Below are 144179 nucleotides of genomic sequence, written 5' to 3' on the forward strand. Positions count from 1 at the left end.
GTACTCTGGTAAATGAAGTGTTACCAAAAACCTCTTCAGGTGCTTACTGATTTTCTGGTGTTGCTAGCTATGATTTTTTGCTTTCTTTACTATTTGAGTTGGCCACATGATTTAGGCTACTACAGATTACTAGGATTCAAGAGTTAGTATGTTTCTGTGTGATAAGGCCTTTGAATTCTCAGTTAGAACTGAATCACAGTGTGGAGATGCTGTTGACATTTTATGGACCGCCAGTAGATGGCCTTTGTAACGGGAACTTGCATGAAGAGGGCTGGGTCTAGAAGGTAGGCCTACATAATCCAAAATCTCGCGAGAGTCTCATTCGCTGTTACTTAGGTTAAGGTTAGAATTACATTTAGGGGTATTTAGATATTAAGGAGTTTTAGGGGTAGGTGCGGTTTTTTTTTTTTTATTTTGACTCCAAATAAACACAGTAAACAGTATGTGAACGTCACACATGTCTCTCGCGAGACCATTTGCAATCGTAGGGTTACCTTCTAGACATCATACGTCATTATAATGCGACGGATAGTGGTGGAAGGACCGATGTCCACGCTGATGACTCGAATAGCTGCTGATATTTGGTTCGCGGGCACGAAAATTAATTACTTATCTAAATCCAAACATAAATCAAAACAGTACATTTCTGCAGCAGTGAGTTAACATAAAGAACAACGGCGCACAAATCAAACACCTTTGACGATGTCTGTAACCGAAATGTTTAGCTACATCCAAGGCTTTTTAAGTGCTGACCAAGATATTCGAGAGGTAAATTGGCTTTTTAAAATCGGTATGCAATCTTGTCGTTTGAAATGTCACGTACTGCTGCTATTGCAAAACTTAAGCTATGTAAAACACTGCTCATTTCCAACAATAACATCAGAGAACATTGAATTATACATAAAGTGCAACAGATTGCACCGTCTTGATAGAAACTTCTCCTCATCTTTTTTTCTTGCTTGCTTTCTAAATTATATGAGTTCTTGGCTGATTCATCTTTTTGTTCTTTTAGGACATAAGAAAAGTAGTCCAGGTCCTGGAGCAGACGGCGAGAGAGATCCTAACTGTTCTTCAAAGTGTCCACCAACCTACTGGATTCAAAGACAGTAAGACAAGTTGCAATACTTACCCTGTGTTATTGATCTACAAGATCTTTATAAGTCTTTATAACGAGTTCTTATTCCCTATTCCAGTTCCTTGCAAATGCCTGAAGGCCAGAGAACTGTTCTGCACTGTTAGAACTCACACTGGAGAGCTGAAAACAAAGTTCCCTGTGGAACAGTACTATCGGTTAGTGCACATATCACATGAGCGATTTTATTTATTTATTGTACTTTTTCCCAATGATGGTTGTGTTTCTAGCCCCCAAAATTGGCCTTTCACCTTTCCTTAGGTATCACGAGCATTGGAGATTTGTTCTTCAGCGTCTTGCCTTTCTTGCAGCGTTTGTGGTATATTTGGAAAGCGAGTCCTTGGTCACACGCGAGGAAGTGGCAAACATACTTGCCAGTAATGTATTGTGCTTGTCTGAAGTGTAAATTTAAACATTGTGTAAAACTACCATAGATTAATATTACCCCCTTATTTTGCAGTTGAAGTTGACAGAGAAAAAGGCTTTCATTTGGATGTTGAAGACTACCTAGCTGGAGTTCTTATTTTGGCCAGTGAGCTGGTAAGAGTTTTGCACTGTGTTTCAATTTAACTTTGCTCAAAATAATTCAGACAGCCAGACTGTTGCACACTTTTGTGATATTTTCGCAAATATTGCAGATGTGCATTTACACATTCCCTCATTCAGGTCCCTCCAACCTTCTCCTGAAACAAATCGTACAGATTAAATTGTATTTCTGTGAATGATATTTACAGTCCTCCAAAAAAAATGCAGGTTGCAAAATGCCATAATACTTAATACGTAATGCCAATTTTTATGTGGATTTCATTTAGGTCTGTTTCGTTTTAAAGGAATGGTTTCCCCAAAAATGGAAATTGTCATTATTTACTAACCCGTATAACGATCCAAACCCATATGGCTTTCATTTTTATACGGAACACACAGATGTTTTAATGAATGTCCCAGATCCATCTTCTCAATACAATGAAAAGTGGATAGTGTGTAAAAAGTGTTATTTTTTTTCTGTTAAAATATTTTTTTCTATCCCACTGTAATATGTAGGGACAATTATAAGGTAGCCATTCGTAGGTTAATTTTCTCAAACTTTAAACACTGTCTCTGTGGTGCTATAAAATTCCTGTTTGAGCGGCCATCCAGCCCGATTGCAGCAACGTTGACAACCAGTGGTATAAGTTTGGGGTGCCACTATCTGTTTGTTCATATTCAGAAAGCAGTTTGAAAACAAAGATCATTTTGCAGTTCTGTTCTTTGGTGCAATTGGCACAGAAATTAGACACTAGTTTGTAAAGCTTAAAAATGGACCCAAAAGTATCATACAAGTGGTCAGTGTGATTTGTGCATATTCCAAGTCTTCTGAAGGAATGAAAAGTTTCTAATATTGTTCCTATGTTAATCATTTTTTAATACCTGTGCCATTTCTAGACAAAGATTTTTACTAATAATTTTTTTTAAGTCTCTCACTGATACAAGAAATCATGTCAAGAGTGGAAAATAGCTAAACAAAATTGCTAATCTCAGTGGAGTAAACTAAATGGAACTAAAAGGAATAGTTCACCCAAAAATGAAAATTCTCATAATTTACTCACCTTCATGCCATCCAATCTGCTGAACACAAACGGAGATATTTAGAAGAATATCTCAGTTCTGTAGGTCCATACAATACAAGTGAATGAGTACCAAAATTTTGAAGCTCCAAAATTCACATAAGGGCAACATAAAAGTACTCCAGATGACTCCAGTGGTTAAATCCATGTCTTAAGCGATATGATAGGTGTGGGTGAGAAGCAGATCAAAATGCAAGTCCTTTTTTTTTTTTTTTTTTTTTTTTTTTACTATAAATTCTCCTCCCTGCTCAGTCAATCTTCACTTCAGTTTCACTTTCCTATTCTTATGTTTTTGATGATTCACATTCTTCACGCATATCGCCCCCTACTGGGCAAAGAGGAGAATTTATGATAAAAAATGACTTAAATATTGATCTGTTTCACACCCACACCTATCATATTGTGTCTGAACATATGGATTTAACTAATGAAGTCATATGGATTACTTTTGTGTGAATTTTGGAGCTTCAAGATTTTGGCACCCATTCACTTGCATTGTATGGACCTACAGAGCTGAAATATTATTTTAAAAATCTTTATTTGTGTTCTGCAGAAGAAAGTCATAAACATCTGGGATGGCATGGGTGTGAGTAAATCATGAGAGAATTTTCATTTTTGGGTGAAATATTCCTTTAAAAAAAAAAAAAAAATCATACCTTTTTTTTTTTTCTAGTCCAGGTTGGCAGTAAACAGCGTGACAGCAGGGGACTATGGACGGCCGCTTCGTATCTCAAACTTCATCAATGAACTGGACTCTGGCTTTCGGCTGCTCAACTTAAAGAATGACCCTCTCCGCAAGCGCTATGATGGCCTCAAGTATGATGTGAAAAAGATAGAGGAGGTGGTGTATGACCTTTCCATCCGAGGCCTTGCCAAGGAGCAGGAGACTGAAGGTGATAAGTAGAGCCAGTAGGGAAACTCAAAAGGCCGCGGGGCGCTACCCTGGCTGGGATTCTCCATGACTGGGAGAGTAAATAAACCTGCCAGCGGGCAGGTGATCAGAGGAGGAGGGAATGGAGGTTTTGAAGCCCAAGCAGCCTTGAATAGTGGCTTGTCTTTTAAGCCACTTGTTCACCATGATGGAAAGCCGTTCAGGTCTGTTTTAGTGGGGAGATGTTCAATTTCTTACCGCTGTTAAGAGATGCTCGCATACAGATGTATTCTGTTTGCTTGTTCTGTTTACTTGGATGTGCTTTTTTATTATTATTAATATTGTTTCTGTCTCTGTCATCACTCTTGTGAATCATTGTACAGTCAAATAAGATGAAAGTTGTTGTTTTTGTTTGGGGAGCTGTCACTTAAATACAGTAGTTTTGGTGAGAGACAAATTGACGAATGATATGGGAAACAGAGTTCTATGTCAGTGTATTTTTTTTTTAATTTTTTTTATAAATAAAGACATTTTCACAATGTTAAGCTACAGGATTGCCATTCACTTGAGATGACTGATTCATTTGATGGGTGTTCCACAGCACTTTTCTAGAATATAACCATGACTGAAATATGTGTTAATGTTATCTAGCAGGGGCCTATGTGAAAAATGTATAAACTTCCTGAGCCTAAATGTTTACTTTGATACTGCAAATGAAGACATAGATATTTGAATTTGTAATGTAATGATGTTAAAAATCAGGAGACCTTCTCAATGCACTTGGTAACTTGCTCTGCATGATTGATTACTTGTCAGTTTGTATGTTCTCTGCCCTGTTGGTTCTGATTTTACATTGTTGCATGCTGCACACAACCGGCAGAACTAAAACTTTCCAAGTTCCAAGCAAATGTTTTGAAACGAAAACTGTCAGTGCATCTGTTTTACTTTTCAAGGCTTAATGGCAACTTTAATGTTCTTCCATATTTTGTTTGTGGATTCTCAGTTCTTTAGCATCCTGACAGGCTTCTTTTGACTGCTCTGGTTGCGGTTGCGTCTTTGTGGGTGCATGTTTGTTTGGGTATTAATAAAAAAAACTGTTTCAAGTAATTGTTAGCTGTAACTCTTTGTATTCTTTGTTTCCCCAACTAAAATTTCTATTTTAAATGCCTGTATTGATTTGTTACTTCCAGGTTTCGACCCTCATTGGAGAAACGTCAATTAATAATGTCATGTAATAAAGCATTTCACTGGGGAAAAATGTTTTAAGAAAAGCAAGTCAGTGAAGAGAGAAACTGCTGCTTTTTTTATTGTAATTCACAGTATTTTACACAAGAATATTAAATTAGGTTTTATAAGAACGGAAACAGTATTTTACAGCTTGATTGGTCTCAGTTAAAGTATAATTTCAGACAAAGTTCTCTTGCGGGTGAAATTCCTCTTTCTGTTTTGTAATGTGGAAGCTATGATAACAGTATAGATGCCACTGGATAAACAGTAAATGTTCATGTTTAAACCTAAATCCAAATAGTGAAATTTATTAGTGTCTATTTTAAACATACAATGAGGTCACAATTGCAGGGTGAATGTGGTTGATAGCTATTGCTGAAGTCAACTGTGGTTCATATTTCTCTTAAAGCTCAAACAATCTTTAAAACAAAGTACAGTAAAGCTTTTTAAACTGCAGAACAATATCCTCACTCCAGTTTTAGGACCTTAATATTAAAGTGCATCAAATGAAAACAGGCAACATTTAGTGAGTTGTCATAAAGCATGGTTTGTACATCAGTGGGACAGTTGGAACTTAGCACTTACTGAAAAGGAATAGTTTTTCAATATTCTGACTTAAGGCCTGATTTGAGGGCAAAGAAGGGGGAAAACTGAGTAGTATGAGTGACTCAATCAGTATCAAATAAAACAAAGGCACATATTTCCTCCCCCTCATATTACAAAGGAAAGCTACATCTTAATCATAAATTACATAATTTTGGGGGGATAAAAACCTTCACATTAACATTTTGTAAATTGTGGTTTATGGTTTACTAATGTATGGCCACAGATTGTTTCAGCACAACCATTAATGTGGCTTGATGCTTAGACCGATACTGCATCCTCATTGATGGAGAAACGGAACAAAACTGTTTTGTTACATTACTGATCCCACAAGAACCTGTGAATAAAAACATAGCTTTACCGTCGCTACAAGGTACAATGAAGATTATTGCTGCTTTGTAGGCCAGCACAGTGATAAATATACAAAAACTGCCTCTGGATCTTTTGTGGCAATGGGAGTAACTTCTTACAGAAAAAAAGAGGAAGAGGTAAGTGAATTACCAGGTCAGAAAACCAACATTGAGCTCTACCTCAGTCTTCACACCAAACAAGATTCCATTCTGTTGTGCATTGTTACTATAGATTTCACTTGAAAGTCCATTCGATCACAAACATTTCATCTCATGCTTATCATAGAAACCATTTCACAACTGAAAACATTTATGAAATTTTCTTCTCAGTAGCAAACTGGTTGTACAATCAGTGTTATACAAGTGCAGCAGTGAGGCACCTAGCAAGGCCCTCATTTAGGTATGCCAAAGGGCATTACTTTTTGCATGACAATTGTTTTTCCCCCTTTTTTGTCAAATGTCATTTATTTGCTTTCCAGCTATACAAAGTGCCCCCTTGCAGTCTATATTAATATTCCACTCATCTTTTAAATCACAGTAAAACCTTGCGATGTAAAAGTCCATTAGTGGAGAAACATCTAATTAGATCCGATTCCCCAACACAAATACTGTCCGGTCATCAAAATATTAATTTTGTTATTTACATCAGAGTTATGCTGGGATAGGTTTAGGTGTTGCTAAATGGTCGGTCTCAAGACCGACTTTGGGTCGTGTTAATCATAATATTAGGGAGAGCGTTGCGTCTTTTTCTCCAAGATCCCAGATCACAAGCATATCTCTTGATCTGACAAAACCACTGCTGAGTGCGAAGTTTGTCTGAGGCACGGAAAACGAAGGCCTCACGTCGGATATCGAGCACTTCAAAAGCATCATCACAGTCAGGGTCGGCGGATACCACACAGTTAGCTAAACTGATCGGCTCACGTAACACAGTGAATTTCCCACTACTTTTGTCTTTGATGAGCACCAGTACACCATCCTGCACCATCTCCAAGGTCTCCAACTGCTCTCCTCTGAGAGACCCATCAGCTGAAGTCACCACCTCTGCTGTGCGCAGTGTGCGTACCATGAGTAAACTCTGAATATTCTGGAATTTGAGAGATTTACACCCCTTCTTAAGCCACTGGCCGTCAGCAGGCTGGGCCAGCTGGAGAGGCCCCTCCATGATGAAGCGTGTGCTCTCCCGAGTCCAGCCCACAGTCTTCATGGACAGCTCTCGCATCTCAATGTTGATCACCTCGCGGTTCTTGCGGCTGTCACGCCGGAAAGAGCGCAAGGACCACGTGGTGATGCCCTCCTGTTTGGTCTTCATGTTGATGTGCTCGAGATGGGACTCCACACGGCTCTTGGCTTCCTTTAAACGTGAGTAATCAGGGTGACACTCGCTGGTGGCTTTGCTGATACGACTCAACAGCAGCGGGTACTTGGTCACACGTTGAAGTGGTGCCATGAGGAAGGAGCGTAGATTCATCCGCCTAAGCGCCGTGTTGTCATTCTGGGACACGTCAAGGAATATCCTGAGGGACAATAAAGGAGGAAAAGCATACTTTAAACTTCTTAGACTCAAGAGACCTTAGATTTAAGTATATATATTATATAAACAAGTTTGGTATCATTTACTAAAGATCCAAAACTGTGACTGTCACCTTCTTAAAGTAGAGTTGAATGAATTAAGACTTCCTTTCTAATCCAATAGGAGTTTGCAAAGTAATGTTCTACATATCAGGGCCCGGATTCACAAAGATTTTTATCTTACCACTAGGAGTTCTTGAAAGAGTTCCTAGCTAGGAGTTTTTAAAAGCTATTCACAAAACTACAAAGAGCAAGTTTTACAAAGGAAATCTTTTTTTTTTTTTTCTCAGTTGAGCCACAGGAACACTAAGAAAATCTTAAGATAAGAGTAAGTTGGATTTGACCATGTTGCAATGGATGAGGTCACATTCAATAAACAAGCTCTCTTAAATATCCCAACGTGATTGGTAGACAGGGAACTGATATTTGTTGGTAAATTCTTTATAGACAGAGTGGGAAGTGTATATTATTATATTTATTTATTTATAAACCAGCTTTAAAAAAGACTACAAGCATAGAATACCAAAGGATAATACAGAACCTGCACCAAAGAAAAGACAAAGGAAGGTTGTGGTTTCTAGCTCAAATTACAGTGATGGAAACACATAATTAAAGGGAAATTTGGAAGCGGCATCACCGTTAATGTGAAAAAGAAAGCATGGGGGAAAAAAATTCACATCAAAGTGCCATTTCCTTTGATTTTGCGAAATATCAAAGAGTGTGAGAAACTGTGGAACTCTCTTCAGTCTCAGTCAAATGCAGAGATTGTGGACTTTAAGCAACAAACATCTGCCACAAGTAATTGGTTCATTCGTTCTGTGTAACTGTAATCATACACAATTTTTTTTGTGCTATCGTTCAATGTAGCCTTTTTATATAAAATAAAGAAATCTTTATCTCACAATGCTTCACCCCAAACAGTAGACTATTGATTCTAATAATATATCATTCAAAATCTTTATCTCTGATGTAATAGGGTCAAATTGGCTCCTGGGAGAGGTAATTGCATCCCTAACTAAGTTTACTGCAATGAAAACCCTTTCACGATTTTTAAAAGGTCAATGGCATTGTAATATTCTATTATAATTATATATGCATGTAATATATTGTAATACTGACTCGACTGCATCATGGACTGACGACAGCAGCCATGCTTTGGATTGTTTGCGATTCACTCCTAGGGATTTAGGAGTCCTCAAGACGACTTCTAAGTTGTCTTGGGATTTAGGAGCTACTTTTAGCATTAAAATGCTCAATGAGTTACTCTTACATGAAATATATACCTAAAATAAGGAGTGGCAAGCCCATAATATTTAAAAGTTGCTCCTAAATTTCTGAATTAGGAGGTACTATTAGCCTTAAGATTTTATTTGTGAATATGGGCCCTGATTGTCACTGCAATCAATGTCTGAATAAAACATTTGAAATACATACATCCTATACACTGTTATTTTTTCTGTGGATCACAAAGAAAGAACTTTGAAGAATCTTTATGCAGCTTCATATTGTGGATTGCATTTTCATGCATTTTTGTCATTTTAGGTGCTTGACAGCATGTGGTCACTATGAACTGTCATAGTATGGAAAAGCTTTGTGAAGATTCTTCTAAATTCACCTTTTGTGTTTCACTGAGAACACAAATCAAGTGCAGGGTCAGTTCAAGCAGGTCACGTTAGTCAGCTGATCATGACGTCTACCAATACAATTCAGACTCCAATCAAAAGTCCTTTATAAGTCCTCCCTTTATTCATTCTCTCAGCTGCCTTTCCATCGCATGGATGCAAGCTGCACTTAACCCCCTCCTCCATCCCCAGCTTCACCTCTCGTATGACAACTTTGCCTTTTAGTTTTCACTAAATCTGTCTTGTTGTTCTGTGCTCTCAGACTATAATCGATTGCCAGTTTGGAATTCCTATTTTCAGTGTATATTGCATCTTGTTCTTGATTTACCAACTGAGATACTGTATTTGAAGTTCTATTAAGTGTCCATTTAATCTATTATGCAAATAAACAAGTGTACCATGTTGTTCTATCAGAAATATTTTAGATTCTTGTAAAAATTCTCCTGGATCTGTTCTGTTACCACTGGGGGGTTTTATTCGCTGCTCTTCCTGCTCCATCCATGCATGGCTGCATGGGCGGGGAGTTTGCCCAGAACAGAATCATGCCGCCAACACCAACAGATGCTTAAATCGTGTCCAAATCAATAAAGTATTCATCCAAGTATTCAAGTTAGTTTTCATTTGACGGAAGTGGTCCTGACAGAACAGCACACAGACTTGGAATGACACAACACAATAACATAATAACTCAGCATTTCCATTTTTGGGTGAACATTTACTTTAACAGTCTTCACAATCTTTATAAGTGATACTGAATGATATTGGAAATCTTCAAGCAATACCCTAACAGTGATTAATGTGTGTAATAGTGTTTCTTTGTACCTAAGAAGCTCCTTTTCTTTCTCAAGTGTGTTGAGCATATTCACAGATGTGGACTGCTGCAGGCAGTAGGTTTGAAAGGCTGGAAGCATGCTGACAAACTCCAGGAATATTTCTCCAATGCACACAGTCTGCAGATCCTCATCACCCTGTATGGAAGCAGTCAGCATTCATTTTAGTTTGCCTGGCTTGTATATTTGTACTGTTTAAACACTCAATTCAGAGCAAAGCATGCATTTTACAAAAAAACTGATTGCTGAATGTTTTTAAAAACTTCTAACCTTAATGCTAATTTCAATATCTGTTATAATGAATTATAAACATTTTAAGTCATGGAAGTGATTGACCGATGTGAGTTTTTCCAATGGTAATATCTAGTGAGCAAGATGTCCGATTGCAAATTTAATGGCAAAATACTGATAAATGATGATGATGTGCAAAGTCTGCATTATCCATTAAAAAGGTTGTCTGTCAGTTTTGGAACTGACACAAGAGAGAACAAACACTTATTTAATTGCACGGATATACGAGTAAACGGCAATAATTTTCAAAATGGCTAAATGTTGGCTTACTAATTGGCCAGGCCAAATCGGTCTATCAGTGGTGCTCCTTACCTGATCAAAAGCCTGATCAATGCTGTCCTGCAGGTGCTCTGTGAACCTGTCATTCACATCAATGAGTTCTTGAACATTGCTGAAGACCACAGCCAGCTGCTCAGTTGTAAGCAGCCCTGCGCTCTGCATGGGGCAGTAGAACTCTTCCTTGATAATGCGCAGGTCCTCTCCATAACTCGACTCAGTGTTGAGAAACTCCAAAATGGCCTCTTTGCGCTCAGTGCGGAGCTTAGAGCAGCGCTCGCACATGCCTTCCCCATGCGCCCCCTTTTTGTGACCGCAGTCTGGGCAGGGCTGCTGAACCTCCCAGGTCCTGAGAGATGGTGAGGGTCTCCTCCAGCCCCGAGCCAAACCAGGACCGATGCCACTGTCCACGCGTTCTACTTCAGCTCCAGCGCTGTGACGGGCACGCCGGGGCTCTTCCTCTTCTTCACGTTCATCGCTCAACCCCACCACACCACTGTCTGCACTCAAGCTGCTGACTGTACTCCAGCGGTGCTGTGCTGTCCGGGTCACACCCAGACTCCTGCTTCTCTCCTCCCCTCTGGGCTCCGAGCAGCCCCTGCTTGTGCTCGGCACTAATGAGAGAAAACAAACAGTGGAGGTACAAGGTTATTTATATGTATGTTCTTGTTTTTTTTTGTATGTACAGGTATGTTCTTGGTTTTTTGTTGTTAGTTTATATATATATATATATATATATATATATATATATATATATATATATATATATATATATATATATAGATATATTTTTTTTTACATTTTTTTATTTATTATAATATTTTGTGATATTATTAATGATACAGTGTGTTTCTTTTTTTGTTGTATGTACAATGTGACTTAATAAAAAAAAAAAAAAAAAAAAAAAAAACAGTAGATGTACGAGAGGGGATTTAAATAAGTGTGTAGTTTCTGTGCCTCTAGGGACACCAAACAGAATTGCAAAAATCAGTAATAAAAACAGGTCAGCAAATAATTGAACAGGTTTCCCAAACATGTTTCCCTTGTCTTCCATTGGTCAGAATAAAAATAAAACAAAGAATGGACACTGAGTACGGGTGCTATGATGTGGAAAGATAAAAGCAGTGAGTCCTTAAGGTAGAGGTCATGCATGTGATAAAATAAGAGCCACCTAAGGGCAGCTTTAAGTAAAAGCATCATCTCACAGTAATGTATCTAAAGAGATCCCCTTGGGTTGCAGGCAAGTCTGGGGATTGTTTTGTATGGAGTTTTGTGAGTACAAAACTAAGAGGTGAGCTCTAAATTGCAGTTGGGAGTTTTGTAAAGGTTTTACGCTGTGTTTGTCTTACCACTGTCCCTCTCTCTGCGGTGAATGTGCAAACGTGCCGCTGCTGCAATCTTCATCTCCAGCTGCTTGCGCTTGGCAGCATCTGTGGGCATAGGGTCGCTGTAGTGGGGCCTCAGGCGGCACTCACGCTGGGCCCTCACTGACTCGGCCGGCTCATAGGCCACGTCTGAGCTGGAGCGTCTGTAGCCCACTCCAGAAACCTGCCGATAGGATGGAGATCTGTCAATCATCCATGACCATCTTACAAACCATTCCTGTGTTTCAGTAATAAGAGAGTTAAACCATGTACAACCTCAAAGAGGACACATTTGATCATCTCTAAACACATCAGAATTAATGGAACCACTAATTAACTGTTTCTGACATCGATCAGAGTGACTGCTTTAACAGTGCATCCAAAGGGGGCGTTACATTACCATGGCTTTTAATAAATTGTTGTAGTAAATGGATAAATAATATTTATATATCCGCTAGTGGGTTTTCATGCAAAGGTTATTGGCAGACCCCAAGGACATCTCTTTTCTGGTTAGAAATAGGGCTTTGGAAACCCAGCCTCCATTCAAAACTTGCATACTGAGCAGAAACATAAAATCAGAATTTAAGTATTTTATAAATACACATTTCTGGGTTTTATTGTAAATGATTCATAGGTGCAATTTCTTTTACGGCTGATGTCACCAAGCCCTCCCCTCCAACCACCTGTCACATCGAGACCACTTTTCATGATCCAATCAATTGCGGATGGAAAAAAAAATATTTTTCTCAATAAATATCCTGTTTTACAAAGAAATGCGTCACATTACGGAAGTAAACTGGGTTGCATGTTTACTTTAAAGGTGCACTCAGTAATTTTTCGAAGTAACTTAGATTAGCTTACAGTGACAACTAGTGGCCTGGAAGCTGCATCATTCAAACACAGTAGTTTTCAGTTACCAATGCCACTGTGGAAATTCACTATGCACAGTAAACCAGGATTGATTTAATCCATGAATGAAAGTGTCCAATAACAGGGACGTTACTGAGATCAAGCAAGTAGTATTCAACTGGTCATGTGATCCTAACATGGCTGCCCCCATGATGGTGCCCCCGCCCCATGTAGAATAAAACAGCTTTTATAAGGTTAATGATATGACTGAACTCTTCATCTCATATGAGTGGTAATTGATTTTATACATATATTTCAATATTACTATTAATTTCTTTAGAATTTCCATTTTCAGATCAGAAGGAATACCTTTTGGAGTGCTGTTTCCTGGAGGGACCTTGAGGAGTAAAATCTCAGAAGGTGCTCTTTGGTTAAGTTTTAATCATGGAAATTAGAAGAAAAGTCCAGGCACTTCTTCAAGTATAAAAGTCAAATTACATAACTTCATTACATTATTATATGCAGTAACTGGTTTAAAAAAATGTTATATCCTAATGTGACCAGCCAAACAACAATAAAGGCTTTTTAACTTTTGTACTAGAAGAAGTGAATTGGACTTTTCTTCTAATTTACACTAATCAATTTTCACTTGAAAACCGTGCTTTCTGTAATGGAGAGTGTTTTTGAAATGCTCCATTCCAGTGTGGATGAAAGGCATAAATGTATCAAAATCGATGCATTTTCAAACAAAAACATCTTAGCGTGGACGTGGCCTAAAGGTATTGAAACTGACAAGATCTGTGTCAGCCTAACTCTGACCAACACAGTTCTGACAGAACTTATGACCTTTCATATTTTACACCTCTAAAACAGTAGAAGACCATTTTAAAAATCATGTCTCTAAACCATGTATCAGTATACAGCCTTTTTCGGTTGCATCCGATAAAAACTCACATCTTTGTTAAAAAAACATTGGTCAACAGCATTAGGTTCTCAAGTGTTATCAAAGCACAAGAAACAAGACACCTTGGGTTCAATTAACATAAGAATAATTAATACGGCAGCTGTTATCTTAATTAATTACAGGCAACATGATATACCCAACAGTAAGCCGATGAATCATAGACACATAGCACATATATGTCAGCTTTACCAGGCTAATGCAAATCACAACCTCCAACAGCCAGATGATCCAACCAGTATCACCTATAAAGGTAGGTCACCTAAAAATGAAAATGAAACATTCTGCCTAACATCTCCTTTAGTGCATCACAGGAAATAGAATGTCATCTGGCCTTGGAACAATATAAGAGTGAGTAAATACTGACAACATTTCTATTTCTGAGCATACAGCCAATCTTATGGCATGAATGAAAGTGGCGCAATGAAGATCTGGCCAGCATTTCAAGCAGCAAGGGCAGTAAATAGTGAACCAAGCATCCACACAGAACATAAAGAAGGTATGAAAAGCAGTTACTACCATGAAACCTTGCTTTAATCCTCCCTGCGTGCCGCTCTTAGCCGTGGCTCTGCGTGCTTCACTGCATGGCTGCAGTTGTCTCTACTGTACAGATTCTCCTGCAACCTTCCGTGCACCCTGATAATGCTCCCGTGCATGCACACACAAGTCCCTGTTGTCCTCGTTCACAGGTGAAAATCAGAGGCGAAAGGTGTGTGTGCTTGTGTAGTGTGCATGTGAATGTGAGAGACAGGAGCATTCCTTACGCATTCTGTTGGCGCTTGTCCTGTGGGCTCGAAGCAAGCCTCCTCTCCGCAGGCCGACGTTGTCATGGCAACCTGGGCAGATTGATGGTTGGGCTGGGGAGTGGTGATGTCAGTGATGTCGTTCCGCTCACGCGACAGTCGGACGGGAGTCTCGGCTGCAATCTCTGCACTGCAGCTGGGGCAGGGAGAGAGAGAGAAACAAGAAAAAGAATGAAGGAAAAGGGACTGTTAAATTTTAATTGCAATTTTTTTGCTCCTATACGTGGCGTATGGTCAACACTGCAAAAACATATTTTCTCAATCAGTATTTTTTTGTTTTCCAGCAAAAACATCAAAACATTCCTAAAACAAGATAAATTAACTTAAAAATGGCTTAACTTGTTTTCAGTTAATATAGTATATTGAATTAAGTGTTGTTTTTTTCTTGTTGTAGGCATAAATCTAACAAAATTTGGAAAGGTTTATGCTTAAAACAAGATATTTTTTGAAATTGAAAATAAATATTCTCTAAAAACATGTCTTATTATCTAACACAAATTTACTTCTTAGGTAAATGTATGTTGCTTTACATTTTTTTTTAGATATTTGTACTGGAAAACAAGACAAAAATAGTGATTTAGAAAAGTGGTTGTTTGCAGTGAATCCCTATTCCCTAGGGAGGGTTGGTGCCCCCAGACCAGAGGGGCTTAAGAAGGACAGCAATTAGACGCATCAATTCACATTAACACCTGAACTGCTCAGTGCAAGGGTCTGAATCTGAACACGCTTAATCAATCTTTTAGATTCCTTTGTGTGTGCGGGTACTAGAAAAAGAGCTTATGTATCCATGGCTGACTCCACACACTGCAGACTGAGTGAATGCATAACGGTACATCTGTCTCTCATGAGCAGTGGTGATTTCTTAGGGCCAGCAAAGCCTTCTCTGCTGGCGTAACATGCCTAATATAAATAAATATTTTTTCATCCTTTCACTCTCTATCACCTTTTTGCCTATGTATTTCCAATCGCTTTCCACTCCTAATTCATCTACAAATGAATAACAAAAAACAAAAATTTTATCCAATCAGAATTTATTCCTCGATGCTTACAAGCAAAGTGTGACAACTGTTTCACAAATCGCATGCCCGAAGCCGAGCTTGTTAGCCGAAGCAGCGTGTAAGTCTGAGCTCCACCCCGTCAGGCCTTCAGAATCTCCACAGAATCCCTCAACAGTGCAAATGAATGCGCATCTAAAGTCAGTTTGTCAGATTCATCAGCCAATCAGATTGATTTATTTGTTCTTGTGGGTGTGGTCTTTAGGATATGTCCCAGTCCAGGCCTTCTAGTTGGCCTTGAGTGATGCAATCACGCTTTAAGTGATGTATGTAATTTGAAAGCGAAGAGTGTGAGATCTTGCTGACGAGTCGGCTATCATTACTGCTGGTTTTGCCGTTGAGAAAGAGATCCTTATGGATTTAAAAACACGAGATGTTCTGCATGATCGTGCGTGCGACTGATCAATTAAACAGGAAAGGAGAGCTGATTTTCACTTCAAGTAAATTGGTAAGTGCTTTTTGCATTGTTATAGCAACATCAGGAGTTTTCTAAGTGTAAATTAGGCTGCTTGAGCATTCAGTGTCGGATCAAGTTTTGAAAAGTAACTGTGTACCCTGAAGAAACAAAATTTATTGCAAGCAACATTTCAATCACAAATATTATTAGATTCTTGGTATTAGACCTCCTTGGTTCTGGCTTTCATGCATGGACGTGTTTTTAAAATGTCATTTGGTATTATTAGTTGACTGCCACGTAGTATATGATCATTGATCTTATTCATTGCGAAACTGTGTTTTATTAATGGAATGAATCGCACTGAAGGCCTAAACTTTAAATGCATGGGCCACGGCTGCTCATGAGTATGCACCTTTTGTTTTGATTCTCACTTAAAATCTATCTGCTCTTTCTGATCAGGCAGATAAAAGCAGGCAGCCGACATCCAATTAAAGACATGAAATGGCCCCCCTTTACACCTCACATTATTATATGTTTTCTGTGATCGGACCACAAAAGAACACACTGGAATACCCAATGAAACCCTATTTGGATGTTGTCAAGGACAGATTTTGACCACATTTAAATGTATAAATGCTAATGCATTTGGTTATCGCATATAACTATGGAATTAATATGTAATGTGTAAGTGGTGCAAGTGTGATCAGTACATTAGGATGTAAATTAAGTCCAATCTTCCTAAAGATTATCCAAATACTATTTGGATACAAAATGCTTGTTTTAGGAATAGTTCACCCAAAAATAAAAATTCTCTCATTGTTTACTCACCCTCGTGGCATCCCAGATGTGTACGACTTTCTTTCTACTGCAGAATACAAACAAAGATTTTTAGAAAAATATCTCAGCTCTGTTGGTCCATCCAATGCATGTGAATGAAGACCACAATTTTGAAGCTCCAAAAAGCACATAAAGGCAGCATAAAAGTAATCCAAATGACTCCAGTGATTAAATCCATGTCTTCTGAAGCGATCTAATCTGTTTTGGGTGAGAACAGACCAAAATCTAACTCCTTTTTCACTATAAACCTTGACACCAGCAGTGTCCTTTGCGATCATGATTTCAAGCTCGATTACACTTCCTAGTGTCAAATCAAATTAAATCAAATCACTTTATTGTCACACAGCCATAAGTGCAATGGTGTGTGAAATTCTTGGGTGCAGTTCCGATCAACATAGCAGTCGTGACAGTGATGAGACATATACCAATTTACAATAATATCAAATTAACACAGCACAATTTAAACATCTGTTATACACATAATTACACTCAACAATACACAAATAATAACATACACTGTACAGTATACAATACGCACTATATAGATACACATTATTCAATAAAAATAAAAAATAAAATATATAAAAAAGTATATATATATATATATATATATAGAATGTACAGTTTTGTACTGTATTGACATTCAGGCTGTCGGTTGATAGTCAGTTGTTAAGAGAGAATATAATATAATAATAATATAATTTATGACAGTCCAGTGTGAGATATAAGAGTAAGGGTAATAAAGTGCAGTGCTGATGTATTTTGATCGTGGGAGATCAAGAGTTCAAAAGTCTGATTGCTTGGGGGAAGAAGCTATCATGGAGTCGGCTGGTGCGGGTCCTGATGCTGCGATCCCGCCTACCTGATGGTAGCAGTGAGAACAGCCCATGGCTCGGGTGGCTGGAGTCTCTGATGATCCTCTGAGCTTTTTTCACACACCGCCTTGTATATATTTCCTGGAGGGAGGGAAGCTCACCTCCGATGATGTGTCTGGCAGTTCGCACCACCCTTTGCAGTGCTTTGCGGTTGTGGGCGGTGCTATTGCCGTACCAGGCGGAGATACAGCCAGTCAGGATGCTCTCTACAGTGCAGATGTAGAACCGTGTGAGGATGTGGCGGTTCATTCCAAACTTCCTCAGCCGTCTCAGGAAGAGGCGCTGGTGAGCCTTCTTCACAACGGCCTCAGTGTGGACGGACCATGTGAGTTCCTCTGTGATGTGGACGCCGAGGAACTTGAAGCTGCTGACTCTCTCCACTGGTGCTCCATTGATGGTGATGGGACTGTGTTCTCTGTCTTTTCTTCTGAAGTCCACCACAAGCTCCTTTGTCTTACTGACGTTGAGGGAGAGGTTGTGCTCCTGACACCAGTGTGTCAGAGTGTGTACCTCCTCTCTGTAGGCTGTTTCATCATTGTCAGTGATCAGACCTACCACCGTCGTGTCATCAGCAAACTTAATGATGGCATTGGAGCTATGTGTTGCCACACAGTCATGTGTGTACAGGGAATACAGTAGTGGGCTGAGAACACAGCCCTGCAGGGCTCCAGTGTTGAGGGTCAGTGATGAGGAGATGTTGCTGCCTATTCTAACCACCTGGCATCTGCTTGACAGGAAGTCCAGGATCCAGCTGCACAGCGAGCTGTTTAAGCCCAGAGCCCGGAGTTTCTCATCTAGCCCGGAGTTTCTCATCTAGCACTCTGCATATCCGGATCCAAATTTAACCACCGGAGTTGGATGGATTACTTTTATGCTGCCTTTATGTGCTTTTTGGAGCATCAAAGTTCTGATCAACATTCACTTGCATTGTATGGACTTACAGAACTGAGATATTCTTTCTAAAAAAATCTTAATTTGTGTTCTCAAGCAGAAAAATTTCATACACATCTAGGATGCAGGATGGTGAGTCATGAGGGTGAACTACTCCTTTAATGCCAGGTGTAACGGGGACAGGGTCAGAAATTAATGGGGGCTCTGGGCAAAAAGTGCCACTGAAAGTGACAAAAATGCCCCTGTAATTTAAAATGTTGGGTAAAAACGTCCTCTGTTTTTGGATCTAATATAGGTCTTAATATTCCACATCCTATTTACTATATGCATTTTATCTTTGTTAATGAACTAGATAAAATTAACTATTTAATCTAAACTCATGACTCACAGTAAAAAATGCTCCTGAGAATCAAATGCAGGGGGCAAATATAGCCATGTAATGGTAAAGTAAATTTCTGACATTGAAAGGGGCCAATATTCAACAAATAACACATTTGTGAATGAATTCAGATATGCATTCATTGTTAAATAAACATGTTTAAACACATTAGTCAGATGTTTGCTCCTTTACTACAATTCTTTATGTGCACTTGTCTCTAAAGTGTAAAGAACAGGTGTTTTGATTGATTTGTTATGAGTTCTTTCTTAACTGGCTTTCCCACATCTTTTGTATCTACTTTGATGCCTCAGTGCCTCAATAACTGATAATGCTGCTACTCTCATTATTTGCATAGATCTGATCTGAGAATAAGAGAATGGTGCTGACAGCAACCATAAGCACTAATGAATAGAATTCAGTGAAGACACACACACACACACACACACACACACACACACACACACACACACAAAGAACTCTTGACATCTCACAAGGAAAAGAAAAATCACAGAATGTGGATGTTAATGGCCGGTGTGTGTCTAAATGTGTCTAAATACAATAAAATGGAAAGAGTATCTCTTCAAACCTCTACAAACCTGTAGCCACGGACTGACAGCAATTAATATTCTTATCTGAAAAAGGCAATAAAACGAATGTCTTTCACACATTAATGAAATTGTCACTAAAGCTTTTCAGACCTGTCATATGAACACTGGTACTGTATGTGTGAATTTCTATTTCATTTTTAAATGTATTATGACTGTGTGGAGACACATATTCCAGCATACAGTCAGTGGACCTATACAGTATCAGCCAAACACAATCCAGAGCAGTTGATACCTCACTATAGTTGCTACCACATGCTTATAACACAAACCTGTTTGCTGTATTAACAAGTTGACATATTTTGATTTCCATAGCGTTTCATTTAGTCTTAAATAGCAATTTTGCATTTGAAAAGCTGCATTTGATGAAACAATGAAAACACCCATACTGAATGCGGAATAATCTAGAGGTTGATTTCATTTTTTGTTATTTTCTAACTATATTAACTTGATTGTTTAACATTTATTTAATGAAAAGGGTGTCTCTATTAAGGTGATGTCTTGCTATTTATTTAAAAATAAGATGCTGTTCATGAATACTGACTCATTTATAAGAATTTAATGAACAGAATTATAAAAATAAGGCCTAGGATTAGTCATATATCAGCACAATAACCTCCACTGAAATGTATTAATCTTTGCTGGACAAAGAGAAAAAGATGCTAAGCTTAAATAGGTAAATTGCCTTATGACTTGATAATAATATTCATGTTCTTCTTTCTCCTATTTTGGGGACATAAAATGAAAATAACTGCAAAAAGTCTCATAAAATGGATCTGGATACCCAAGGCTGCTCTGTTGTAAATTGATACCCATACTTGGGGCACTATGGTACAGCCGGGATATTAGATGTTATATTAAGACTGTAAGCAGCCTGGACTCCTGCCCTGGAGGTACATAACAAAAGAGAAAGGGTTGTGTTGAAATGGCTCACATTCACCAGCAGTTAAGCTTTGTAATATGTCTGGGGCAAAAGCAGCTGAAGGAAAATCTATACAGATTTATGCATGCATGAAAAAATTGAGAAGACTGCCAGAGGCAGAATTATGTGCTGCGATGTTAACCAAATTCCTGTCAACTTCACATATTTAATGCTTGTGTGAGATTCTGTGTGTAAAGCATCAAAATGACAGATGCTGTTGAGAATGGGGGTGAACCAGACAACCAGCACTACAAAACACAACGTCTGCAGAATCCTCACAATGGAATTACTGCCTTACTGAATCAATGGAGAATATACTGCACATATATTGCTATATACAGAAATAACAAAAGTTTCTTTGTCTTATTTTGCAGTAAGAAATATCTAAACAGATAAGAACAGAAAAAACTGAGAAGCAAATCTTTTTTCACTGTTTTTAAGCTTTGTTTGATCTAAATTTAATAAGGTTTATGCACAAGTACAAAAATCTACTAATGAAATAAAACAAAATATTTAACTTACATTCTCTGAAAAGTTTAAATATCTTATTTTGTTTCATTTTGAAAATCTTACTGTGGTTGTTTAGGTATTTTTTATTTTTTTTACTGAAAAACAATACAAAGATACTGATTATGAATATGATTTTTTTTTTTTTTTTTGCAGTGTTAGCATAACATACTGTTTGTTAGCCATGTTCTCATTTTCCTAATATTGCTGAATCTTCTAATCACCACACAATATCACATCTGATACAGTGTTCCTGTGTGCCAGGCATGAATGAAGGTACGGAAATTAGGTATCACATCAATAATGATGATAAGTTCACACTGTCTCACTGTATACTAGCTGTTAAGATATGCTGGAATAAATCAATACTACCAACACAAATATTGATGCAACCACTACTGGAGCCAGCTATGGGATCCAATTTCACAGTTAGCACACAATACTGATAACCCTAAAATACAGTGCTCCAGGTGGTCTATTTTTACCCACCATAGCATTTTTCCCATCCAAACACTAAATACAGAAATGCATATGCATATTTTACAGAAATGCTGACTTGAAAAGCGGTATGATAACAGTCTTACTATCTTTTTCAATCTGACCAATAGATGACGTAAATAATCTTTCAACATTTGACGAAAGCGAGAATGTAGAATAAACTAGATGAATTCAAGTTAAGAATCTAACTTAAAGGAATATTCTGGGTTCAATACAAGTTAATCTCAATCGACAGTATTTGTGGCAAAATATTGATTACCACAAAAATTCATTTCGACTTGCCCCTCCTTTTCTTAAAAGCAAAAATCAAGTTCCAGTGAGGCACTTACAATGGAAGTGAACGGGGCCAATTTTTGAACATTAAAATGCTCACTTTTTCAAAAGTATAGCAACAAGACATAAACAATATGCATGTAAACATGATTTTAGTGTGACAAAATCACTTACTAACCTTTTCTGTGTGAACTCATAGCCAATTTGACAACTTTGTTGCCATGATGATATAATGTCAACAAACACTAAGATGACTGTAAAAATGACAATTTAAACAACTTTACTGCTCAAATATTACATGAGTTTTAACAGAAGAATTAATGTAAGTGCTTTTATAAAATTATAAGCTTAAAATTTCTGCCTTAAAACTCTCAAAAAATTGGCCACATTCACTTACATTGTAAGTGCCTCACTGTAACCTTGATTTTTGCTTTTTGTTTTTAAAGAAAAGGAGGGATGAGTCAAAATGAATTTTTGTGGTAAACAATATTATGCCACAAATACTGTTGATTGAGCTTAACTTGTATTGAACCCAGAATATTCCTTTAAACAATTTAACAGGTGCATTTTGGTATTATGGTAACACTTTATAAGGCTTTATTTGTTAATATTAGTAAATGATGTTAACATCAATGAACAATACTTTTTTAAAACTTGCTAATCTAGATTAATGTTACTTTCAACATATTCTTGTACATTTATAAAATTAAAAGTCGTATGTTAACGTTGGTTAAAACATTATGCACTACATGAAATAACAACGAACAATTGCATCTTTCTAAATTAACATTCACCATTAATAAATGCTGCAAAAATATATATTTGTTTATTGTTCACTCATGACACCCACATTGACTAGAACTTTATTGTAAAGTGTTACAGATATAACACAAGTGTTATATGCACAAGTAATATTAATGCATGTACTAGTAGGGCTCAACAATAAGAATGACAATAACAGTAGCTCTATAATTTCCAAAAAAAAAAAAAAAAAATATTAAAGAGATAGTTCACACAAAAAGGAAAATTATTTTATCATTTACTCACCCTCATGCCATCCCAAATGTGTATGATTTTCTTTTTCACACAGAAGACAACTGAAGATTTATAGAAGAATATCTCAGCTCCGTTGGTCCTCACAATGCAAGTAAATGGTGACCAGAACTCTGAAGGTCCAAAAAGGACACAAATTCAGCATAATAGTAATCCATATGACTCCAGTAGTTAAATCCATATCTTCTGAAGAGATATGATAGGTGTGGGTGAGAAACAGATCACTATTTAAGTCCTTTTTTACTATAAATCTCCACCTTTGGCCAGACCCAGAATGTGGAAGTGAAAGTGTAGAATTACAGTAAAAAAGGACTTAACTATTGATCTGTTTCTCACCCACACCTATCATATCGCTTCAGAAGATATGCAATGACACAAAAGTTTTATGGATTACTTTTATGCTGGCTTTATTTCTTTTTTTGGACCTTCTGAGTTCTGGTCACCATTCATTTGCATTGAATGTACCAACAGAGCTGAAATATTCTTCTTAAAATCTTTGTTTGTGTTCAACTGAAGAAAGTCATACACATCTGGGATGGATAGAGGGTTAATGTTGAGAGAAATGTAATTGTTGGGTGAACTATTCCCTTAATATACATTTTATGATATATATATATATATATAAAATGTTACTTAAAATAAAATATATATCATCATTTTTGTGGTATGGCCACCAGCAAAAAACCCTATTGTTGAGCCCTGAATAAAACAATAGCTGCATCTTCCACTCACCTTTTTTTAATGATGTCCAGGGCGGAGCCCAGGAAGCCATCCCTCATTTTGTAGATTTTGGCTCCATAGCTGGAAAGGTCTGTGCTGTCCAGAAGGATTGCAGGGCAGCAGCTGGATGATCCGTCTCCACTCTCCCTGCGGAACGGGAAGGGAAGATCAACTGCATCTGTGGCCCCGGGGCCTGCTGGGCCGTTTGTCTCCTCCACTTTTCCTGTTGCAGCTTGAGGGTGTAATGGAGAGAGGGCCACTGGGCCTGTGCAGATAGGTCCACGTGGGACCTCTGCGGTGGAACCGGGCTCAGACATGTCTGCTTTGCTGTGTTTACAAGAAAGTTTTGAATCCTCAGCAGTTCTGTTATTTTGGCTGACTTCAGTATCAGTCCTTTCCTCACTCTGTGTTTCCTCTGTCTGCACTCTCTGCTCTCTATTAACCTCTTTATGCATGTTATTACTCTCAATTTCCACACTAGATTTTAGAGTTTTTAAGGGACTCAAAAGGGATTCTGAGGGATTCTGACTGTTCTCCCTCTGTCTCATTCTCTTAAACTCCTCAAATGTAGGAATGTGCAGGCGGCCCATGGGAGGCCTTTTCCTCTCAGGGGTTGACTGGGTAGAGTTGGTGCAGATAAGCTCTGAGGTGTGAGCTTTACTGATGCTTCTAGACTCTTGTCTACAGTTCAGTGCCAGGTTAGGGGTGCTTCTCTGCCTCCGAAGTTGCAATCGTCGCAGAGCCTCTTGTTTGATCTCCTCTGGACTAGTGATGCGACGAGCACAAAGCTCTTGCTGTCCATGTTTTTGTACCAAAGAGGATGGCGAACTCAGGCGAACTGCTACTTCCTGATCACATGGATAGTTTGGAGATGGTGCATTACCAAGCACAGGTTGAGGTCGCAAGGGTTTGAGAGGCTCTGTCACACGTGTGCTCTGGAGTCGAAGTTTGTCTCTAAGGCCCTTTCGCCCATTTCCATAAATGCCCCAGTCCTCAACTCCAGGCAATAGCCACTGAGGGAAAAGAGGTATATCCTTTCTAACTACTCCTCGCTGGCTGTAGAACGCTATACTTTCAGGGGATGGCATTATGCCGTAGACCTGCGACCCCTGAGGAGATCCACCATACCAATGACTGCTTGAAGCGCAGTTAAGAATAAACTCACTGTCCACACTCTTATAAGGATATGTGCTGGGGTCAGACACTGCGGCCCAGTGCAGGTTTTCCAGGCTACGGTAAAGCCGGGTGCTGCCTGTATTCACACAGCCATGAGGAAAACACATTGCTCCAAATGCAGAGTTAGCATCAGGCTGTTTCAGGGGATGCATACTGCTGGTGGAGCAGTAGAGCCCCAGGTTGCTAAGCAGGGTATTGTTGTTGTTGTTTCCCAGAGGACAGTGGTCCGGCGTGATGTCCTGGGCAGGAAAGGGGGACACACCATGATGGGGGAAAGCAGAAAGCGGGGAGCTGAGGATGGACAGGTTCACAGACAAGTCCATGCTGCAGCCTGCAGGAGAGCCTGCTGGGGAGTACTCACATGGTGGAGCTTTCACATCCGGCATTGCCACAGAAAGAGCTGCAGTCTATCAGAGATGAGCACCGGCACCACAGCCCTGCAGAAATCAGAATGCACTAGCATCATGACAGCATAATCACATGCTGAAAACAGCAATGCATCTAAGCATCTATTATTCATCAATAGCAAATTGTTAAACAAACCAAAAAAAAAAGCTTATGCTGAGTATATAGTATGCCAAAAATAATATGCCAATGGATTAGTATATCCGAATCCTCAGTATTCATCAAACAGTAAGAGAATTACCCTGATGACCTGCTATGTCTTGTGAGATACTGAAAAGAGAATCAACTGGACACTTTAAGACCCCATAATCCCTCGAGAGCTAAGGTGACATCATGCTCAAAACGCTGGATTTAAAAGAATGGCGGTGAACTGTAAATCAGGCAACTCTTTTCAACTGTGAGTGATATACATACAAAGAAAGTTGTTCCTTGTGCTTGCAGTAAATGGTGCTTGGTTAACAAAACCAAAGTAGAATTTCGCAGTTGTTGTTCTTGCGTCAAATATTTGGGTCACGGGTCAATACCCACGAAACCCGAAATCTATTCATATTACTCACGTGCATACCTAAAAGAACATACTGTTTTACCGACCGAGAAGTGCGTCCTTTATCAAATACAGTACATTCTGTCACAGTACAAGGTTTCTGAAGCAGAGTTAGTTTTTAAAATCAACACGATGTGCACCACAATTTACTTTCGTAATTTAATGTGATGTACTTCTGGGTAAAACAAGATATTCATGTTGGGTGGGACTTGATTTTATGCATTAAAATTGGATTGGATTGTGAAAAGTGTTCTTAATTTTAGTGGTTTTCAACCTTTTTTAATTATTGTCTTGGACAATGGGCCTTGGAGTCAAAAAAGTTGAGGACCACAGCTCTATATGACAGGTGGTTGGACAGGAGGGGTTGAAAATAAGGAGTACTTGGTGATGTCAGCCAAAAGGGAAAGTCATTTCAGAAGTAGAGCAAGTTATTATGATTTGATGAAAGATTATGAAGACAAACGTTTTTTTCTTTGGAATAAATGTGTTTTTTCTTGTGTGAATAAATCGTTCAAAATAAGACCAGTGTGTATTAAGAAAGTAAATAGATTTGAATTTGATTTCATATTGACTTTAACTACTAAACAAGAGCAATTAGATTTTCTTGTTTAATTCTGCTATAGACGATATTTATCACATGTTGAAAAAGGCTCTTGTATGCAATACTGACAATGTTCCTCTTGCCCCTAGAAATGGCTATGCAGTCATCTAATCTGAATGAAATGATCCTACCAAAGAGAAACCCATGTAATTATAATGCTCATCATGCAAATTCCTATGACTTGTATAATTGAATTCATATTCAAAAATGGCTCATTCTTTTGTATGAATCAAATGGGGGGTGGGTTAGGGGGGTTATATTTTCTATGGTCTTAAAAAAAGAAAAATGAGAGGAAAGAAAATCAAAAGAGACATTAATGAAGAGAGCCACAGCACTCGCCTGGGGCTCTTATTCTACTAATCAGATGAAAACTGTGGATTAGCAAAGAGAGCGCTTCTCTTTCAGTAATTTGAACAAATTGCCTGGCTTTGGGCCATATTAAAATCAAATTGTAATCTTAAACAGATATCAGGGTTAAGCCAGGAGTTACAAACAAGCATGTTGGAATCATTCCGGCCACTTCTAAAGTAGGAACAAATTCATTTAGATGAATATCTATCATCTTCACATGGCCTGTCAGAGAACAACAATGGCATTGCGATTAGATTGAAAAAGGTGGGAAACCATCATAGCGCTTTTGAACAGCAAATAGTGGGGGAAGCCCAGAATGTTCAGGTGTTCAATTAACATTTGGGCCAATTTAATTAAAACTGAGCAATTGAAACACCACTGGTATTAATCAGGCTAATTTCAACACTCTATTTGGGAGATAAGCAAGGTGAAAAACCTTTTATGTATTTTTGTGAATTGTACAGTGGATCACTAGAAAGAAATTGTCTTCGTGAGCAAGTAGACTCACTCAATGTCTTAATAGCTACCAGTGTTTTCATTCACTTGTGCTTGAAAACTGCTGAGATGTGAATAAACAGTCAATTAGCATAAGGAGCTTGTTTAATGAGCATGTGGCTCTGGATCAGTTCACGTCAGGCCCACCATGTCCTCTCTGTATGTGACAGACAGGCAGATGCTCGATTTCCTCTTTGAGCTGAATTATTATAGACACAAGAGAGAATTAGCAGACAGTGTCTTGCTGAGATACAGTATGGTTTTACAAGAGTTCTATACCAAGTCAAAATACTGGAGAATAAAAATTAAAAAAACCTACTAAGAAGAAATATTATACTCTGGCCCCCAAAAAGTATTTGGACATTTAAGCAACACTATTATACAAATTATATATGTCTTTGCATTTTATAACAAAATATACATATGCCCAACCAAGTGACATTTTATTATTGTTTAAATTATAGAATAATAGATATATTGTTAAGAAAATAATAGACATACCATTAAAAAGATAAGTATTTGGGCACTTTCTGAACACCGAACATGGAACATCAATAGTCAATGTGATGAGCTACACTTGTATTTATTCTGCTAAATCAATTTTGTGAACTTGAGAGGGAACATCCACAAAATGTACTTGGAACCAGTAGGTTGAAGTTAGTTCTAAAAAAAGGCTTGAGCATCGTTTGTTTGAAGATGCCACTTGGTTTGAAATCTTTTTATCTAATGCAATGACATTCATAAATTTAGAAGTGTGACTTAAAGGAATGTTCCAGGTTCAACACAAGTTAAGCTCAATCGACAGCATTTGTGGCATAATACTGATTACCACAAAAATTAATTTAGACTCATTCCTCGTCTTTAAAAAAAGCAAAAATCTGTGTTACAGTGAGGCACTTACAATGGAATTCAATGGGACCAATTTTTGGAGGATTTAAAAGGCAGAAATCTCACACTTATGATTTTATAAAAACACTTAAATTAATTCTACTGTTAAAACTCAATGTAATATTTGAGCTGTAAAGTTGTTTAAACTGTCATTTTTACAGTCATTTTAGGGTTTGTTGACATTTCATCATCATGGTAACGAAGTTGTAAAATTGTCTATAACTTTACACAGAACAGGCTAGAACGCAATTTTATCACACTAAAATTATGTTAACACACATTTTGTTTATGTCTTGTGGATATACTTTTAAAAAAGTGAGAATTTTACCATTCCAAAATTGGCCCCCCATTTACTTCCATTGTAAGTTCCTCACTGTAACCCAGATTTTTGCTTTTTTTAAAGAAAAGGAGGGGCAAGTCAAAATACATTTTTGTGCTAATCAATATTATGCCACAAATGCTGTCAACTGAGATTAACTTGTATTGAACCCGGAACATTCCTTTAAGTGCTTAAACACTTTTTGGCACCTTTGTATATCATGTAAGTATAATAGCTTGGAATGCCACCTGTAGCAACAATAAGAACACAGTTACTGTTAAACAAAACACAAAAGACAAAAGACAAATTATTTCAAATTTTGACTTGAAACTGCTCAGGTAGCATGATTGATTTTATTTTGTTTACTTTATGTAAGTAATGTATTTATATGTGTATTTGCAGGCTACTCGGTTAACTTACTGTGTTAGAGAAGCCCTTGAGGACTGCAGTATGTCTGTCATATAGCTTTTAGTTCTACAAACTTACCCCATTTTTATCAACTGTGTGTGCACCTTCACTCTGCTTGCTTTAGGCTCCCATTCACTGGCTCAGAGCCAACGGATTGTTTCTCTTTAGGTTTGTCCTTAGAGGTATACGCACCATCCATGTTTCCAGACTTCTGAGACCCCATGCAACTACAAAACAAGAGGAAAAACATCAATACAGGCATCCAAAAATAATACTGACCAACTTCTGGCACGAACAAAGTGACTGCAGAATTTATAAGCATCTTGTTTTACTGTACTTTTCAGAGAGAAAACATCTGATTGGATTGAGTTAATTTTGTTAAAAAGCCAAACACTCACAACTGAACATAAAAGAGAAGCCTTACATTATTGGAGTTTCCCAACACTGCCAAATCTCTCTCTCTCTCTCTCTCTGTCCATCCATCCATCCAGTGTAATGCTACTATTTATATTAAAATTAAAAATAACCAGAAAACAGCACTTCCTCATCTTATACCACAGACACTGTGATATGTTTGTCTGTTTGTGAGTAAATGTTTTGTAGCTTTCTCCATATGGTACATCCATTTGTGTGTGACAAAAAGAAGAGTGTGCTACAAGTGATAGCTGAGCAGTGGAAACACACTGACACACTCTGAACCCGTTCCTGAACTGCATATAAAGATGTGATAATATCCTCATAATCATCTTATTTTAGCATCTCTATTAGTTCCTCCTTTAAATACCAGGAGTAAAAATCATAAAGAAAAAAGAGAGGAAAAAAAAAAAAAAATCAATATAACCCTCTCTGCAGGTGTTGCTTACATTCCCCACCTGCAAATGTGGAATCTTTATCCCATTCACTGCTGCTGTGGTGAGGTAACATATTGATCTATGCAAGCTGCTCCATGGGGAATCAAAGACTAAAGGCCACATACTGGATGTATTTGTAGGTCTATGTGATAGCATAGCAGGGGTGCTTTCAAAGTTTAGGGAGGTGAAAAACATGGAATATGATTAAGCTGCAGTGTGAAGAGTGACCCCATAACTGGCCATAATCTCAATATAGAAGAAAAAAAAATACTTCTGCCTCTAAAGTGTAGTTGTTATTTCTTATAATATTGCAATGGAGGCAGTAAAATATATCCAGCATGTTTCTAACCTCTGGATCATGCATTTCCACAAAAAGGAATTAAAGCTGTTACAGGAGCAATATCAGTGGAAGCCATATGAGCATGTTGGAGGGAGAGTATCATTGACAGAAGATAGCTACGAGATAAAGGCCAAAGAGCATTATGGCGGAATTGCTGAAATATGCATATCTGTACGGACTCAACTCTCCCCTCACTAGTGTAATGTTTGTAGTTTGTATGCCACTTGGTTTAAAATAGTTTTATCTAATGCAATGGCATTCATTAATTTAGAAGTGTGACTGAAGTACTTAAACACTTTTTGGCACCACTGTATATCACGTAAGTGTAATGGCTTAAAATGCCACCTGTAGCAACATTAAGAACACAATTCTTAAAATACTAAAATTTTGCCTTGAAACTGCTCAGGTAGCATGATTGATTTTACTGTGTATACTTTATATATTTGTACAGAAAGGCCATATATATATCTGCAGGCTACTCTGCCAATTCAGTGGATTACTTAGTGATGGCTTACCTAGTGAACGTGGGTAATACGTGTTAGGGTTAAGTAGCCATTCTTGGATTAGTACCCGTTGACATTTTTGCCTAATCGCCAAGATTCCATCTGATCCTGGAGAAAGCCGATATATGGGAAGACTCTGGAAGTTCCAACCAATTATTGATCATTGCCTGCTTATCTCCAATATCTTGCCGTAAGTGGACTATGGGCTATCTTTATGGTTACATTATCTGTATTAGAGTTTTGCTGTAAATCCCTACAAAAGTAAATCTTTCATGGCTTTAAACGTCATTAGGACCATTGCACTCCTAATCAAAGGTGTCATGCCAATTCAAGCGTGCCCCCTCAGATTTTTGAGCCAAGTGGATTTTGAATGCAACTTCCTTTGTTGCACAAAAAAAATTCACATGTCTATTTTTGGTCAGTCCAATCGAGTTGCACCTTCCCTAGATCATTTGCTTTAAATGGAAAATTCTGTCATCATCTGCCCACCCAACATTCATATGTCTTTTTCCTCGTGGAACACAAAAGCGGGATAATATTAAGTTTCAGTTTGTTAAAAAAGTTATAAACAAGCTGCTAAATAATACATTGTATATCTTATTGAACTTATTCAGCCCAGCACCTTTTCTGGGCTCCGCTCTTACGTGTTTTGTCCTCTAAATTCCAGTTTGCATTGAAGCTGAGAAAAGTTGCTCAAAATTGAATTGGTGTAAGGTGTAAAAACCCTCTTCAATGTGAAAATGCAAGCAAGGTGGTTTGCTGTCACTGTAACAGCAAACAGAGTGTAATTTTCCAAAACTCACAAAGGTAAATTGGACCTTGCAGATCACATTCAATAAGCTATGACACTTTGCACTTTTTTCATGATACAAGCAAGTTGTAATGTGGAAACTGTTTGATTTTTTTTAGGTTTAAACATTGTGAATACCGGTAATTTGTGTTTTTAAATTTCAAACAGCTCGTATTATCATACAGTACATCCAATTTCATCATGACATTAAAGGAAAAGAACATTTGCCGTTTTTAAAATTAATTTGTCAACAATGAGCCCATTAGTCGAGTTGAATTCAACTAGTCATGACTTCATTCCACTCACCCAAAAATTTCAAGATGCTTGCGCACTAGTTTCTCTGGCATATAAGGTCAATAAATGCCCTAATACAGTATCTTGCTATCATATCCAAATGTAAAAATGCTCCGATTCATCAGTCAACTGACAAAGAATGTCTTCTAAACACATAGTTTGTGAAAGCTTGAACGATCATTCATAGCAATTTGCCAACACCTGTCACAGAGTCGGGTGAAGTAGTTACGGTGAGGTATTTACAGACAGAGAGAGATCTGTATAATCTGATGCAAACCTCCTACTACTGAATTGAAGAGCTTCTCTATTACCTGTCAGCAGAGCGCCATACTCATTCTGATAAGAGCAGCGGAGATGGAGCTGGGTTACAGTTCTTCAAAGTAAGAGGAGGCGGCTTCAAAACATAGTGTGAGACTCAGGAGATGAAGACTCAAGTACAAGCTGTTTTTGTGGAGCAATGATCTCGGTTAATGAGGATTCAAGCCTGCCATGAATTCATAGCCTTCAACAGTGCACTGAACAAAGTGTACTTCTGCTATATCTGCAACATCTCAGTCAAATAAAAAACATAAGCTTATTGTCACACAGGCCTACATAGTAATCTTGGTGTCCAAGGTGAACAGAGGTTGTACCATGCATCAAGCAGATTAAAAAAAACCCATGACAGATAAACTACAGGGTGTGTCTTCTCCTGTTGCTCAAGATGGTTTTGTAAATATTTTATGTTTTTGCAGTGTTAACTGAGCCGATGAATAATGCATTAGGTAGATTAGGTGAGAGAACCATTGTTAGCTCAAAGGTTTTCCATTAACACATTATTCTCCCTAATATTCTTAGGTGAGCATTTATGGCAGGCCTTTGCTAAAGGTGACTACAGGTTTGAAGCCCTAGCAATCTGTACATACAACAAGGCTGTACTGAAGTTTTCTATCACTAATTGGTGCAAACCAGTGTTTCCTGCACTGAATCTCCAGCACGACGGCAAAAGAAAAAATTAAAGTTGTGAGCTTGCAGTCTGGATTGAATGTGATGGTAGCCTATAAAATTAGCGCGTGCCGCAAAAACAACATATCTTTCTATTGCATTGTGTATGGCTGAACAATCCATCTAAATAAAATCGAAATCATGATATGACCTTGTGTGAATATTAAACCGCAAAGGGCTGTGATGTGATTTAATCAAACAATCTGCAGGCTCTGTTCGGAGCACAAGTGAGGCAGTTCCATGCTTGCTCCACAAATTTTATTTCATGCATAGAATAACAGACGTGTTTTGTTGGTTTCAGTTTGGTAACGTGCACTGACCATATTATATGTACAGTGCTCCAAATTCACTTTAATTGTTCACTACAAGTTCCTATATAAATCTTAAACAACCCTATGACACCAAGTTTTTGTGGACAGAAGAGGAGGTGAGATCATTTCGAAGGCTTAACGAGATCCCATAGCAATGCCGCGTACAAGTTTATTAAACTTTTAGAGAACTATTACTTGGGTATAATAATAATATTATTATTGTTATTATTAGTTTGTATAATACAATTGTAGGCCTAATATAATTACTTTAATTCCTTGATATAGTAATATTAACTATTATTATAATTATTATTATCAGATTCAGGGCATGAAATTCGTCGTGGATGCAGGTATAGCACACAAATGTAATCAATCCCGCATGTTCCACGTTCAGAATGCGGGGAAATTCCGCACTATTTTAGTCTTTTTTTTTTGTTCTTTTTTTTTTTTTGGAATGCCCAATTCCCAATGTGCCCTAAGTCCTCGTGATGGCATAGTGACTTGCCTCAATCTGGGTGGCAGAGGATGAATCTCAGTTGCCTCTGTGTCTGAGACCGTCAATCCATGCATCTTATCACGTGGCTTGTTGAGCGCGTTACCGCGGAGACATAACGCGTGTGGAGGCTTCACGCTATTCTCCGCGGCATCCACGCACAACTCACCACGCGCCCCACCGAGAGCGAACCACATTATAGCGACCATGAGAAGGTTACCCATGTAACTCTACCCTCCCTAGCAACCGGGCCAAGTTGGTTGCTTTGGAGACCTGGCTGGAGTCACTCAGCACGCCCTGGATTCGAACTCGTGACTCCAGGGGTGGTAGTCAGCGTCCTTCCTCGCTGAGCTACCCAGGCCCCGCTATATTATTCATTTTAACATGTAGCTGAGAACTGGTAAACCAATCGATACAGATGACCAAATCAAATCAATAATCTTGTTTTTGTATCAAACTGTACTTCCAAATCTGTGCAAATAAGTCATCTCTTCCGCGCCTCTCTCTCCCTTGTACAGCTTTCCACTGCTCATTAAAGGTGCACTCAGTAATTCTAATCCAATACACCTTTTGTCAAATTCTGCAAATATCTCCTCACAGTCTGCTAGCTGTCCGTTCTGTGGGTGGGCTGAAAAAAAATCAAGTTTTTGTACACAGCCCTGGCTCTGTAAATGGGACAAAAACAAAGTGGATCGGACCGATCCACACAACACTACTCCAGCCAATCAGCAACGGGGGTGGTTCTTGCACGTGCACAGGATGGGGGAGTGAGAGTGAAATTCATTAGAAGAGCAACGGCTGTTGTTGTGATGTTAGATTAAGTAGCAGGAGAGTTCTGAGTCTCATCTTCTCTGCATCTTATCTTAGCAGCAGCAACTTACTGTAGCAACAGTTTGCTAACCCACTACATAGCTAACGTTATTTACATTACTTGCTGTGCTGTTGTTCGCTGTAATCGTCTAATGGTATTTGTCCGCACAACGTTTGCAAAAGGTTTTATAGCCACGAAGATTTAAAAACACGTTTGGTAGCACCCTCTTGGTTTTGTACGTGTTACTGTAAAATCAAACTAAACTACTAACTCTCGCTAGTTCTAGTTGCTGTGTTTTGTATGCTGTTTTTGTGCTTGCTTGTCTGTTTGGGGGGCGGAGCTTCCAAAGGAGCACTGAAGGGAGGGGTGTGTTTGTTTTGGCAGTTGAGTTCGAATATAAAAATTGTTTCTCAGGAATCGCTCAATGCACCTTTAAACGCTTGTTGAGTTCAGTCAGTGTGAGCGTGCGCAGTGAGGACGTGCATATTTAATGAATTAAGATGTTACAGATCTATAAACCTGTTAATTCGACATGCGAATAGCATTGTACCGTGTCTCTGTAAGCAAGCGATGCATTAAAACCATTGCTCTAGTTTATAATCAAACAAAGCTGTCAAAATTGCAAGTGTGCGATGTTGGAGTGAACTAATTTTGCCACCTTTCATACTGTGGCGCTCCATCATAAAAATACAGCACCAAGAAAGGCAGAAATAGCCATAAATAAATAAATAATAAAAATGCCTTGTGTGCAACCAGTACTGCTCATCTACAGGGTGAAAAGAAACACTTAAACAGCTATTAGGCTACATCTCATCTCATCTCCCTAGAGCAGTTTTAATAAATATGCAATATACATAAACAACAATGATAGTAATATTAATACTACAATATTAATAATACATCAAATGAAATTATTATTATCAATCTATCTTTAATATATAAGCAAGTTTCTCTCAGGATTTCATTTGTTAAAATTTAAATTTTTAATGTAACTGTTGAGTATTGACCTGACTCTTAAAGTGATAGTTCAATAAAAAATGAAATTTCTATAATCACCTACTCACCTTTGTGTTGTTGCAAACCTGTCTGAATTTCTTTCTTTCATGGAACTTAAAAGGAGATGTAAGGGAGAATGTTAGTTTCAGTCACCATTCACATTTATTGTATGGAAAGTAAGATGCAGGTACAGTGAATGGTGACTGAGACATACTGCCTAACATCTCCTTTTGTGTTCCATGAAAGAGGCAAATTCATACAGGTTGAATAATGACAGAAATTTCATTTTTGGGTGAACTGCCCTTTAACTATCTGTTAAAGTATTTGTTTATGGTATCTGGGTTGGTGGAGCATTTCCCCCCGCAGCAAGAGCTGAATTCTGTAGGAAACACTGGTGCACACCATTTGCAGATGTAACGATCTGGCAGGGAATCATTATATATAGTTGTGCTCAAGTTTGCATACCCTTGGAGAATTGGTAATATATGTACCATTTTTAAAGAAATCATGAGTGAGCAGGCAAAACACATTTCTTTTATTTCTTATGGGATTCATATTCAACTGTATGTTATAACAGAATGGCACAATCATAAAACAAAACATGGCAAAAAAGAAAAAAAATGAAATGACCCCTGTTCAAAAGTCTTCATACCCTTATTTCTTAATACTGTGTATCGCCTCCTTTAGCATCAATGACAGCATGCACTCTTTTGTAATAGTTGTCTATGAGGCCCCAAATTCTTGCAGGTGGTATAGCTGCCCATTCATCTTGGCAAAATGCCTCCAGGTCATGCAAAGTCTTTGGTTGTCTTGCATGAACCGCACATTTGAGATCTCCCCAGAGTGGCTCGATGATATTAAGGTCAGGAGACTGTGATGGCCACTCCAGAACCTTCACCTTTCTCTGCTGTAACCACTGGAGGGTCAACTTGGCCTTGTGCTTAGGGTCACTGTCGTGCTGGAAAGTCCAAGAGCGTCCCATGCGCAGCTTTCGTGCAGAAGAATGCAAATTTTCTGCCAGTATTTCCTGATAACATGCTGCATTCATCTTGCCATCAATTTTCACAAGATTCCCCGTGCCTTTAGAGCTCACACACCCCCAAAACATCAGTGAGTCACCACCATGCTTCACAGTGGGGATGGTATTCTTTCACTATAGGCCTTGTTGACACCTCTCCAAACATAGCGCTTATGGTTGTGACCGTAAAGCTCTATTTTGGTCTGGTCACTCCAAATTACAGTGTGCCAGAAGCTGTGAGGCATGTCAAGGTGTTGTCATTTGTGGCACTGGTACAGTAAAGGCTTCTTTCTGGCAACTCAACCATGCAGCTCATTTTTGTTCAAGTATCGTCGTATTGTGCACCTTGAAACAACCACACGTCTTTTTCCAGAGCAGCCTGTATTTCTCCTGAGGTTACCTGTGGGTTTTTCTTTGTATTCCGAACAATTCTTCTGGCAGTTGTGGCTGAAATCTTTCTTGGTCTACCTGACCTTAGCTTGGTATCAAGAGACCCCCGAATTTTCCACTTCTTAATAAGTGATTGAACAGTACTGACTGGCATTTTTAAGGCTTTGGATATCTTTTTATATCCTTTTCCATCTTTATAAAGTTCCATTACCTTGTTACGCAGGTCTTTTGACAGTTCTTTTCTGCTCCCCATGGCTCAGTATCTAGCCTGCTCAGTGCATCCACGTGAGAGCTAACAAACTCATTGACTATTTATACACAGGCACTAATTACAATTTAAAAAGCCACAGGTGTGGGAAATTAACCTTAAATTGCCATTTAAACCTGTGTGTGTCACCTTGTGTGTCTGTAACAAGGCCAAACATTCAAGGGTATGTAAACTTTTGATCAGGGCCATTTGGGTGATTTCTGTTATCATTATGATTTAAAAAGGAGTCAAACAACTATGTGATGATAAATGGCTTCATATGATCACTATCCTTAAATAAAAGACAGTTTTTTTTGCATGATCAGTCATATTTTCAAAATCAATGCCAAAATTTCACAGCCAGGGTATGCAAACTTTTGAGCACAACTGTATCTGGCCAAGTTTAGAAATTGTCTCAAATAACTAGCACAGATACACTCTGTGTCGTGACATTTTAGCCAGCAACAATAGATTGTGCTAAGGCAATTTACAGAGCTTGCATTTCCAAGAAACACACATCAATATGGCAAATGAACAATGTCCACTGGTCCTCTTGTTTGTGGATGTGTTTAATTAATGACCACACTGCCACATGCAATATCATTTGTGCAGGTTTTTACCCAGAAAATTGGAGTGTGATCCAAATAGCATTAATTCTACCACCATACTAAATTGGTTCATCTGTAAATTTGCACCAATTGCACATAATTGCATCAGAGATTAATCCCAGGAACCATAGACCAAAACTTCCCTCATGAAAACCCTAAGGAGGCTTGCTGATTTTAGCTGGTTTAACCTGGTTTATCTGGTCTTCCAGTCTGGCCAAGTTGATGCTTGGCTGGTTAAGCTGTTTAGTCCAGCTGATCTCCCAGTCTGACCAGTTGTTTCCAAAACCCCTCTAAAACCATCAAACCAGATCAAGTATCTTGGTGCCCAGTTAAGACCAGAAAACCACCTTAGGCAGGTTTAAGTTGCTTTTTTTCACTAGGGTTTTAAGACTCCAAATGCTTAATTTGAGATCAAATAGTATGCCTTTCACACATACAGTTTATCCTCAATTTATTACGACAGACCACAGCTTACATAATGCATAGAGATAAATGGAAAAAGATCAAAATCTTTTCCATGAAAAGAATATGCATTGAAGCCCTGTGTGATGTAACCCTGTCGTTAGCTGATTTAAGCCTTGTGAAGCAGAGGGGAATAAAGCATGATGATAATTGCCTTTTAGACTGATAAATCAATGAACAGCTCCACACAAGGCTATGTTTCCTCTTCCCAAATTAGAGAAGTCACATGAACATGACACCATGGCTTTCAAAGATAAAGCTGGCCATGGAGCTATTTAAGGACATAATGTTAACAGAGAGAGAGAGAGAGCTCTTATTTATTGCTGCTAAATCAAAGTGGATTAGCATTGGAAACGTGTCAATTCACAACTCGATGTGCTGTCAATATCAATTTATTATTCAAAAACTATTTTTTATACATACAGTATGAATAGAATTTCCAGTCCAATTGAATAATGCCTTTTTTGTTTTATTAATAAAAGGTACCATGGTACTTCTACATATTTTTGGACATGGTGGCATGGTAATATCAAGGTATTCTTTGAGGAAACTTCTCAGAAGTACCATGGTTTTTTGAACATGTAAATACCGTGGTGCGTAAATATGTCATTCAGTACCATGATATATACTAGTGCCTGACCGCTATATCTGTCTGCCGATATTATCGGCCGATATTAGCCTTTCACCGATATATCGGTATCGCCGTATACGTTTACCTATATGCGCCGATATGAAAACTTTTTCAGAACATATAATGCAGAAAATAATGCTTTAGAATTGGTGTCATAGCGTAGTTTGTCCAGCAGAGCGTGCTCCGTCTCCATTGTTTACAGAGCTGACTCTGAGCTGCCGGTGGCTCTGCAGACAGGGCAGAGTTAGGCTGTGTGTCTTCATGGTAAGTTGCTAACTAGTTTGTGAAATACATACAGGAAAGTTAATAAACAATGACCCAATCATTTTCCCTTTTCAATATTACTAATATAACGTTAACCCTGTCCCTGATAACCATGTCACGCATGTTTATCTTTGCTATTGTTTGCTATGTTAGGCAGCTATAGTTCATCAGTGCAGTCAGTAATGTAGCAGATTGAAAGGTAAACATCAGAGCATCTTTTTGCAGCTCAGCAGACAATGGTGCGGTGGTGGATTGTGTCTGATGAGTGTTCATTTCATGCTACGTTGTTACCTAGTTGGTGAAACACAATGCTGGAAAGTAAAATAAACAACGTCTGTCTTTTACTCTCCGTGACAAAGAGCTTATAGCTAACTAGCTAACGAGTGGAAGCTAATGTGTAAACATGTATTCACCAAACTGTTTTGTTCAGGATTCACAGTTTGGTACCCCTTCATCCGAACAATTCAAGTCATTGCATTTATAAAATGTAATATTTAAATCTGGTTTTCCACCATTGAAAGTTTCCCCTGAACTTGCATAGCAGAATATGGTGTAACACCGCTGCAGCTGTTTATCTCTTGTCTCGGCAGTATTAATATAGTCAGCATTTGACTGACACTTAACAGTAATACTGATGTTTATTTAGCTATTTATTTTATTTGTATTTATTTTTTATTTTAATGCTCAGCATTTGACTGATACTAAACAGTACTGATGTTTATTTAGCTATTTATTTTATTTTTATTTATTCTTTATTTCAATGGTCAACATTTGACTGATACTAAACAGTACTGATGTTTATTTAGCTATTTATTTTATTTGTATTTATTCTTTATTTTAATGGTCAGCATTTGACTGATACTAAATAGTACTGATTTATTTAGCTATTTATTGTATTTTTATTTATTCTTTATTTTCTCAGTGTTCATTTCTAGAATTTGTTGAAAATGTATAATAATAATGTCAAATATTCTTTGATAAAAATATTTAAGAAAGCAGCCTTCTGAGTACATTTGCATAGTCATATCGGTGCAAAATCGGTGAAAAATCCACATAGAAAAGGTCTGTTTTCATTCCATGGTACCACCTTTTTGAAAGGGTTCCTTGAATAGTAGGCCTAAACTATATAATAAAAACAAAAACAAAACAAGTGCATAATGATGATAAAATGCAGTATTGGACCCTCTATCAATAATTTCCACATTTCTAAAGGCTATGAATGCTGCATAATAAATATTACACAGCTCTCTGGAATACTTGATTCTGATTGGTCAGTTACAGCAAATATTTTTGTGTAATGAATGCAAAACTGTAGGTTATAACTGACTGTTTTCCAAGATATCAACATCCTCCATAGTTGTACTTGTCATGTCTTCCATCTGTTGGCTCTTTCTTGTAATAAAATACAATTATTTCAACTGAATTAATATTTTATGTCCATTTTTATTTTTTATTTTGGTGAGTAGTCATGTAATAAGGATAATCTACAATCTGCCAGTCATTACTGCAAAATAAACCTGTTCTGGACTCACCTTATCTAGTTTTATTTTGCGATAGTGACCAGTTGGCTACTCATTTAAGTAAGGATACTTAATTGTGAAACACTTTAGCATAACCCTCTAACCAAAAAACATACTCTAATATTACTTACAGGAGAACTATAATATTGGCTTTTATACTTAAAGGAGAGCAAATAAATGCAGCAAATAGACAAATAGAGGTTTTATAAGTCATCTATAGGCAGCTCAGGGCTCTCTCTTGATTACTCCTCAGTTTGTCTCTGTTTTTGTTTTCACTGGGTGGATTATGACACCAGCAGCTCTGGCAACAGTAACAACAACAACAACCCACAGACCTGAGGTAGATATGAGAGTTTAATCTCCAGAGAAAAGGAGAGAGAGCTTTGGATCTGGTGTGAAATATGACAAGGATAACACAGAGAAAACTGTGCCAAGGACAGAAAGGGATGGAATAGAACAGGAAAGAGTGACTGACAGGTGAGAGCCGTAAACCGGATAAGAGGGTTAGGTGTGGAGAGCAGGAGATGTGAGCGATGAGAGGTAGATTGAGGAGGGAGGAGAGCAAACATGAGAGAGAAGAGAAAAACCCAAGAGCTCCAGTGATAAACAACAGCAACTGTAATGCAGATGTATAACTGTAAGAAGCAGATGGCCATGTGACTCACTCAGAGATGGGCTAAACTGACAATAGCCCCTTTCACACATGCAACATGGTAAATTTCAGACTCCAGAGTAACTGAATCATCTCCGTTTTACCTCAGTGCATCCTGATCTCGTACGTGCTCAAACTGTTTATCTTACGACTCTGTTCACACAAAGCATCAAATCACACATGACCTCTAAACTGAAAATTGCAGTTCATTTTCTGGAAAAGGCTGTATGTGTGAAAGCGATTTATGAGATTTCACACCATGATGGAATCACAGATATCACTCATTTTTCCTTCATAACGGTCTGTACTGGACCTCACAATCCTGGAGTAATGCTCTGATCAGTCCAGACAATCCTATGAGAAAAATCTACGAGGGTCTGATGATGAACTCATCAGACCCATCAGGAGCTGTCCCTGTGCTTAAAGAAAGACCAGTTCTACTGGTCACTATATGCTTTTGTTGTAAGGTAAAGCAGAGAGAACATTTCCAAACTTTTTTCTTTTGTGCTCCATGAAAGAAAGTCATAAAGTCTTGGAAAAACATGAGGGTGAGTAAATGATGACATAATTTTCATTTTTGGGTGAACTATCTATTCTGTTTAACTAACAAATATGCACAAGGCAAGTGAGAACATCTCAACCACAACACCGCATTACACAGAGCCGATATGCCAATATAGTGCATAATGAGCTAGGGCTTTCCAATGTCCTCAGGAGCTGCCTTTGGCTGTCAGGTTTCAACAACTTCATGTGAGCCCTAATAACTGTCCATTGGGAGAACATCATAAGACCCACACAACCCTATCCTAAGGGGCCCCCCGCACACACACATCAGCTCCTTTGTTGTTCTTCATGAAAGACGGAGGGATCAAAGCAGCAGATCTCTACGTGAATGAGCCCCAGTCTCCGTCGGAAACCAGTTAGCCAGTAATGGGCTTTCATTGGGGGGTGATGAGGTGAGAGCAAAAGAGGACAGATTAGGGAAAAAGGGGGATTAGGAATTAGGAGTGGGAAGGGGACCGCAATTGATCAGCTGTCATCTCTGCTTACTGTAGGCTGGTGCACCTTTCACAGAAAACTGTACAGTCCAAATGGGAAAGATGCAGACTGGGCATGATTATCTCCATTTCAAAGTGTCTCCATTTGAATGCAAAATCCAAGGATACACTTTGCAAAACACCATGATTACAATAGCTTCCTTTCAGAAAACCCAAAATGAATGATTTTTTTTTTAAATGATGATTTGACAAAAAAATGATATTTAATTAAAAAAGATCCTAGATTCTGATTTGTCAATACAGCATTCTAGCCATGCTAAAATCCACAATATGACGCAAAATACCTGTTCATCTTCACACCCATACCGGATCATTATTTTTTCATTATATTTTCAATTATGTCACAGACTTAATCCTCTAGTCTAGTGGAAGTGCACTGGAATATATGTAATCATGGCTGCACTTTATATCTTTCAACACCCTTTAGCCATGACTATGTTCACAATATATCATGGCCTCTTCACCTTGTTGCTTAAAAATTTGACATGATGCCAACACTTTTAAAATATAGAATTAAAATAAAATAAAACCACCATGAAAACTATATATTCAGGAGCAATATAATAGGTGTGGGAATATAAATCCTTTTTTACTCTAAATCTCTACTTTCACTTTTCCTGAAAATCACATGTGGTGCCAGTTTAGTTTCACTTTCACATCTGAAAGTGAATATGAAAGTGGAGATTTAGAGTAAAAAATGACTTAAATATTGATCTGTTTCTTACCCACATCTATTATATTGCTTCGGAGGATATGGATTTAAATACTGGAGTCATATGGATTACTTTTATGTTTCCATTAAGTGATTTTTAAGCTGATCACCATTCGCTTGCACTGTATGGAGCTACAGAGTTAAGTTATTTTAAAAAAAATTCTTCATTTGAGTTCTGCTGAAGAAATAAAGTCATACACTTCTGGGAAGGTATGAGGGTGAGTAAATGATGAGAGAATTGTCATTTTTGGGTGAATTATCCCTTTAAGTAAAATTTTGATTCGATTCAATTTCAAATAGGAGATGAGAAACTGTGTCTTTCCTGCAGTTGTCTGATGATTTTCAGTGTCATTACTCCATGCATTCATCATGCATGAACAATGGCAGTTCAATGCCAATGCCCCAAATACTTTGCAACATAACTGAAACTATGACAGTCCACATACCAGACTCCTTTTGTTTCTCCATAAACATGCTGAGAATTCTGTTGATGTCATTGACCTGACAGAAATTGCAAAAATGCAAGATTTTACAAATGTCTGCACTCTTAAAAATCTTATTTAGATAAATAACTCTACATAAATAATTTACAGTCAGGCTATAAATGGAGAATATTTCACCAAGCAAGGCAAGGCAAGCCAAATGATTGATAAAGGGGTTCATTTTAATTACAAGACATACTCGTGAAAAGCCGTTTATTTAGAAAGGGAAATCTTTGACACTATCAAATCCCCACCCACCCTTGCTGCTCCATCCACTCCCACAGCAAAGGCGTTATCCCCGGACAACTATTATGCAAATCTGCAATATACTGTCACTTCAATTTATTTTCCTATTCCCTTTGTGCAGAGATACTCTGTCCTTCCCACTCATTTTCCATCCCTCTGCTGTCTAACCAGATGAAATATTGAGGGCTCTCTGTTCAAGAACGAAGTGGCCCATTTTCACCCCATGTGCAACAGACACTCCAGCGAACTTCTCTGAGTGAAAGCATCCAGCCTGTTCACATCTAAGACCCAGTTTTGTGCCCACACAAACACACAATAAATCAGTGGAGCATTTCATTAGGGCAGAAGGCTGGGTCTCCAGCAAATACGTGCCCTCTGCATTCCTATGTAAAGGGACAGTTCACACAAACATGTAAAATTCTGAAAACTACTTTCTTTTTTGCATGGAACACAATAGATGTTATGCACTATGTTGGTCTCAGTCACCTTTCACTGCATCTTTTTTCCATACAATGAAAGTGAATGGTGACATATCGTTTTGTGTTCCACAGTAGAAAGAAATTTGTACAGGTTTGTGGGTCACTGACAAATAAGGTTGTCTGAGGTGATAAAAATAAAAGTGTCAAGTTCATAGACTTGTAATCTTTGGGTTCATGTTGTTTTGTTTGAAAAAAAAAATTAATAATAATAATAATTATAGCATTTTGCACATTTGGGATTGGTGGGGGTGGAATAACAGTGTTCAAAACAGTGTTACTATGGATGCAAACTTTAATACAGTGAAAAAGACACTCTATTAGCACAACATAAATATATATAAATAAATAAACATTTCCAACATTCTTTTGAATGTCCATGTACTAAAATAAAATATTTGATGCCATGAGTGTACCTTCATTTACTACTACTATTATTTTGAATGGCCATGGAAAACAATTTTACCTGGTCGCAGAAAGTAGTCCATTAATTTACCTGATGAACTTTCACCTTTTGCTGACCCTTTATGTTTCGCAGAGCTAATGTGTGCTTCTAAATCACTTGCACCTTTATTAGCAACTGACACATAAGTGCCAGCTTTACATGTCATACATGCTGCTTCCCACGGATCTCGACCTGGACGAAAGCATGGAACATTTTTTTGCAAACCTTCTGTAAAGTTGCACTTTCGTTTGGGCATTGTTTCCACTCAGCTGTCATTTGCTGCTACTGTCAAGCAACCGTTTGATGCCAAACACAACAGCGCTTTGTGCGTTCGTGGAGAGATTGACAGGCAGGAATTTGGCCAATAGTTGCTGCAAGCCTCTTATAATCGACCAATTGGTGTGCGAGAAGGCGGGACTTACAAAGAGGGGTTAAAGCAATTCATATGCGCGCGCACACAATGAAGCATTAGACCAGATGCACATCATAATGCAACTAAAGCCGAATCCCGGACATTTCACAAATTTAGAAATCCCGGCCGGACGCTTTTTTAAGGTCCGAAAAAAAGGACATGTCTGGGAAAAAGAGGACGTATGGTCACCCTATACAAACAGGACAGGACAGGAACCAACTGGCAGACACTAACAGGGAACAAATCCACAGGAACATCCACAATGAACTGGCACAAGACAAAAAACAAAATGGGGTTAAATAGGGAAGAAAACAAGATGATGAAAAGGAGGGCATTTGGAAACAATCAACTAATAATCAGACAGGTAAAAAGGCAAACGAGAGGGCGGGGTATAACTGAATACAGACACGAATGCACAAGTGAATGAGAAAACACAAACCCAAGTGCATCCACAAGGCAATAGACAAAACATAAGTGCCTGAGCTCAGCCACAGAGTAAATAAATCAAACCAACCGAAGTGGCTGAATCCAGACGTCCATGTCAGGGCACTGCCTCAAGAGGAAAAAATCAAAAAGTAAGGGCAGAACCCTTGACACCTTGCACCATGAAAACATGAGCGTACACAACTTCATCATTCATTTAAAAAAAGTTTTCAAATATATGTTTCAAGGTGAAATTTTTTTTTTTACAAATATCACAAATTTTTAAGGTAAGGATATCAAGAAGCTTTCTCATGGTTGCACCAAATGTGCATATTTTCACACACCTGGGTCTAAAGAGATCTTCTCTGTTTTATGATTTTTGTCACATGACAACAAAATTTCTACCTACATGTTGGTTGCGCCACATGACTTTGATTTGGTGGACAAAAGTTTTTCAAATATTAATCACATTTTGAAGTAAAATTGTTTCACTGCATTTTTTTAAAGAAATAATAATAATAAAAGATTATTCAGCACAGCTCATGCCAACATTTATTTTTTCAAGAATGTCAGCTTTTAATGAGACTTTAAGTCCCAGAAAAAAATATAAAAATGAATTTGAACTCTGTATTTGAAAATATATTCATCATAGTAGCGGTGTATTCAAGTAATTGTTTTGTGTAAATTGCACTTGTAATGTATTTTTGAATAATTTATAAGATGCGGACAAAAAAAGGAGTCACGTCAATGACCCTTGTAACAACATGAGGGTGAGTAAATGATGGCAGTATTTTGAATTTTGGGTGAATTGTCCCTTTAAGGTGCATGATGGTGGACCGGGTCAGGCTAAAAACTAAAATACTGGTGTTGTTACAGCAAAACAGCCTGACCCCTCACCTTCCATCGTCACAACGACACGTCAGAGGTTCAGTGAGGCATGACAATTCACAACAGAAGGATCGTGTAACAGTGCAGTGAGTATAATTGTATTCCGCTCTTCTATCTCCCTTTCCCTCCAGAGATCATGAGAGGACTGTCCTCTGCTTCAGATCTGTCATGAGCAGAAGTATGCAAATCATATTCACACCGTTCCCTTGAACAGTTCTACTGAAAATCTACTCGGCAAAATGCAAGCTGAAGATTTCCTCAAGTGGCATTTTGCTCAAAAACATATGAAGCCTGGCAAACATGAGTTTATTTAGTTTATTAGTTTTATTGCGTTTTTGCATTTTGTCAGGTACCCTAAAAATATGCTTCATGTTGAAACATCTAAATTGTTTATTCAAGTAATTTTTTTTTTTAATAAGAATAGTCTAAATAAACCTGAATACATTAGGTAACACCAACAATAATCCTTTTTAAAGGGTTAGATCAAGAATAAATAGCACCTTAAATTAACAATGGAATGTAACCACTTTTTACAGTGTGGATAGATTGGATTACATCCAGACAAAATCAACATTCCATACCATATGTCCATTCATTCCAACACAAAGCATCACAGTCAACAAGCACAAAATAAGAGCATTTTCAAAAGCATAAACCCGCACCACAATTATTATTTTGAAATTCTAAATAATTCCACAGTCATAATCCAAAATATCTGTCTAAAGGTTTCATACCTCTCTCGGATGCAGAAAAGACAGGTAGGGCACAAAAAGGCAAACCATGGCAGCAGAAACAGAGGTGTGCACGCAGAGGTCTATTCCACTTTGATGTGATAGCAGCATGTGAGCTCATTTAGCTCTCTTAGCTATTGTTACAGCAGCAAGCTCCTCACTGAGCATGCTCCAAACACAGCTCCACTCACAGTTGTCATAGGAACCACTCAAGCACAGACACTGAAGAGGACTCCCAAATATACACTCTCTCTTTCCCCCCACCTGTCCTCTCAAGAGGGGGGTTTGTTTTTGTGTCTGTAACCCTGTGAACCAAAGTAAAGCCACACAGATGATAATAAATGAATGCACATCTTCCACTCATTAAAGAGATATATCTATATATTTCAGAGATATATGAAAATTCTGTCTCACCCTCATGTCGTTCCAGGAACACTAAGAGTCATATTTTAAGAGCCCTAGCGCTAAGCATAATGTTATGCTTTAAGTCATACGCACAAATTCAATGGGCATGGCCATGAAATTTTGGTATTTTTGAGCAAGCATGCATTAAGTCTAGGTGCATGTGGGCTTGGTGAAAAGGGCTGGGTCAAGTGCAATTTAATCCGGAGGTTCTTCTTCGGTCTGTATCGTATATAGTCCCTTTTCTTCAAACACCAGCGATCTAGGAAAAGACAGCTACCAATCTACCAATCTTCTCTTCTCTACCAATAAGAAGTTGGTAGTGCAAATAGACTTTATGCAATTAATTAGAAGAATAGAAATATGGACTTATGTTCTTTTGTGCATTAACTGCATCCTTGTTGAATGCTGGGCATATTTCAATGACAGTGACATGCTCCTTTTATACACATGGAAAATGTGGTTCAGGATTTGGAATGGATTTAGCCTCCTTTAAATTATAGAGAATGTAAGGATAATTAATCCATGTGCATCAGCAGCCATATCACCCTGTAGCTCAAGACTGGCTGCCCACTGAAGCTAAGCAGGGTTGAGCCTGGTCAGTACATGGATGGGAGACCTCCTGGGGAAAACTAAGGTTGCTGCTGGAAGAGGTATTAGAGAGGTCAGCTGGGGGCGCTCACCCTGTGGTCTGTGTGGGCCCTAATGCCCCAGTATAGTGATGGGAACACTATATTGTAAAAAAAAAAAAAAAAAAAATAAATAAAAAACCCTATCCTTCAGATGAGATGTTAAACTGAGGTCCTGACTCTCTGTGGTCATTAAAAATCCCAGGGCACTTCTTGTAAATTGTAGGGGTGTAACCTTGGTGTCCTGGCAAAATTGGCCCTTCTTAATCATGGCCTACTAATAGTCCCCAGCCATTAATTGCCTCTATAACTCTACTCTCTCCTCTCCACCAGTAGCTGGTGAGTGTATTGGTGCAATATGGCTGCCGTCACATCATCCAGGAGGATGCTGCACAATGGTGGTAGTTGAGGAGAGTCCCCTGTTCACTGTGTAAAGCAAAAAGTGCTATGTAAATGTAACATTCATTCATAATCATACTGATCAAGTGACACAAAGAATGGCTAGTAAATGGCTAAACTGGAAGGCCGTGATTGTTTCGACCTTCCAGTTTAGGCTGTGGATCAAGGGATCTTTTTTTCACTTCTACTTGTTGATTTTGCTTTAAAAATGTAATTAACTTATTGAAACATGAAAAACTTAATCCAAAAATATTAAATTCAAATTACACTTCAAACAAAACAAAAATATAATCAAAATAACCAAAATTCGTATATAACAACCTCCCCAAATCCAGGGCCAGATTAAGACTCCATAGTGCCCCTGGGACTGAACACATATAATGCAAATATTGGAGACATTTAAACACTGGATAGTGATTTTTAATAAAAAACTGATCATTGCAAGGATTCATACCTGAATGGAAATCCACCTCAGCAGTATCTATAAAATCATTTTTAAAATCCTCATCCAGTAATAATAAACGACTGTGACTGGACCATCCTGGCCAGTGCAGAGAAAAGTAACGCTTACCAAGTGACAGCACAGTCTACACGCTGATTTTTCATAATACTGAAAAACTTTAATAACAATTTAAATAAAAACTGACCATTTTTAAAATGCTGTTGCATGGTGCTCCTCTGGACATGATGCCCCTGGGCACGTGCCCAATTGCCCATATGGTTAATCAGGCCCTGCCCATATTCAAACATTTGACTCTCCTATTTCTCACCGGCTCCTTTTGCAGTGACTTAAAAATCACTTTACAACAACAGGTGGAAAATGCTAATACAAACTACATCATAAAACAATTGTAAGTATGAACATAAATGTTAATAATAATAATAATAATAATAATAATCATAATAGAAAAATAAACCATGACCTCTAGAAAGTTTAACACAAATCTCTTAAAGGTGCAATATGTAAACTTTTCATGTAATATTCGCCTTTTCTTTGCCAGTGTGTAAATGGCTTGTAACACAGTTTAAAAAAATGAGCCCTTCCTGGACTTCCTAGGTTGCCTATTAATGCCTGTAGACTGATTTTCATGCGAAGGGAGCGGGTCGCTTTTGCCGGGAAAATCCAAAGGATGTGACGTTTATGCGCGCTCCCGAGAGCCTTGCCTCAGTGCTTCCGCTATTTAACAGTGTCAACAGACGGTCTGCAACACTAGGTAACATTATCTTAGAGATGGAATCCAGCAAACGGCCGGCTCCAAACACAACACCAACTCCTACACAAACTCTGAGTAAGCCCAAAAAAAAAAAAAAAACATTTACTGAATCCCATCTGACTACGCGGGAACGTGATCGTGGTTGAGCGAAAACTAGAGTGAACATCAGCAGGACATTTTATTCCTGGAGGGACCTTCGTTTGGTTTTGGGGATCAGAACCAACCCTGAATTGGCATTCTTCTTATTGGACAGGTAAGCTTACATAACTGCAAAGCATGTGAAATATAGTGCCATACGGATTGATCTGTGTAATTTTAGCTAACTTGATCTTGCCTGCTAACGCTGACGAATTGCAAGCTACCTTGCTTCGTAACTTTCAAATAATTTCAATGATCTTCTCTTTATACTAAAAGTCAGGTACGCTGATTCACAGTAACTGACGTAAACAATGTTAATCTGTAATTATTCAGCAAGGTAAACTACAATAACACATGAAATGAATGCTAGACAATGTTCAAGATAATGCAAAAAGCTCCATTCATTAGTGTAACGTAACCTGGTTATACAGAAAATACATACAATCTATTATTATAAAACAATAGCACATCGATATATAAAAATGACAGTTGTGATGGAATCACATCAATACTGAATTGTCAACATATTTATAATGTACAGTCTATTTTATAAACAGTTGCTGTCATCATCCACCCAGATTTAGCTAACAGCTATTGATAAAGCTAGCTAACGCCGACATAGGCTATCGTATAAATGCAGTCAAGGTATCATGCAAAGAAAAGTGATTACTTCAAACTACAGTCTCGCATAGTCAGACCTATATCCACACTTTGTTTTAGCCCTGTTCCAGCACTGGAGAGTCAAATATCATATACAGTCTCAAAGTTTGTAATAAAACAATCATAACTGTGTAATTTTAATTATGCTACCTCATCTGTCATCATGATGCCAGTGAATCACATTCAGTCTCTTTGTTTTGGCCAATGCTCGCGTCCCTATGGAGTGTGTGCGTGCGATCATGAGCAACAGGCTGCAGTTCACTTAACGGCCACAGGTGTCATTAATAACAAGGGTTTCTGAATCTTACATACTGCACCTTTAATATTTTGTTTCATAAAATGGCTACAACAGTGATTGTCAAATGCATTATTTGATGTTCCACTATATTTTCAGAGTTTGTACATTACCACCTGCTGGTGGAATCTCCAAACTGCAAATGCAGGAACTTTGCACTGAAAACAGATGTGCTACTTAAACGTCTTAGCACAATTAACTATTTCTCAGGAAAATAGCAAATTGCGATATGCGGCACGACATTTACATACAATACACCCACAGTTTGCACGCATACACCCATAGATAGTGCAAACGCACCCAACCACGCCCACTTGCACTTTGCGCTGGCACGAACATTGTCCTTAGAATTAGCTAGCATAACTCACAAAAACTGGATAAGATGCAGCACATGGGCGTAGTGCTGCACTTAGCACAGTCACTAAATTTCTGAAGTTTGACAAAATGTTAGCCTCAGTCGCCATTCAGTTTCATTGCATCAGTTTTTCAATACAATAAAAGTGAATGGTGACTGAGGCTGTCAGTCCCAAACATTATGCCTAATATCTCCTGTAAGGCTGGCACCAGAATGTCTACAACCAAAAGGCGCCATTTCCGGTAAAAGTCAAAGAACTCTGCGAGAATCAACGTCATAGAACTCTCTCACAAAAGCTGAAATCTACACCTGAATATCACCACGTGTGATAAAGTGAAAATCACCTTTTGCTGAATTCTACACCTGAATATCACTACAGTGTGATAAATTGCAAATCACCTTGCTGCCCCCCCTTCTCTCTCCCCTTCTCCCCTTCAACAACTCTGGACCAACACAAAGACATAAGATTTATATGTACAAAATATAACAACATGAAAACAAAGAATGCAACTGTATGTGTTTGATATCATTTAAGAGGTCTCTGTGCGACTGGTATAGTGGTCTCTTTCCCATGTTGATAAAACTAATGGTAACAAAGTTATAAGGTCTTTGCCAAATACTGCATAATTCTGGAGGTGTCTCCCCCTCCTTGACCAACAATTGAAATTATCTCCTGTATGTTAACAAGGTTAAACCCCAGGAAGTCAAGAACCCATTCACCCCCAAATCAAAGGATAATACCGTTTGGTACACAATGTTTATTCTGTCTAGATATTTAAGGAAAGTTGGCATGAAGCTCTGGGAATCTGTATGCAGATCTCCCATGCTGTACCTCTGCATGTAGTTTTGTCAGGTATGTTTCTTTGACTTGTCTTTTATTTTTAGTAATGCTTGTTTATTCTGATCATGTGAAATTGGCTTTGATTTGAATTTCTGCAACAATGTTTTATATCCTACCTGGAGGTTTACGTAATTTAATAACGGCCGGCGTAAGTCTCCAAAGATCAAAAGGACAATGAATAGAAGAGGATTTAGAGTAATCAATAACCTAAAAATGTTAAATTAAAAGAATGATCAGAAATTAATTTGAGCTTAAATATAAATTAGAGGTCAATTTAAAATTGGAGTCAGATTAATATAAAATTGGAGTCAGATAAAATGAATAACGGAATTAAATGTGTGAATTAACAATAATTGATTTACTTCAGCGCTTAGAAAAGACAGAACAACGCAGAGACCTTCAAGGGCAATTTATTGAAGTTCCGCTCCGGAATGGATATGAAAATTATCCACAGATATCCTCTTTCTTTTTTTACACTCCTTTTTGTTGTTTGTGGAAGATAGAAAGTCATACAGACTTGGACAGAATTTTTCTTTTAGGGTGAATTATCCCTTTCACTAGTTTAACTTGACTTCTGTTGAGAAGGAAGTGGGCTGTAACAACTTTTTTCCCATTGTTTTTAATCTTCATTAATTGCAATGTCATTCTCTTTAAACCAAAGTGACAGACAGTGGTGTAACAACTAGCCTACTCTTTTAAAAATGAGTTACACAACACAATCAAAGCTTAGAAAAAACAAAAAAAAGAGCATGTTTAGAATTACCTTAATGAAATGACTGTCATCGCGATTCAAAAGCAAAACAAGAGAGCCGCTGTCATTAATGGAACACAGTGCGGGATTATGCAGCATTCCTCAGACTTCCCATGAGAGAGCTTTTAGAGCATATTGACTGTGCAGTGTAATTACAGTATGTTGCGTGTGGTTGTTGTGGCCGAGCCATATGGAGAGAGCTAATCCTCTCTGCTACCACACATGCTCCTTAGCTCCTCCAGCGATCAGAGCGTTAAACAGACATCAGCTTAGCCTGTCAAGGCCTGTCAGTTTGTTGTAACCTCATCCACTGTATCTCTAGGGCTCAGTGATAGAGCAGGTCGAGGGATTTTCTATTTGTTTCTGCCGTACCTTTGTGATCCCTTGAGAAAAATGCAGTAGGTCAGCAGCCGATGCATTATCAGCATTTGATACCAAGCTCCCGGGAGGGACTAAAATTTACTATAAGCTTTTGTTTCAGGGCTTCTAGCTATACATGAGCCAAGGCTTAGACAAAAGGTCACATTTTAAAAAATGTTTCATTGGGTAACCTAAATATGCTTGATGTAAAATAAATTATCTGTTTTTATTGAGGTCAAAAACATTATTTCAAATTACTGATTTAACCTGACTACTTTAGGTTACACCAACCAAAGGGATTTCAAATTTTGATAGAAATAGCTCCTTGTGTACATTTTGGAAGCTAAATTACTTTCTCTTTTTCCAAATGTAATACACAAAGACATCTATAAGTTAGTCATTGGTAGATTGCTTTCCATGAAAAGTTTAAACACAGTGGCACTATCAAAACATGACCAGGCCCACATCGCAACACTTGCTCAGCCAATGGTGTGGATTTGAGACGGGACAATCTGTTTGTCCAACCCATGGAAAATGAGGAGAGTATACAGGACTTTTAGCCTACACCTCAACTGAACTTCGGATGACATAAAAATATGCGCACTTCCAGTGCACAAATTAATGGTAGTATAGCATGGAAAATGACTGAAAAGTAGGAAATACTAGCAGCTTTGTGTCATTGGTTTCCTGTTCTTTATAGATAATAATGATCAAACTGATGTCTTGCTGTAGCAATCATTAGCTCAGGCTTCAGCAAATTTAAACAAATGACAGGCACGTACACAACATGCTTCATAAACCTCAAAGTCATAACGAATCACTTGTTTTGAAGCAAAGCTTCTGAGCGTGTATCATACTGGCCAAATCATGTGAGTTCAGGTGTCACCAGTGAGTGGCGTTTCATGAATCTCAACATGTCGAATAATTTACCAAGCAGTTATTTCATTAGATTCAAAGCTCCATATCACTTCATGAAGCCCATCGCTACTTTAAACAGTATCACGCCAAACTCAAAGAAACACTAATCTCACCCAGGGTAACTAAAAAATAAACCATGTCATAATATAAAATTACATAATTAACATTAAATGGAACTTAAAACATAACTATAACACCCAATAACTTTTAAATGTTCATTAATAACACCCCCAGTCCCCCAAACCTGCACAGAGGTACATAATTAATTATGCAATGACAACAACCATTAGCAAGTCTTCAAGCATTAACACCAACAGACGTTAAAGTATATTCCTGGTAAGGACTATAATTCAGTGTAGTTTTAGCATCTGATATTCATTTAAATAAGTAAACGTGCCATTTTGCCCTTTGCACCAAGAAAAGTGAAAAAAAAAAAAAAGAAAAAAAAAATGCAGAAGTCTGATCGATCCATCTAACCACTGATCTACAAAAGCCTGAATAAAAAAAGCCAAAAATGAATGACAGTGGATGAGGGCGCGCTGGCTACCTGTCACTGCCATTCTATGGCCCTGTCCCAATACTCACACTTGTGGTCTTGACCACTTGAGTGCACATGCACGCGACAGGAAGTGTATAAAACTGTCCCATGTCTAAAACATGCCAAAACTCAGTGCACTTAACCCACACTATATCCACACTTGTGCGAATACTGCTTTGGAGCGGTCTTTCAGGCTAAGTGTATCCCAGAGTTCATCACGATCAGGAGCCACACCCCACCTACCCGAGCAATCGTTGTCTTTTCGTCACGATGACGTCAAGGGAAGCTTTTTAACATAAGTTATTTATTATAATCAGATAGTGAAAAGTGAAGCAAATATTTATTGTAGTATAAATGACCTCTTTGTTATCCTTCCCGCCCAGTAATCACTTTATTTTGTTTGTTCTTGCCTAATACTGCTGGTCATTTTGGTCATTTATCAGCCAGTGTGGCATACAATATGCGGTCTAGTAAATGTTGCTTTAAAATAAAAAATGTATAAACTACTACCACGGTTTCTCATTTTTATGTATTAAAATATATGTTTTAATGCTTTTTATTTGTTGTATGAAACCATATACTGATAAGTTGTGAAAGTATTCTTTGGTTGTCTTAAATAAATGACAAACCAAAGCATAAAATGTAAATAGTTTGTATTAATAGCTATTAATGGATCAAACATTTTTATTTTATTTTGAATTACGTTTTATGCAGATTATTGTGAAACAAAGTAGAAAGAAATTGCTTATATTTAATATTTTACAGCAGTTATGGATGACGCAATTTTACAGTTAAACATTTTTTAATGTGCAAAGTATCAAAAATCACAAAAAACTAATTAACATTTACCATTATTTTCACGCAATAAAAACATTATAAAAATGTACTTACATATTTTCTACAGCACAATACACTTCCAACAACCAGTATTAATAAATTAAAAGATGGGTAACATTTTCAGATATTTATTATTTTAAGTAGGCTATAACAGTTACCGCTACCAAAAACAATTAGTCTTCAGCTGAGTGAAAAGACAAAACCTGCTGTCGCAAAACCGAGTGTCCCAATGTGCAATCAAAAGTCACACTCACTCGCAGTCTTCACGTCTACTTGCGCACTAGTGGCCAAACACTGGAAATACATAAGACAAGTAGGTATGTAGGCAAGACCAAAACCACAAGTGGGGGTATAGCCAGTCTCTCTCTGTGTCAGTGGTGCGGAAACCGATTTGAATCTCTTTAGTTAGATTATGTCAGCATTCGAACTGTGTATGTTGATAAAAATCTAGTCAGCCACCGTGATTTGACAATGTTTGAAGCTGGTCTGGTATAAATTGGCCATATTAATTTAATTTAATTTTTTTAATTGGCCATACTGACTGCGAAATGTTGTTGTTATGATGTCACAACCAGCCCAGTTTGCTTCCCCCTTCCCCCAAAAAACTCTTTCTGGCACAAGTGATAACATCACTGTGATAATCACTCAGTTTGCTTGTCATAGTGTCATTTATCGTAATTATTTATTTATCCTGATTTGCTGAAGTTCTTTAATAGCTAGCCAAAGTTGTGGTAGGATCAAAATCACAGGTCCCTGTGGTTCATTTGTTTTGTTTTTTTAATACAGTCAGTAAATGCTTTATCCACTAGCTTGAATGCTTCCCCAGAGGACTGGATTTATACATCCCATTTATGAGCAGTGCTCCACAGTGCACATAAAAGAAATATGGTAAGTGACTGTTCACAAATATCATCTGACTCACACTGAAATATGATCATATGATTTTACACAGAAAACAATGGGGTGGATGGCATGGCAAACATATTTGGAGTCCATTAACTCACAATTTTATAGTGAAAACAAGCATCTATTTAATTGATAAATACAGAGAACGGATAAATTTCCTCATTATTACGCAGTGTTTCATGCTGTGGATGGGAAAGGGAAACCATTATAGGGATTGACAAGCCTCAGCGGGCTTAGAGAGTGTGTCAAGCCATTTGCCATGACACTTAAGACACATAGTAGCCACAGATTCACAGCCATCTCCACGCCCAAAGACTTGACTATTTTTTCTAATTTATAAGGCCTCTTGCTGAGCCCCAATTCATACACACAGCTCCACGCAGTGATCACTGAAGCACGGAGTGCCTTTCACACAAAAAAGAAAAGGTTTGCCACTCCATTATGAGATTTTTTTATTTAATTTTTTTGCCACAGCGACTATATTTGGGACTGTATGTGAATCAGCATCTGATGCAGAAATTGCTGAAAGAAGAAAAGGGTGATACATCATTGAGAAAATGGACACGACATTTGGACATAACAAAAATGTGTTATTTGTCACAATGTCAGACTAAAAAGATGGGGTTAATTGTACTCTTCGAATGCATTATATAGCTGAAATAAAGTGAATAGAATGATTGCATATCCATTCTTTACTCAGATTGCTTCCAGAGGTGCCATCTACACAAATGTGTTTATTATACAGTATGTGTCAATAAGTCAAAAATCCCATCAAATTCACAATGAGACATAATGCTTATTAGTGCATTCCCTAAAAAATGCATTATTTGTGAGAGCCTGATAGGAATATCAAAGTGTACGATATTTTAAAAATGTATTCGTTTGATTGAATATAGGTGACGCCAAGTGAGCAGCAGATGTGTTAGCGACAGCTCTGCGCAATTTGCTAATTTTTTTTATTATTTTCATGTTATAATCCGGTGAGATTCGATACACCCAGTTACATATTTGTTCTTTGAGGTAAACATGAAGTCAAAATCCTCGGGCTCCGGAAACATTAAAAGACACTTACATGCTCAAGATGAAACCTCTGTTGGGCCTGCTGACCAGAGACTCGATTTGGATGGCGCAGTGGGAGAAGAAATCCAGCGTCAACTGTCCAACACGTTTGTGATGCTGACAAAGGTTGTTGCTGACTTGGAGGATCTCACTGTAATACGTCGATTGATTACGGCGGTGGAAACAAAATTCTCTGAGTTGGTTACAAGAGTGGCAGATGTTGAGAAGTGGATTGATTATCTGGAGTCATCGGTGAGGGAATTATCTGATAATCCGCTGGCGACCAAAGTTGATATGGAACACGTTCTTGAAAAACTTGAAGATCTTGAGAATAGGAGCCGCAGGAATAACATCCAAATTGTTGGAATTCCTGAGCATGAGGAGGGCAGAGATATGGTGAAATACCTAGACGAGCATTTCCCGAGTCTGCTCGACATAACAGGCCATAAGTTGGAAATCGAGCGAGCTCACAGAGTCCCGGCTCGCAGATCGGCTGAGGAAAACAGGCCCCGATCAATTCTGGCCAAATTTTTTAGATCATCTGATAAAGATCTCCTGTTGCGCGAGGAAAGGAGCAAAGGAAAGCTTTCTTGGAAGAATCACAATATTTTCTTGTTCCCGGATTTTGCAAATTTGACAAGAGAGAAACGCGATCGATTCAAGGAGTGTAAGAAACTCTTATATCAATGGAAGATCGCTTTTGCACTGATGTTTCTGGCCAAACTGAGAATAGATGCGAAGGATGGCCGCAAAGTATTTACGTGTCCCAAACAAGCACTGTCCTTCATAAATTCACTGGAGTGAGTAAGCCATTTGGTGTTTCTTATGTGAGTGGATTGACTCACTGAACATACACTCGATTGTCTGAGGAAACTTGGCGCCATTTTTGTTTCTATTTGTGTTGGTTCCGCTAGCAGCTGGAGTTTGATTTGTGGAATAACACTTCTCCTTCAAGAAACTTTTGAATTGATGGAGGATCGCTTTTGCACTGGGGTTCCCGACCAGATTGAGAGTGGATGCTGGGGATGGCTGCAAAATATCTACATGCTCACACAAAGGATGTCTTTTATAAAGTTGATGGACTGAGTAAGTCATGGTGTATTTTTTCAAGCGGCCTCCGAGTGAATTTGACTTTACCATCCGAGGAACTGGGACACCTGTTTTGTTTCTTTTTGTGCTGGTTCCGCCTAGCGGCTGGAGTTTGTTTTGTGGAATAACACTCCTTCGGGACAGTTGTGGATGAATCTGTTTGTTCCTTGTGCTTATGCCTCCTGTTGGCTGGAGATTGTTTGTGGAGTGCTTTTTGCATCATCTGCTGCACTCATAAACAGCCGGCTCAATGAACACTTGTTTGTCTGTCCGAGGAAACTGAATGGCTTTATATCGATTGGAATTTGTTTTGTGGAGGAACACACCTTCGAGACAGTTATATGAATGAATCTACATGTTCTGCCTATTGGCTGGGGTTTGTTTTACAATGTATTTTCTGTTATGTAATTTTGTCTTGCCTTTTTGCATAAGCTTCTGCTTTACGCAGATGATATTTTATTATTCGTCTCCGACCCCACTAGATCTATGCCTGCCCTCCACAGAATTATTAATTCCTTTTCCAAGTTCTCAGGATACAAAGTCAATTGGTCTAAATCCGAAGCTTTGGCTCTGACAGCATACTGTCCAGTAACGGCCTTCCAGCCGGGCGTGTTCCAGTGGCCCAATCAGGGCATTATGTATTTGGGTATTTTATTCCCAGCAAATTTGTCTGATTTAGAGTTAATTTTGACCCTTTAATAAAAAGGTTTTTGAGCGATGTGGACAGGTGGGCTTCATTACATTTATCAATGATTGGGAAGGTTAATGTAATTAGTTATTATTCCAAAATTCAACTACCCGCTACAGTCTCTACCTATAGATGTCCCCCTCTCTTATTTAAAGCAATTTGATAGCATAGCAAAGTCCTTCATTTGGAATGGTAAATGTCCCAGACTACATTTCAACAAATTACATAGGCCAACTGACAAAGGTGGGCTAGGCCTACCCAAGATTTTGTTTTATTATTATGCGTTTGGTCTCAGGCATTTGGCTCATTGGTCGCTTCCACCTGAAAGAGCCCCTCCCTGGTTTTCTATTGAACAGGAAGTCCTTGCCCCTATATCGCCATTGCAAAGGCTTTCTATCAAGTTAACCAGAGAAGTCACACCCCGTTATTTCACATTTGCACGTGATTTGGACAAGAGTGACCAGAGTATTTAATTAGAAATTTCTTTTAAATGTTGCTTCGAGCATATGGCTGAACCCCAAATTACATATCAACAAGTCCCCTTTTTGCTGGTCAGAGTGGATTGGGAGTGGGGTTACTACATTCGGTGACCTATATGAGTGTGGAGTGTTGAGATCCTTTCAAAGTTTGGTTCAACTTTTTGGGATTCCCAGATCTCAGTTCTATAAGTATTTACAGCTGCACCACCTGCTCTGTTCTGTTTTTGGGAGTAGTTTACACCCCCCTAAAGCAGCTGATACTCTGGGAGTGGTGATTACTGCTTTTGGAAAAGGTCATGAGGCATTAGTGTATTACTCCCTGCTAATTCAGTGTCTGGGGGACGGAACTTCAACTTCTCTTAAGAGAATGTGGGAGATCTAGACTTGGCGTTGGAGGAGGAAGAGTGGGCTAAGATTCTAAAAAAACGTCAAGTCTGCATCTAGAGATGCAAGGGTTCGCCTTATGCAATTTAAGATTTTACATAGAGTCTATTGGACCCCCTCTAGATTGCATAGGCTTGGTCTTAAAGACACACCCACCTGCTGGCGATGTCAATCAGAAGATGGAGACACAACCCATGTCTTTTGGGGATGTGTTAAGATTCAAGAATTTTGGTTGAGGATTCAGAGTTTTATGTGCAAGTTTTTGGCATCTCAAATTTTATTTTGCCCCATACTCTGTATTTCAGGAGATGGGGCAGTCATTAATTTGGAGAATAAGCACATGAAAAACTGGGTCCTGACTAGTATTATGATTGCCAGACAGATTATTTGAAGGAGTTGGAAGTCGGCTGGAGTGTCCCCATTTCAGGAGTGGTGTTCAGAGATGGCCAGAGTGGCAGCTTTTGAGGAGGGGGTATCCAGAAGACTGGGGAGTCTAGACCTGTTTATGGAGAAATGGGGCAAATATCTTTCTTTTTTGGAGGGCTCTCAGGGAGGGACAATGGAGAGAGGTGTAGTGGATGTGTGTGATATATATATATATATATATATATTGATTCTGTATGTATATGTATGTATATGTTTTGCTGTTCTTTATTTAATTGATGAATCAATAAAAATGTTAAATCGAAAAAAAAAAAAAGAAAAAAAAGTATTCGTTTATTATGCTCAAGGGCTCCATATCCTATATTTGGCACCATGGATGGCTGGATGAAGGACAATCGATTGCACCACTGGCAAAATGCTAACAAAACACACTGACACAAATACAGAGAGAGGGCAGCAAAGTCCAACACACTGACACACATACTGAATACATTGGTCCATGTGAAGAGGTCAAACTAACAGCAGCTAAACAAAGAAACTGTTCTGTATGGGATGTGCAATTAATGCCTCAGGTGTGGATCACTGCTAGTCTATGCGGCTCCTCCACTGCATGCATTGCTCATACAGATGCATACATTAAACGTGCTGTACTGCGGTAGAGGCTGGTTCTAGCATCACTTCCTGTGCTGCTCTGAGTCCGGGAAACAGCAAGGGAACTGTCCCACATTTCTCAGATGAGTCACGAGTGGGTATTGCAATCATGTACAGTTGGAATGTGTCATCATTAGTGCATGGAACCAGGAGATAAGGTTATCCTCCTCTGATATCGACTCAATTCAATTAAATTGAAGCTGCGTTCTCTGCTAAACATACCGGTGAACCCAACAACCCAATACAGTTTGATGGATTGATTAGCCCATTAACAAGTTTTGGCAGACTAAAGGCATGTCAGTGTTTATTTAACCATAACCAACCCACATTCTCACAGTAAGAATCTTATTAACTAATAGGGAATGCCATAGGTCTAATTAAATGTTCTGTTCACAGAGAAGGTAAAAACTCAAACTCCTGAACAGTATTGAATCCTGATTTCTCCTAATTATACCATAAAATCATATGTGCTCACATGGTCATTTGATGCAATGTTTCCCTTCAAAGCACACACATGTAAACTAAAGAGTATCCTTTGCAGCTCAAGTGGCACTGCAGAGGTCTGCAGAGAATATTCTTTACAAAAATTGGAATGTGCACCGCCGCACAAAATGAGGGCTTGCAACGCCAATGCACACTTCCGCCAACATCACGATGACATCATTTTTTATGCGCGTGCAAGCTCGCAAACAAGCGGCTGCATTGTGTATAAACCAGGATTTAGTCATGCTTGCTAAGGTCCTGTAAGCACCACTATTACTATTGCTCATCCTTATGGATAAGTGTTTGAACAAACCCATAAGCCTACTGTAAGTATTAAACTTCCACTTGTTTGTGGCCCATTTTCACCTGGTGAAAACAGGTGAATAAAATCCCATAGACTTACTATGGAGGAGGGCTCTTTTAGGCCACTAACTAACCATCTGAAAATCACAGAGATTACCCTAGTAACCACCTAGCCATGCCCTCAAAACCACAAAAAAACACCTTTGCAACCTCATAGCAACTCGCCAAAAAAACACTCTGAACTCTGTAGTGCATAGAGATGCCCTGGCAAACACCCCTAAAGTGGCAGTATAAGTTTCTAAAATAAAATTTAAGAGTTTAAGACCTTTTTTAAGACCTAAACAAATACAATTAATACCCTATCCCCATACCAAAACAAACCCACACAATCTCAAAATAAATAATGTATCACAGACACTTACTTAAACAGGCAGGGGCACACATTCAACATGGCCTTAACATTGCTTATCAGTTAAACAGGGTAGGTTATATGCAAGTTTTAAATACTCAAGACAAATTTTCCACATACTGTATATATCACAATAAAATTGGTTTATGTACCATTATATAAATAATACAAATATGAGGCCAACCAATATTGGATTTCACTGATATGATAATGTGTTATAAGGCAATTAATCTGCCAATAGTTTTTATAACTGGTAGCCTACAATAAATGTTCTTAGTCTTTCCTTCCTGTGATGGGGAGGGCCAGACAGAGGCTACAAGAGTCCAAATTGAATTAAATTCCAGATGCACTTTATGGTGCAACACATACTAATAACCAATAAAAAATAAATAAAAAATAAATAAAAAAAGATTTGATTCATAGCGCGGAACTTTTATCTTTAAAGGCTGAAATACACAGAGGACTCTTATTTTGAAATGTATATGCTTCACTGCTTCTAGCTGCTCATTTAAACAGATAAGGGAAATAAAATGTATACACCTACAGTAATCTACAACGTATTACAATATAAACAATTAAAAGTAAACAATGTCATATTTCATCAACACTACATCATCAACATTTGATCATTAGTAATCGCTTGTCATACATTTCCGATATGGCCTTATGATTGCGAACTGCTCAGCAACAGCTGGAAACACTCACAAGCCCCCGTGTGCAAGGAGAAAACACAACAGTCACGTTTTCACTTTGAAGGATGCAGCACATGCATTAATTTAATTAGATCATATCCTTTTGAAGTTTGATAATCACAGTAGGTCATATCAGGAGTCCTGTCTTTCCAACTCTAAATTTAAGACATCTTTAAGTGATAATTAAGAATTTTGTTGTATAATTTAAGATATTTAAGACTTTTTATGACCTTAAATTTTGGAAAACTGAATTTTTAATGACATTTTAAGGCTTTTTAAGGATCCGCGGGAACCCTGAAAGGGACTAGTATAGGGTGGTAGAGTCAAGCTCTTCAATAGAAACCCCAAAAATATAATGTCATTGACACTGTATACTCATTTGTTAGGGTCTTGCTTAAATTGCTCCCTCCATCATCAGGAAGTAAACGGTACCTGGAAGTGGACCATATTTGGTCAGAGTGGTCCTAATCAATGTCATGTTTGAGAGCAAGCAAAACAAAGAGTGAAATAGGCCACGTGTCAATATACAAAGTCAACAATGTAAAACAGGAGGAAGAGCTAAACTCCTCATTGGCATAAGTATTTACACAACAAAAGGGAGCTAATAAGCCCTTTCCCCAAATATCAAGCACCGGTGATATTATGATGCAGAACATTCAGTGCATTTGGTGAGAGCTATGCAGATGAGGGACAGCAACAGCAGCAACCATTTAATCCCTGGAAATCTTTTCTTTTTTTTTTTTTTTACCAGCCTTGATGTAGTGAGAATTCAAAACTGCACACTGAATGCATTACCAACCCATTGATGGCCTTTAGTTAATCAAAACACCCATGGAAAAAACACAGCCTAGATTCAAGAGAGCCAGGTGATAGTGATAATGTAAAGCGACTAACCAAAAGAACCAATAGTCTTTATCCCACTGCCTGGCTGAATGGAGAGTACTGCATCAGAATGGACAGCAATTCAACATTGGATTGATGCCTCTGCTAAACCAGTGAACTCTTACAATTGCTACAGGATAATTGAGAGTTCCATTGTAGATACTTTTAAAACATTAAGAGAATGGAGACAGACTTCATTGTATTATATTTCATGAATAAATCATGAATATGAAAGCCATAAGAAAGATATACAGTGTATGTACATTCTCTCAATTTCCTAATTCAGCCACTTTCGCTCGAAACCTAAAACATTATTATTCGCAGTCATGCTGAATATAAGGGCTTTTCGCTTTGGGAACTAACTCTTTTTATTAGTGGGAATGACCCCACATCTGCAGATTCAGCTCCATTTAAGTATACTTAACCACATGAAATATGAGTTGGGGTAAATAGATGGACAATTTCTGATAGATGGAAAGAAAAAAAAAAGGTCAGGAACTGGATTCAAAAATCCATGAAAGTGAGCGCAATAAATGGTTGGTGACATTTTCACTATAAAAAATTAATTTCTTTTCAGTGTTGTGAAGAACCTTGAATGCAATAAAGGACACAAGCTAATTATGCTGGAGAACAACTGGGACTTCATGGCCAGTGTCCTCTGTGAAATTATAGAGCTGTAGTCTGGAACAACTCTGCCTGCAGGGCCTGTCCTGTGCCTTGATGGCCACCCCACAGACATGGTGAACTGCTCTTACCTCGCCCCATTTCAGCCATAGCTACTGTATGTACCCACACATACAAACCATACAGATGATTGGAAAGACAGCTTGGATGATGCTCTTAGGGACTGCTTTAATACTGATCACTCCCATTTTCAAGATATTAATGCATTATTATATTCTATACCTTGATGATTTATGGATGTAGCTTGAAACAGGGAAATCTTTGTGTTAACAAGGTGACAGCTAAGAGCATGGTGGGTACATTTGTAAAGGTTTGTTTTTGCAAGCAAAGAGCACACTTCCATTGAATAATCACCAATAGTTGTTCAGGTTTTTCAGAAAGGAAGTCACAGATTGGGAGAAAACATTACACTGTAGCCATGAAAACATGTTGACATAACAATAGATGCCATTGGGCTATAGAGGATGGAAATAACAACACTCATATATACAAAAGGGCATACAACTGAATGTTGTGGGACATGACATAATGGGTAGCATGCTTGTATGTTTTTGAATTTGATTTATTTAAAATAAGCTGGCTTGGTATAGCAGATGTGCAAATACCTAAACAAGAAAATGCACTTTACACATACACAAATTCACACTTAATTCTTAATAGAACAATACAAACACAGCAAAGGGGACATTCTTCATAGAGCATCATTGAGCAACACAATCAGATCTGTTGTGTCATGGCTACATGGGCTGCTTGCTAACAGCATAAAAAGTGTATCAAAAGGTTAGCACATATACATTATGTTCCTTTGCTTCATAGCAAACCTGATCCATCTGTCAGGTCATTTCTGTATATGAGCATCAGATTATAATTGGAAAACTGCTCTGAAGCTGATGATTTCATTTAGGCAATTGCCTTTTTCTTCCCACTGTCTCATCAAAGGAATTATCATCATGCTTTGGTGATGTTTCTTTAATTCATTCTGTATCAAATTTATGGTTTCAAGATGACAATGTATTGTGTGTCTAGTTTTAGTAATGTTGCTGATTATTCTGATGCTTGAGATAAAGTGCCATTCCTTATATAACAGACGAAGGCAGTCTGAACCTTCCAGAGAAGTCACTTCACTTTAGGCAAAACAAGCAGTGGCCATAAAACATGATTTGCATCTTAGCCAAGTTAAATTGTAGAACATTAAATGTTTACTGACATAAAACGCCCAATGTGGCACAGGTAGTATGAAATCTACACAGCATATTCAAATGTGCAAATGTGTTTCTTTACAGCTCACATATCATGTCTTCTGCTATAGTGACAATGCATGTCTTGGCCATTTGATGTTTTTTAGCTAATCTTGTTTGTCAGTGGAAGTTAGCAAGATAGCAAGCAATAGAAAGATAACAGTTAGTTGTCTAATAGTTAACAAAAGTTTAAATATTCAAATAAATAAAAGGTATATTTGCAATATCTTGCTTAGATCATTAGTGCCTCCTTTTGCGGGAATTTTTGTTTGTTACCAAAAGATACAAAGTGACGTGACTGGACATTTAAAACTGCAAAAAGATTTTTTGGTTAAAAATGAACAAATTGCATTATTGATTGAGTACATATACAATCAATGTTCATAACAATGTCCTTACCTTACCCCGATTCACTAAGGTAAGCCTATAAAAAATTATTTGTATTTTGAGCTGTCGGTTCGATTTGCCGTGAAATTGCTGGCTTATGACGTTCATCTTTGCTTCATAACGTCATGTCCGCACACACAGGAAAGAAGTACCGGCAGTCTCATGTTCTGGCAGTAGAAACTAACTACGCTGTTCAGTTCAGTCAGTAACACACACAGTTTAGGACAGCATCGTTGCAGTCTAGATGGATGTTTATCTGTTATCTGTTTGCCAAAGTTGTTTACCTGCTATAATGCTTGGATATGTTTTCTGGTAGGGTTGTTGAAGCTAATATTGCTTGTCATGCTTTTATGAATCTAACATTACTCATGTGTAAACCGATCCCGATGTATCTATGTTGTCCGGTGAAGTTGCTGTGACATGTTTAATATGTATGACTTCTGAAATTGACTTCTTGAAATTGTTATATTGCATATTTAAGCTTATTATTTTTATGTTTAATAACGTATATTTTATCCCCATCATTACTGAATCCTCATTTTATGTTTTTAGTTTATTGTTTATTGTGTGCATTGCATAGACATGCTATTGTAGTAACTGAGGCTGGACAATATAGTATAAAAATAATAAAGTCTTCTATTGAACTCGTATCAGCCATATCATGAGTTTAACCTCTTAAATTGAAAATTGTTGTACAATTCATAGTAGATAAAGCGCCTGAATAATCATACAGTATTAAGATCAGCTGGTGGTGGCTGAGGAGAGTCCCTTGTTCTCTATTTAAAAGTGCTTTGAGTGTAGTGTCAGAAAAGCGATTTACACTACCGGTCAAAAGTTTTGAAACACTTACTCATTCTTTATTATAATTATTATTATTATTTTTTTTTTTACATTTTAGAATAATAGTAAAGTCATTAAAACTATGGAATAACATAAATGGAACTATGGGAATTATGTTGTGACTAAACAAAATCCAAAATAAATCAAAACTGTGTTATATTTTAGAATCTTCAAAGTACTCACCCTTTGCCTAGAATTTTCAGAAATGTACTCTTGACATTTTCTCAACCAACTTCTTGAGGTATCACCCTGGGATAATTTTTAAACAGTACTGAAGGAGTTCCATCTATATGCTAGGCACTTATTGGTTGATTTTCTTTATTATTTGGTCCAAGTCATCAATTTCAAAAACTTTTTTTTTTTTTTTTTATTACATTTTAGATTTATAATGAAATAAATTAATATGGTGGCACAATTATATTTTTGTCTACAAAACTAATTTCAAACATTTAAGATCACGAGAAACATCAGCCAAGTGTTTCAAAACTTTTGACCGGTAGTGTAAGTGTAAAATTCATTCAAATATGTATAAAAAATGAGTGTTGTTTATCTTAATCAAAGCAAGTAATATTTCAGTTTCAAATGTATAAATGTATAACATAATATCAACATGAAAATAGCACGTTATGACTCCGGCTCCAGTCATGATCACACACAGGCGATGTCCAGTTAAGCTCAAGTTGGGAGATTCATCCGCCCAAAGAACAGGACTGATGTAATATTTTCTTCTGGAAATTGCTTGCAATTTTAAATTTCATCCACAGATGTCGCTTGAGAGCACAAAGTTACATAGTGCCGCTTTAAACAACCTTTAAATCCTATTTTTGCTTAAAAGCTAATTTTTCTTACACTGTTTGTCTCAGAACAGCTGTCAGCTCTCATTAAAATTAATGATAATTTGATTTGTCCAGTAAGCAACTGAGGAAAGAACTGCAATCCTTTAATGACTCTGCTGATGACCATTATTTAGATAATGCAGTCTTGAGTGCTGGAATCCTGATCTCAGCTAATCATTTAATGGGGAACAATCATGATCCGTCTTCCATTGCTATCTGATTAAAATAAGACTCCACTGTACCTGTGTGTATCACCTGGCCATCTTATTAAGTGGAGTCAAAAAGTCTGAGATCCCTAGTGAAAATGCTTTGTAACAATTTAGCATTTTTCTAATCCAAAGGTGCACTCAGTAATTTTTTCCCCATTAAAAAACATTTTACTCCTAAAGAAATAAATTGTAATTTTGAAACGTATGTATAAAATCATGACCACTTACATGAGATAAGGACTCTAGTCATATCAATAACCTTATAAAAGCGGTTTTATTCTACATGGGGCAGGGGCGCCCTCATGGGGGCTGCCATTTTAGAATCACATGACCAGCTGAATCCTCCTCGCTTAACCTCAGTAACCATCTTGTTATTGGACACTTTTACTCTTGGATTAAATAATCATGGCTGATTGTGAATAGTTAATTTCTACAATGGCATCTAACTGAAAACGTCTAGGTTACTGTTGTAACCCCCATTCACTGATGGAGGGAACAAGACATTGTGTCAATGTAGTGACACTAGGGGTCGCCCTTGGGAGCCCCAAACACCTCTGATGTTTGAGAAAAGGCCAATGAAAATTGGCGAGTGGAATTTGCATGCCACTCCCCTGGACATACGGGTATAAAAGGAGCTGGTGTGCAACCACTAATTCGGGTTCATGCTGAGGAGCCGAGACAGAGTCCCGGCGATCACAGCAGGTAGTTCAGTGTTGTGGCAGGAGGGACACAACGTTTCGTTCCCTCCATCAGGGAACGGGGGTTACAACAGTAACCTAGACCTTCACTATCGGTCACTCACTCGAAGTTGTGTCGATGTAGTGACACTAGGGGCACCTATATGAAATGCCACAACCAGCTGAACTGTGTTACGTGGATTGGTGGTGCAGATGCAGGCAGGCCACTGCGTGCCAAGTAACAAATGCACCGGCCCCATCATCACCTTCCCAACGCCCCGTGCACGTCGTATGGACCCTCGCCCCCCCGAAAGCATAAAAGGGGGGGTCAGACGTGCCCACAATGAGAACAAATTGATTCCAGCTGGGGCCAAAACGTATTCGCGTCGGGGTAGGTGTCCTTGGAAAAAGACACCGCGGAGACCACACCCTGCCCGAAGGGGAGGTAATTGTGTGGAAATACGTCACATGGGCTTACTGATTCTTTATCGGCAGTATCGCATGTGGAGGAAGTCCCCACGGTAGATCCTACCCAGAGGGGACGGAGCTCTACAAACATGGTGACAAGTGGCAAAGGGGACTCTGCCCAAGGGCAGACACGGGTCTACCATTAGGGAGACCGTACTGTGGAAGATTACACAGATATACGTGCTGCCAAAAAGTGTGGACATCTTCATTGCATGCCTTTTGATGTTTGGGTATGTCTCGTTTGGGAGGGCAGTATAGAATTCAATGAGACTGTTGGGCTTAAATGCGTCTTTCAGAACATCACAGTTCTGTAACTCAGCCAACTCAAACTGATAAAAAGGCAAGGCTTCGTCAATGTCAGAAGCGAAGGGGTTCTGGAAAAGGCGGATTTCTTTAGCGTGGACATGTAGCTCATGGAACCGCACGTCAAACTCTGCCTTCAGCATTTCCAGCGCTTCCACGGATTTTTCAGCTGGGAATGGAGCCACTGGTTTCTCAGCTGAGAGACTTTGGGTAACGGGGAGATGAGTGAAGTCTTGTTTTTGCACTTGTCCCACAAGCAGTGCTAGTTTCACCTCAAATGCTTTTATGTGGGAATACATGGCACATATTAGTTTCCCCTTGCCTTGGAGCTGCAAGTTGAGGCCGTTCAACATTTCTGTCACATCTGTTAAAAAGGCAAGGTCCCATTTCCATTCTGCGTTGATCAGTTCTGGGACAGTTTTGCCCTTTGTCAGAAGAAAGGCATTGATTTCAGGTAGCAGCTCGTAAAAACGCCTCAAAACTCTGCCTCGGCTTAACCATCGGACTTCAGTATGGTAAAGCACATCTCTGTGAGCAGACTCTAGCTCGGCGAGAAAGGCTTGGAACTGCCGATGTTTAAGTCCGTTTGCTCTGATGAAGTTTATACATGACACCACCACCTTAATGACTGATTCCCACATCAAAACTTTGCAGCAGAGTGCTTGCTGGTGAATCAGGCAGTGGACTTGTAACGGTGGGCTGAGACCTCTTTCCTCCATTTCTCTATTCATGCGTCCTATAAGCCCCCTCGACACGCCAACCATACTAGGAGCCCCATCGGTAGTGATGCTGGCCAGCTTAGACCAGTCTAGACCCAGCTCTCCCATCGTTTGGCACACTTTACCAAAAATATCCTCCCCTGTCGTAGTGCCTTTTAGACTTTGTAGGGCTGCCAGCTCCTCGGACACTTCAAAGTTTGAGCTAACGCCACGAAGAAAAATTAGCAGCTGTGCTGTGTCCTGCACGTCATTGCTCTCATCCAGTGCTAATGCAAAAAATTCAAATTCTTTCACTTTCTCCTGCAGCTGGGCATATACATTATCCCCCATTTCTTCAATTCGTCTGGTGATTGTACTTGCGGACAGACTCACCGCATTTAAGACGTCTTTTTTATCGGGGCACACCTCCTCCGCAACAGCATTCATACATTTCTTGATGAACTCACTGTCACTGAATGGCCTACTGCTGGTTGCAATCAGTTTAGCTACCTGAAAGCTAGCTCGAACGGATTACTGGTTCAACTGGGTTTGGCGTACAAATGTATTCTGCTGAGCTGATAGTACACTTTTTAGCTTCAACACTTTGTCTGCTCTCATTTGGCCTTGCAAGCTTGCATACTTTTCTCTGTGGCAGGTTTCATAGTGTCAGCGCAGATTGTATTCTTTGAACACAGACACTGTTTCTTGACAGATGAGACAAACAGCCACTTCTTTGTACTGAACAAAAAAATAATCACTTGTCCACTTTTGGTTAAATACCCTGCATTCTGAATCAACCTTTCTCTTTCCCAACCGTTTCGCCATTTTGTCGTCTCTTTGAATTTTCGCGCTGGCTCCCGCGTCACCTGTTCGATCGCGATGGCACGTTATGTTGAACGTACCATTCTGTTGGTAGGTGAATTTTACAAATAATTAGGCTACGTTAATAACTAAGGGAAATTTTAGTTTGAAAGCCAACCTTTATTATCAAATACAGACATGATATAAGTAAAACACATATTTAAAATCGCATTTTAAAATTACAAAATATGTCTCTGGCATTGTTCAGAGGGCTGATCCAAATGTGGGGGCGGGCCACATTCGGCCCATGGGCCGTAGTTTGGGGACCACTGGTGTAAAGCATCACTCCTTGCAAGATAGCAAGAAAAGTACCCACTGTTTTACATGTGATTTAATTAAAAGGGTTCATCACAAGTAATAGCAGGCTGCAGTGTAACCTGGACAGAAATATGTATAAAAGAAATGGCTGCTATTTGGCATTTTGCACTACTTAAGTTTGTAATCATGTACCTGTTTATATATAATTGCCTTTAATTGATTGCCTTACATTACCTTACAAAAAAAAGTACTGTGCAACTGTGGCAGTGCCATGGTACAGTGATGGAATCAGATGGTACTTTGATATAAACTATTACCATAGTTTATATCAGGTGCTATGTCCAAAAACATGGTAACATATACCTTGTCCAAAAAACCATGGCAATACTTTACAGCAACTATTGAACCTTCCATATGACTGCAATGCAAAACATTCTGTTATATGATATAAATACACAAGACCTCATTATTCATAACAAATGTCAATTTTTTTAATTATAGTACATTGTGGCATGGAGGGGCATGGTCATGTGTCTGTCTGCAGGAAAAGGAGAGCGCTAATGCCTCCTACACACTATATGACTTTCAAAGATGTCGGATTGTGGCACCGTTCATATTACACAACTGTCTGTCTTGTCATAGAAGTCGTAGGGTTTTCAAATTACACGAGGAATTGGCGACAGGGGTGAACACATTACAAAATATTTCACTACTGACGAATCCCCGACGACTCTGCCTGGACTCCAAATTACGTTTCACAAGAGAATACACGCGAGAAGTGATATGAGAATTGCACAAGATCACGCGAGTAGGTGTTCTCGTGCTTGTCTGGGCGGGGTTTTGAAAATGGAGGACAGCAAGAAGCTTGCGATACACTTTGTTTGTGCGATTACCTGGTTGTGGTACAGTTCAGAGGAAACATCAAATAGGCACTGGTGCTCCTGCCAATGTTCCACTAATTTTTCCACCATTTCTTCAGTCCAATGAGACTTTCTTGATACCGCAGCTATAATAGTTGATGTTCTGTTGCAGGTACATCAGGACTCCTCCCACTGAAACTTCCCGTGCCCCGTTTCTTGCTCTCTCATTAGCTGTAGGTCAACGCTGAAGTTGTATTCAGTCAAAACATATTTCACATTGCGTGATTTGGAATCGCAGACAGGTCCAAATATTTAACATGCTAGATATCTCGCCAACATCGGCGACGCATCGGCGCTTCTCTCAGATCGCGTCTTTAATCATTCATACATTGCGTTCGTCTCTCACAGGAGCAAGCTCTGATTTGCCTATGATTTTGGGCTTTTGTCGGCGATCTCCACAAAACTGTCGGCGAGTGAAAATCGGGCCTAAAATCGTGTAGTGTAAACTCAACATAAGGCACATCACCTGGGTTGTGATTTCTCTAAAACCTGTCCACTCTCCCTCTCCTGCAGACAGACACATGAACATACCACATACATATATTTGAAATATTTTGACTGTAATTCCACCAAATTCTGTTGCATTGGAAGAAAATGTAATGTTTGCTACTGAATTAAAGGGGTCAGTGTAAAAATGGGATGGATTTTGGAAGTACATTAACATATATTGACTTTGATGTGACTTTTGGATTTATTACTGGTTGTTTGTTTGACAAAATGAAAATAAAGATATGCCTTCATAACAGGATTGGTTTTAAAACATCACATTGCAAAAAATAATTGTAAACAATAAAAAAGTGTATTAGTTTGAATTCATTTGCCTTTAACCTATACTGTTTATTGTGTAAATGTCAAAATTTGGCCAACATTTTACATGTATTTTGTGTATTTTCAAGATACAAAATACTGTATTTTATTTTTATTTAAAAAAATTCCACACAGTATTTGGTATTTTATTTTGACATTTAAACTGATATATTTTTATTTTAAATACATCTTCTTGTATTAGTGCCCATCTCTGCCTATAGGGTGCACCGAGTCTGCTAACTAGTCAGTTAGATGTCAACCTGAGATGTTTGCAGGACGAGAAAACCTTGCTCAGTATGTTTCAAGTGAAAAAGCGACAGCCCATTCATATATCCTACGTACACTCATTAACAAAACACAGGGAGTCACAAACTAACTCTGAAATCTCCAAATACATCGCCAATGACAGTTCAATGATGTTCATACTTACTTTACATGCAAGTGACGCTCAGTTTTCCTTGAAGACAGTTGTCCTCCAAACGCGATTCTGTCGGAGAGACGAGATGCACGCTGTAGAAAATAAATAAACTAGTGATAACTTACAAATACGATCCCAGACACATACTCACTCACTCACTCTCACACACACACACACACACACACACACACACACACACACACACACACACACTCTCTCTCTCTCTCTCTCTCTCTCTCTCTCTCTCTCTCTCGCTTTCTCGCTCTGTGTGTGCGCGCGCACGTGTCCATAAATATATGGCGTGCGAAATGGTTAAAAAATAAGACTAATGACTTGCCGAGGGAAGCCACTCAGCTATTGAGAGCAGCTATTGAGTCACTCACTGATAGAGAGGTGCTGACTACTGAGAAGCCGGCGGTGCATCTGGATAGACTATTCACTCTCCTCACGCAGCCGGCGACTCACTCTGATGCAATTGGGTTGTTTTATGCAGTGGCGATTTTAGAGGGTGTCCTGTGGTGGCCTGGGCCACCCCTGAAAGCTCATTGGCCACCCTGTGGCCACCCCAGAACTGATTGGTAGTCCATCATGTTCATCAACACAAGAACGAAGAACCAATAGAAACGCCTGTCAATCAAAGATGACATCTCAGGTCATTTGATGATTCAGAGCCACACTGACCCAGGGTCAGTTTTATATTTCTGACCATTATAGTAGTGGTGGAACTGAAGCTGTGTGAGCTGATCTTTGATCAGTGGGGGGAGGGGCAGGCCGCGGGTGGCCAGGCAGGTGCCGCAGGTCGCGGGCAGCGGGCGCCAGTTCTGGAGTATAATGGTCGTTCAGAAGCACGAAGCTGATACGAGCTAGCGTCTACCTCCAACTTCCAATGAGTTGACGACATCGATTTGTGGTCAAAAAGAAAGCTGTTATTTGAGAGATATGTTCATCTAATCTATCGTTAATTTATCCCGAATTTCCATGTGAATGTGAAAACATTTTTTCATTGTTACAGTAGCTAGGTTAAAGAGTAAGCTAGACCCTACACCACATTCAGCATGTTATCTTTATATTGACATGAAATGCCATGTTTTCTGATTTAATGACGTTGGTGTGTAAAGCGTTTTACAGATGTATATGTTCAATAGCTAAAGTTATATATATGGCTAACCTGTGTGTGAAATTGAAGGGTTTGTGCTGTGACTGTACTTTAAATCTTTACATGAGTTATTTATGAGCTCTTTATGTGTATTATTGGTCAGTCAGACCAATAAAATCTTAAAAGTTTTTATTATTTGACATTATAAATATGCAGAGGCAGGGCAAATTGCACTTCAAATCAAAATCAAATCACTTTATTGTCACACAGCCATATACACAAGTGCAATGGTGTGTGAAATTCTTGGGTGCAGTCGTGACAGTGATGAGACATATACCAATTTACAATAACATCAAATTAACACAGCACAATTTAAACATCTGATATACACATAATTACACTCAACAATATACAAACAATAACATACACTGTACAGTAATGTGCACTATATAGATACACATTATTCAATAAAAAAAAAAAAAAAAAATATATAAAAAAGTATATATAGTAGTATATATAGAATGTACAGTATTGTACTGTATTGACATTCAGGCTGTCGGTTGATAGTCACTTGTTAAGAGAGAATATAATATAATAATAATATAATTTATGACAGTCCGGTGTGAGATATAAGAGTAAGGGTAATAAAGTGCAGTGCTGATGTGTTTTGATTGTGGGAGATCAAGAGTTCAGAAGTCTGATTGCTTGGGGGAAGAAGCTGTCATGGAGTCGGCTTGTGCGGGTCCTGATGCTGCGATACCGCCTTCCTGATGGTAGCAGTGAGAACAGCCCATGGCTCGGGTGGCTGGAGTCTCTGATGATCCTCCGAGCTTTTTTCACACCGCCTTGTATATATTTCCTGGAGGGAGGGAAGCTCACCTCCGATGATGTGTCTGGCAGTTCGCACCACCCTTTGCAGTGCTTTGCGGTTGTGGGCGGTGCTATTGCCGTACCAGGCGGAGATACAGCCAGTCAGGATGCTCTCTACAGTGCAGGTGTAGAACCGTGTGAGGATGTGGCGGTTCATTCCAAACTTCCTCAGCCGTCTCAGGAAGAAGAGGCGCTGATGAGGCTTCTTCACAATGACTTCAGTGTGGATGGACCATGTGAGTTCCTCAGTGATGTGGACACCCAGGAACTTGAAGCTGCTGACTCTCTCCACTGGTGCTCCATTGATGGTGATGGGACTGTGTTCTCTGTCTTTTCTTCTGAAGTCCACCACAAGCTCCTTTGTCTTACTGACGTTGATGGAGAGGTTGTGCTCCTGACACCAGTGTGTCAGAGTGTGCACCTCCTCTCTGTAGGCTGTTTCATCATTGTCAGTGATCAGACCTACCACCGTCGTGTCATCAGCAAACTTAATGATGGCATTGGAGCTATGTGTTGCCACACAGTCATGTGTGTACAAGGAATACAGTAGTGGGCTGAGAACACAGCCCTGTGGGGCTCCAGTGTTGAGGGTTAGTGATGAGGAGATGTTGCTGCCTATTCTAACCACCTGGCGTCTGCTTGACAGGAAGTCCAGGATCCAGCTGCACAGCGAGCTGTTTAAGCCCAGAGCCCGGAGTTTCTCATCTAGCTTGGAGGGCACTATGGTGTTGAATGCTGAGCTGTAGTCTACAAACAGCATTCTCACATAAGCGTTCTTTTTTTCCAGGTGGGAGAGAGCAGTGTGTATTGTAGATGCAATGGCATCATCAGTGGAGCGGTTGTTGCGGTAAGCAAACTGCAACGGGTCAAGAGAGAGAGGCAGCACAGAGCAGATGTAATCTCTGATTAGTCTCTCAAAGCATTTGCTGATGATGGGGGTCAGAGCAACAGGACGCCAGTCATTTAAGCAAATTATTTTTGATTGCTTTGGAACAGGCACAATGGTGGATGTTTTAAAGCATGTGGGGACTACAGACAAAGAGAGGGAAAGGTTGAAAATGTCTGTAAAAACACCAGCCAGCTGGTTCGCGCACGCTCTGATGACGCGGCCCAGAATGCCATCTGGGCCTGCGGCTTTGCGGATATTCACCCGTCGGAAGGATTGGGTTACATCCGCTACAGAGATGGAGAGTGAACTAACCTCTGTAGCTTCGGCTGCGAGAGCTCTCTCCGCGAGGGCGGTGTTATTTCCCTCAAAACGAGCATAAAAAGTATTTAGCTCATCTGGGAGAGAGGCATCGGAACGACGTCCTCTACGCACTTTCTGATGAAACACATTACGCTATCAGCGTAAAGCTTGATGTCGTCATCAGAGGCGGACCGGAACATCTCCCAGTCAGTGCGATCAAAACAGTCTTGTAGCGTAGAATCTGATTGGTCCGACCAGCACTGGATCGTTCTGAGGGTGGGTGCTTTCTGTTTCAGTTTCTGCCTGTAAGCGGGTGGTCCGATTTGCCAAATGGTGGGCGGGGGAGGGATTTGTAGCCATCCCGGAACGGAGAGTAGCAATGGTCCAAAACCCAGTCCCCTCGTGTGTTGAAACTAATGTGCTGGTGGTATTTTGGTGCGACTGATTTTAAACTGGCTTTATTAAAGTCCCCGGTCACAATGAACGCAGCCTCAGGGTACGCGGTTTCCTGCTCACTTATACTCCCATACAGTTCCTTGAGTGCCCGGTCTGTGTCGGCTTGTGGGGGAATGTACACAGCTGTGATAATGACCGCTGTGAATTCCCTCGGTAGCCAGAATGGTCGACACAGAAGCATGAGAAATTCCAGATCAGGAGAGCAGAAAGACTTGATAGAATGAACATTCCTCTGATCACACCAGGATTTGTTGATCATAAAACATACTCCACCACCTCTACTTTTACCTGAGAGGTCTTTCGCTCTTTCCGCTTGGTGCACAGAGAACCCTGCGGGTTCAATGGCTGAGTCTGGAATCTCCGCAGACATCCAAGTTTGTGTAAGGCAGATAATGCAGCAGTCCCTCGTCTCTCGTTGGAAAGAGATCCGCGCTTTCAGCTCACAGAGCTTGTTATCCAGAGACTGAACATTTGCCAGTAGAATAGTGGGTAGCGGGGGTCGATTTGCGCGGCGTCTTACTCTGATGAGAATGCCGGCTCTGTTTCCCCTTTTCCTCCTGCGTTTCCTCGGCCGTGCTGCCCAGACAAAGGGCTCCGCTTGCGTGTTTGTAAACAGTGGATCAGCATTGAGGAATTTGAAGTCTGGTTTACGGTGTGAAATTGCTGAACCAATGTCCAAAAGTGTTTGTCTGTTGTAGACAAACATCCAATAAAAAAAACATAAGAATTGTGAACAAAACAAACAAAACATTACTATGTTGTGTCGGAGCTTGCAACGCAGCAGCCATACTCTGCGCCATCTTGAGTCCTATGCCGCAAATGATTTGACTAACTATTTTATTTGGTAATATTCAAAGTAATTGAAGCTATCAGAACATGTGGAAAATAAACCTGAGTAGACACTGTAAATAGAGTTTTGTTTTTTACTGTATACAGAGCTCAATCTGCAATTTTGGGGTTTCCAGACAGACACCTATAAGCCCTCATAGCCAATTTCACACACTGATTTGTACCCAATTTAACAATATTTCTGCTGGACAGTGCAGTTATAGCTAATAAATGAATGAATAATTGATTGAATGATTGACTGAACTGCGCCTCAATCAGTTATCACCTGTACTTGTATCTTTTTATGATTATACACTATACCTGATGTTATACGCAGATTAATTCTCTACAATGAGAATAACTCTTAAAAATGTGTAACTGACTTTTCCTAAACAATTACTGATTTAAAAATGGATGTTATGTTAAAATAACCAGAGATTCCCAGAAACAGTAATAGGTCGAAATAGAACAGGAATAGAAAACTGTCAAATGTCAAAACAACAGTCTGATATTGAATACAAACAATTCAGTGAATGCTAACATGAGTTTAAGAATTCATTTATTCTACATGTGTAGATGTTGAAGCAAAGCAATGTGATATTTACACATTTTGATCATGTGCCATTCATAAAGGTTCTCCCGGTATCGCCACCCCACACTAGGTATGTGCCCCATCTTGGCCACCCCAGTAAACATTTCCTGGATACGCCACTGGTTTTATGCTGTCCCTTAAATAAATGTTGTTCATTTTTACAAACAAATGCTTTGCAACAACACTCCCGGGTTCTAAAGGCAAGACAATAGCTGTTTAAAATTACATTCTATAGATTATAATATAGTTGAAAATTTTTGTACGTTCTTCAAAAAGCCTACTTTTACTTCTGCACGATAAACTAAAGGTATCACCCTAATAATGCATTTTATTTACATTACAATTAAATATTACATTGTGAAATGCTAAGCTGTTTATTAATGCTGCTCAATCTTTTCTCATTTAAAATTGCTTGTCTGGAAGCGCAGTTGCCAGTTGTGTGACTTCACTTCTCGTTCATCTGTCGGTTCAAATGCTGACCATAATACTACAATCATAATATCTTTATGATTTATGGGAAACATCACATTCATAAGCAGAAATTGGCTAATAGAAAACCTAATATACACTAATTATATCTCCTCCCCTTTTCTTAAATGATGTTACATTGACCACCAAAAAACAACCACATTTTTCATTGAAACGCTGCAAAAGCATGATCTATGACATCCGACGCCTGAAAACCATGTGACTGCTTCAGTATCTGGTTCAAGCAACCCCAGGGTGGTCTTCCTTACTCTAATCCATTATAATGTTTTGTTTAATATTATAATTCATATATGAAGCCTATATGAGTCTATGAAATAACAGACAAAGGAGAAGGACTGCGGCATGGTTAAATAGACGGATCGCAGATTTTCTTTTTATGAATTTGTTTTATTTATTTGACTTATATTAGATCCAATACAACCAAACAACTTAATCACTTCAACAAATGACTTTTAGTTATTTAAAATAAGAATCAGTTGCAAAACCAGATGTGCAACCAGCATCTGTAAAGAGACACAGCGGTTTCTTATGTGTTATTCATCGCTTTGACCACCAGATGGCCGCAGCGTACACAATGTTGAAAAGCTCCCAGTAATGTATGAACCCTTACGATGCAGTGGAGAGGAAACCTTCGTTTCTTCGCAAATCAACGTTTCACCATCAGCGAACGTCAGCGTCCGAATTTCGCACTTTATTTCATTAACTCCTTGCTGATATAATGCACTCAACATCCATGCACTATATAAGTATGAATGAATGAGTGAGCGATTTCGGACACACACAGAAACGGAAATTATGTACTAGAGTCGACTCCAACACTGTTTAGAGTCAAGGAATCGACTCGCAAACTCTACAGAGTATCTAACAGCACACATTTCCCGCCGTCAGTTTCTGTATTTGGTAATCTCGGAGTAAAAAATAAGTAGTAAGTGGAATTTCATAAGCTATTGTCAGAGTTTAGAATTATGTTAAATTAAATTTGCCAGTCGTTTGCTTTGTATGTTGACATGTCTTGTCTTGTAATAAAAATAAATAAAATAAAAGTTGGCTAATCTGTTGAGATAGTCTAACTATTTTTAGTAATAGCAGGATAACTGTATTTAGAAATCACAAACATGGTTTTTGCTGTCATTTAGGAATGATTTATTATGCGATGATGCATAATATTAAACTCCCTGAAGTAAAAAAAAGAAATGTTATAGCATATTCTCTGTTCAAGCCCATAGCCAAAGCACAAAAGCGTTTTCTCCCGTCCTGGAACTGAATGAAGAATGGTAAATAATTCACAGTAAGTTTGCATATTTATTAACTGTCACTGACACATGTTCTTGATGAATTATTCCATGTTTAAATGTTGCATTTATGCTATTCACGCAAAACGTGGTTGCCTTTTGATAACGTGCTTTTGCAGAGTATGATCTTGTAGCTAGCTGGCACTGTTTGTGTATGGACAGTATTGCTAGCCAAGGAGTAAGCAATAAAAACTAGGTATAACTTGAGAACTTTTAAAAAAGCATCTTAAGGTAACAGATTGTTGCTATTTGTATGCTGACAAACATTACCTTTCCATGGTATATTGCTGTTGAACTTCAGGTAAAGATTGTGTGAAAGCACATGTGCCTACATATGAGAAAATATGTAACAACTGAGGAGAGTGAATAGCCTATCCAGATGCACCGCCGGCTTCTCAGTAGTCAGCACCTCTCTATCAGTGAGTGACTCAATAGCTGCTCTCAATAGCTGAGTGGCTTCCCTCGGCAAGTCATTAGTCTTATTTTTTAACCGTTTCGCACACCATATTAATAATGTAAAAGTCACTCCACCGCCTTGCTTTGTCTCCAAGAACTCCATTCATCCATCTTTTATTGCACATAATGAGACGTATGGCCACCCATGCAGCGAACTATTTTATGTTCTAAGAAAGTTTTCCTAGAGAAGTGGTTCTCAACCAGGGGACCGGAGCCCAAAATGGGGCCACAAATTAGTTAAGAATTACTTAAAATAGTCTCACTTAAAAATAAATAAATAATAATTAAAAAAAATCAAGACGTAAGGCTACTATTTATAAATGGAGAGTTCCTAAACTTCTGGAATCTTTAATTATTATTGAGTATTTAAAAGTACCACATAGAAGCATGCTCACGTGTGACCATTAGCTGGCAGCAAATAACCCATCCATGTGAAGTACTCTAGCAACGTGTGAAGATGTGACGTGTCTTCAATATCAGAGCAGAGGTGATTAAACAGTTTAACTGACCTTCATCACCACAGGCTTCTCAAACCTATTAATGGAGTGAGATTTCCTCTGAATTAACTTCTTACTAAAGAGAATTGCAGTTAAAGTCATATTTTAGCTGATATACATACATGCATGCACGCATATAAAAACACACTGTGTATATTTAGTAATGTACACAAGAACAGAATGGGTAAACATACTTTAGTGATGTCATACCATTATGGGTCATCTGTAATTTGAAGGGTTCTCCATCATAAGTGTCATTCAGATGTTTCATAGTGATAATAAAACACAGCACGAGAATATACAGACCTGAAATATAGGCATGTACAGATTCCACAAGTTTGTAACACAGTTTAATCTGTGTAATTTATAACTCCACATAGAACAAAATAACTCTGTGACATCAAACAAACACACAGCCAATCATTATATTTGATGTATAATATACACCTGTGGTGCAGAATTTTAGTCCAATGAGATTTCCCTGTGAGGATTCTTCATTTTTAGTCAGTCAGCCTGATAGCTAAACCCAGGACATATATTTTAGTAAACTGTTGGGACACTGGAACACACCTTGTGAAACAATTATCTAGTCACCACATGATTGTGTCAAGGACCAGTATGATAAGATGTTTCAGCTAAAATCAATTTTAGATTTTGACAGATTAGGGCTGCAAAATGATTTGAATGATTTAAAAAAAAAAAAAAAAAAAAAAAGTATACTTACACTTTAATGAGGTGCACTCAGTAATTTTTTCCCCATTCAAAAGTTTTACTCCTAAAGAAATTAATCGTCATTTTGAAACATGTATACAATCATGACCACTCTCATGAGATGAGGACTCCAGTCATATCAGTAACTTTATGAAAGCTGTTTTTATTCTATATGGGGCAGGTGAACCCTCATGGGGGCTGCCATTTTAGAATCACATGACCAGCTGAATACTACTGGCTTAATATCAGTAACCATCATGTTATTGGACACTTTCACTTTTGGATTAAATGAATCATGGCTGATTGTGAAAAATGAATTTCTACAATGGCATCTTTAACTGAAAACTATTGATTTTGAAAGATACTGCTTCAACACCACTAGGTGTCACTGTAAGTCAAAGATGACACAAACAAAAAATTACTGAGTGCACCTTTAAGATGACCCCTCTAGGTTTTTTTGGTTTTAGAGGTACAAAGTTACTTTATGCTGAAAAGAATAATTTACTCAATGGAAAGATAACTGTTCAATAGTGTTATCTGAGGTCTTTTTATTTATTTATGTTATTTTATCAAGTGTGTAGAATGCCAGTGAAACATTTCACAATTTTTGTTTACTACTAAGAGAGAAAGAAGAATAGTGTCAGCATTATTGTAAGCTAATAATTTTTTTTTTTTTAAAGAGTAGCTACTCTTTCAAATAATACAATTATTAGCTACATCATATTACATTGATAACACATTCAACAATAGTTCCTACCCAGACTGGTATGTTCTGTAGAACTACTACTGTTCTGTTTAGGCTAACTCTCATATGAATAGCTAAATAACAACATACCCTCAACAATTCAAACCAGTGTAACAAGCCAAAAAGTCATGGACCAGGTGATAGGCACCTATGGCAGAAAGAGCAAGACTGGTAATTATAAAAGCTGAGCAATGTGACAGTGGTACCAAGGCAATTAATTATAAAGTAGCATATCAGTTCAGCTGTAGGCCATAAATTTATAACTAAATAACCGACAGCTTTTTAATTAATGTCTAATATCAAAACATGTTAATTACATTTAATATTCTGTCAAATGGAAAACAGCCCAGGACAGGGTGAAAGAGGATGAGCATTTTTCACCTTAAAGGAGCAATATGTAACATTGACATCAAGCGTTTAAAATGGGTCCTGCAGTCCAAATTCAAACTATTGGAGAGAGTTGTCTCCCCGCCCCCTCGTCCCCAGACTCAAAGCTCACGCGGGTTGCCAGGTTGAGGACACGCAACAGGAACGAGCAAACTGACAATGGCAAGTCACGAGCTTTACACTGTAATTTGATCAGCTAATGTATACGTTTGCAGTGTTTTTATTGATTGCAAATTATAAACCAGCTCATGTGGATTTTTTATAACTCTTTCAATGTTAGCTAGATGTATTGTTGGCTTCCATTGCTACAGCGTGCTGTGTTTGCCCGCTAACTTGTTTCAAATCTGGCAATTAATGATGGGTCGTTCTTGAATGATTAATTCGTTTTGAACGAATCTTTTATGTGACTCAGAAGAACGAGTAATCTCAGAGAGTGATTCGTTCATTTTGTGTTGGCCGCGCATGTGCATTGCGCAACCTCCGTTCGTTTGTTACGTGAAAACCGCATAGGTGCTGTACAGGAAACAGAAATTATTAGTTCACCTCTCGACTCTTTTGGTCCGAGTCATTCGTTCTTTTGTCACGTGACAGCCGAATACGCTATGCATTGCTCACACAGGAAACAAAAATGATTAGTTCACCTCTCAAGTCATCTGGTTTGAGTTGTTCATTCTTTTGTCACGTGATGCTATGCACACACGGCTGTCACGTGACAAAAAACAAATGACTCAAGAAAATTCCAGAGGTGAAATAATAATTTGTGTTTCTCATCATTTGTCCTTGGCTGCATCAGTTTTTCCTTATTGGGACTATAATCAAAGTTTGCGTAAGTAGACATGTTGGGGGGGATTTCGCTATTGAAAATGTAACATTTTAATTTAATTCTGCTTAAATGAACGAAATGACTTGAATAAAGATTCGTTCATTTTGCTGAACGAGACTCAAAGATTCAAGTCAGTAAAATGATCCGATCTTCCCATCACTGCAACCCAGGTGTCGAAATACTATTGGTGAGTGGGCAGGGGGCGGGATCACATAGGCCAAAACATAAACAGAAATTCTGGCCCAAAACGGACATTTCAAAGTAGAATATACTAGCCGTAGCATTGTTTTCGGAGAAACCTTAGCATGTTTCCTAAATCTCTGATAACATATTATGATAATTGTATGCTTTAGTACAGTAAATATATTAGATATTGCACCTTTAAGCAACTTACATTTGCAGGAACAGTCTCCATGTTTGTTTGTTTGTAAACTGATGTTACAAACATACATACTTAAAGGTTTTATTGGACTGATTAACACCTGAAGCAAACTTCTCTAATCTGGTAAAACACATCAATACTTTCCATTTTGCACCCCTCCGTTTTGCTATTATAAAAATAAGATTTTATTTAGGGAACACTAGAGGGCACCCGTGCGATTTTGGTACTTCCGTCTGACGTTGCGTTTAAGTTGATTGACAGCTTTACCAACTAATCATAGTGAAGAATAGTCGTAACCAAGCGGACAAACGCAGCCAGTCACAGCCAATGAAGTGCAAGCAACGAGTCCAGAAGAGGTTGCTTTTTCTGCCGTAGATGGTATCGAACCAAGTAGAAAGTTGAAAACTGGCGATATATGATCGAAAATTGTGATTAGAATGAATGGAACAGCATATTCAAATTTTGACAATCAAGAACACGTTCTCAAACTAGGCGAAACTTTTGAGAAACAACCTAAAAGTGCATTCCACACTGTACGATGTAAGTGTCATATTTTACATTCATATGTGTATGTTAGATTTTTCATCTAAATACCTCAACAGAGATCATATTTTGAAAATTAAAGCCGTTTCTGACGTTGCTAGTGAAGCCATAAATTGCTTTCAAACGATATGCACAGTCATTTGAGAAGACAGCTATGTGTTCTCCTACCCTGCTGGCTAACTCAGCTTTGGAACGTTGAATGAACAAAAATATTCTAAATCTTTGTATATAATTTATAAACCATCCTCCCAGCTGAGCCCACCAGCGACTCCAGGACATGTTATGTAAAAATGAGGTCATAAAATAAGTTTAATTCATTTGGAATTTGCGCTCTTCCATTACAAAGGGATTATACGCAATCTGGTGGTTCTCTTTGGCACTACACTACTTTTGTTGTGTTTTTTTGCTTAATACAAGAATCAATACAAAGAGAAATGTTCATTCAGATGGAAAAACAAACAAAAGGAAAACGAAACAACAGTGACACAACCTGATCATTATGAAACGGGCCCATTAATGTTTACTTTTTGGCCTTAGATGATTTCAAACCAGCCTCCATTGACACTACATGTGAGGGCGAGCTTGAAGTGGGCAAAGGAGAGCAAGTTACAATCACACTGCCTAACTTGGAGGTTGGCTCAGTCACCTCAACCTACATTTCTTTTTGGTAGCACTGGCAAATCAGCAGAATCTTAACATTTTTCTCTCTTCCTCTCAATGTTTCCCAGGGATCCACAGCTCCTGTTACAGTTTTTAAAGGGTCCAAAAGGCCTTATATGAAAGAATGTATTCTCATTGTAAACCATGACACAGGAGAGTATCGTCTGGAGAAACTCAGCAGTAACATAGCAGTCAAGAAGACCAGGTTGGTATTAACTAAAACAACACCTGTGATTATACATTATTAACCCTTAAATGCATACCTCAGGTCTTTAGTGACCCAGGACCTCATTCCACCCCCTGTACCTCATCCACTTTTTTGGAGTATTGCCCACACCTCTTTAGTATTGCTCAGTCTTTCTCTTATAAATAATGTAACACAAAAAAATGACAAAATTACAAAAACATTTATATATACAGCTCTGGAAAAAATTAAGAGACCACTGCAAAATGATCCGTTTCTCTGGGTTTACTATTTATAGGTATGTGTTTGAGTAAAATGAACATTTTTGTTTTATTCTATAAAGTACTGACAACATTTCTTCCAAATTCCAAATAAAAATAGTCATTTAGAGCACTTATTTGCAGAAAATGACAACTGGTCAAAATAACAAAAAATATGTAGTGTTTTCAGACCTCGAATAATGCAAAGAAAACAAGATCATATTCATTTTTAAACAACACCGTACTAATGTTTTAACTTAGGAAGAGTTCAGAAATCAATATTTGGTGGAATAACCCTGTTTTCAATCACAGCTTTAATGCGTCTTTGCATGCTCTCTACCAGTCTTTCACATTGCTGTTGGGTGACTTTGTCACTCCTGGCGTAAAAATTCAAGCACCTTGGCTTTGTTTGATGGCTTGTGGCCATCCATCTTCCTCTTGATCACATTCCAGATGTTTTCAGTGGGGTTCAGATCTGGAGATTGGGCTGGCCATGATAGGGTCTTGATCCGGTAGTCCTCCGTCCACACCTTGATTGACCTGGCTGTGTGGCATGGAGCATTGTCCTGCTGGAAAAACTAATCCTCAGAGTTGGGGAACATTGTCAGAGCAGAAGGAAGCAAGTTTTCTTCCAGGATAACCTTGTACGTGACTTGATTCATGCGTCCTTCACAAAGATGAATCTGCCCGATTCCAGCCTTGCTGAAGCAAGATCATCACTGATCCTCCACCTGGTTGTCTAATGGTTAGATGGAGACCTGGAGAGGCCTTCAAGCCACAAGGTCTCGCACCCACTGTGAAATTTGGTGGAAGATCGGTGATGATATATTAAAAAAAAAATGTTTGACAGCCAGTTGCGTCTCATGAAAATTCAGTGAGAAAGTGATGAATCCTGTTCTAGTTGCATTATGTCTTTCATATATGAAAAATAAAACACCAAAATATATTTTATTCTATTATTTTCTAATTGTCTTGAAAATGTTTTGAAATTTTGACACTGTCTGGGCATTCTGTAGATCCATTTGTGATAGATATATCTCTAAAGACCCAAATATGTAAGAGTGTTCGGTGAAATTCCCATGTATTTAAGGGTTAATCACAATTAGCGATGTCAACATGAACAATCAAGAGCTTGATTGTTAATGCATATGTTGAGTAAATAAATTGTCCTATTCCCTTTTGCTTACAGGGCTGAGGGAAGCAGTAAGATTCAGTCACGCCTGGAGCAGCAAACTAGCCGGCTTAGTCAACAGATGAAGACTGGTAATGGCAACAGGGCTCCATCCAGCACCAAGAACTCTCCTCCTAAGGAGAAAATGTCTCCGTCGTCCCCCATGGATGATATTGAGCGAGGTAGGTCTAGCCAGAATCTGAGACTGAATAGCAAATAAGGTTTCTGATCATTTCAACCAGTGCATCCAGTTGATTCCAGCGTGTGTGTTTTATAATGTGTTTGTGCAGAGCTCATGGCTGAGGCGCGTGTCATGGATCAGATGAGCAGTGGAGACAGCTCCTCCGATTCCCACAGTTCGTCATCCAGCAGCGAGGACAGCTCCAGCAGCAGTGACTCGGAGGATGAGGGTCGACCTCCGCCCAGTGGAGCCCCAGCCCCCCCTCATAGCACATCAGCACTCGCTACATCTCAAAGTCGTGTGGAGGAGGGCAGTGGGCATTTAATGAGCACACTTAGTGAGTTTCAGAAATATTGGGGTGGTTTGGGCTGATCGGACACTCTCTTTTGTGTATCTAATAAACTAATGTTTTATTTCAGAGAATGATCTCCAGCTGAGTGAGTCTGGGAGTGAAAGTGATGATGACTGACCACATTGATGAAGTATTGGACAACCTTCTTGACTTAGATTAGATACCAAAAAGGTCCAGGAGGTCCGGATTTATCTGTTCATAAGTTAAAACTTCATGTGGTTCCTAAATCAAATTCCCTATCAACTTTTCAGTTATTAAACATTTTCTTTCTGCCAGTTTCTTAATCAGTAATACTTGCATCAGCACAAGCTGTGCTGTGTGATTGGATACAAAGCAGGAGGATTTGCTGTATTAGTAAATTAAGTATTTATTTAGTTGAGAATGCTACTGAGTTTTACAGGGATATCCTATAGTTGCTTCTTCAGAGTTCTAGTAATATATGTTTAGAAAGAGCATCCTCTCAGTTAAGAGATGGCATATGATCATCATGAAATGTCTTATTTTTTGAGGCTCTGCATGGTTAAGTCCAAATGATTCAGCTGCATAGTATAAGGAGTCTCAAGGAGGATTAGTGCATTACTGAAATAGATATTTGTGCTATAAAGGTGCCAAGCTGAACTCTCTGCGATATTTACACATTACCCAAACTGCAATACTTGAATTTTTCTTGTGCCTTGTTTAGGTTGTCTATTTTAATCATCCTTCACATTCTCATAAGCACAGTACTAATAAATGGGGTTTCTCATGCATTTAAGTATACCCATTTTTTTAGATTCTCACTTGGATTCCTTAAGATGTTATCTGCATTTAGAGGTAGAAGCCTATATGTTGTTTATTTCTTACTGTATGCCTCCGGCAGGCCAAAGAGCAACACACATTTAAAGGATATCAGCCAACTCTTCTTGAGCACTAATTACCAAATATTACATGCCATGCTATGTGTTATAGCAGGGATGACAGATGTGGGAAATGTAGTCAAATGTAAGTTGTTTGAACATTAATATTGTGTGGAGATCAATAAAGATGTTTTGTAAAGTTAATATAATAATTATATCACCTACTTCAGCAGTCAACATTTGTATGGCCAAATATGTTAACTTGGTTTATACTCATTGCATAATTCACTTGATCAAGATTTAGTAGATATTAGTAATTACTCACATTGGTGGAGGTCTAAGTCATTGAGTGTTTCAAATCTTACCTCAAATCCTAATGGCAAATATGAAACGTGCACTCTTGTTTGATGAGGACCTTTCTATATACAGGTGCATCTCAATAAATTAGAATGTCATGGAAAAGTTCATTTATTTCAGTAATTCAACTCGAATTGTGAAACTCGTGTATTAAATAAATTCAATGCACACAGACTGAAGTAGTTTAAGTCTTTGGTTCTTTTAATTGTGATGATTTTGGCTCACATTTAACAAAAACCCACCAATTCACTATCTCAACAAATTAGAATACATCATAAGACCAATAAAAAAAAAACATTTTTAGTGAATTGTTGGCCTTCTGGAAAGTATGCTTATTTACTGTATATGTACTCAATACTTGGTAGGGGCTCCTTTTGCTTTAATTACTGCCTCAATTCGGCGTGGCATGGAGGTGATCAGTTTGTGGCACTGCTGAGGTGGTATGGAAGCCCAGGTTTCTTTGACAGTGGCCTTCAGCTCATCTGCATTTTTTGGTCTCTTGTTTCTCATTTTCCTCTTGACAATACCCCACAGATTCTCTATGGGGTTCAGGTCTGGTGAGTTTGCTGGCCAGTCAAGCACACCAACACCATGGTCATTTAACCAACTTTTGGTACTTTTGGTGCCTTTGGCAGTGTGGGCAGGTGCCAAATCCTGCTGGAAAATGAAATCAGCATCTTTAAAAAGCTGGTCAGCAGAAGGAAGCCTGAAGTGCTCCAAAATTTCTTGGTAAACGGGTGCAGTGACTTTGGTTTTCAAAAAACACAATGGACCAACACCAGCAGATGACATTGCACACCAAATCATCACAGACTGTGGAAACTTAACACTGGACTTCAAGCAACTTGGGCTATGAGCTTCTCCACCCTTCCTCCAGACTCAAGGACCTTGGTTTCCAAATGAAATACAAAACTTGCTCTCATCTGAAAAGAGGACTTTGGACCACTGGGCAACAGTCCAGTTCTTCTTCTCCTTAGCCCAGGTAAGACGCCTCTGACGTTGTCTGTGGTTCAGGAGTGGCTTAACAAGAGGAATACGACAACTGTAGCCAAATTCCTTGACATGTCTGTGTGTGGTGGCTCTTGATGCCTTGACCCCAGCCTCAGTCCATTCCTTGTGAAGTTCACCCAAATTCTTGAATCTATTTTGCTTGACAATCATCATAAGGCTGCGGTTCTCTTGGTTGGTTGTGCATCTTTTTCTTCCACACTTTTTCCTTCCACTCAACTTTCTGTTAACATGCTTGGATACAGCACTCTGTGAACAGCCAGCTTCTTTGGCAATGAATGTTTGTGGCTTACCCTCCTTGTGAAGGGTGTCAATGATTGTCTTCTGGACAACTGTCAGATCAGCAGTCTTCCCCATGATTGTGTAGCCTAGTGAACCAAACTGAGAGACCATTTTGAAGGCTCAGGAAAACTTTGCAGGTGTTTTGAGTTGATTAGCTGATTGGCATGTCACCATATTCTAATTTGTTGAGATAGTGAATTGGTGGGTTTTTGTTAAATGTGAGCCAAAATCATCACAATTAAAAGAACCAAAGACTTAAACTACTTCAGTCTGTGTGCATTGAATTTATTTAATACACAAGTTTCACAATTTGAGTTGAATTACTGAAATAAATGAACTTTTCCATGACATTCTAATTTATTGAGATGCACCTGTATTTGTTTAGAGGCACAATACATTTGAAGTGCAATTGTAAGATGACAATGTACCATAAAAAGTGTTCCACTAAATACTGTACAGAGATACCTAAAATACCTAAAGTTATCACTTTTGCTTCAATAAAACCGTGGTTATTTGATATGAGGCACTGGCATAAAAAAATTAGGGTAGAGGTGAGATTTCAATCAGTGACAGAAGCGTCCTGCAGTATGGCATGCCAAACTTCAAAACTTTTACTAACATATGTTTATTAATAGGCTATATATGCAGTGTTTGACCTCATATTGAGAGATTGCATGTGATTTATTTATTATTAATAATTATTTGTCACCGCAGGACTATCTAACTGAACTTAAAAAAAAAAAAAAAACTTGATTGGGGACCAATTACAGGAGCTAATATTTTACCCTAAAATCTTGATGTAAAAAATAAATAATGTCCAACAATTTGTTAAAGCCTACTGTCGGCGTTCATAGCGTTTCAACCAGAATGTTGCTCACGATAACAAGCGAGTTTATTCAAGTTCAGAGGCTGTGAAAGAAAGTCGGCTCTGGCACAGACTGGTCGCCATTACAGGTAGAGATGGGCGATCCCACTTTTCGATCCGATACCAATAATTTAAAGTCCAATATCGTCGATACCAATACCGATACTTCTATTAAACTGATTTTTGTGTGTGTGTGTGTGTGTGTGTGTGTGATTTCTTGGGATAAAATGGGTAATTTAAAATATAATAATTTGTCATAATTCAAGTCATTATAATTATTTAACATTTGTGAGCCTAAACAGAAAATTATTAGACTTCTGTTTCGTTTACCCTTGCAAAAATTATCCGTCCACACCTCTACAAAGATCCCCCTTTTCTGAACGAGCCTTTTGACGGCGCAAGTGCTTGTCTGCTTGTGTCTTTCAGCATGCACGTTAAAATGAGCGGAAGAAGAAATAGATCCCATCATGCAAAAGTACGTGCTAATATAGCCAAATCAATTTTATTTCACTTTGAAGCTTATGGTTATTGTTCGTGTTCATGGTAACCCAATAATAATATCCGTAGTTAAAAAAATAAAAATAAAAAAATAAAAGAAGAAGAAGTTAGAATCGATATTTTTGTGTGAGGATCGATATTTTTGATGCAACATCAGTATCGGAAGTATCGATACTTAAGGATCGATCCGCCCATCACTTATTACAGGACAGTACTCTGCTGTTGCAGGATTAGATAGACTGTGCTGCTTACTACTCGATTAAATATGGTTTCCAATTCATTGCTGAGAAGTGGATTATTTTTATGCAAACAAGAAAACAGTGGAATAAAATACCTGACAGCGGTATTCCTCAAAGCTGGCAATCAGTCACATAGTACATTGGTAGGAGGTGATGAACAGAAAACGATGGACGACTTGGATGGCCCTCACCTTCTAACGTCATTATACTGGCTTTTTGGAAAAGGTTATTTTAAAAGAACACATCAAATGCAGGTAAGCAGTGTCGTATATTGTCATAAACTGCGATGATGCATGATCTGTGTGGGTGCAGTGTTCTGTGCATTAAAATCCAAAGTCATCCGCAATATAGATAGCTTGTTTTGCTGAATTCAACTGAGGTAGATGGAAAGTCTCTGTTTCGTCGATGTTCATTACGTAATGTCAATGAATGAGACGACTACCGTACATTTAATTTCTGTAATTTGTCCCCAAAATCTGTAGACCATGTCCAGTGATTGACAGAGAGCTTCTATCAGTTTGTGTTCTAAAGCCAGTTTAACACAAACACCATCATGTTATTACAGTTGAAACGACATGGCTTTAACAACATCTTCCTGAAATGTAATTACTTTTTGTCCACTATAGAAGACAGTCTGTGTTGTTTGTTGATGTCTCTAAGTGCGTCCATGCCACTGATCATCTGTGAAACCAAATGTTTGAGGTTGTGGTCAATAGAATAGTAGTGTATAATTGACTATTTATAAAACATGTTTAAACAGAACATGTGCCAAATAGTCTAATACAATTCTAAATGTCTGAATCTTTATATGCTGGGTCTCAGGAGGTTGCAAGAAATGTTTTACTGTTTCTTTTATTTAAACTAATATTTGGGATTCAAACAGATTGAGCACAGCAAAATGTATGGCCCAATTTGGAAGTCGAAATATGGACCACTGGTTGTTATCAATGTGGCCAATGCAGATCTTATAGAACAGGTTCTTCGGCAAGAGGGTCGCCACCCGATCCGCACTGACATGCCACACTGGAGAAGCTACCGGGAGCTCCGGAATCAAGCCTATGGACCCCTCACAGAGTAAGTAAATGAATTGAGACTCCAGTATTATGGCCGATTGTCTCTAACTTAAAAAAATCTGATGGAAAGCAATGCATAACAGGTAAACAAAAAATGCTGCTCCTGGTAACTGCAGCTATCTCAAAAAATACATTTACTTTGTCTTCCCTTCCTCAAATGGCCTTTGTAATTGGTGTCATGCAAAAAAAAAAAAAACATTTGGAAGTGGTCTAGTTATGATACGTCCATTTTATTTTTGCATTCATCTATTCAACTTACAATTAATCAAGGGTGAGAGAACAAGAAGTAGAATTTAAAACAAATTCACAGGGCCAAGGGCATAAAAAATTATGGGTGGATCAATAGGGACATCAGTTTCCTAAGGTTTGCAGATCTGTGCTGTGCACAAGTCACAACAGGTAATGAGATGTTGCTGCCAGTTGACAAAATTGACAAAATGAAAACATTGACTGAGAAGTCAGCACACATTATATGCATAGAACAATAAACAAAAATGAAATAAACTTGTTCTCTGGGAGTAAATATGGAATTATTTTTGAAGATATTAAAATGAACAATGAGTAAGTGTTTTGAGTTGATCCGTTGAAGGAGGGGAGTGACAGAAGCAGTCAAGAAATGCCAGTGCAAGTGGGAAAACCAGTTTTAGTGTCAAGGTCTTTATAACAAAGTCCAAATCTAAAAAATTAAATAAAAAATGTGGTCAAGGTTGCTCTTTTCATGTCCAGTGATCAACCACAGAGTAAACAGATTAAGAACATTATTTGTTCCTCATAAATTGTATTAGTGTCATCTAATAATCCATGTTTTGAACTGATTTTTACCTATGATTGCTAGCAAAATTTCACACAAAAGAATTCTTTGCTGGGTGTGACAGCCATTCAGAAATTACAGTACCGGTATTCATAGCACCCCAGATCTCCTAAATTAATGTATTTATTGTTTCATATAACACAAGTCAGACTTTCTGTTACAGAATGGGAGTAGAGTGGCAACACATCAGAAGTGTACTGAACCCTCGAATGCTGAAGCCCAAACATGTGTCCTCTTACACCTGTGCCATTAATGATGTAGTGAGTGACTTTATTGAGAAGGTGGCTTGGCTTAGGACAACAAAAGGCAGTGGCGTTATGGTGTACGACCTGGCAGGAGAATTGTACAAGTTCGCCTTTGAGGGTATGACGTATTGCGCAATTTAAAGGTCAAGATAATTGACTGGACTATGCCGTTTTATGTGGATATAAAGTATATATTGTATTTTTAAAATGACTTGCTGATTAACAGGAGTGAATAACGTGTATGTCAGTTATGAGTATACTATGTACCAGAATGCTGACAAACCTTTGTCATATCTGTGTACATTGAGGTATGTGGTAATGCATGGTCTAGATGAGTTCAAAGGAACCCCACACACACTTATGAAATGACGTACTTCCACTTTGTATCCATAATTTCCTAAATCAAGCACAAAGGATTTATGCTAATTTAACAATTTAGATAACACAGGCCACTACTGGTAATCCTATAAAGAGCATTGGCCTTGATAAATTGATAGCTTCTGGTGATGTGCAACTCACTTTAGCCTTTATTACACAGTCTTTATAAATAGGTCAGTGTCAACACCTGTAAAACAATAACGCCCAAATACATCTTGATAAAATCAATAAAATGGCTAGAACAGTAGGACCGTATCTGATGTTAAACAGAATTTTCATTTTTGGAGTGAACTTTTTTGTAAATTATCATGGCATCCATAACACAGATTTTGTTTTTGTCTCTCCTTCATAAGGAATTTGCTCAGTGTTGTTTGAGACTCGGTTGGGCTGTCTGAATGAAGTTCTTCCTGAAGAAACTCAGAAGTTTATCTTTTCAGTTGGAGAAATGTTCCGTCTTTCCCCCATTATAGTCCTGTTCCCCAAATCTGTCTGGCCATACATGCCTTTTTGGAAGCATTTTGTGGCTGTATGGGACCATTTGTTCGAAATTGGTGAGTACTTATTTTCGAATCAATAATTAGATGGTTCCTTTCCAATGGACAATATTGTCATGCTTCTTGGATTTGAAAAGTCAACAGTTTTCAGAGGCATGGCTCACAGCTGGAATACAGCCCATAAGCGACTAACACAGTGGTTTAAGTATTAAGGTTTAAGTAGTGCTCTCAATAAAGATTTTCTATGCATTCTCAAAGCTGCATTCTAAATTACTGTATGTTTCTGATACTTGTTTAAATTTAGCCAAATCAAATCCATTTTAATTATATTATATATACACAGTATGAATATACTATAACACCATAACAGTCATCATTAAAAGTTTTGTTTTTTTGCACAGCGGATAAACTAGTGTGCAAGAAGATGTCAGAAATTGAGGAAATGGTGAAAAAAGGGCACCCAGTGGAGGGAGAGTATCTCACACACCTCCTGGTCAGTGAACAGATGTCTGTCACTGAGGTTTTGGGAAGCGTTACAGAGCTACTACTGGCTGGAGTCGACACAGTAAGCATTTTCACCTTTTATTGAGGTAATCTATTGTTTTTGTTGCATTTTAAGAATAATATCACCATTTGCAACATTTGATTTGAATCAATTCGTTTTTCAATTAGTAGGATTTGCTTCATGGGCATGATTTTACAGTAAAAGGAAAGTTAATACTTTTCAAACATCTCTCAATATGTTCTCATTCTAGACATCAAACACTATTTCCTGGGTGCTGTATCACTTGGCACGGGAGCCAGAGATCCAACAGAAGCTGCAAGAGGAGGTGGTCAGTGTCTGCCCTGGTGACAAAGTGCCCTGCAGTGATGACATCACAAGGATGCCATTGCTGAAGGCCATTGTTAGAGAGACTCTCCGGTACAGCATACTGTATCTCGCTTCCATACTGTGTTATACACATGTAATAAGATATCAGCCATGTTAGAGTGAAAATTGTTGTATAAGGAAACGTACACACACAGGACCTGTTCTTGCATTCTTTTTTTGTTGTTTTTTTTGGTCTGTGTACACGCATCAGAAGAATGTCTTTGGTTGTTGCATTGGGTCTTGCTGTTTTTTCACTCCATGATTGGTGCAGTTTTAAAGAAATAGTTCAGCCAAAAAGGAAAATTCTCTCATCCTCTACTTATCCTTATGCCATCCCAGATGTGTATGACTTTTTATCATCTGCTGAACTCAAATTAAGATTTTTAGAAGAATTTATTTTGGTCCATACAATGCAAGTGAATGGGTGCCAAAATTTTGAAGCTCTAATCACACAAGTCAGCATAAACAAAAGACTCCAGTGGTTAAATCAATGCCTTCAGAAGCGATATGAAAGGGGTGAGAAACAGATCACTTTCACATTCTTCTTCTTGTGTTTTTGGTGATTCACAATCTTCATGCATACCGCCCCCTACTGGGCAGGGCAAAGAATTTCAAGCAAAAAATGACTTAAATATTTATCTGTTTCTCACTCATACCTATCATATCACTTCTGAAGATATGGATTAAAACACCGGAGTCATATGGATTACTTTTATGCTGCCTTTATGTGCTTTTTTGAGTGTCAAAATTTTGGCACTTGCATTGTATGGACCTACACAGCTGAAATATTCTTCTAAAAATCATAATTTGTTTTCTGCAGAAGAAAGAAAGTCATACACATCTAGGATGTAACGAGGGTGAGTAAATGATTAAAGAATTTTCATTTTTGGGAGAACTATCCCTTTAAGATGCTTTGTCAAGTTAAAGTAGTTCAACATTTAAAAATACACCTCAGTTCTGTTTTTTAATGCAAGAACACATCAAGTTATGACATTTTTATTTGTTTAGTGCCTTTCACAACACACATCGTTTCAAAGCAGCTTTACAGAAAATCATGCATTAACAGAAAATGAAACCGTAATATCTATAAAGTCTTAGAGTCATCATTGTGTAGTTTGATAAAATCCGATTATGAAGTGTGTATAAAAGTAAGTAATTAAATAATCATTATATTTAGGAACCAAGTGAGCAAGCCGAAGGCGACTTTGGCAAGGAACACAAAACTCTATAAGATGTTGGTTAATGGAGAAAAATAACCTTGGGAGAAACCGGGCTCACTGTGGGGGCCAGTTCCCCTCTGGCTAACAGCATGAATATAATGCCAATATTACTTATTTATGTGCACTGCAAGTCATGGTTTAAAATTATTAAACTAAGTGTTAAGGGCCAGTGTTTAAACAAAGATTTTGTAAGAACTGTAAGATTAATGACTAATGTCTTTGAAGTTCATCCTGGATTAATTGCAGAAGTTCATATAGATGCATTGTCCTTTGTTAGTTGGCTGGTGAAGGCTGTTGTTGGCAATTTATTGATAGTCTATGTATTCCATTTTAAGAGTGTAGTCCATCATTAGACCAAGGTGATGCAGGCCGAGATCAGTGAGGTGCTTCGCAGTTCAGCCGGCCGGTAATTTCAGTGAGGTCTATCCTAAATCCAAGGTTCAGGCAATGGCATATGAAGTATCCCATGTCTTACAGTTGGAGTTGGCATAAGTTCATCCTCTGAGGTCCATCATAATAGACTGAAGTGATGTCTGGCTGGCACCGGCTGCATTTTGTCATCATAACTCAGAGACACGTAGCAGTGGAGACTCTGCACTCTGCTAATTTGGAGAATTGTGAAATTTTGTTGGGTTTCGAAGAAATGATAAAGCTGGGATAACAGTGGAAACTTATTCTATGATTCCTGATAATATCTCTCAGGGGAAGCATATATAAGGAGAAAAGCAGAGGCCCTAAAACTGATCCCTGTGGCACTCCATACTTAACTTTTGTTTGATTTGACAATTCCTCATTTACACAGACAAAGTGGTAGCGGTCTGCTAAATAGGACCTAAACCATGCTAATGCAAGTCCACAAATGCCAACATAATTCTCTAGCCTATTCAAGAGAATATCGTGATCGTGATCTATCATGCCGAAGGCAGCACTAAGATCTAAAAGCACTAGAAGAGAAATGCAGCCACAATCAGATGATAAGAGCAAGTCATTAGTAACTCTGATAAGTGAAGTCTCTGTACTGTGGTGTGGCCTAAATCCTGACTGAAATTGTTCATATATACTATTTCTCTGTAGAAATTAACATAATTGGGAGGACACAATCTTTTCTAGTATTTTTTACATAGAGGGGAGATTTGAAATCGGTCTATAATTAGCCAATTCTCCAGGATCTTCTTAATAAGTGGTTTGATAACTGCCAGTTTCTTGGGACATGTCCCCAGAAGTTCATAATGTTAAGAAGACGCTCTGAGATTACAGGGAATACCTCTTTTAAGAGCTTAGTTGGTATTGGATCTAACATACATGTAACATACTTATGATGTTTTGATAAGTTTTGTTAGCTCTTCATGACCTATAACAGTGAGGAATATTATGAGACACTGTTTTCTGAGGTGCTATGACAGTTGATTGCATAATTCCAATTTTATTTTTGACTATTTCAATTTTATCAGTAAAGAAATTCATGAAGTCATTACTATTGTGCTGCGATGGAATATCTGGTTCAGTTGAGGCTTTATTCCTAACCAACTTTGCCACAATACTGAATAAACATCTAGGGTTGTTGTGGTTATTTTCTATGACTTTGCTCAAATATGCTGACCTGGCAGCTTTTAGTGCCTGTCTGTTGCTACAGACACTATCCTTCCATACACCGCGAAATACCTCTAATTTTGTATTCTTCCATTTGCGCTCCATTTTCCGAACTGCTCTCTCTCTTTTTTTTATTTGTATCCCCTTTTCTCCCAATTTGGCATGCCCAGTTCCCACTACTTAGTAGGTCCTGGTTGTGGCACAGTTACTCACCTCAATCTGGGTGGCGGAGGACAAGTCTCAGTTGCCTCCGCTTCTGAGACCGTCAATCCACACATCTTATCACTTTACTCGTTGTGCATGACACCGCGGAGACTCCGCATGTGGAGGCTCATGCTACTCTCTGCGATCCACGCACAACTTACCACGTGCCCCATTGAGAGCGAGAACCACTAATCTCGACCACAAGGAGGTTACCCCATGTGACTCTACCCTCCTTAGCAACCGGGCCAAATTGGTTGCTTAGGAGACCTGGCTGGAGTCACTCAGCACACCCTGGATTCGAACTTGCGAATCCAGGGGTGGTAGTCAGCGTCAATACTCGCTGAGCTACCTAGGCCCTCCGAGCTGCTCTCTTGAGAGCACGAGTGTGATCATTGTACCATGGTGCGGGGCTTTTTTCTTTAATTTTCTTTAATCGAAGGGGGCCGACACTATCAAGAGTGCTGGAGAAGTATTTATATTTTCTGTTATTTCATCAAGTTCTTCTAGACTTTGGGGCTTACTGAGTGTATGTGATAGATCTGGAAGATTATTTGTGAAGCTATCTTTAGTGGTCTAAATAATTGTTCTACCTGAATGATAGCATGGTGTAAATTGAGTAAAATTAGCTGATCGCAGCATACAAGAGACGAGTTGATGATCTGAGATGTCATCGCACTGCGGTAGAATTTCTATAGTATCAACATCAACTCCATATGACAGAATTAAATCTAGCATATGATTATGGCAATGAGTTGGTCCTGTCACCTTTTGTCTGACTCCAAGCGAGTTGAGAATATCGATAAATACTAATACCAATGTGTCATTTTAATTATCTATGTGAATGTTGAAGTCACCAACAATTAAAGCTCTGTCTACAGTAACTACTAGAGCTGATAGAAAATGTGCAAATTCACCAAGGAAATCAGAATAAGGCCCGGGTGATCTATATACTGTAGCAAGGGCAAAAGACGACAGAGATTTTTTATTTATATCTGATGTGTAACATTAAGCATTAGTAGTTCAAAAGACTTAAACTTATATCCTATCCTCTGAGTAACACAAAAAACGTCACTGTAAATTGTAGCAACACCTCCTCGACCCTTCAGACGAGGCTCATTTTTATAACAATAACCTGGGGAAGTAGATTCATTTAAACTAATATATTCATCCAGTTTAAGCCAGGATTCAGTGAAATAGAGCACATCCAAACTATGATCTGTATTAATTTCATTTACAATTAGTTCTTTGGTTGAAAGAGATCTAATGTTTAGTAGCCCTATCTTTATATAATATTTATCTTATTTTATTTTATTTTTTTTTTCAAGTTTGACCGTAATCAAATTTTTTCTAAATGACATTCTGTTCACATCCTGTGTGAACACCCCTTATACCTGCTAAATGAATCCACATTGCATTTTCAGTTTATACCCAGTGGTTCCAGGGAATGCTTGTATTGTTGCTGAAAATGAAATAGTGGTTGGTGGCCATCTCTTCCCTAAAAACGTAAGCTGAACTACAGACTGGCATCTCATAAGCCTGATAACTTGCAGCAACATCAAACACCAAAAAGATTATTTATTCTTGCAAAATCAAACCCGAAATAGAGTAAATTGTTTAATAATTCCAGCTGCCATAGATTTTGTAATAATCATATATGCATTCTCTTGCTTCAAGTTTTAAAGTGACAAAGCTCTTCAGACTGATCAGATTGTGTATTCCATCTTTTCTAGACTCTGTTCCATCTCTGCCACTTTGCGGTGTCCTATGATGAGAAGGTGTTCCCCAATCCTTACGCCTTTCTCCCACAGCGATGGATTCGTGGGCAGAAGCAATTAAACCAACACCCCTTTGGTTCTGTACCATTTGGCTTTGGCATTCGTGCTTGCCTGGGTCGCAGAGTGGCTGAACTGGAGATGTATCTCCTTTTGTCTCGAGTAAGAATGGACAAGCTTGTCCTGAACCTTTGTTTAGAACAGTGTTTCCCAACCTTTTTTCTGCCACGGCACACTTTTTACGACTAAAAAATTCTACGGCACACCACTATCCCACATAGGCTAACCATTGTCAATATTTTTCCTTTTCAAGAACTTGTCCATGTTTTCTGTCCGTCTTAGTAGCGTGTTTACTTGTAATGTTTGAAATTCAGCTATGCAAAAAAAAGAAAAGAAAAAGAAAAACAAGTCACATAGGTAGGCTACGCTGTGTGAGGTCACAGGTGGCAAGAGCGCTAAATGGGTAAAAAAAAATTTGCTTCTTTTCTAATTTGTAGATTTGTTCTTGCAATGCCACAAATTACAGGGATGCAAACTCATGAGGAGCAAAAAAGGTAAGACAACCACTGGTCCACAAAAACAAATTTCTGGGGATATTTTTTTTAAAGAATAAGCTAAAAGCACCAATTCCAGCTGTTTTAGTGAAGTTTATTCAAGTTTACAATTGTGCAGAATTAGCTGCAAAATAAAGAGTATTTTGGTGAGGCTTGCTTCTGTTTCACAAATTTGTTCAATTTTATTAACTGATTAGTTCAGTGAACCCTTCTGGAAGTGTCACTAGGTGGCGAAAAATTAGCGTCTTATATGCTATGAGTGAGTCAGTGAATCATTTTGAGTCGTTCATGACCGAAATTTACCATGAGACTTTATAGTGTTTAAGCATTAAAAGAACAAAGCAGATCTATAATCTTCCTTCAGTCTGAGCATTATTTTTCATCCAAAAAGACAACAATAATAGTCTAATAATAGTGAGTTTCAATACGTCCTTACCTTCTCCTTTATTAAAACTTGCATGGCTACAAATCTGCTGACTTCAGTATAAGAATTATAAACACAAAGCAGGATCATTTTCCTACAGTAGCCTATTTAAACTGCTGAGCATGGCTTTTATCAGAAAAGACCACATTAATAGACAAATAATAATTTGAATTTCATTAATGTTCTTTCGTCATTGTAAAGCGCATTTCACATGAGTTGAGTCGAGGCGTCAACGCTCCGTTCAATGCCAGCGCCAAGCGCCGCATTGCCCTCCACATGACAAGAGTTGCAGAAAGCGTCACAGAGGGGCGATTTTATGAGTTTGTCACGTAAAAAGGCGGGAGGTGTGCACAATAAACATTGAAAACATGTTAGGAAGAGAGAAAAGCTTGCAGTTGCTTTGATAGCAGAAAGTAATAAAAGGACTCGTTTATGTTTAGGTCTAAGTGTTTTCTTGGTGAATTTAAATTAGTTCAGTAACTGGGGTCTCTGATATTCGTAAATGATAAGGTAATATTTAATTAAAAGAAATTATGAGACATTCAATGGACAGTTTGTGTGAAAAACACTTAGGTGTAAAGTGGCTTCACTTCATAGACTTCAATTTCTGCGGTGCTGATGCGAGTCATGTGAAAGACCCTTAACGTGTATAAATATCAGTGACTTTTGCACATTAATCATTGCTCTTCACAATCACAATAATGACCTATTATGGTTTCTAAATGGCGAATTTCTACGAAAGGTGAGGAGTTTGGATCCCTGAAATTATTATTATTATTATTATTATTATTATTTGTCATGCATTTATTTATTTTGTGGAATTTGATAATTTTCCACGGCACACCTGACAATCTTTCATGGCACACTTGTGTGCCGCGGCACAGTGGTTGGGAAACACTGGTTTAGAACTCCATTTTTTGGTACTATATATTTTACATGCAACTTTTATTGTACATTCAGAGAAAGGATAGTACATCATATATATTATCTGATAACAGCCCTTTGCTATGACCAGCACTCAATGAAATGCAATATGGTCTGTCATACATAAAAAAAAAAAAACTTAGGAAAGTTTCCACCATAAACTTGGTACAGCACTTGCTTTTCAAACTATTTTATGAATTTTGAATTCTAGTCATGTATTCACAGATGTGATAGTGAGTGTGTCACAGTTCAGCTAATCATAGTAGTGTGTTAGCTTTAGATCTTGCGTTGGATATTGACTGGCATGCAGTCTTTCACCTTTGGCCAGAGATAATTCTGCTTGTCCATGAGTAACTAATATTAATGATTTAAGCATGTTAAATGCTTGATGTATGTAACACTCCTGTCACTTCTCATGTCAGCTACCCTTCAGGATTACATTACATTTCAATGTGATCATTTAGCAGATGCTAAATGAGGAAACTCACAAGCAAATTAAGCAATCATACAAAAGCAGTATCACATCTTTACATTTGATCAGCTTGTGTCAACATACCATGCTTGTTTCAGGGTTGGTCAATAGGCTGTGTAGTTTTCAGTTAGAATGATATGTTTATTTTTGCCTTTTGCAGTTAATTAAACACTATGAAGTGCACCCAGACCCTTCAGGAAGGACTGTGAAACCAATCACACGAACTCTGCTGGTCCCAGCCACATCCATTGACCTTCAATTTATCGACAGGCAAAAACAGCAAGAGGAGCCATTCAAAGCATAGGCTTCTGTATAAATAACTCTGCACTTTTCAAAGCAATTTGCTTGTAGATGATGTTGTTTACGCATGAACCATAAATGTAACTGACTACAATATTTAGCCTTGTGGACACAAAGCTATCACTAAACACTGTTTTACTGATGCCTTGTCCATTGCAACCAACAATGCTTTGCTATGGAGAATTGTATTTAGAATAAACAAAGACTTATTTTACTGTAGAACTGTAAATGAAATATCATTTTTGTGGTATTACATTATATAAATAGTTTTGTTTTAATAGTATTGTGTATGGATTTATTGGCCAGGTCCCTGCCAAATGTTAGTTTTTTGGGGAATTCCAATAATAAATATTTGCAATTAATATTTTTTGTATGACAGTGTAACATTTCTAATGTCAGAACAAATTGTCCTTTCTGGTAATAAAAATATTTATATTAATTTTTGACCACATGTTCCAACACATACCCACAGTTGGCACGAAATCCTGCCTCACTACTAGAATTCCAATAAATTTCTTAAGGAAAAGGTGCTCTACTGATGCATCCATGTGGTTGAGAATTGGAAATGCTATAAATCTTTTTTTCAAATTATCTAATGGCCTGCAGTTATAAATAATTCAAACTTATTTTAAGCTGCATGTATTTTCTGAATATGGAAAGATTCCAGCAGTTACATGTTTTTGTCATATACAACCCCACTTTTATCCTAACCAATGACAACACAAATAAGCACCCTGTGGTAATGTTGTTTGTCATTTTACTACAGGGGTAGTTTTAGGTCCCACTGACCATGTTGCCATATATCTGCATGTCTACAAATACATTTAAACAGATAGAAACTACAAGTTTGTTGTCTGAAAGATTACTGTATGTTGATGTCTTTCTTTACGTAACCCTAGCTTTCAGCCGAAAAACTAAATATTGCTGCTGAATTCATCATAACATAGTGTCATGAGCTCATAAATATATTGAATGTTTCTGATGAAATAGCATTTGAACTTTAATATATTTCACAAATAAACGTTATTCACCAATAAAGAATATATATTGATATATGTGATGATTATGTGTGCTTTAACACCTTTTCTTCTGTCTGTTTTCCCGTTTATTATTCAGCACTTATTAATAGATATATTATGAATACATTTTGTACATATTTTTCTTTATTCGTGACACAAAATTTTGCCAAGGGCATCTTCCAATTCCCCTTTCCCTCTTCTCTAAGTTTTTACTCTTTAAATGCACATTTTGCAGATTTTTAAGGTCTGTGAGCTCTAGTCTTAGCATTGTGTGAGAAAAAATTAGAAGAACAGGTCAATAAAAAATCAAGGCACAGGGGTATAATGCAGGATCAGGGTCAGAATTTAATAGGAGCGTGGGGCAAAAATGCCACTGAAAGTGACAAAAATGCCACCGAAAAGCAAAATGTAGGGGGGCAAAATGCTCCCATTATAATTCCCTTGTTACGATTCACTGTTGTCTGCCCTGTGTTTTGCCTCTGTCACCTGTTCCACCCGGACTACACTTCCCATAATCCCCTGCTCTGATCACTTCCAGCTGTTTCCCATTGTTCTCACCTGTGTTCCATTCACTCATTAGTCTTTGTGTATTTAATGCCCAGTTGTTTGCTCATTCCTTGTCAGCTGTTATGTGTTTTGACCTCCCGTGTATTTCATGTGTTTTTCCTTCATGGATGTTTTCTTTGTTCCTGTGTTTTACCCATTATCCTGTACTTTGTTTATTTTTTTAAAGAACGTTTCGCTGCACCTAGATCCAGCCTCCTGTGACCTCCTTCCGCTCGTTACAGAACAACTGACTGCAAAAATGGATCTAGCGGTATACTTCATGCCTCTGAGCCAGGCGGACTTATCTATTAGGGAGTACTCTCATTTCTTCTCCACCGTTGCCATCCACACAGGGTTTGATGATGAAATCCTGAAATCCCTTTACAGAATCGGACTCCCAACACGCCGGTGGAGGGAATTGCCGGTGACCGGAGACTACACATGGGAGGAATATGTAAGGCTAATTTCAGAGACACTCACTTCAGAGGATCCTCCTCTCTCATTCCTGGTTCCAGTTTCGGAGTCTTCCACGCCTGAGTCTGCTCCACTCCATGTCACAGCCACGCCTCAGCTTGCTCCATTCCATGTCACAACCACGCCTCAGTCTGCTCCATGCCAGGTCACAGCCATGCCTCAGCCTGCTCCATGCCAGGTCACAGCCACGCCTCAGCCTGCTCCATGCCAGGTCACAGCCATGCCTCAGCCTGCTCCATGCCAGGTCACAGCCACGCCTCAGCCTGCTCCATGCCATGTCACAGCCACGCCTCAGCCTGCTCCTTGCCAGGTCACAGCCACGCCTCAGCCTGCTCCTTGCCAGGTCACAGCCACGCCTCAGCCTGCTCCTTGCCAGGTCACAGCCACGCCTCAGCCTGCTCCTTGCCAGGTCACAGCCACGCCTCAGCCTGCTCCTTGCCAGGTCACAGCCACGCCTCAGCCTGCTCCTTGCCAGGTCACAGCCACGCCTCAGCCTGCTCCATGCCAGGTCACAGCCACGCCTCAGCCTGCTCCATGCCATGTCACAGCCAAACCTCAGCCTGCTCCATGCCATGTCACAGCCAAACCTCAACCTGCTTCATGCCATGTCACAGTCACGTTTGAATCTGGAAAGCCTCGTCCATCCCAGAGCCAGCGTTGCCAGCCTTGTCCGTCCCAGAGCCCGCGTTACCTTCGTTGGCCTCCCGGAGGAGGAGGAGGAGGAGGAGGAGGAGGAGGAGGAGAAAGGCTTCCGTTTCCAAGTCTCAGCCCATGTTCACAACCACAGAGGTCGTCTCTGAGTCTCTGCCCATGTACACGACCACGGAGGACGTACCCGAGTCTCTGCCTACGGCCATGACCTCTGTGGTCGTACCCGAGTCTCTGTCTATGCCCACGACCACAGAGGTCGTTCTCGAGTCTCAGCCCATGTTCACGACCACAGAGGTCATTTCCAAGTCTCAGCCCATGTTCACGACCACAGAGGTTGTTTCCGAGTCTCTGCCCATGTACACGACCACGGAGGTTGTTTCCAAGTCTCAGCCCATGTTCATGACCACAGAGGTCATTTCCGAGTCTCTGCCCATGAAAACAACCACAGAGGTCGTTTCCAAGTCTCTGTCCATGTTCACAACCACAGAGGTCGTTGCCGAGTCTCTGTCCATGCCCATGACCACAGAAGTCACTCTCGAGACTCTGCTCATGTTCACGACCACTGAGGTAATTTCCCAGTCATCCTGGACTCTTAGCTTCGAGCCTGTCACGGCTCCGCCTTCCATAGCTTCGCCCCTCGAGCCTGCCATGGCTCCGCCTTCCATAGCTCCGTCTCTCGAGCCTCCTACGGCTCCGCCTCCCATGGCTCTGTCCCTCAAGCCTCCTACAGCTCCGCCTTCCACGGCTTCACACCTCGAGCCTCCCACGGCTCCGCCTACCACAGCTCTGCCTTCCATGGCTTCGCCCCTCGAACCTTCCATGGCTCTGCCTTCTATGGCTTCACCCCTCGAACCTCCCACGGCTTTGCCCCTCGAGCCTCCTACAGCTCCGCCTACCACAGCTCCACCCTCAGTCTCCCACGGCTCCAGTCTCTATCCTGTGCTTGCCACCCAGGCTTCCTGACCCTTTTTCAGCCCTGTGGCCGCCAACCAGGCCTCCTGATCCAGTCCCTACCCTGAGGTGGTCTCCTGACTGTCCGCCTGATATACTCTGGTCTCCTGGGTCTTCTGGCCATCCACCTGATCTGCTCTGGTCTTCTGAGTCTCCTGGCCAGCCACCTGATCTGCTCTGGTCTTCTGGGTCTCCTGGCCATCCGCTTGATATACTCTGGTCTCCTGGGTCTTCTGGCCATCCACCTAATCTGCTCTGGTCTTCTGAGTCTCCTGGCTGTCCGCCTGATCTGCTCTGGTCTTCTGGGTCTCCTGGCCATCTGCCTGATCCGCTTTGGTCTCCCTGGTCTTAAGGCTGTCCACCTGATCTAACCTGGTCCCCTTGGTCTCTTGGCTGTCAGCCTGATCTGCTCTGGTCTCCCTGGTCTCATAGCCGTCCACCTGATCTGCTCTGGTCTCCCTGGTCTCATGGCTGTCCACCTGATCTGCCCTGGTCTCCTGGCCATCCGCCTGATCTGCTCTGGTCTCCTTGGTCTCTCGGCAGTCCACCTGATCTGCTCTGGTCTCCTTGGCCTCTCGGCCGTCTGCCCAATCTGCTCTGGTCTCCCTGGTCTTCCACCTGATCCGCTGTGGTCTCTTTGGTTTCTGGCTTCATCTTGGCCCTGCCTCCCTTACCAGCCTTCCTTGGGTGTCAGGAGCCGCCCATTAGAGGGGGGCTATGTTATGATTTACTGTTGTCTGCCCTGTGTTTTGCCTCTGTCATCTGTACCACCCAGACTACACTTCCCATAATCCCCTGCTCTGATCACTTCCAGCTGTTCCCCGTTGTTCTCACCTGTGTTCCATTCACTCATTAGTCTTTGTGTATTTAATGCCCTGTTGTTTGCTCATTCCTTGTCAGTTGTTATGTGTTTTGACCTCCCGTGTATTTCCTGTGTTTTCCCTTCGTGGATGTTTTCTTTGTTCCTGTGTTTTACCTGTTATCCTGTACTTTGTTTATTTTATTAAAGAACATTTCGCTGCACCTAGATCCAGCCTCCTGTGACCTCCTTCCGCTCGTTACATCCCTCTTTAACAGCTGATATTTTTCTAACATTTTATTCTTAGCCAAATACATATTAATAAAAAATATTATTTGATGCTGATTTGATAGGCAACCTTACTGAATTATTTCGGAATTTTTTTTTATTTTTATTATTATTAAACTGAATAAATTCATTTTGAAATACAGCCGCAAGCGGCAATCATCGGGGTCCAAGCACGTGAAGAAATAACCAAAATAATCAGAATTGACAGAAATGATCCAGTGGATGCCAAATTACACAAATTGCCTAAATAAAAGCTGCTGAAAGCTGATTGGTTGATGGCGGCCATGTTTTTCAAAATATGCGACTGTCCTCATAGACCTTGATGACACCTTGGACAAATAAAATGCATGCAAAATTTCAAGTCGATCGGACAAATGGTTCCATAGTTAGAGACATTTTTGTTTTTAACCAATATAGCACCACCAAGAGGCAGAGGTGCATAATATTTGTGCATGTCCTCAGAATGACCTCACACATAAGTGTACCAAATTTGGTGATAATATCTCAATCTGTTCAAGAGTTATAACCATTATAGTAAAAGTGGCCACACCCATTATGAACGTTTTGGCATACCATTTGATGATAAATTAACATTTAACCATTCCTTTGTTTACTTTTCATTTTGGGACTCCAGAGAATGTTTATGCACTGGTTTGGTTCCATTTGGGCAAAGGGCCTATGACTAGTTCGAAAAAGTAATCTTTTAAAATTATCTCAAATATTTATTGAACGTTTTGTTTCAAACCAATGGTGCTTAGGTAAAGTTGTTTAGAATAAAGAGGTTTACAGCATGGTCTGAATAACGTGTTTCTTTTTTAAACACAGCGGCATGTACAACAATTTACATGCATGTAAAACACCATAGTGCCTCCCGGTGGCCAATTTTTGTCAAATTTTGCACAGACCTCTTGGGCCAAGAGACAAATAGGCATACCAAGTTTAGTTCCGATCGGCCTTATTTAACCCTATATAAATGCTGCTGAAAGATTATTGGTCGATGGCGGCCATGTTTTTAAAGATATGTAATTGTCCTCATAGACCCTGATGGCACCTTGGACAAAGACAGTGCATACAAAATTTCAAGTCGATCAGACCAACGGTTCCATAGTTAGAGCCACTTTTAGATTTTTAATTATTATAGCGCCACCAAGAGACAAAGGTATGCAACATTTTTTGTGTGTCCTCAGAATGAGCCCATACATATGTGTACCAAATTTGGTGATAATATCTCAATTTGTTCAAAAGTTATAACCATTTTAGTAAAATGGACATGCCCACTATGAACGTTTTGGCGTACCGTTTGATGATAAATCAGAATTTCAAAATACCTTTGATAACTTTTCATATTGGGACTCTTTTGAATCATTCTGCACTGGTTTGGTTCCAATTGGGCAAACGGCCTAAGACAAGTTCGTTTTTAATTTTTTTCAAACAATCCAAAATAGTGGGAAAATGAAGGGGCGGAGCAAAATTCTGGCGGGGATAAAACTCTTTGGCATGATGCAAGGAATCAGAGGAATAATTTTGTTTCTAGCCCTTATGGTTCAAGATTTATGGCCCAAAATGTGATTTTTGTTTGTTTTCTTCACAATAGCACCACCTAGTGTCTGACGGATGTCTTTCTGTAGGGCGGAGTAGTGGGGGGGGATTTGGAACCATTCTGCCAAGTTTGGAATCTCTACGACTTACTGTCTCTGACGCCCAGACATTTTAAGGGCAGAAAAATAATAATAATAATAAATATAGCTGCAAGCAGCGACACCGGGGTCAAGCCAGTTATCGGCACCATTAGCAGCAAAAGAAGCTTTGTGACATGTTTTTGGTTAGAGTCTGATGAATAGTGTATTAGGAGTTAGAAAAAGTAAGCTTTCAATCATAAAAATACCCATTTATTTTAAAAATAACTAAAAATAGCTAGTTCTTAGAATTTTTGTTTAGTATGTAGCACTGTTCTGAAACTGCTCAAGTAGTATCTGGGTATGATGGTTATCATGCAGGAAAGCGTTCAAGAGTTATAAGCCAAAATAGCCATTTTTATATCTCCTGACCAGTAGGGGGCAGTGCATCAAAATGCTGCAGGTAACCTCAGGGCCTAATGGTGATGACACGTACCAAGTTTCGTCCCAATCCCTCAAAGCGTTGCGGAGATACAGCCTCAAGTTCAACTTTGCGTGTTTTTTTGTCAAATTCGTTGAAGCGCCATTCGAAAACGGCATGGTTTATCAAAATTCTGTGAATCAATTTTTGTCATGAGTGCCTCTAGATGATGCAGTCCAATTCCGTTTGCAGTCCGGACAAACGGCCTAGGACGAGTTCGAAAAAGTAGGTTTTTCAGAAAATTCAAAATGGCGGAAACATTTTCATGATGGAAAATGATGGAATAGGGTGAAATCAAATCATCTTGAGCCATGGAATCAGAGGAAAAAAGAACTTAATTTCTAGGACTCACGGTTCAAAAGTTATTAACATAACCGTGAGAGAAAATTTGGGCATTTGGTGGCGCTAAAGGGTTTGAGGTACTTATTCATGATTCTTGATATTTTGTATACTTAAATCATTCACAATAGAAAATAAATACAAATAGAAGAATAGAGTATCTGTTAGAATAGCTTTTAGGCTATGTTGTTTGGAATGTGTCGTTGGCATAATGTTAGACATGAGTTAACCATATCACGTGTTTTGACCAGGTATAGTCTTCATTTATTGCCTCTTATTTTTTCATACAAAACTACCTACAATGTGGCATTATTTTACACTTTTTTGGTGTAGTCAGGTGTAATAGGACAGGCCCAAGATTAGCAGCACTGATCAAGTGTTAAAGATAGTTATGTTTATAATTTGAAATATAAAATCTATCTCCAGGGTAGATTTTGGTTTTCATAGCTTCCCAAAAAAGTGCTCAATTTCATTGGCAGTAAATGAGAAAATTAGCGTTTTCCCTGCTTTAGGTTTTTATGATGGACAAGAACTGCTTTGAAGTGCTTTTAAAATGCATAATTAAACGGGGGAGAATAGACTTCATCATCATTAATACATGTCACTGTCTCAGTTCAGAGGTACATATTGCAGCTGGAGATGAGTATAAATGCTAGAGAAGAGCGAATAGGCTCCCTTCAGTTCATGTCCCATTTATTTCCAATGGACCTTCATGAAAAATCCTGATCGAAAAAGGAATGCATGCAGAGGAAATGGCCTCAAGTCCTTTCTGTGTGTGTGTGTTTTTTTTATCACATTACTATGCAGGTTTTTGCTTTGGTCTTGTGAAGACATGACACTGAGTTCAGCTCAGGCCTGCTAGGTACGTGTGAGGTCTTCTTGGTGGCTCTGTTGGACTTGATGCGCTTGACATTCTTTTTGCTTTTATTGATGCAAGCCAGTGTGGCAATGTGGAAGATGTCCCTTACACTGTTCTCAGACTGCTGTGCTGAGCATTCAATGTAAGGGGCAGAGATCTGCTTGGCCATGTTTGAACCCTATAAGAGATTAAGGAGACAAAAATATTATCTCAGCCAACTACTTGACAGCTAAATACTTTATTTCCAATAATCTGATTGCATTATTTTGTAGTACAGTCTTTAAGAACTGTGTTACAACTGTTCTTTTTCCAGTTTTGTTATTGCATTATAGCTACTGTATTAACTCCTTTTTAAAAACCCACCTGGTCATATGATAAAGGAATGTCATTGGACAGCTGCACAAATGTGGCCAGGTCTGTGCGCAGATCTGACTTGCATCCAACCAACAGTATTTTGGTATTGGGACAGAACTCCTCAACTTCCCCCTTCCACTAAAGGAAACATGGTGTTAGTACAACAAAATACCATTACTTATAACAAACACAGAATAAACCATTATCATAAAATTCTGTAAACAATACTAACACTTACTATACATTCCATTAAAGGACAAAAATGGATTTGATTATGTGGCAACCCTTACTTATATTAAGTAATTACATTTTTCCCTAAAACCGGATTCAGTTCTAAGTTTTTATTACACTGCTCTCTAGAATAATCCATTCTGATTTGTCAATTGCAGAAATCAGCGGTCAAATTTCAGAATAATGACCGCACATCCTGTCCTGATATATGTCCGGTCATCCAGGTATTGTGGGTAATCTTTCCTACTTGTATTATGTGCTCCTGTTCTCTCTGCGATCTCTTCAAGTAAGCTAATAAAACAGTTAAACTCAAATCAATATGTCATGTCTATTTATTTAATTATTTGGCAAGTAGTCGTGTAATAAGCAGTATAATGAACAGTCAGACGGTCAATAAATCAAACACCAACATGTTGGTCAGAGCTCTGATGTAAACTGGAAGATGAATTCTGTGTTTATGGAGACTCTGCTGTCTCTCACACAATTACATAATAAAATAAATAAAATAAAATAAACCCCATTCAGGGGGTCACATAACAAAATAGGTGTCAGGGGTCACATAATCCCCTTCAAGGTGATACAAGACCCCTCTGCGATAATGACCAGTTGACTGTACTTTATCTGTTACTTATTGCATAACTGAAAATGAAAGTGAAATTTGACCCCAAAATTCCTTTCCACATTGTTTGTACTGTGCAGTCCAAAATGAGCATAAATCAGTGCACAGTTGGCACAGATCAGCTTTCTCTGTGGAAGCATCAGAGAGAGAGAGGGTTCCAAAAGAGAACGAAGCTCCCAAAAAAAGCATGTGTCAAACTCTTATCTCTCCAGAGGGCCATGCTCTCTCTATCACTCTTGTGCAGTTCCCTCCTTAGTAGCAGAGGTTACAAGGTATCCTACCACACAAAGGCTCAATGATTATAAGACAAATTATAAACTAACTCTTTACTGGCTGCTGCTCTCCCTCTCATGTGATAGTCAAAGGATCAAAGGACTGCCACACATTCCCTTCCTTATTCATTTGACCCTTTTCTCAGATGTCTGGACTTTTGTTCTCGCTACTACAAAGACAAGGCTTGTGAGAATACCAGTACATGCTAGTTTCCAACCAAGCACAATTCAGGAGAGCTATAAACAGTGATGATCATATGTCTAAGAGCATAGCTGAAAAAACTACTTACCTTCCTTAAAACATTGTCAAGTGTCTCTGGTCGACTGATGTCAAAACAGATGAGGACTGCATCAGCATCCGGATAAGAGAGGGGGCGCACGTTGTCATAGTATGGAGATCCTGTAATAAGCCAAAACAAAAACAAAAAAATATTAAATAAATTATTATTTACATAAACGAATAATAAATCTGAACATTAAAAACTTGACAATGTGGGGGCCTGGGTAGCTCAGCGAGTAAAGACGCTGACTACCACACCTGGAGTCGTGAGTTCGAATCCAGGTCGTGCTGAGTGACTCCAGCCAGGTCTCCTAAGCAACCAAATTGGACCGGTTGCTAGGGAAGGTAGAGTCACATGGGGTAACCTCCTGGTCGCTATAATGTGGTTCTTGCTCTCGGTGGGGCATGTGGTGAGTTGTTCATGGATGCCGTGGAGAATAGCTTGAAGCCTCCACACGCGCTATGTCTCCGCCACCACGAGGACTTGAGTCACTACGCCGCCATGAGGACTTAGAGCACATTGGGAATTGGGCATTCCAAATTGGGGTGAAAATGAGAAAAAATTGACAATGCAATGGGAAAATTGGTCACTAGAAAGCTGTTGCAGCATGTCCACACATCCTGTAGACATACAACATTTATGCAGGTGAAAACTGAATTGTATTAAGATTGTATATTGCTATTTAATGGAATCCATATTTAGAAATACATGTCTCTTTCAAACTTTTAGTTCTATTCACAATGTGACATTCAAAACCAGACTTTCTGTATGGATGTATATGGACAAAATACAATAAATTCATCTTTAAAACTCATTTATTCATTCATTTTCTACCAACTAGCAGATATTACACCACTCAACCAAAGTATTTTAACAAGAGAGCTCTATGAATCCCTCTGTCTGAGGGCCTCATTTCCAAAAATGCAGGGTATGCAGCCAATCCATTAACAACGGTTTGCGGAAATGTATACAAACACATTAACAAAGTGCAATGTGGTTTTGTGCCAGAAATGCTGCCCTCTGAATTTTAAGAAGGTAGATACCTACAACAACAATTTTTTAAGTGATGACAAAACATTATATTTAATAAAGTCCAAACATGTTAACAAATGCAATGTTCACTGCACATTTCAGTTCAAGATTTTCACTTAAACTACATGTGAGCTTTAAAAAAAAAATCTTTGCTCTTATGGCAAGTGCTTTTTATTATTAGTAGTATTATTATTATTACTATTTATGTAAATATGTATATGTAAAAGCTGATGACAGATAACACAATATACTTCACAATATATTACTTCTGTCATATATCAAACCACTGGAAAAAATAAGATTTTTTAAATATTGCATAAAGTCCATGATTTATTTACTTCTTAAATTTGTATTTATTTAGAATGTGAGCAAAATATTGCTGTAGTCTACAGTGTTACTTGGAAGAACAATCACCTTAGGACAACCATTCAAACTAGTCTGATACTTGTCTTGATTTTCTTTGGGATTCCCTGTGCAAGTCACTGTCCCTCAGAATAGGAAAACAGCACATGTACCCATGATTCAAGCACAGTAAATTAGGTTACAGTGCTATTCTGGGAGGTGAGTGTTGAATCTGCTCTAGAAAGTTTGTAGGGCTTGAAATGAGTTCAAAGCTCAGATCATTAGACATCATTACTGAAATATTTAAAGTTCTCGTTTTAAAATGTCTGTCCAATCTGATTAAAGAGCAGCTGTCTCGTGAAATTCATGATGAGGGGTGAGAAGAAAATGGTAACTGGAAATCCAAATTTTATATATATATATATATATATATATATATATATATATATATATATGAGAAAAGCATTACCTAAAATTAACAGTATTCACCTGAGTCATTCTTGATGAGTGGAATCCTGCTGTTAGTGAGTCTATATCACAACTGCAGGATCTGCTGTAGGTCACTATAGGTTATTAGGGATAGTTCACCCAAAAATGAAAAATTTCTCATCATTTACTCGCCCTAATGCCATCCCAGATGTGTATGACTTTCTTTTTCTACTGAACGCAAACAAAGATTTTTAGAAAAATATCTCAGCTTTTTTGGTCAATTTAATGCGAGTGAATGGTGGCCAGAACTTTGAAGCTCCAAAAAGGACATAAATCAGCATAAAAACAACCCATATTACTTCAGTGGTTTAATCCATTTAATCCATGAATGCGAGTTGCCAAAACCAAAAGAATGTGAAAGTTAAAGTGGAGAGCTGTAGTAAAAAAATGACTTAAATATTGATCTGTTTCTCACCCACACCTATCATATCACATCTGAAGACATGGATTTAACCACTGGAGTCATATGGATTACTTTTATGCTGCCTTTATATGCCTTTTGGACCTTCAAAGTTCTGGTCACCATTCACTTGCACTGTATGGATCTACAAAGCTGAAATATTCTTCTAAAAATCTTAATTTGTGTTCTGCAGAAGAAAGAAAGTCATACACATCTGGGATGGCATGAAGGTGAGTAAATGATAAGAGAATTTTCATTTTTGGGTGAACTATCCCTTTAAAACTTAAAATGATGTGAAAGTGGTCCATCAATAATCACTTAGTATGATGCTCTGTGCAAAGACATTTTCAACCTCATTGTCACCAAATCCATTATTTATATTTATACATTTCATTAGCCTACTGCTGTAATCATATCAGTCTGACAAGATTCTCACTCTCCTCACTGTGGTCCTCTCCTAAATCCCAGTAAGCCAGAACTGGTGATTGACAAAGGACATAAACTTTAAATAACTTCATCACACACTTGCCAAAACTTTAAAGCCTTAAGGTGTGTCACTGCATTAGGGCATTTTATAACCACCTATAAATTACATTTGTTGTAGTAAAAAACAAACAAACAACAACAGCAAAAAAGAAAACATACTTGTACATCCTATAGACCATATTATGGATTCTTGGATTAAAACTTAACTGTACTGTATGTCCTCAAAGAGGTTTTTTTCATCATCTCAAATAGCACGCCCTCCTCTTACCTGATGTATCCCAAAGGCTGAGCTCAACTCTCAGTGTGTCGATCTCAAAACTGGCTGTGTAGTTCTCAAACACGGTAGGAACATAGTTCTGCAAGTAAAAAAGAAACCATAAGGGGCTGTTCACATCGAAATTGTTTTTGTGTCCATCTCTGCAGAAAATTCAAGCAGCTCAGCTTTGTTTGATGGCTTGTTGCCCTCCATCTTCCTCTTTATCACATTCCAGAGGTTTTCAGTGGGGTTCAGTTCTGGAGATTGGGCTGGCCATGATAGGGTCTTGATCCGGTGGTCCACCATCCACACCTTGATAGACCTGGCTGTGTGGCATGGAGCATTGTCCTGCTGGACCAATCCTCAGAGTTGGGGAACATTGTCAGAGCAGAAGGAAGCAAGTTTTCTTCCAGGATAATCTTGTACGTGGCTTGATTCATGCGTCCTTCACAAAGATGAATCTGCATGATTCCAGCCTTACTGAAGCACCCCCAGATCATCACCGATCCTCCACCTGGTCATCTAATGGTTAGACAGAGACCTGGAGAGACCTTTAAGCCACAGTGTCTCACACCCACTGTGAAATTTGGTGGAGGATCAGTGATGAGCTGGGGGTGCTTCAGCAATCGGGCAGATTCGTCTTTGTAAAAGCTGCATGAATCAAGCCACGAAAAAGTTTATCCTGGAAGAAAACTTGCTTCCTTCTGCTTTGACAATGTTCCCCAACTCTGAGGATTGGTTTTTCCAGCAGGACAATGCTCCATGCCACACAGCCAGGTCAATCAAAGTGTGGACAGAAGACCACCGGATCAAGACCCTGTCATGGCCAGCACAATCTCCAGATCTGAACCCCACTGAAAACCTCTGGAATGTGATCAAGAGGAAGATGGATGGCCACAAGCCATCAAACAAAGCCAAGCTGCTTGAATTTTTGCGCCAGGAGTGGCATAAAGTCACCCAACAGCAATGTGAAAGACTGGTAGAGAGCATGCCAATATGCATGGAAGCTGTGACTGAAAATCAGGGTTATTCCACCAAACATTGATTTCTGAACTCTTCCTAAATTAAAACATTAGTATTGTGTTGTTTAAAAATGAATATGAACTTATTTTCTTTGCATTATTCGATGTCTGACACACACACACACACACACACACACACACACACACACACACACACACACACATATATATTATTGCGCAATAACGCGTTGGGTCTGAACAGCCCCTTAACTTATGACATTCAAAGTCCAAATTTTTCTGTATTGGATTTGTGACTTAACTATAAGTTTTACATCAACGAAACAAATGCATTTAAATCTAAACGTGTTTATATTAAGATAATTTTTCGATTTTAAAAGACTGAGACTCAACCATTGTAAACAGCAAAACTAACTTTTCTACAAACCTCTGGAAAAGAGTCCTTGGCAAAAACACTTAACAAAGACGTCTTCCCACACTGAGTATCCCCGACCACAACTATTTTACATTTCAAATCCATCATGGACTAACGGCACCGAAACGATTTAAACCTCATCTTCATTCACTGTCGTTAAACATCAACCACATCCCTCGTGAGATTCTTCACTCTATCCATGATGTTACAATATGAGAGAAACATTGAAAAAGCGCTTAGAATGCTTCAAAATGTTCTGAGTGGTCCTGAAGAGTTGTTAAAGATGAGTTATCTGCAAAACTGATGCTAGGTTGTCATGGTGCACTCTATAGAGCTGTTAAACTTGCAAAGACATGAGGTGCATCCTCTTTATCCTGCGCTGAGAAATAAAACTCTTCAGCCGTCTCGCTCTGGAGTCTGTAACGTTCACATACTTGTGTGATGAGCGAGGCGCGAGACCGCCCATCAGAGAGAGAGAGTGCGCGGCGCGCCCCATGACATACTGTAAAGATCTGGAGGGCACCAGCTATACGTAAGTTAAAGCTTAGCCTAGTTGTGGCGTAAATGGGCACTAAGTCACAATTTACGCACTACTAAATATTTGAGCGTTGCACCATTAAACTTAAGTAGAACGTAACCCTACTTATAAACTAAATATTTACCAGGAGTAACGGTTGGAACAAAAAAGCAGACTGATATCACCATGTAACAAATTTTTATTTTTATTTATTTATTTATTTATTTATTTTTTTTTTGGTTCCTAGGTAGTAAGTGTTATTTCCTAATTGCTTTTGCCTCAAAAGTATAGAAAATGGCTATTATTCCCCACAAACTTTGCTTTTGTGACCAGGACAGTGATATTTCGAAATTTACCTATTTTCCAGAACATTCCAGATAGATTCAGTGCTGAGTAAACTTGGAGTTACTTCTAGAACTTTCTAGAACTTTCCAGTAATATAAATAGTAGTATAAATACAGGGGCCTTAAGCCCACCAGTTCAGTTTAGTTCCAGCTGCCTAAGTGGATACATATCTGCATTTTTCTGAGATGGCATCAAGAGGCTGCAAGCATCCGGCAGACGCATTTTGCTATGCCTGTGGCCAATTTATCAAGACAAGAGCGAAAAAGTACTCCGTGGAAGCATCTGCTAAGATGTTTGAGGCCTACAAGGCATATTTCGGCATGCCTCTCAGGGATCAAGACAAACCCTGGGCCCTCATTTCACCTGCAAGCACTGCAAAAAAATTTGGAAGTTAAGATGGACAATTGTTGCTTGGAATTTTATGTTATAAAATGTGTTAATGTTTAAAATTGTAAAAGTTTTTAATTTTAAAATGTTTTACAGTTTTCAATGTTATTGAAAAAGTAAATCATATATGAAAAATGTTGCAAAAATCTCTTACACATTAGTCATGGGTGAAATAAATGTATTTTTGTAGGATGGTACAGAGGGGAAAAGAGAGCCATGAAGTTTGCTATCCCAAGAATTTTGCGGGAACCCACTGACCACTCAAGCAACTGCTACTTCTGCACGGTGGACCCTTCCAAACATCAGACTGGCAAGAATGCACCTGCTATCACGTATCTGGACATTCTTTCATCCATCGCCCCGGTGCCACACTGCCATGAGCTCCCTGTACCCACTCCTCCGGAGAGAGAGCAGCCGTCTTTAGAAGAGAGCAGCAAGTCAGAGAGCGAGGAAGATGTTGTAGATCCAGATGACAATTTCAGAGGTAGATCTGAGGAGAGAAACCCATACTACCCCAACCAAAAAGACCTCAATGACTTGATTAGAGATCTTGGTCTCACCAAGTCCAATGCTAAGCTTTTGACGTCAAGGCTCAAGCAGTGGAAATTGTTGGAAGAAAGTGTGCAAGTCGCAGATCAGAGGAAGCGTCACCAACATTTTTCCAGCTTCTTCACCCATCAAGTTGGGCTCTGCTTCTGCCACAATGTGACCAGTCTGTTCGAGGCAATCAGAATTGCCTGTAACCAGAATGAGTGGCGCCTCTTCACTGACAGCTCATCCAGGATCCTCAAAGCCATGCTGCTCCAATGGTAACAAGTTCTCTTCCCCTGGCTCACTTGGTACACCTCAAAGAGGATTACAGCAGCATCAAGACCTTGCTGGACACCTTGAAGTATGAGGAGTACATTTGGGGGCTGATTCTTGAAAGTGATTTACAGTATAATCGTAAAATATCACTGTCCTGGTCACAAAAGCAAAGTTTGTGGAGAATAATAGCCAATTTCAAACAAAAACACAAAGTTCAAGAGGGAGCTGGGGGGTGGGGGGGTGGGGGATTGCGTGGCGACTTGACGTGGTTACGTGGCAGGACATGGAAACATGGTGAAACAAGGTGTGGGACATGGTCTGGTGAAAACATGGCATGGAGCATGAGACCAGGGCAGAGCCTGTGGGGAGTGGAGCCATGAGAGGCTCAAGGGGTGGAGGTGGAGCCGTGAGAGGCTCGAGGGGTGAAACCATGGAGAACTGGATACCCGGAGAGTAGCCAAAGACTCGAAGGGCCAGGGTGGAGCCGGAGGCAGGGAGGACCAAGGTGGCGCCAGAGGTTCGGAAGAACATGCCGGAGCTGGGGGATCGGAAGACTGAGGTGGAGCCGTAGGGAAGGAGGTCCCCAGTGGAGCTGAAGGATCAGAGAACCAAGGTGGAGCCAGGTGACTGACAGACCAAGGAGGAGCTGGAGGGATGAGGGACCCCGGTAAAGCTGACAGGCTGAAGGACCGCTGTGGAGCCGAGGGAATGTAGAGCCAAGGTGATGTCGAGGGACTGACAGGCCAAGGCGGAGTCCAGGGCTCGGAGGGTCTAGGCGGAGTCGGAGGTTCAAAAGTTCTCCATGTCTGGGATATCTCAGAGGGCAATGATCGAGCCGGTGCCTTGGGTGAAGCCGGCTGATCAGGAGAACTCAGGGTGGGCACAAGGGCAGGAACCAATTCCAACTCAAATAGCCCAGTGAGAGATGGCTCTGGAATGGATGAGGTTTGCAACGCTGGCTCTGGGACGGACGAGGCTTGCAACACTGGTTTGTTGTACGTGGCAGATGTGGGCGTTGGCTCGTTGACCGTGGCAGGCTTGGGCATTGGCTCATTGACCAGAGGTGAGCCAGAGACATTGCATGGAGCAGACTGAAGCTTGGCTGTGACATGGCATGGAGCAGCCTCAGGCATGGCTGTGACTTGGCATGGAGTAGACTGAGTCGTGACTGTGACTTGGCATGGAGCATGCTCAGGTGTGGCTGTGACATGGCATGGAGCAGGCTCAGGCGTGGTTGTGACATGGCATGGAGCAGGCTCAGGCGTGGTTGTGACATGGCATGGAGCAGGCTCAGGCGTGGCTGTGACATGGCATGGAGCAGGCTCAGGCGTGGCTGTGACATCGCATGGAGCAGGCTCAGGATCCGGGGCAAAAGATGGTGCTAGCTCAGCAAACATGACGAGGAACTCTGGCTTGGCAGCCATGACGTGGGACTCTGGCTTGTCGGCCATGACGTGGGACTCTGGCTTAGCTGCCATGATGTTGGGCTGAGATGTGGTGAGTGCTGTGGAATTGCTGAGTTCCTCATCCGCAATTCCAACAGTGAAGAACAGCTCAGCATAAGAGCATAGTCAGTGTACTCAATAAGAGTCCCTGGAACAGTGCCTTCAGGCATAAGATCATTCAAAATTCATTCAAACCATTTTGAAAAATGTCCTTTAGGGCCACCTCATTAAAATCCACGTGGTAGCGAAGTCCACGAAACTCCTTGACATAATCCTCCAGGGAATGATTCCCCTGGTGTAAACGAAGAAGGTGAACTACTGGGTTCATTTTGAAGGTCAGGTATTCTGTAACGCTGTCATTGGCAATGACAAAGAGGACGATGATGTGAAGAACCCAAGTGCAGTTTATTTACACAAGTTGTAACCAAAAACATGAATCCAAAACATAACAAACATAAACGACTTGACTTGACTTGACTTCGTTACACAAAACAATGTTACATTAACAAAACCTGACAAGAGACAATGGCAAACATGAGGGCTTAAATACACAGACATGGGTGACAAGACAACCAATGGACAGACAGAACTATAAACAAGATAACAAGACTATTAAACTAAACCAATGACAAACTAGAACTGATAACGAGTTAACAAGACAATAAACCAATGAAAACAAGACACATGAACATGGAGGGAAACAGGATGATCACATGACTTGACATGGAAACAGGGAATCACATGACAAGATCACATGACAGGAACAAACATGACATGGAACAAAACACATACAACCCTGACAGTATGACATCAATGAGCTCATGTTTTGTGTGACAGGCATCAATCATTTCGACATACAGTATGATGTTGACATTTACACCGTTTACATTTACGAGAGAGAGAAAAAAAGCATGAAACCGACCTAATGTTGCAGTTTTCAGGGTGTGTCGCCCGGTGTCAAGTTTCAACACATTCAAAATATATATAGGATATTAAAATGAATAAATGTCTATTTTTCCAGCCTGTTGTATTAGTATTTATTTATCACCCCTTATTTATTTTAGATACAGTTCTTATATGTTGTTATTTACACAGGGCAAATATAGGCTACTATTTATCAAATCTACTTTTATTATGTATCGTATTTTAATGGGGATATAATTGATTACAGCTGACAGTTACGTGAGCAAACAAGGTTTGAACATCAACCGTAAAAAGATCAGATTGAAGTTCACAGCTTTTTAACACTTCTGTGTACAAATTTGAAGGCTGCTTATTGGATCAATATAGGTAAACGTCATATTATGCAACTATGCATTACTTTACAGAGAGCTTATGACCTACTAGTTAAGTCTTGCCTTAAGAACAGGTGGTGCAACCAAATTAAGCACTGACTTACAAACTAACTAGTAGTTACTAACCCTTAGTGTGAACTTTACGTCCCAACTTACGTGGGACCTTACGCACAGCTGGTGCAACCCTACCCTGCCTGAAGAGGATCCATGTGCTCAGGTGGAATTACAGACATATCTGAAGACTGTGATGTAATACATTGAACAGCCTGTAAACATTAAAAAGTCTCTAATTATTTTTATTTTTTACATTTACATATAAGCGATATTTGCTTTCAGTTATCATTAGCTTTTATCACTCACAGAACGAGAAGTAGCCTATTGCAATTATCGTGACAGAACTTATTACTTATTAAGGTTTCCTTTTATTACTTATTAAGGTTTCCTTTTCCTAAATTCAAACATCTTAATAATGTTAGGGTAGGCTACAACGGGGCTAAAGGCACACCTAAAAGGGGTCATGACACAAGGATTCAAATTTTCCTTGATCTTTTGACATATAATTGGTTTCATTGTACTATGCAAACATAATGTACGTTTCAGAACTCAAAACTTCCTCTTTACGGCAAAAAGAGCCTTTGCTGAAACCGAGCCGCCAAAACAACTCGTTCTCTAATTCCTTCACATTGTGATGTCACACTGTGGTAGACATGTGCATCTGACCACCTCCACAACAACACATCAACACCTAATTTAACACTTCAGAAGCTCAAATCTTAGGCACATAAGATGTTTCACAAAAACATTTATCTTAAGATAGTTATTTACTGTATATCTTAAGCTTTAGTGTGTCAATAGGAAATATAAATTTTAGACTCACAAACATTACTTTTGTAATAGAATAGATTAGAATAGAAGAACAGGGAACCCAACAACAGATAGCATGGCCCCCACAGACCCCCTACTGAACATCGAGTGAGTCTGGGATTAAATGAAGAGATAGAAGTAATTGAGACAGCCTAAACAGATAGAAGAACTGTGGCAAATTCTCCAAGAAGTTTGGAACATCACATCTGCCAACAACCAAGAAAAACTGTGTCCAGGAGTACCTAGGAGAATTGGTGCTGTTTTGAAGGCAAAGGTGGTCACATCAAATATTGATTTAGCTTTTTTTTATGTTTACTGGACGCATGCGCCTGGAATTAGTTGCCAAATAAGTGGATCCACAAGGTGGCTATACTCACATTTGAGCCGTTGTTGTCACAAAGAAATGCTAAAAGAAGATGCAATCGGCAGTAAGTAATAGGAGATGAAAGTAAAAACAATATTAGATATGCACGTCAAGAGCACGTGTGTGAGGAGGTCAGGAGATATATGCATTTGTATAACACGAGTCTGAAGGAATATAAAGACATCTTTATGGGTCTAAACTCCTGAAGAGAAATAGTTTGGTGAAATAATAAGAGCCATAGAGGGACATTTTGACCTTACAAGCTTTTAAGAAAATGTGAGAAGAATGTCTTGTGGTTGGTTTGTCCTCTTTTCTCTTCTCAGTTTCGCAATATTGCTGGCTCCACAAGCCTGAGTCTAAACATAAAAAACGCATGAATCATGAATGTTCACTCTGTGTATGTATGCATGATGTAAAATATCAAGTAAATTTCACCATTTATCATGATTATGACAGTAAATCATATACTTTGTTTGAACAATTTCATATGAGCAGATTGCTTTACTTCTTTTACTTTTTGTAAACAACAAATTATAACAAGATCAAAATTCACACTTCATCCAAAAAACAAAAAAACAAAACAAAAAATCAAATTAGCCGCATCAGATTAAAATCTATTTTTTATTATTCCTTTTGAAAATGTGTTTTGTACATGCTGAAAATAATAGAGAACAGCGAACACTCTACTGTTTCTCTTTGTCAGCTGCAGTTGAAGAGCACAGCCCAGAGCAGGAATTTTGGAGGTTGGAGGACAGTCAGAAAAAGAAGCTGCTCCATGACTGAATACCACATCCTAACAGTCAACCAACAAGGATTGTCTTCTTCCTGGTTCATTTACAAGTGATGGTAAATACTTGTGAAATTGCTTACAAGTACATATGGAAACATCTTAATATTTTTCCATGAAAACTAATAACAGATGTGAACACTGTAATTAGCACAATAATAATTGTTATTTTATTCAATGCAGCTCTCTAGAGGAGATTTTTGTATTTTACATGGCTATTGAACTGTATGGAAACCTGGATGCTGTTCACATTTGGTGTTGTTAATCACTTGTATTCATGTCTCTGTCACCATCACTGTCTACATATTTGTGTCATTTCCTTTGCTGTCTCTATAAACCTTTGGCCACAGATGGTGTAACACTGTGCTAATTGAGCAGAAAAAAACACATGTACTCTACACTGAACTGAAAAATTTGAGGTACCGGTCACTACGTGTGGAAACATGTGGATTTGATAACACTATTTTTCGAAAAGGTTATTCGCAACCCCCACTGGACCACCACCAGAACATACAATAACAAACTTTCAGAGTCTGTGGAATGTGAAAGTTAAACATATAGCATGGGCCTCTTTTGTTACAAGGCAACTCACCTGATAAAAGAGCTCTCATTTTAGATTGAGCCAGTGAGGGCAGGAAAGGGTCAGAGATGCAAGCAATTTGCCAGAAATCTGTGCTGTTCCCACTGTAGAGAAATACGCAAACAAAATAAATAACTACACTACTATTTGCAAGACCAGTCTTACTAGATAGAGATGTATATTTACATTGCGGCCATTTCATTAGACTGTGAAAGTAATGAAAGTTTGAGGAAATGCTCCCAAAGCATAATAAGCCGTGGCTAAGTGTAACTAGGACCACAGATGTATTTATTTTCTTGCTTCAAGCATGGGGAAAGACCCCATGAAATCGGAATCTGAGTTTTGTGGCTTTTAGTCCTTGTCTGTTAGCTTTGAAGTTATCTATATGCTAATGCACACCTAAAGGTTTACAAAATTATCTTTCAGCATTTTAAAATTAACAGTCTGTCTTTTCCTGAAATGGATCAATTATACAGTATTGATGACTCATTCTGCAGTCACGGGTGACTCCAAATCTTTGTCCAATAAAATGCTCTCTAGAATGAGAACGTCCCTCCCTCTCACACCACAGACTTCTGACAAGTAATAGCAAATGGCATATTGTGGACGTTAATTAATGTGCCCTTCGAGTGGATTAAAAAATATATCGTAATTATGAGTTTCATGCTCATAAATAACCAAGAAAAGTTGAATTTACCAGTGGGAAACTCCGAATTCTAGATGAAACCCGAGTTGCCGGGTTGTGCTGTGAGAAGTGTGATGATGAAGCAAAGCACTGATTTTGTAAAGTTCAAATTCAGTGCTTTACTTCAATAGTATTAATTTGTTATTCTGTATATGACAATGTATACTAATGATTCACCCTTCGTGTTTTTTTTTAAGCACATTAATTTATACTTTGTTATGCATTAATAAATAATATAGGTCATGTAAAAGTGATGCAGGTAAATTCAGTGATGCTTATCCTCTGGTAAAACAGTAAAATTAGCTTTTACTGTTGTTTATTGTGTGTAAATTTGGCTTCTTCCATATTTTGTCTCCCACTTGAATGTGTGACATGTTGTAATAGGGAATGCCCAGCTCAGAGGTAGGAGCTTCTCCACTTGAAGGCAGCAATAAGCCTAGTGGTTATTTTAGAAACAAGACAATGTCAAGTTGAGAAAACATTTAGAGGCTCTAAAAACTTTTTTCTTTTAAGCGTCATTTGATTTTTATTATTGTTATCATATTTTTTTCATTATCATTCATTATATGAGTCTTAGCAGATTGTGAGGCCCTCCATTGAATTCCAGTGAAGTCCTTAAGAGGACAGGAGATAGTGACCATTTGTATAGGGATTATTTTGAATTATGGAGTTATGAGTTAAGGGCAAAGGAGCTCACAATCAGTCATCAACAGTGGACAAGCCACAATTCACCAACTCCCTAGCACCTGCTCTCAAAATTAATAATAATGGTGTAGGGTACAGTAATAAATAATAAATAATGTTATGCAGTCAGATATTACAGATGTTTAGAAAGTTTGTAACACTGTTCTGTTTTGTGACCTATAAGAATGTTAATTGATTTGCATGTATGACTATAATGACTGTTGTTTCTTTATTCTATATATATTTGAATTAACCTTTGATTCCTGTTGATTATCTTGGGAAATTTGGAGAATATTTTCAGTTAGTAAACTCCTTAGATTGATGATACTCAGACTCAGACTGGGAGGTCATTGGTTTATAGTGGTGTCTCATGGACATGTTGTCATTCCCCAGGAATGTGTAACTGGAGTATTGGAATGCCAGGCATATTCAGTTGTGGGATTGCTAAACACATAGGCTACAGCAGTTAAGACAATTGCTATTTTTGTGGAAATAAGTGTACAATGTGAGCTGTAGAGAAGACACATGATGTGTCATGATGTATAAATACATTACTTAGAAATACTTAAATCATTTTCTTTTCTGAGGTTTAGCCACATAGCCATTCAAGTCAAAACATTTTGAATTGCGACAAGCCACCACATGCTGTCACATCCCAAAGCACCAGATGAACCGGTCGGCTCAGACTCAGAGATACTGCCTGGCTTCTGTGCACCATACATGCACTGCTTCTTGGAGCCAGAGGCACTAAACATTTACTGGAGCATGAAATATGTGCTTGTGGTGGATCTGTGATTTTTGTTGATAAGACTATGTTTTTGATATATGTGATGATGTGCTATCTTACCAGTGATCGAAAGCTTTCATCTTTGTGTAAGGTTCCTGAGGACTTTGATGTATAAGGATAAGCACAAGCTGATACCATAACTAAATGAATGTACTGCCAATGCTGGTTTAAACCCCCTGGCATTTGCTAGCAGTCTGAGTGCCATGTTGCTACTACAGCTAAAACAACTAATGGTGACAGTGGCATATGGGGAAAATTGGTGGAACTGAGCTCATTTTATACATTTTCAACACTTTGAAATCTGCAGTTCTTTCAATTGAGCTTGGAAGACACGTACCTGGAAATACATCTTTAAAATATCCATTCAATTTAGGACCTTCTTTGAAATTCATAAAATAGTGTATATACAGTATATATATATATATATATAAATATACCAATCAGCCACAAAAATATAACCACCAAAACTGCGCCAACCTGCATTTCAGAATAGCATTCTGAGATGCTATTCTTCTCACCACTATTGTACAGAGCGGTTATCTGAGTTACTGTAGACTTTGTCTGTTCGAACCAGTCTGGCCATTCTCTGTTGACCACTTTCATCAACAATGCATTTCCGTCCACAGAACTGCCGCTCACTGGACATTTTTTGTTTTTGAGTAAATTCTAGAGACTGTTGTGTGTGAAAATCCCAGAAGATCAGCAGTTACAGAAATACTCAAACCAGCCCATCTGGCACCAACAATCATGCCATGGACCAAATCACTGAGATCAAATTTTTTCCCCATTCTGATGGTTGATGTGAACATTAACTGAAGCTCCTGACCTGTATCTGAATGATTTTATGCACTGCTGCCACACGATTGGCTGATTAGGTAATCGCATGGATAACTGGTTGTCACTGTTTTGGCGGCACGAGGGGGACCTATACAATATTAGGCAGGTGGTTTTAATGTTGTGGCTGATTGGTGTGTATGCATATATATATATATATATATATATATATATATATATATATATATATATATATATATAAATGTAACACTTTACAACAATGTTCCATTCATTAACATTAGTTAACACATTCGATATCATGAACAAACAATGATCTATATACAGTATATATATATATATATATATATATAGAGAGAGAGAGAGAGAGAGAGAGAGAGATAGATAGATAGATAGATAGATAGATTTACACCTTGTCTAATCTGTTGCTTACTCCATTGTAATGTTTAATCTCTAAATTGTAGTGTTCGCATGGTCTGGAAATCACCCAAAATTGATAGGAAACTTTCACACATCTGTTTTCCCTTGCAACAGTACATTGATTTTTCCAATGTACTGTATGATTGCAACATAGTTTTATTTAGAGATATGATGCCAGAAAACTTTCAAAAGTCAACAGTATTGTGTTGCAATAAAAACTTGGACAGAGTACACTCTAGTTTGATGCTAGTTTGTATTCCAAAAATGCAATGCAAACCATAGAAAACGTACTTAAGAATACAACTAGATCATTAGTGGTTTTTTTTTTTTTTTTTTTTTTTGCTTAATGGTCTAGTTGTTAAACTTATAATAAACAAGAATTCTCATTTTAATGAGAGAGTTCTGCAGATGGAAATTTCTAGCTTATTATTTTTTAAAAATTTTTTACAGACTTTAAACAATCTGCCCCCATGTGATGTGAAAACAAGATCTATTAAGAAGTTGCATGAATATTTGTCTGCAATGTTTGAGAGGTTGCCCTGACACAAGCATTTCTGCAACACACATCATTACACTGAAAGCATCTCAGGACATCTTAGGACATCTTTCATGTTTTTACCATGAGAAATATGGCAGCCAAATGGCTGCTAGAGTGCCACTAAAAGAACATTGTGGAGAAACCTGAATCTATTGTAATTCCATTCCATTCCACCTCATTAGAATAAGTGCACTGCTGCAGTTTTCAACTGGTGATTTTTATTCAGGAGAAACCCTTTGGCTTGGGTGCTGCTTTTAAAAATTAGAGTTAAAAGAGTTGCCAAAATCTCATTGATAGGATTGACATACAGTGCCTGGTAATGGAATACAGTGCTTCAGGGTGACCTGAATGTTCTTAGAGTTTCTGAGGAGCATATGTTGCAGTGGAAAACTTAATAGGCCTTGCTGTTCTACAGAAATTAACTCAATTTTATTTAACATTTCACAGCTGGGGTATGATGAAATGTCAGGTTTAAAAGGACAAAAGAAACACACACACACACACACACACACACACACACACACACACACACACACACACACAGAAAACACCCTCCCCTCCCAGTAGGACTCTATCACATTTGTTTTATATTTATTATAGAATATTGCAAATATAACACAAAACTCACTTTAGGTACAAATGCAAAGTGGTGAATGTAATTTCCATCAAAATGTCCTTGAGTTTATTTTAATTTTTTTCCTTGTGTTTAGTAATCTAAAATGCATATTTTAAAACTACGTTTTTTTCTTATATATTACAGTAAAGAATTCAGAAACTATGGCATTAGCATTATCAAAATAATGCTCCTCATTCAACACAGAGGACAAACACTCCCCTAATCTGTTCTTTAATTTAAGACTATAAAAACTCTGTTAGAACATTAAGGTAAAATGCTTTTTATGCACCTAACATTTGCCAAAAGAAGCAACATTACAACTGAAAGATTAAATATTACATCACAGTTTTCTCAGTGTTAATGAAAGTGTATATACAACAGCTTTTTAATTAATAACATGAATCACATTGTCTGGCTGCCAAGGGCTTACACGCTTTTATTTTGCTCGAGATGGAAAAATCTTATAGACTACATTCATTTGGTTTTCAAATGTCAAGATTTCTTTATGAGTGACGGCATCTGAATGTAAGGCAATTTATAGCCTTTATAGCACAAGATAGGCAAGGCAAGGCAAGTTTATTTATATAGCACATTTCATACACAATGGCAATTCAAAGTGCTTTACATAAAAATGATAAAGAAAATACAAGATACATAAAAAATTTTTTTAAAACAATTAAAAACATGAAATAAGAATAAAATACAATTTGAAAAAGTTAAAATTATCAAAATGAATAAAAAAGAAAAGAATCCTAAATTGTTCCTAAACTGTAACTGTTGTTAACCTTCCCTGATAAAATAGAGGGTAACCAAAAATTGTTAACACACACTTAATTGTTGTTAACATTCCCTGGCACAGATAAGGGTCATAGATAACCATTTTCAACAGGATTCTTCTGGTGCCAGAGGGTGACTGACCAACATCCAATTACCTGGCTCCCATCACTCAGTTCCTGTAATCAGTTTAGAGAAAAACTATTGTAGAGATTGAAAGATGAAAAGAAAAAGAAAAGCCTGCATCCTAAGAGAAATAACACAAAGAGAAAATGATGCAGTGCAATCAGTAAGTGCAGCACAGTGCTCGGTGAATAAATGCACAGTTAAACAGATGTGTTTTCAGTCTGGACTTGAATGTGGCTACTGTTGGAGCACACCTGACCTCTTCTGGAAGCTGGTTCCAACAGCAGGTGGCATAATAGCTAAATGCTGTCTCAACTTGTTTTGAGTGATCCCTTGGAATTTCTAACTGACTTGATTCTAATGATCTGAGAGGTCTGTTAAGTTCATATTCAACAAGCATATATGCAATGTATTTAGGTCCTACTCCATTGAGTGATTTATAAACGAGTAATAGTACCTTAAAATCAATTCTAAATGTATCTGGAAGTCAATGTAGAAGACATGAGGACTGGAATAATATGCTCAGATTTTTTGGTTCTGGTGAGAATCCTGGCAGCAGCATTCTGAATGAGCTGCAGGTGTCTAATGGTCTTTTTGTGAAGCCCGGTGAGAAGTACGTTGCAATCGTCTACCCTACTGGATATGAATGCATGAACAAGTTTCTCTAGGTCTTGACTGGATACAAAACATCTAATTCTCGCCAAATTTTTGAGATGATAGTAGGCTGATTTAGCTATTGCTTTGATGTGACTACAGAAACTAAGGTCTGACTCCAAAATGACATCAAGATTCCTGATTTGATTTTTTGTCTTTAGACCCCTGGAGTCGAAGTATGTGTTCACCTTGGGAATTGCCAAATACAATTACCTCTATCTTGATCTTGTTTTCTGAAGGAAGTTTCGGCACATCCAACTGTTAATTTCATCAATGCACATACACAGAGTGTCTATGGGGCTGTAGTCATTTGGGAATTGGGCTAGGTAGATCTGCATAACTATGGTATGCAGTTTGGTTCTTTTTCATAATTTGGCCTTATGGGAGCATATATAGGTTGAACAGGAGTGATGCAAGAATTGAGCCTTGTAAGTCTCCACACATCTTGGATGTCCTCTCAGATTCACAGTTGCCTATGTTCACATAGTAACTCCTCCATTCTAAATATGACCTGAACCAGCTGAGGACCATCCCTGAGAGCCCTACCCAGTTTTCCAGTCTGTCTAGGAGAATGTTGTGGTCAACAGTGTCAAAGGCAGCACTGAGATCAGCACTGATATTTTGCCTGAATCTAATTTCAGCCGAATATCATTAAGTATATTTATGAGTACTATTATCTCTGTACTATGATGTGGTCAGTAACCAGACTGGAAATTGTCCCAGTAGCCATTCAAGTTTAAGAAATTGTTCTGCTGATTGATTTGTTCAGCTGATTGAAAACAACCTTTTCAATTATCTTGCCAATGAAAGGAAGATTTGAGATTGGCCTGTAGTTGTTTAATATAGAATTATCAAGATTGCACTTTTTTAGAAGGGGCATAACAGCTGCAGTTTTCAGGGACTTCGGAAATGTGCCTGAACAGAGTGAGGCATTGACTATTTGTAACAGATCTTTTCCTAGACAGTTGAACAAATTTATTTATTTATTTATTTATTTATTTATTTATTTTTTAAGTGTGGGGAGTGTGTCAAGACAACAAGTTGACGTTTTAAGATGCTGTTCTATTTCTTTCAGGATTTTGCCATCAATTGCTTCAAAATCATACATAGTGTCTAATTTCTGAAGTTTTTGAGGTGGGTGTTGTCTGACCTCAGTGCAACATGAGGACGAGCTGATCGCCATTCTAATATCATTGATCTTCTTCATGAAAAATGATGTGAACCCATTGCATTTGCTGTCAGAGAGCATTTCACAGGGAACCTGTGTTGGGGCGGTTAGTTAGTCTCTCTACAGTAGCAAAAAGAGTGTGGGTGTTATTTATGTTGCTGTTTATACTGTTTGAGAAGAAGGTCTGCCTAGCTGTGCTTAGTTCCTTAGTTCCATGAAGGCTGTCTTTGTAGATGTTATAATGCACTTCAACTTTTGTTTTCTGCCACATTCATTCTACTTTCCTGCATTTTCTTTTCCTCTTTTGTACTGCTGTTGTGTTTCTCCATGGTGCTTTTCACCAGCCAGTAATCTTCCTGACCTTTACAGGAGCAATATCATCAATAGCACTTTTAACTACTGAGCTAAAGTTATCAAGGAGAACATCAACACAGTCTGCAGATATACTTGGTGTCATAGATATAGCCTTCATAAATTGCACACTAGTATTCTCATTTACTGTATACCTCTTTTTGACAGAGACAGATCTAACTTCAGTGGCAGGAGAAATCAATATTTCAAAGAAAATACAGAAATGGTCAGATAGCATGACATCTATAATAATAGTGGATGAAATGTTCAGACCCTTGCTAATGAGCAGATCCAGAGTGTGTCCACGATTGTGTGTGGGTCCAATTACATGTTGTGTCAAGTCAAAAGTGTTTAAAACAGTTATGAGTTCTTTGGCAGTATTGTTTTCAAGATTATCTATATAGATATTAAAATCCCCTGCAATAATAAAACAGTCAAATTCAGATGAAATTGCTGCTAAAAGTTCTGTAAAATCGTCAATAAATGTGGAAGAGTATTCTGGGGGCCCATAAATAATTATAAATAGAATGCGTGGAACACCTTTTAGTACAATACTTAAACACTCAAAGAACCAGTAATCACCAAATGACACTTGCTTGCATTGAAAGATATATTTAAACAACTGCTATTCCTCCACATCTTCTACTAGCTCTGCAGATACTCATAAATGTAAAGTTTGGAAGTTTGAAGATAGAAAATAGAACAAGATACTTTTATGTTTTTTTATTTATTTATTTTTTTTAAACATTGATTCCAAATCATACACAGATATCTGGGATGGCATGAGGGTGAGTAAATGATGATAGAATTTTCATTTTTGGGTGAACTATTCCTTTAAAGAGATGGTAAATCTATCCCTTACAGCCTAGTTTTCATTCCCTTTAAAAAATCAAAGATGGCACTACTGTGAATAAGGTCTTTAACTCTTCAGATATTGGCATTATGCAACACTTTATGAGATCTACTGACATCTAGTGGAGCTGTAATTAATTTCAGTGACTTTCTTCTGTTTGTCCCCTACACGCTGCCGTTGTTACGTGATCAAAAGGTTAAACGAGACTAGCTGATAGCAAGCTAACTTAAAAAAAATTCAGGTAAGAACAAATAAATTTGAGTTCTGTTTATAGTTAATGCTTACCCTCAAGGAGAGTGCCAAAATGTTTAAATGTTATTAGAGTGTTTTCTAAATGTAAGCTCAGCTTAGTTTGGCCACTATGATAAGACGACAGGTGTTAAAATAAACAGATGTGTCATTGACTGTTCGTTTATTTTTATTGTCAATATCTTTTAAATCGTTTTGAAGTCAGGATATTTTAGTTTTGGTAATTAGTTTGATTTTTCTCCTTTATTGGAAACCGTTCTACTACACCAGGGGTCGGGAACCTTTTTTTCACTAAGGAGCCAATTTTTTAATTTTTGGTTGATGCATTTTTTTTCGAAAGAGCCATACAACAAACGAATAATGTACTATTTTCAAAAACAACGTTTTTCAATAAAATGAAATGTTTATATTGCCCATAGACTACTCAAAAACAAACAAATATGCTAAAATTAATAGGTAACACTATTTTGAAAATGTTGTACATTTTAAAGTTAAATACTTCCATCTGGTGCACTTTGAGAGCAAAATTAAGAGGTTGGGATTGGGGCGGGGTGGAATAATAGGGTTCAAAACAGTGTTACTATGAATGCAAACTTTAATACAGTGAAAAAGACACTCTTATTAGCATAACATAAATATATATAAATAAATAAATTTCCAACATTCTTTTGAATGTCCATGTACTAAAATAAAATATTTGATGCCATGATTGTACCTTCATTTACTACTACTATTATTTTGAATGGCCATGGAAAACAATTTTACCTGGTCGCAGAAAGTAGTCCGTTAATTTACCTGATGAACTTTAACCTTTTGCTGACCCTTTATGCTTCGCAGAGCTAATGTGTGCTTCTAAATCACTTGCACCTTTATTAGCAACTGACATATAAGTGCCAGCTTTACATGTCACACATGCTGCTTCCCACGGATCTCGACCTGGATGAAAGCATGGGAATTTTTTGTGCAATTCTTCTGTAAATTTGCTTTCGATTGGGCGTTGTTTCAACTCAGCTGTCATTTGCTGCTACTGTCAAGCAACTGTTTGATGCCAAACACAACAGAGTTTCGCGCGTTCGCGGAGAGATTGACAGGCAGGAATTTGGCCAGTAGTTGCTGCAAGCCTCTTATAATCGACCAAGAGGGGTTAAAGCAATGTAAATATGCACACACACACAATGAAGCATTAGACCAGATGCACATCATAATGCAACTAAAGCCGAATCCCGGACATTTTCGCTAATTTAGAAATCCCGGCCGGACGCTTTTTTAAGGTCCGAAAAAGAGGACATGTCCAGGAAAAAGAGGACATATATGGTCACCCTAATCATGATTCTAACTTCGGCAGTAATATTATCTGTTTGCTCTTGCACACTGATGATGATAAATTGTGTGTGGAGTAGTGTATAAATGCAGTGGATACATTTAATGTTAGTTAACGTTACTTACCTCAAATATTTGTCGTCCTCCTCAACCAAATAACGTTAGACAGATCCAGGAATACTCCAGTGCTTATATCTGCCAGTGAGTTTACAGCAGGGGGTGAGGAGCTGACTGAACTGACTGGCGAGCGAGAGAGAGCGTGCAAAACACAACCTTTTATTTTATGTTATTATGAGACTGAGAAGTGTAAAAATGTTTTCGATTCATTATGAGACCGTGGCGGGGCAAATTATACTGTGGCGGCAGCCAGACTCTGGCCCCCCTCTGTAAATTTTGGCCCCACTGTGGCCCCTGCCTTTAAAAAATCCTAGATCCGCCACTGTGCCAGAGTCTAGTCAATTAATGGGAAACATTGGGTAACATGTTGTAATATGGAACTGAGTACACGTGCTTGTGCGGGTCTCCATAAAATTACATCATTTTACAGTTGTTCATGAAAAATGTAACTTCCCCTTTAATGATAATCGCATTTAAAATATCGCGATATCCGATTATATGGTCAACCCCCAAGGTCGGTGAATATTTTTGCTTTATTGATTTTGCTTTAAAAATTAAATGAATTTATTGAAACACGAAAAACTTAAAAGACATTTCTAAATTAAAATTGCACTTTAAGTGAAACGAAAAAAGCAATTAAAATAACGAAGTGATTAAAAAATCTTATATATAACCACCTCCCCATTTACCTCCAACATTTGCCATCACGCGAGCATCACAACAGGTGAAAAATGACTAATAGCCTACAAATTAAGAACTAAAGACAATTATAAATGTAAAGATAATTATAATAATCATCATAATAAATAAGCATAATAAATGACCTTGTGTTCCCAAAAAATGCTGCCAAATGTGTGTTCTTATCGAATGTGTTTGTGTTGCATTTTGGTAATACAGTTAATGCTGCCTAAAGGAAATAAACTAAACTCACAGCACCTCATGAGATGATCGGAGATCACTTGCAGCATTCTCATATAGATTACATTATTCTTCCAAACAGTTTTCAGTTGAATGAAACAGAGAAAAATGAGTGATAACTCTTTACATGCGCTTGTTCCACGAGACAGGGTCCCGTTACACACCTCTGAAAAAACAGCGAATCAGACACGAGCACTGACGGCTTTTCTTTTGTCTGTTCTTAAAAACATAATAAAGTGTGTTTTATCAAGGGCGTCTTTTTGACTAACAGCATTTGTTGTAATGTGTCACTCCGAGACGTCTTACAGGTCACCCACCTGTTGCGGGTAGATGAGCAAATTTACTCGCGCATGAAATACATTTGGACCAGGAGCTCGCGAACTGGATTGAGCCTTGTTGCATTTTGCGGGTGGCGGGTGTTATTTCACACCCTGGGTGCGCATAAAAAATAACGAACGTTCATAGAAGTACTCGTAAAAAACAGCTAAGATCAATAGTTATTGGGAAAGGAGGCCCAGAACTCTATGCATGTGCGTGTCTAGGAGAAGTGCTTTCATTGCACTCGTGAACAGCAGATCTCACTGCGCTCATATCAAATCAGACGCGCATTGGCGGCTTTTCTTTCATCTGCTCATTAAAATATAATCACGTTTTGTTAAACGCACGTCTTTGTGTCCAATTTCTTGTAATATATCACTCCGAGAAGTCTTACATGTCTCCTTCCACAGTGGCTGGTACATCAGCAAAATACTCTGCATGAAAAATTCGCATTTGGCAGGTGTTCATCTCAAAACTTGTTCACCAGGAGTAGGGTGTACGACAAATTCGGAAGGAAATCAAAACAGTGTCTAGTTTCCATCCACTTTTCGCGCTATTTTGTTGTCGACAAAGTGAAAATGCGTAAAAAAAAATTGCCTGTTTTAAAAAAAAAATTGCCGTCTTCTGCCTGTTTCCATTCAAAAGGCCTTTTATAGATAAAAATGGTGTGCGTGATGACGTCATGCATAAAAAAACACTTTGTAGCATAAGTTTTGGTTTAGAGCAAAAGAAATCTGCCCTGAAGGTGTTTCCATTCAGAAATGTGTGTTTATCGCTAATTCGCTTCCCAGATGTCCCTAATTTTTTTCCCCCTTAAGTTTTGGTAAAATGGGGAGAGTATTGAGACAATTCATTGAAATTAGCCAGCTTACTGTCATTTTAATTCACAAATAAATGCAGTCAGAAGACGAGGAATTGCAATCAAAAGGGAACAGTTGCCCTTCTGATAAGACTGTAATATCGGTCCTGATGTTGCGCCTATCACAGGTTGCCACCGGTTCCGACACGTCATGGTCCTGTTCAAGCTGGCAACCTGCACCAAGTAGTGGGGAAATCTTTCGGTCTTAGTAAAAGGACCATCCATCGATGTGTATATACTGTGTGCACAACTATTAAAGAAAAACTGATGCGGTGTAATATCAGAGTTTACATATGATACATTCCTGATATTCAATAGGCTATTTTAAACAATCATCTAGTCTAAAGCATCGCCATCACAACTGCATTATGTCCCGCATATTTGTCCAGCAACTTTTAACGACCAGCTAAACTTGATTGTCATCTCAAATTCATTTTAGTGTCATAATGCAATTTACATTTTCTGAAGAAGCTCAGCAAAAAGAGGTAAAGAAGGTTAGATTTAAAATATTTAAACGTTTTAAAATGTTCAAAAGCTCGTTTTCTGAAAATGAACTCTGATAGTTTATAGTCTTGAAGTGTAGAAAATGTCACTCAGCCGACTTTATTAGTCTGCAGAACAGGGTAAGGCTAATTTAAGTTTGTGTAAAGAAAAGGCATATATAGGTATAAAAAGAAAAAAATATGTTCGTGTTCCAAAAACGCACACTGATGCTTTTCTTGTAGTATTGTGCATATATTTTTAATTTAAAACATATTTGTGCACAGAAATGATATGTTTTTTGTATTGTGGGCCGTCTATTATTTTGATTGGTGTGTAAAAGTAACTTTAATAAATAAACAGATGGATTAAATGAATCACAAACAGTGGCCATTCATTTGTTCTCCGTGCACTTGTCAAATGTGCATGTCTTGAAACGAGATATTTGTGTTGCTACTTCTGGAAGTGTCATGTTTGCAGTGATCGGATCTTTATGCAGTTCAGATCAATCCATAATCACGTACAATAAATTGGCTTTCAAGGATGTATAACTTGTCGTCATGATTAACACAGGCTAAGGATTGGGGTAAATTCTATCATGTGACACTACATTTTTGCGTTAATGCCAATTTTCTCGACAAAAAGTGTTTCCAAACCAGTTTTTCGCGACATTTGATGTATCGACATAGAGTTTATGCGCTAGAGTCAAACGGAAAAATATTATGTCGACACTTGAGAAATTTTAGCGATAAATTGCGTTTCCATCAGCTTTATTTTGATGCGCTAAAACTTTTTCGCAAAAAATCCTTGGAAACGTAGTTATTGACTTCAGGCTTTGCAATCGCACCCACACTTTCTGTTAGAAAATTATCTCTAGAAAGTTTTAAACGATCATGTTTGTGAATGGAGAGACACCTGGCGAGCCACTTGATTTTTTTTTTTTTTTTAACGAAGAGCCACAGGTTCCCGACCCCTGTACTACACCTTGCATGTTGCTAAAACGTTTCTAACAGCAAGTTGTTTATTATTGTTCAGTCCTCAGTAATAAAAAATATTACCACTGATGATTTGACAAATGGTGCAGTTTCTTTGAAACTGTACTGGGCTTTTCAGTTGTTCTGTAAATATGGATGGAACCTTGAACATAAACTGTTTTCCTCTGTGTTAAATCGTATGCGTTGCATTGGGTGTTTGTATCGGTAATAATAAAAACAACATTAACACTGTTTTGTGATAAGGCTCTGTTATGTGATCATTTCTTTTCCACCCACAGGTGGACTGTCAACAAGAGAAGCCCAACAGGATGACCAGTGTATGTCTGCTTTAAAATGGAACACACACACACACACACACACACACACACACACACACACGCACGCACGCACACACACGTTGGTGCAGCTATCATTATTAGACATAATTATTTTTATACTGTACGAACTATAGATTCTATCCCCTAACCCTAACCCTAAACCTAACCCTCACAAAAAACTTTCTGCATTTTTACATTTTCAATAAAACATAGTTTAGTGTGTTTTTTTAAGTGATTTGATTTATGGGGATACTAGAAATGTCCTCATAAACCACATTTATAGCATGATACCCTTGTAATTACCAGTTTGTGACCTAAAACAATGTCTTCGTAAGCCACCCAAAGCCACACACACACTCACATATATAATATAATATAGTGTAGCAGGGCACATTATCCTGCTGAAAGAGGCCACTGCCATCAGGGAATACCATTGCCATGAAGGGGTGTAAGTGGTCTGCAACAATCTTTAGGCAGGTGGTACATGTCAAAGTAATATCCACTTTAGTGCCAGGACTCAAGGGTTGCCAGCAGAACATTGCCCAGAGCATCACACTGCTTCCGCCAGCCTGCCTTCCTCCTATAGTGAATACTGCTACCATCTCTTCCCCCGGTAAATGACGCACACGCACCCGGCCGTACACATGATCTAAAAGAAAACGTGATTCATCTAACCAGGCCACCTTCTTCCATTGCTCCATGGTCCATTTCTGATGCTCACCTGCCCATTTTAGGCGCTTTTGGTGGTGGACAGGGGTCAGCATGGCACTCTGACTGATCTGCAGCTACGCAGCCCCATACGCAGCAAGCTGCAATGCACTGTGTGTTCTGACACCTTTCTATCATGGCCAGCATTACGTTTTTCAGCAATTTGTGCTACAGAAGCTCTTCTGTGAGATCGGACCAGACGGGCTAGCCTTCGCTCCCCACGCACATCAATGAGCCTTGGACGCCCATGACCAAGTTGCCGGTTCACTTGTTGTCCTTCCTTGGACCACTTTTGGTAGATTCTAACAACTGCATTCCAAGAACACCTCAGAAGACCTGCCGTTTTGGAAATGCTCTGACCCAGTCGTCTAGCCATCACAATTTGGCCCTTGTCAAAGTCGCTCAGGTCCTTACGCTTGCCCATTTTCCCTGCTTCCAACACATGAAATTCAGTATCCCTCCCCTTGACAGGTGCCATTGTAGTGCCTGACCGATTTATCACATTTATTACTTTTGCACAGTACTGTATAATGCAGAAAACAGTGCTTGGGGTGATTTAGAATTGACTCCATTGTTTACAGAGCTGACAGGACGCAGTTAAGCTGTGAGTCTTCATGGTAAGTTGCTAACTAGTTTGTGGAATACATACTGGAAAGTTAATAAACAATGACCCCATCATTTTCCCTTTTCAATATAACTAATATAACGTTAACCCTGTCCCTGACAACCATGTCACTCATGTTTATCACATTTCTTTGCTATGTTAGGCAGCTATAGTTCATCAGTGCAGTCAGTAATGTAGAAGATTGAAAGGTAAGCATCAGAGTATCTTTTTGCAGCTCAGCAGACAACGGTGCGGTGGTGGATTGTGTCTGTTGAGTGTTCATTTCACGCTACGCTGTTACCTAGTTGGTGCGACGCAATGCTAGAAATTAAATAAACAACGTCCATCTTTTACTCTCCATGACAACGAGCTTATAGCTAACTAGCTAATCACATAGCTACTTTCATACATTGTCAGCTGAGTGGAAGCTAATGTGTAAACATGTATTCACCAAACTGTTTTGTTCAGGATTCGCAGTTTGGTACACCTTCAACCAAACAATTCCACCGTTGAAAGTTTCCCCTGAACTTGTATAGCAGAATGCGGTGTAACACCGCTGCCGCTGTTTATCTCTTGACTCAGCAGGTGTAAATGCTTCTTATTTTACAACCTGCCCCTAATTGACTGGCATTATTAAAATAGTCAGCATTTGAATGACACTAAACAGTACTACTGATGTTTATTTAGCTATTTATTTTATTTGAATTTATTCTTTATTTAAATGGTCAGCCATTGACTGATACTAAACATACAGTACTGATTTTTATTTAGCTATAATTTTAATTTATTCTTTGTTTAAATTGTCAGCAACTGACTGATACTGAACATACAGTACTGATGTTTATTTAGCTATTTATTGTATTTTTATTTATTCTTTATTTTCTCAGTGTTCATTTCTAGAATTTGTTGGCAATGTATAATAATAATGTCAAATATTCTTTGATAAAAATATTTGTTTAAGAAAGCAGCCTTCTGAGTGCCTTTGCATAGTCATATCGGTACAAAATCGGTGCACAATCCACACAGGAAAGGTCTGTTTCCATTCCAGCTCAAAAATTAACTATATTGGCCACCACATCAGTAATCGGTGAATTTCCCCCCTCTAAAATTGGCATCGGTCTCAAAAATCCCATATCGGTCGGGCTCGATATAATCAATGTTATTCACTTCACCTGTCAGTGGTTTTAATGTTGTGGCTGATCAGTGTGTATATATATATATAAAAGTTTGGAATAATGTACAGATTTTGATGTTTCGGAAGGAAATTGGTACTTTAAATCACCAAAGTAGCATTCAACTGATCACAAAGTATAGTCAGGACATTACTGATGTAAAAAACAGCACCATCACTATTTGAAAAAAGTCATTTTTGATCAAATCTAGACAGGCCCCATTTCCAGCAGCCATTACTCCAACACCTTATCCTTGAGTAATCATGCTAAATTGCTAATTTGGTACTAGAAAATCACATGCCATTATATCAAACACAGTTGAAAGCTATTTGGTTCGTTAAATGAAGCTTAACATTGTCTTTGTTTTTGAGTTGCCACAGTATGCAATAGACTGGCATGTCTTAAGGTCAATATTAGGTAAAAAATGGTAAAAAATAAACAGCTTTCTCTAGAAACTCTTCAGTCAACAATGCTTGAAATAGCCAAAAAACTGAAGATTTCATACAAAGGTGTACACTACAGTCTTCAAAGACAAAGGACAACTGACAAGGACAGAAAGAGATGTGGAAGGCCAGATGTAAAACTAAACAAGAGGATAAGTACATCAGAGCCTCTAGTTTGAGAAATACACACCTTACATGTCCTCAGCTGACAACTTTTTTCGAATTCTACCCGCCCAACACCAGTTTCATGTACAACAGTAAAGAGAAGACTCAGGGGTGCAGGCCTTATGGGAAGAATTGCAAAGAAAAAGCCACTTTTGAAACAGAAAAACAAAAATAAAAGGTTAGAGTGGGCAAAGAAACAGACATTGGACAACAGATAATTGGAAAAGAGTGTTATGGATCTTAACCACATTGAGCTTTTGTGCGATCAGCTAGACTGTAAGGTGCGTGAGAAGTGCTCAACAAAATTGCCACATCTATGGCAAGTGCTACAGGACGCGTGGGGTGAAATGTCACCTGAGTATCTGGACAAACTGACAGCTGGAATGCCAAGGATCTGCAAAGCTGTCATTGCTGCACATGGAGGATTTTTTGATGAGAACTCTTTGTAGTAGTTTAAGAAGTTCTGAACATTTTTTTTTTTTCAAATTGTAATAGTAATTTTTCATGTTATTAATGTCCTGACTATACATTGTGATCAGTTGAATGCCACTTTGGTGAATAAAAGTACCAATTTTCAAAAAGAGCAAAATCTGTACATTATTCCAAACTTTTGGCCGCTATTGTGTGCATATATGACAACACACTAATCATATTCAAGTAAAAAAATAAAAATAAAAAATATGAATCTGCTTTACTCCAGATTAGATGTTTGTTTGCTTGTGATTGTGCCATTATGATAGGTTTGTTTATATCCCCCCATAAACAGTACATCACTGCTGGCTTTGACTTCTGTTCTCTCAGGTGCTCTGTAGCAGAGCTCGGCTGGTGATGTACCTGCCAGGTCTTCGCGTTCTAGTTCATCGCGTTGCAGGGGCCAGAAATTTCTCTGGGGCGTCTGGTTCAGATGAGCCACATCTGAACAGCGCAGCCCCTGACATTGGTAAATAAGTGAATTCCTCTGTATAATAATAAAAAAAAGGACCCACTTTATATTAGTGGCTTTACCTACTACAGTTGAAGTCAGAAGTTTACATACACTTAGGTTGTTAAACACATTTTTTAACCACTCCACAGATTTAATATCAGCAAACTATAGTTTTGGCAAGTCATTTAGGACATCTACTTTGTGCATGACATGAGCAATGTTTCCAACAATTGTTTACAGACAGATTGTTTCACTTTTAATTGACTATATCACAATTCCAGTGGATCAGAAGTTTACAGTACATACACTAAGTTAACTTTGCCTATAAGCAGTTTAGAATATTCCAGAAAATGATGTCACGCCTTTAGACGATTAGCCAATTAGCTTCTGATAGGAGGTGTACTGAATTGGAGGTGTACCTATGGATGTATTGTAAGGCCTACCTTCAAACTCAGTGCCTCTTTGCTTGACATCATTGGAAAATCAAAAGAAATCAGCCAAGACCTGAGGAAAAAAATAATTGTGGACCTTCACAAGTCTGGTTCATCCTTGGGAGCAATTTCCAAATCCCTGTAAGTACCACGTTCATCTGTACAAACAATAGTATGCAAGTATAAACACCATGGGACCACGCAGCCATCATACTGCTCAGGAAGGAGACGCATTCTGTCTCCTAGAGATTAACGTAGTTTGGTGCGAAAAGTGCAAATCAATCCCAGAACAACAGCAAAGGACCTTGTGAAGATGCTGGAGGAAACAGGTAGACAAGTATCTATATCCACAGTAAAACGAGTCCTATGTTGTCATAACCTTAAAGGCTGCTCAGGAAAGAAGAATCCACTGCTCCAAAACTGCGATAAAAAAGCCAGACTACAGTTTGCAAGTGCACATGGGGACAAAGATCTTACTTTTTGGAGAAATGTCCTCTGGTCTGATGCAACAAAAATTAAACTGTTTGGCCATAATGACCATTGTTATGTTTGGAGGAAAAAGGGTGAAGCTTGCAAACCGTAGAACACCATCCCAACCATGAAGCATTGAGTTGGCAGCATCATGTTGTGGGGGTGCTTTGCTGCAGGAGGGACTGGTGCACTTCACAAAATAGATGGCATCATGAGGAATGAAAATTATGTGGCTGTATTGAAGTAACATCTCAAGACATCAGCCAGGAAGTCAAAGCTCGGTTGCAAATTGGTCTTCCAAATGGACAATGACCCCAAGCGTACCTCCAAAGTTGTGGCAAAATGGCTTAAGGACAACAAAGTCAAGGTATTGGAGTGGCCATCACAAAGCCCTGACCTCAATCCAATAGAAAATGAGTGGGCAGAACTGAAAAAGCGTGTGTGAGCAAGGAGGTCTACAAACCTAACTCAGTTACACCAGTTCTGTCTGGAGGAATGTCTGGAGGAATTCCAGCAACTTATTGTGAGAAGCTTGTGGAAGGCTTCCCAAAATATTTGACCCAAGTTAAACAATTTAAAGGCAATGCTACCAAATACTAACAAAGTGTATGTAAACTTCTGACCCACTGGGAATGTGATGAAAGAAATAAAAGCTGAAATAAATAATTCTCTCACTATTATTCTGACATTTCACATTCTTAAAATAAAGTAGTGATCCTGACTGACCTAAGACAGGGAATGTTTTCTACGATTAAATGTGAGGAATTGTGGAAAAACTGAGTTTAAATGTATTTGGCTAAGGTGTATGTAAACTTCTGACTTCAACTGTATACTTACATTGTAATTAAATTTAAAGTACTTGCACTTAATTACATTTGTAGTTACACTGTTAACTTTACACCTTACCCAACCATTACCACAAAACCTAACTCTTAACCCCCAATCCTAACCCTAAACCTACCATTACTCCTAAACCTACCCGTACCTCAACTTCTGTAGCAGCAAATGTGGGCATTTTGCCATACAACATGTAGTTACACAGTATTTAATGTTAGTACATAGTAGTTAAGGCCACCTAATATAAAGTGTGACCCAAATAAATAGTTATTTTCCAGTAACAAAAATAGACAGGATTGTTAAAGAAC

The 144179-nt window shown here is 38.7% G+C and overlaps 6 protein-coding genes across 9 annotated transcripts in view; 4 read left to right on the forward strand and 2 right to left on the reverse strand.

The window, feature by feature from the left end:
• The first annotated feature begins 531 nt into the window (after positions 1-531).
• On the forward strand, positions 532-4129 carry LOC127448314 (translin-like). Its single transcript, XM_051710755.1, has 6 exons — positions 532-768; positions 1013-1106; positions 1194-1290; positions 1394-1509; positions 1593-1672; positions 3410-4129. Exons 1-6 carry the CDS (start codon positions 703-705, stop codon positions 3638-3640), a joined length of 684 nt encoding a protein of 227 aa, XP_051566715.1. The 5' UTR covers positions 532-702; the 3' UTR covers positions 3641-4129.
• Positions 4130-4854: 725 nt separating this feature from the next.
• On the reverse strand, positions 4855-73034 carry LOC127448306 (uncharacterized). The gene is made up of 8 exons (XM_051710739.1): positions 72955-73034; positions 28633-28781; positions 23380-24980; positions 14317-14491; positions 11728-11926; positions 10415-10992; positions 9804-9949; positions 4855-7304 (listed from the first exon to the last, which is right to left on the reverse strand). Exons 3-8 carry the CDS (start codon positions 24927-24929, stop codon positions 6479-6481), a joined length of 3474 nt encoding a protein of 1157 aa, XP_051566699.1. The 5' UTR covers positions 24930-24980; positions 28633-28781; positions 72955-73034; the 3' UTR covers positions 4855-6478.
• Positions 73035-84070: 11036 nt separating this feature from the next.
• LOC127448313 (ELL-associated factor 2-like) lies at positions 84071-88179 on the forward strand. Of its 2 annotated transcripts, XM_051710753.1 has the most exons (6): positions 84071-84295; positions 84836-84930; positions 85027-85163; positions 86592-86755; positions 86864-87091; positions 87174-88179. In XM_051710753.1, exons 1-6 carry the CDS (start codon positions 84193-84195, stop codon positions 87221-87223), a joined length of 777 nt encoding a protein of 258 aa, XP_051566713.1. In that variant the 5' UTR covers positions 84071-84192; the 3' UTR covers positions 87224-88179. The 2 variants fall into 2 exon arrangements, with proteins under 2 accessions (XP_051566713.1, XP_051566714.1); XM_051710754.1 differs by lacking the exon at positions 84836-84930 and having other exon boundaries at positions 84153-84295.
• Positions 88180-90749: 2570 nt separating this feature from the next.
• LOC127448309 (sterol 26-hydroxylase, mitochondrial-like) lies at positions 90750-102537 on the forward strand. Its single transcript, XM_051710749.1, has 9 exons — positions 90750-91445; positions 92075-92265; positions 93239-93438; positions 94052-94249; positions 94594-94757; positions 94948-95114; positions 99499-99580; positions 99808-100011; positions 102384-102537. The coding sequence occupies exons 1-9, from the start codon at positions 91218-91220 to the stop codon at positions 102525-102527; spliced, it is 1578 nt and encodes a 525-aa protein (XP_051566709.1). The 5' UTR covers positions 90750-91217; the 3' UTR covers positions 102528-102537.
• A 7392-nt stretch (positions 102538-109929) lies between these two features.
• LOC127448315 (rho-related GTP-binding protein RhoE-like) lies at positions 109930-117124 on the reverse strand. Its single transcript, XM_051710757.1, has 5 exons — positions 116716-117124; positions 115321-115408; positions 112313-112422; positions 110910-111038; positions 109930-110724 (listed from the first exon to the last, which is right to left on the reverse strand). Exons 1-5 carry the CDS (start codon positions 116809-116811, stop codon positions 110479-110481), a joined length of 669 nt encoding a protein of 222 aa, XP_051566717.1. The 5' UTR covers positions 116812-117124; the 3' UTR covers positions 109930-110478.
• A 6395-nt stretch (positions 117125-123519) lies between these two features.
• Positions 123520-144179, forward strand: part of LOC127448097 (methylmalonic aciduria and homocystinuria type D homolog, mitochondrial-like) — a 26259-nt gene continuing 5599 nt past the window's right edge. Inside the window, exons 1-4 of one of the 3 annotated variants that reach the window (XM_051710391.1) lie at positions 132745-132783; positions 138077-138115; positions 139405-139440; positions 142009-142147. In XM_051710391.1, the coding sequence (XP_051566351.1) occupies positions 139438-139440; positions 142009-142147 (142 nt within the window). In that variant the 5' untranslated portion in view covers positions 132745-132783; positions 138077-138115; positions 139405-139437. Of the gene's footprint in view, positions 123574-132706; positions 132784-138076; positions 138116-139404; positions 139441-142008; positions 142148-144179 lie in introns of those variants that run through there. The other 2 variants (XM_051710389.1, XM_051710390.1) reach the window with 2 other exon arrangements.

This window comes from Myxocyprinus asiaticus, chromosome 11 (genome assembly GCF_019703515.2).
Source record: "Myxocyprinus asiaticus isolate MX2 ecotype Aquarium Trade chromosome 11, UBuf_Myxa_2, whole genome shotgun sequence".
NCBI classification, from domain to species: domain Eukaryota; kingdom Metazoa; phylum Chordata; class Actinopteri; order Cypriniformes; family Catostomidae; genus Myxocyprinus; species Myxocyprinus asiaticus.

What these genes read in the sequence shown, in the direction of transcription:
- LOC127448314 (XM_051710755.1), top strand. Translation starts at nt 703, where the DNA reads ATGTCTGTAACCGAAATGTTTAGCTACATCCAAGGCTTTTTAAGTGCT. An exon ending in CCTGTGGAACAGTACTATCG is followed by an intron (nt 1,291 to 1,393) that starts GTTAGTGCACAT and finishes ACCTTTCCTTAG; the next exon opens with GTATCACGAGCATTGGAGAT. An exon ending in AGTGGCAAACATACTTGCCA is followed by an intron (nt 1,510 to 1,592) that starts GTAATGTATTGT and finishes CTTATTTTGCAG; the next exon opens with TTGAAGTTGACAGAGAAAAA.
- LOC127448306 (XM_051710739.1), bottom strand. Translation starts at nt 24,929, where the DNA reads ATGCCGGATGTGAAAGCTCCACCATGTGAGTACTCCCCAGCAGGCTCT. An exon ending in GACAAGCGCCAACAGAATGC is followed by an intron (nt 11,927 to 14,316) that starts GTAAGGAATGCT and finishes TCCTATCGGCAG; the next exon opens with GTTTCTGGAGTGGGCTACAG. An exon ending in AAAGAAAAGGAGCTTCTTAG is followed by an intron (nt 7,305 to 9,803) that starts GTACAAAGAAAC and finishes ATTGTCCCTCAG; the next exon opens with GATATTCCTTGACGTGTCCC.
- LOC127448313 (XM_051710753.1), top strand. Translation starts at nt 84,193, where the DNA reads ATGAATGGAACAGCATATTCAAATTTTGACAATCAAGAACACGTTCTC. An exon ending in TCACACTGCCTAACTTGGAG is followed by an intron (nt 84,931 to 85,026) that starts GTTGGCTCAGTC and finishes AATGTTTCCCAG; the next exon opens with GGATCCACAGCTCCTGTTAC. An exon ending in ATAGCAGTCAAGAAGACCAG is followed by an intron (nt 85,164 to 86,591) that starts GTTGGTATTAAC and finishes TTTTGCTTACAG; the next exon opens with GGCTGAGGGAAGCAGTAAGA.
- LOC127448309 (XM_051710749.1), top strand. Translation starts at nt 91,218, where the DNA reads ATGGTTTCCAATTCATTGCTGAGAAGTGGATTATTTTTATGCAAACAA. An exon ending in AAAGAACACATCAAATGCAG is followed by an intron (nt 91,446 to 92,074) that starts GTAAGCAGTGTC and finishes GGATTCAAACAG; the next exon opens with ATTGAGCACAGCAAAATGTA. An exon ending in GGACCATTTGTTCGAAATTG is followed by an intron (nt 94,250 to 94,593) that starts GTGAGTACTTAT and finishes TTTTTTGCACAG; the next exon opens with CGGATAAACTAGTGTGCAAG.
- LOC127448315 (XM_051710757.1), bottom strand. Translation starts at nt 116,811, where the DNA reads ATGATGGATTTGAAATGTAAAATAGTTGTGGTCGGGGATACTCAGTGT. An exon ending in CCAAGGACTCTTTTCCAGAG is followed by an intron (nt 115,409 to 116,715) that starts GTTTGTAGAAAA and finishes TTTTACTTGCAG; the next exon opens with AACTATGTTCCTACCGTGTT. An exon ending in TTGACAATGTTTTAAGGAAG is followed by an intron (nt 111,039 to 112,312) that starts GTAAGTAGTTTT and finishes TGTTTCCTTTAG; the next exon opens with TGGAAGGGGGAAGTTGAGGA.